Source organism: Corvus moneduloides, chromosome 3, assembly GCF_009650955.1.
Source record: "Corvus moneduloides isolate bCorMon1 chromosome 3, bCorMon1.pri, whole genome shotgun sequence".
NCBI classification, from domain to species: Eukaryota; Metazoa; Chordata; class Aves; order Passeriformes; family Corvidae; genus Corvus; species Corvus moneduloides.
Window position 1 is genome coordinate 102,361,896 of NC_045478.1, and position 140,635 is coordinate 102,502,530.

Genomic DNA, 140,635 nt, shown 5'->3' on the forward strand with positions numbered 1-140,635 from the left:
TTTATAGCTGTTACTGTAGCACCTACTGCGCTAACAGACATTATCAAATGCTTGATTGGTGAACCAGTGCTTTTTGTGCAGTGGAGGTAGTGGTGTAGTCAGAGCATGACTGCACACTACGTGCTGGTTTTTATGCTTGATTCCTGCTGCTGGATTTAATCTCAACTTTCCTTACTATCCTCCTGTGTTAGCAGTTTTACAGCTTCTGTAAGCATGGAAAGTATTTCCGTGTGTTTCCATACACGAGTATCTTTACACGCCATGCAGAAGCTGATACATGCTGTGTGTTCTACTCCCATTCAGGTAACTAAATGAGCAGACAGAACTTACAGCAGAATTAGAAAGAAGCTTATGCTGAAGGGATTCTCAAACCTATTGCAAGTTTCAGATGAAAATAAGGATATAGAGGCAATAGATGAGGATTACTAACAGCGGGTTCTGTACTTTGTATTTTAATGATTGCATGGAAAGAATTATTAGGGCAGGCTTTGTGTTATCTGAGTTGTTCTACGTTTTATCTTAAAATGTTTTGCAAATTCACATGCAGATTTTGATGGGAATGCTATGGCATACATATCAAAGAATCCTGTATAAGGTAAAGGTGAAAATTATGTATAACAAGCAGTGAAATCACTGTACTTGCTATGTGGTTCAAACTTCAGTTGATGCCATGATTTTTTGTCTTTTCTTTTATACCCCTGTTGTACCTTTCTTACAACTTCTGTATTCTTAGTGCTTTTTCCCTACATTCTTGGACTCGTTTGTCAAGCTGAGAGACGAAACATTTTAGAAGCTTCGTAGCTGGGGATCAGTGTGCCCCAGACCCCAAGGTCCTCTCCAGAACACATTCTGTAAACCAAGATAGAACCATCCAGGGGAAGGTTCCTTGGGGAGGGGAGCTCACTCGAGCCTCTCACTGGGGAATCTTTGATAGATATGCTAATTAGTAAAACCTATAATGTTATACCCGAGCTTATGGGAGATATTCGGTGGGGTGCATCTCGATGCATGTGGCCTGGACATGTGCACCTAAGGATCCTTAAAATAAATACCAAGGTAAAATCCCTTTTCCCCTTCTAACCATGTATGACACTTGATTTTAAGACCAGGAAAAGGCATCACAGTCACAATCAGTATATGGAATGACTAAACTTAAAATAGGCCAAAATATGAAGAATGTTCTAATTAAAGCAGGCTGAATCTGTCTTGCATGCTCTTACCAGTTATGCAAATGAGGGGAGAGAAGAAAGGTAGACTTTAGATCCAAGGATTAGAAGCACACGTTCCTATATATGCAGCTCTAATCCAGTGTCACGATAGAATGAGGTACATGCTAATCTTGCTAATTTGTCTGTAAATGTTAGGTTAAGATGACCTCACTAAGGAAGAGATTCCTTAGATTCTTCCACGTGTGCACATGGAGAGACAGGAACACTTCAGCAAGAAGTGCCTTGTTCGTATCTTTCGGTGGCATGATGTTCCTGCTTGTTGGAAACAGAGTCAGCTTTAAGCCAGTGAAGTCATACTGGCATTATCCTACTGTGAGGAAAGGACCTAATCTAAGGACTCTCAGTGGAGTTGTTAAATATCTTGTGCGATGACAGGAAAAAGAAGTAACTTGAACACACTGTGGAAAACTGAATTTTCAATTTTTCTTCTGTATGGAAAACAACTTTTTTTACCTTGAGGCACTAGTTTAAGGATAGTTTGTCTGGCTGAAGAGTGTAGTTATTTAGAAGACCTAATTTTGTGGGCAGAGAGGAAGTGAGAAAGGGTGCAATGCATCTTGCAGGCTACTTTGGCATTCATGGTGCCAGCAGAAGGTAAGGAAAAAAAATCATGTGGGAGAGCTTAGGGATTCAGTCCTTATATAGGCAAGTGACTGTGGTCAGACACCCTCCCTGACACCACCTGCCTGACAACCTGACATATGTCACTCTTTTCTCCACATGGAGAACAGAAGGAAAAGCAAATGTCTGTGTTGTCTGTTGAAACTGGCATCTCTCCATGGCATGCCTCAGTGTGTGTCACATTGTTAGGGAAAAGGAGGCCCTAGGACTCCTTCATTTGAGAGTGAGGGACTTGAGTCACAACATCTGGAAAAAAGAAGGGGCACTGGTTCAAGAGCCTAATTTCAAAATCCTTAATTCAGCTTGAAGAGACTTCAAAAGAGTTTGGCTAAGTTGCCAATTTTAGCTAGTCATATGTAATTTATTACTTGTTCTCTTTTGTGATCAAGTGGACTGGGCAGTTGAATCCTGCTTTACTATCACCCACACCTAAGGGAAAGCTGACTGAAACAGGATCTCCAACTTCAAAGTTAATTTTAGGTGATCTTGGCCCTGTTTTCTCCCCTCCTCTAACATGCCTGTGTTCCACAGGAGGGGGAAGTGGTACTGTCAACTTCCTCAACTCTTGGCACTGTTGGAAATGTACCTGGTTTATCTCAAAATTTGGACATAGAAAATTTCAAGGTCTGGCATTTCTGTTATTCCCAATTATGCCAAAGTGACCTTGACTTTGGATGCCCAAAGTGCTCCAAGACTGAAGTGGCATAAACCCTGACAAAGGCATTTCAAATCATCAGAGAGGTGCTAAGAACTCCTGCCCCGTCATGCTTCCTTGGGTTCTCAACTGAACTGTCCTGAACCCTACTGTATTAACACTTCATTGATCCTCAATGAATCCAGTGATCCATGAACCCTTATCAGAGATTTCCAAGCCTAGCTGCACTGTATCCTGCCTCAACTCAGACAACCCAACAAATAGCAGTCTTGGCCATCCCAGAACTCAGTGGAGAACAAAAAAATGCAGATGCCCTTCTAAGAATCAAAACTGGCAACTTTATAACAAATGGGCTCATCCATCCAGGCAAATCCTTAGTCAATTTAACACAATATACCTTATTGACAACAAAAACTATTGAGCAAGATCAGATACATGACTTAACATGATTTTGTGCCCGGATTATTAAGATGACTTTTGGTCTGCAGTGTTATGATTAGCAATATATTACACACAGTCATGAGGAAGGAAAACTCCCAAAGAATACAGAAAACACTGAAAATACTGAAAAAATGTGACTGTTTCGACGTTGTCTGCTCAACACAGCAAAACAATCTGATCCAACACCTACTTAAAGATTCTGTATAATTTTGAAATTATTGAACACCTACTGAAAGAATTCAGTTCAGATTCTATGAACCAAAATTTCACGCTCAGTCATCTTCCTTTTACTCCAAGCTCATTTTCTCAGCCTTCCAGGCCAAGTGAAGACTCTTCCCTGCTTTAAGGCACAAGAGATTCTTTCACAGTGTTTGGAATACGACTGGCATAGTAGTCATAATTTCTCAAAGTGGCAAGGACCCCAGCTGAATTCATGTGCTTCACCTCCTTGTTATACTGAAATGGATTTCCACGGATATCAGTTATCTTGCCTGCAAAAAAAGGAAGAAAAATATTCCAGCAAAAAGGAGTTGGAGTCTATTAGTTCATGTGATATAACTAAAAGCAATCTTTGGTGTACACATGCCTGTGTTCACATGTGAAGTATCTTTGATTCCAGTTTAAGTACACCAGGTTTTATATTGACTGAAATCAAATAACTATAGTGGTTTTGGGTTTTTTCAACAATACTTAAATTCCTTGTGTCTCAGGAAAAGGAAAACATCTCTCTTCCATGGATTACTTAAAATGCTTCCTGAGTAGCTTTTACACTGGCTATTGACAAGCAGCAAAGAAAAATCCTCAGTTCAAGTAAAAACCAGGGTAAGTCTAACCACAAACTCTAACATAATGTAGAAATACTCCAGCTGGTTTTAAATGAGGTTTTAGAAATCTCTTAGCAAGAGCAACACAAATCTTTATTCAAGCTAACTTAACCAGGAGATTCCTACCTAACCCAGGTATTTAACCAAGAGGTTAAATACAGCATTGTGCTGCCCCAGATTGGTTGGGCTGCTTTGTGCTTGAGCTAACCCTGTTTAAAACTACCCCAGTTATGAACACTACAGGCTGCAGAGGAGTCAATAGTGTCATTATGAAGCCTGTTATCCTCGCCTGACAGAACTGAAGAATCAAACCCCATAATTTTAGCATATGGTGGTAAAAGGCCTATTCATGTGAAAAGAAGAATTAGCAAAAAATAATACTACTTAAAATCGTCATCACTGAGTCTTTTCATAACTTTTCAACCCCTTAGCCCCTAGGTAAGTGAAGTGTCTCATGTTGGCTGGAGACCACTAATTCTGCTGAATTATATGAATGACTCAATTTTGGAGTTTGTACATCCAAAGAACAACTTCATGATTTGACCTATTTTTGTTGGTTTAAAGAATTCAATGTCCACATATTATATAACATGTTACTAATAATAAACTACTATACTCAGTTAGTAGGACAGCAGATTTTACTGTAAGATAGTAGCCCACACAAAAAAAAAGGGCATTTGTTTTGAAAATATTAAAATGAATATACCCCAAATTTGGGGATTTGGCTTTTTAAATTATGTGACAGTTATTGAGTTTGTTACTCCAGGGCAAAACAGATCATATCATGCTTTTCAGAGCAAAATGTCCTTATCTGTTGGCTGTTACTGTTGATTTCAGAGGGCTCAGAGCTCCTAGTGAATCATAACTATTAAAAAATGTACAGGTATTGTCATTTTTCTTTCCATGAAAAGTATAACTAACTTCAAATTGATGCAGTTTCCCTTATCCTGGAACTTTGAATGCTATGAACTTACCTCCCACAGCATGTAGGATAGCTTCAGGTGCACATGTATCCCACTTCTTGCACCCAGGACTGGCAAATACATAAGCAGATGCTTTGCCTTCTATAAGTTGAATGATCTGTTAAGAATAGAGTTGCAATCATTGCAAAGGATCTAGGCATTTAGAAATGGGTAGAAATAACACCAGGAAGTGGGGATTAAATCCATTTATTTATGTACTTATAGTCAGAAAAGGAACACCAGCCATTTCCTTATAGCACAAGAAATTTTATTAAGGTATAGAAGCTATACTGTATTACCATTCTCAATTCAGTATTTTTGATTGTTATAAATACAGTCTATAGGATGAAAACCTGCTCTCAGCTTCAGAAACAAGAATTCACTTCTTGTGCAAGTACTAAAAAAATAAAGTGGAAACTATATACATGTTGTGTTAATGCCATTTTGGGCCTTGCGCATGTTGGAGGAAAGATATGAGAGGGTGTGTTTTTAACAGCTATGACAAAACTAAGTGTTAAAAACTGTACCAAATGAGTGTTCCCTGTATGCAGAGAAATTTCACAAAGGAAATATAATGCATGCTTATATTTTTATCCTTTCAAATGGGCTGGTGGATAGTTGGAACAAAAGCTGTATTAACACAAACAGGAGGACATGTCTAATAATTGAGATTAAACTGAATTCCCATTCAATCATGCTGGTCTTACAACTTTTTATTTTCACCCCTAAAAACAGCATACTGGGGAAAGACAGACCTCAGCCATGACCAGCATGGCCACTGGTACAAATACACCTGTACCAAATTCTCTCTACCTCACAGCAGACTGAATGCTAGGAAGAGAAGTTGTGCTGGGGAAGGTGGAGGAAGTCTCTCCTGCATATTCATGCAAGTAAGCAAATGATTTCTTTAGAAAGTCTTTTTTTTTCCAGAAGTGCCACCTCCCAGTAAAAACAGAAGATTTTGAGTTTTCATACCTTGTTTCCTGCTCCTCCAACTCTGATGACAGCGTCTGGGTTCAAGGCAGTGATGCACTCATTTACCAGGGCACTGCTGTGGGAGCGGGTGGTAACAACGATGTGTTTGCCAGCAGGTGCTTCTGTGAGCTGAAAGCCAAAGGCACCCATGCCCAGCACTCCCCAGATTGTCCTGCCCAACACAGCATTAGCTCCTGCCTACAAAAAAAGGTACAGAGTGATGGTTAATCACACTGGTCAGCAGTTAAAGCACAAAGGGAAAGGGGTACCTAGATGTATCTTGGCATATCAGGGAGTGTAACATCAATACTGGGATATACATTTACACAGTGGCACTTAGAACTGCTTGAGAGCCCAGAGTGAGAAATTGGCTCTCTTTCCCTCTAAGGCAATGACATAATTGACCCTTTTCTTATCTGTGACACTGTCATGGTGCATTACATCTGCCTCCAGTGACTGGCAGATTAATATTTGTATATTTCTGTACTTCAGGCACAATCTGTAATTGAAAGTATCTTGTAATTTGAAATATTTTTTGATACATATCACACAGAACATGATAGCATTACATCAGCTCAAGGGCTTTTTCTTTAAACTCCAGAAAGTTTAATTAATCAGGCTGTATCATGAGCTCCCTCCAATAATACTGAAATAACCTCCAAAAGTGTAAATGCCTGTAGGTTGACCATCCTGGACTTATACCTGAAACCTGGCATGATACACTCTAACCCAGCTGTCAGTGACAATCTATGCTTGGTTTATTTGTGGCTGCAGATTTATGGCAGTTACCACTCATTGCAAATGCACCCGTTGCATGGATTTACTAAAGAATTTCTAGCAAAGACTGCAACACATCTGATCTGTACTTGTTTTACAGTATGTACTTTATATGGACTGTAGTAATTTGTACAGTATATATGTAGTATATCCTGTATTAGTGTATTACACCAGCCTCAGGATTCAGTAGGGCTGTTAGTATGTTCCTGACATTCAGTTCCTGGAAACCAGTATTTAAAATTGTATATGTTTAATAAAAAACCCAGTACCTTACATTACAACATTAACTCCACTAAATGCCAGTTTTGAGTTGAAAGTGTGCTAACTGAAATGGCTTAGGAGTTAACATTTAGAAATTACACAGTGCTTCCAAATAGATCAATGATTTAATACCTCATAGTTGTAATATGGCTGGTTAATAACTCCTGCTATTGCTTTGCCTCCATAGGCAATTCCAATAAGAACCGTTACGTGGTCAAGGAGACCTGGACAGAAATAACAGGAATGTAGTTATGCTTGAAAAAGAGAAAGATCTTTATAAGAACATAAACCTTCAGTAAAAGTCCACAAATCAATATGCAGGGTGGTATCTAAAAAATGCAAATAGTAATCAGGATTTTCAGAGGTTGATATAATTTTTTAGTCATTTAGCCTTGAGGTCTGCTAAAAACTGCCCCAGATAGAGTTCTTTTAATAGAGCTATGTTATAATTAACACATAATGAGAAGGAAGTTTAAAGATACAACTACACAGCAGAATATGGTGACATTCTTCTGTAATTGCAGTGGGAGTTGTTTAATGCTATTCAAAACTAGCAATTTGTTGACAGTTGTACATTTCTTACCCCAAAAAGGGGGAAAAAATCTGCCTAAAAGATTTTACATTAATCAACTAAAAGATGCATTAGGAGGCAAAAGTGAGGTTTCAGCATAATGTTTCTTGGAGGCTTTTCTTTTTTTTCTTTTCTTTTCTTTCATTTGAGGGTCTATTTCTATAGAAATTAGACTTTGCTGAAAATAGTTTCTTCCCATAACTGAAGAATCGTGATTTGTGGGAGGGTATTTGTTTCATTTTGAAAGGGCTAAAGTACTGCTGTTTGAAGAGGAGGATGTAAATATAATCGAGCATATTCCTGTGTGAAGGGGAGATTTAGTCCTTCAATTTGAAGATTTGCAGAATTCTAAATTTGACTAAAAACTTAAGACAAGCTGCCAGCAGTCAAAGGCAGCTCTTTGCATTCTGAAATGATAAAAACTGGTCAGCACTTAGTAGCCCATCAGGAATATTCAGTACTGGTTGGAACTCAATGGAATGAATAAATACATTCCAACCACTCAAAAAGTACAGAAACATCAGCCTTATGAAACAATATTGTAAGTAACTTCTTTGATAAAACTATCTACATGTATATGCTACTTTATTACATTGCTGGGTTTTTTTATCAACAGAATTGAAAGAAAATCCAACCTTCAGTGTACTCTTTGGTTCCATCCAAGGGATCAACCCATATTACAAGCTTAAAGAATAAAAAAAATAAGGAAAATTACAAATACAAATCATGTAAGTTACCACACAAAGTATATATTTTACTTTAGTGCTTTTATTTCCTTATGGCAGTAAAGAAATAAAGAGCTCCAAAATTTTAACATTATTGTATGACTGAAGCCTATAATACTGTTTTACACAAAAAAAAAAAAACAAGCTTAAAAATTGACTGGAATGCCTCAGCAAATCTCTTAATAGAAGCATGAAGGATTAAACTGAACATGGAAATGAGATTACATTCTTATGTCCAAACTAGATTCCTGCCAAATTAATTTGAATCACAAATTGTAAGATGCCAATTTCCACTTCCCATTACTGCACACAGGAGCATGCAGCATTTCCAGCTCTGGAGGTGTGATTCTCGTGACTACATTTCAGTTTTCAAACGAAAAAGAAAAACTGGCAACATGGAAAAAAGCTTTTTTTCCTTCTACTCTTAGCTAAAACCAGCAAGTAGTACAGATAATGTAAAACAGAAAAACACAGGCATAACATTACCACATTACCTCTTCCTCTTTAATTCCTGTGTACTGAGCAGGACAAGGTTTCTTCAGTATTTCTTCACAGTGACCATCTTCAATTAAATCCTCAGTTACATCATCAGTGGGCAGTTCCTAACAAAAGAATTCTCAGAATTATTAGAAAAATGTTTTGGAATCATCTCAGTTTGTCTTAGAGCTGTGTATTTGACAGCAGCTTGATAAAGCTAATGAAATGCAAAGGTGAAATGGGATGGAAATACCTTTCGTTTGTTGCTTTTTGGGTTGGCTTTTTTTAAATTAAAACAGATGTTTCCCTAAACCCAGCCAAAGCAAATTCCAGTGCAAGCTACAGCAGGATAAGCTGTTAATATGAAATAAAGGAGATACTTACTTCTTCTCCTATGATTGTCACCTTGGGAAACTTCCGTGCCAGGGAAGCACAAATGCTCATTTGTACCAGTCGGTCAGCTTTGGTCTGCAAGTCATTGGGTCCAGCCTGTCCAAGAGTGGATAGGAATTTGTGAACTAAAAAAATACACCAGCAGAGTGGCCCATACAGCACTCTAAATATTTACCTTGTAGTGGAAAAAAAAGTCTAATTTGGTAAATCTTAACCAAGTAAGTGACCTTGCGAGAGGCAGGCTAAAAAATGCAAGATGCAGAGTTTCCCTGTGCACCCCAGAGCTAAGACAGACCGGTCTGACAGCAGAACAGTGGATTTGGTGCCCCCAAGGTGGCATAAAAAAATGACTGCAAGCTTTCCCAATGTTGTGTAGCCAAACATATGTTGCTACATGGGTTACAGTAATCTCCTGAATATTAATAAACTGCTACATAGAGAAAGTGGGTAACTTATTAACACTTTTTTCACCCTTTAGGTCCAAAGATAGAATCCCAGTTAAGAAATAATTCTCTTAGCATTGGAATTTAGAAAGACAATTTATCCAAGATTTGCATCTTAGTTGAATCAAAAAATTTTATCTGCTGGTATCTTATTTGCTGACAATATGAAAAGTGTTTTCTCCAGCTACAGAAATTAGCCACAGGAATGGAATATTCCATTTAGAATCATGTTATGAGTTAATTTTTCATGCTCAAAAGTGGTCTGTCCCTTAGCCAGCTGCTAATTTTTAGGAAATGATATTTTTCTTTGAAATTTCCCTCTCATTCCCTAAAAAATTTGGTTGAAATTGGTCCTGAGTTTAGACTCAGATAGATCAAGTTCACTGAAGAGAGTGTCCTCTGTTCCTCGACACAAACCCAATAAAACAGTATAAAGTAGTTCTTCTAAACAGGAATCAATAATGTAAAAATGGGTGGACAAAGAGTCTGCCTACCAGCTGGAGGGGGGAAAAAAGTACAATTACTACGAAGAGAAGCAATATAAATTGAGAACTTAGAGATGACCGAGGGAAAGAAAACTCTGGATATCAGGAGACAAGATGGCTAAAAACTCAGCTCTTCCTGAACTAGATAAATGATGGGAGGTCACTATGTTGAGGGAAAAGGTGGAACATTGCCTTCCTAGATGTTCCAAAAGCTTTCAGTAAGGCCAGGTCTTGGAATTGGTCTTGACATTTGCTGGCTGCAGAAAGAGGATGAATGATGAGAAGCAGCACTTTCTTTCCTTTCTGTTCTGCATCTCTTCAGACTGCAAAACAGAGGCACATGCAGAGGTTCTTTTGCATTCTTCCTCTTCCTTTAGCAGCCGCCTTTGGCAAGAAGCTTGCAGGATTTTCCAGATCCCTAGTCCCTCGAACAGGAACCACCTCTGTTTTTATTGTTTTCAATCTAATTTTGTGTGTTTGTTACTACCTCATTAAAAAAAAATTAAAAGCACATGTAAACAGTCTTACTTAGAACCAATATTGCCTGTTACTTTTGATCACTTTTGAATAATGTAAATGCCTGCAACGTACAGACCAAAAATAGTGTATCTATTTAATGAAGTCCATAATCTTGTTACATACCTGTAAAGCTAGAATTGACTTCAAAAGTTAATTCCACCTATTCTAGCACTGTAATCAAAACAAAGATCCTGGCTCATCAGTGCAATTTACTAAATTACAGCAAATTAAGAATTTTAATACCTGTTTTCTTTTTAGAATTAAATTTGAAGCTCTGAATTTATTTTAAAAGCTGTGATTTACAATAAAATCTGAAGCTGTTTTTTGTTTTAGGAAATTAAACAATGATTTATTCGAATCCAAAATTCATCACAGGCACAGTATTTTAAGATGTAATAAAGATGTTAGAACATAGGTATAGAAATTAACAGGAAATATACATTATTATGAATTTTGAGGTACTATGCAAACCTTGTGTTTTGTGAGGGAAATCAGGACAAAATTAATGGCGTTTCTTTTAAATGTACAAATATTTTTTTGGAAATACTGGTCAAAAGACACTTCTCTAGTGCTCTTTCAATTCTTTAACAAGGAATATTTCTTGTCTCAGAGAAGTGAGGGCTGTATTTCTTCCTACAGTTGCTGATTTTTAAAAATACCACCTCAACCTGTATCTAACTCAAGATTAACAAGAGAAGTTCAACTGGAACAAAGTAAAAGGTAATACCTTCTCCACTATGCCCAGGTCTCCTGCAGACATCACATTCCTAACAATTGTTGCAGCTTTCTCCGCAACAGAATATGCAGAGGCCACCACACGCATGAGGAGAGCTGGAGAAGCCATGCTGAATGCTGAAAAGAAACAAAAAGCAAACTTGAACACTTCTCTCTTCAAGAGAAGAAAAAAGGTAAAATATTTTACCTAACATTCCAAACAGGTACAGTTTAAACGGAGTAGAAAGGGGAAAGTGGGTTACTGCCAGTGAGTGGTAATGAGGTGAGCTTTGGCTTTTTAAAAAAATACAATTAACAAACACAAGGATGTAAAACTATTGTAGACAAGATCTTGCAAATACTCATGTTCTGTCTGACAGTGAACCTAGTTCTCACTAAAATAAAATTACATTAAAAAAGAACAGTAGCAGCAACTCTTATCATAAATATTAAGAAAGAGTCTACACACAGTACTCATTTTTTGCACATTTTGAATGAGTTCATTTTTCCAGAACTGAACCTACAGTTGGTTTGTGTCCAGAACTCAAGCACAAGGCTGCCAGACAGGATGACATAAGCAACTTCACTTACTATTCCTCTTTTTTTAAATATAAAACAGGCTTTTGTAGATGTCCTAATTGTGGACACAAAATAGGTTAATGACATGCAGATACAGCAAACTTGTATGCAAAAGTTGAATTTAACCATCTGAATTTAAGCATCCTTTCTGTATTTCTTTAACTTCTGATTTCTTTACGGAAATCAATTTCTATCTTCCTGCCTCCCCTGAGCACTGCATGTCCTGTCATTCTTCCTCACTGCATTGTCTTCCTCATCTGTTCCTCAGCACAAACCAGTGCAATTCACTGGGCCTTCAGTTCCCAAGTAGAGTAACTATCACTCTTGGAAAGGCTTTTCCTCCCAGCTTTTCCTTACCTCAGGAAAAACAAGTATTGATAACCACACTGCATTCTTTAAAATGCAAAGCTTTTTATGTTTTCCTATCAGTTGTTTCTGTGTAGATGACACACTTTTTGGCTGGGGCTCACATGTATGACACACTTCCAAGAAAACACTTGAGCACAGAGCCAGAACAAAATACAGAGGTACTCACTAATCACCACACAAAAGAAGATATATTATGGGGGAAGTGTAATATAACAATCATATGACAAATATTGCAATTGCAGCAAGTACTGCTTAAGGGGCAATAGGTCATTATACAATACCTTTCCTTTCTTCCTTGAGAAATCAAGGTCATGGCTGTTCACAAAACAGCAATGTCAGAAGTATCATAAACCCAAATTTAGCTGATTTAAGAACTTTTTGAGCACTTCAGTAACACCATACCTGTACCACTAAAGTCAGAAGCTCTGTGAGGCTGAAAGAGTAGGGTGATTATGCAAGCACATTCAGAAAGCACTCTTGCTAACGTTAATTATTATTTCCTGCTGATGGATGGGAGCAAAGTGCTCTGGAGTTCTGTGGAATAGCCAAGATCCATACCCAAAGTGCACAGCTGAGCTACCCTGGACTGGTAGCAATGGTTACAGAGGAAATTTTGGAAATGCTACCTGTGGCAAAAAGCAGCTCTCAAACAGTTGTAGAGCAAATATATGTCATAACACACGGAAAGACAGATACTATTTTGAGTCTATACCATCATGTGAAACAAGTTAACAGGAAGAAAAATGGGATATAGTTCATTCCATATTAAAAACATCTGGAATTGAGAATTTCTGAGAAAGAGTTTAGAAAGTAGCATATTAGATGGGAAGTTTGGATTAAAGAATTGAGATGAATTATCAGATGAAGATAACTAACATTTTTTGCTCAGCTTCTCGTAAAAAAAGTCATTTGACCTTTTACTGTACATTTGATCCTGCTTCATAAAATGAGATAAAAACTTAATTGTTTTCAAGGCTTGATTTATTTTATGTTTGCATAAAGTTTCAAAAGACTCAGAAAACAATACAGAAATACTATCTTGCATTCTTGAAGCTTGACCCAAGGTGTTTCTTGGTTACATTTTTCTTGGCCATACTTAAGGCAAACAAATATACTTTCTGTGGTGAGCCCAGAATCTCCTGGAAAACCTTAAAATTGAAATATTTTTATGAAAAAATAAGGTTTATTAAAAGAAACTGAAATGAGAGGTTCAACACCCCTTCCTCACCACTCTGGAGTAATTACCTAATGAATTGCAAAGTATGTTATTAGTGCAAAGGTGCTTTAAATTTTTACAGGGCTGCATCTCCTGTGTGGCACGTCTTCTGGTGTGCGGGACCTTTTTGATTAGACAAGTGAATGCAGCAGCTGACTCTAAGTTCTTCACCTCTGTAACTTTCTGATCTCAAATTAATTCATTTATAGCTTTATGGCACATTCTTTCTGATGAGGGCAATGTCTAGTGTATTCTTCCAGAAAGCACTTAAGAATATATTGCTTGCTTTGGACAAAAATAGTTTGACCCTTACAGATCTGTGCAGTTTACAAATACTGCACAGCAACTATCCCTCAAGTTAAATTTGGGTATAATTTTCAAAACACACCTTGTCCTCTGAAGAGCTTCCCTCCTTTCTTCTAGCCCAGCAACCAAACTGTTGAATGATCTCGGTAAATCAGCCTGTTTTGCTACTTACTAAAATAAATGAGTTCTCCAGTTCTTGTTCCACTTTTTAATTCTGATGTATTTAAGTACTATGGGTTGACTACAATTAATTTATGAAAGCACACGAGTGATTTGTTGATGTTCCTATCTCCGTCTCTTTTACGCAAACTTCCATTTTCCAAATTTATGATTTTCCTGATGAAGGGAGAAAGTGGACATCAGACAGAACACGTCCTTAAATGCAAGTGCTAAGCTATGACTTCTTTCTTGGAACTCTTCAATGCCCAAGCGACTAGAGCTCCGTATTTCTTTACACTAAACTTCGGCCCACACCTGGTGAAAGATAAACTTTCCATTATGTAAGGGAACAGTATTTGCCCAGCAGAAACGGGCTAGGACTCGGGGTGGGAATTCATGGGTCCCAGTGCGGTTCATTTACAGGCTTCCAAGTGGGAAAGGGCTGCGCTACCTGATTTCATCAAAGAGAAAAAAAAGGGAAGCCTGTTCCTCATTCTCTTGCCATTAATATTCCCGGTGGCAAAGCGCCTGCAGCGCAGCGCAGCCAGAGTTACGAGCAGCGCCCGCGGATGCATCCAGCGGAGCGTGGCCGGACACACCACGGGTGGTCGGGGATGGAGGAGCAGCTCTGCTGGCGCAGCAGCCAACTCACCGTCTCCAGCCCCGCTTTTCGCTGGATCTCCTCCGGCCCCCGCAGCCCGTCACCGATCACCAGCAGCGTGCGGGGCTCTCTGAGCCCTTCGCGCCCGTCCCCTTGCCAAGGAAGGACCCACGTTCCAGCACCGCCGCTCACCTCCCGCAGCGCACCGCGCCCTCCGCGCCCGCTCCTTTAGGGAGGACTCGCCACCTCCACAGAACCACCCCGGAATGCCCCGAATCCTTCCGGCTCCGGGCGGGGCTCAGGCGCTTGCCCGGCCCGTCGGGAGCGCCGAGCAGCCGCCGTCCCGCCCGCCCTGCGCGGCGTGTCCCCTCCCGCGGCCCGTCGCGCCGGCGGAAGCGCGGCTGCAGCCGTGAGGATGCTTCGGGCCTGGCGGGCGCCGGCGCTGGCGCGGGCCCGGGCCGGGGCCGCCCGGGGCTGGGCGCGCTCCGCCGCCTCGGAGGCCGCGGCCGAGAGCCGGGAGGACTCCCGGTACAGGGACACGGTGCTGCTGCCGCGCAGCCGCTTCCCCGCGCAGCTCCCGGGGCGGCTGCAGCCCGAGACAGAGCTGGAGACGCAGCAGGTGCGGCCGGGGCTGGGCTGGGCTGGTTCCCCCGCGGTGCGAGCCTCGGGACGGCCGTGGGGCTGCCCCGGGCGCTGCGAGCCCCGGGCCGGCAGGAGGGCGGGCGTGGCTGCCAGGGTTTGTGTTCGGTGCCGCCGTGCAGGGCGAGCTTCTGGCGAGTCTGGGCTCTCGCCTGGCCCGGCCGTCCGAGCTTAGAAAAGCTCGGGCTCTTGAGGTGTTTATAGTTTGGATATAACTTTGTTACGGTCTGATTTGGAGAAGAGTAGTGACTCTCCGAACAGTGGAGTGCCAGGAGAATAATCTCAGGCCTAATACTTCACCTCCTTCGGGCTTTTACATACTTTAAACCCACTAATGTCTTCTTTTGCAGAGTTAGGAATGTGTAATTGTTTGTCTGGTTCTGTTGTACGTTTCACGTCCAGACTTTTTAGAAGTGCAGAGACTTGTGATGGTTTTGGTCTTTTTCTTGTTGTTTCCACAGAAATGTGGTTTTTCGGAACTGTACTCATGGCAAAGGCAAAGAAAAGCAAAACAGGAATTCTGTCTGCATGACGGACCACCTTATGCCAACGGAGACCCTCATGTTGGCCATGCATTAAACAAAGTAAATATTTACTCGTTCATGCTTTATTCTTATGAAGTGATAAAACTTTACTGTCATGTGCTCTGTGTTCTCCATTCCCATTTAAATCGGTAACACTTTAAAATGTTTGGGGTTTTGGTCGCTGAGGCTTTTAAAAACCAACATTATGGTTGTGATGCCATATTTTGCCATGTTGACATAGACACCGTACCCCAACATAAATACCATGTACTGAATGCTCAGTGTTCATTTAGGTTCAGTCCTGAGATTCACAGCATTACACTGGCCACAAAGTGAGAAAGACTCAAATGTCACCCACAGCTTCTTACAGTCCCAGTGCTGCAGCAGTGTGCTCTAGGCCAGGGCTGTAGGTCCAGTTCAGTGTTTTAAAAATGAGAGCAAGTCGGATTTGTTCATGTCAAGTCTTACAAGTTTATAAACTGCATCTCTCAGTTACACTGATTGTAAACTCCTTGGATCAGAGGTCCTCTAAGATTCTGCCAATGTACAAAATGATAGGCAAGAAAAATAACAAATGTAGGGTCTTTGGATCACAGAATGGTTTGGGTTGGAAGGGACCTTAAAGAAGATCTAGTTCCAAACCCTCTGCCATGGGCAGGAACAGCTTCCACTAGACCAGTTTGCTCAAAGCCTTGTCCAGCCTGGCCTTGAGCACTTCCAAGGAAGGGGCACCCATAGCTTCTGTGGTCTTAAATATAAATTCGTCCTGTAGCTTTTGATAATTGTATTTGTAAACAGGAGGAGCTTAATTACAAATGTGGCTGTTCCACATGGGGGAGCTAAAGTGGTAACAGACCTTGTGGCTTTTCAGATTTTGAAAGACATCACCAATCGCTTCCATGTGATGAGAGGTTATAAAGTGCATTATGTGCCAGGGTGGGATTGCCATGGATTGCCAATTGAGTTGAAGGCGCTGTCAGAAGTCAAAGGAGCTGAAAATCTTTCACCAATGGAAATTCGGCAGAGAGGTAAATAAACTACTGTCTGCAGTATCTCCGTAAAAAAGGCTGGCTTGACTATTTGTATATCCTACTCTTTTTTTGTACTTTATGCCTGATATGCCTTTTAGACTTTGTGGCCTTTTCTATTAGCTATTGGTGACATTTTCTATGATCACTGGGTGTATTTGCCAAGCAGATAGACCAGACTGGAATCTGATGAAATGGGATCATTTCACACAGGCTTAATTTGTTGCTGTAATGGGCATGCAGAGCATTGACCCTGGGTTTAGAAAAACACAAAAGGAGGGCAGAGGATTTGGATGTGTGCTTTGATTAGCTGTATAGTGGCAGGAAGCTGGTATTTATGAGATCAGCATCCTTTTGGTTTTTGAAGGCTGAATTTGATTAGGAGCTAGAAAGATGCATGTAAAAGTCAGGCTCCTTCAGGACAGCTTGGCTCTGTCTCACAAATAGGAATATATTTGTTGACTGTGTTTTTAATAATTCTACAAAACTACCGGGGGGATCCTTTCAGAGAAAGTCTGCATTATATGGAAACTGCTTTGAAGAAATAATTTCAAATACAGTATGGGTTGAAGGGCATCATTACTCAGCTGCAAAGCTTTTTGAAATGAGCAATTGAAACTGCTTTAATTTGAAATTGTGGTAATGGAATAGGCTAACTTATTTTCAGATGTATGTTACTTATAAAATTTTGGATCAGCATCAACAGAGGGATGACTTTCACTCTTACTAGTTTTATGTTGAGAACTTAATTTGGGAAATTTCTCTTCCTAACAAAATACATTTTTCCCCCCCTTTCTTAAAGAGAAAGTTTATAGGACTATAAAGACATAGGCTTAATGTTCCTGTATTAGTCAAAAAAGTGCCACTCCTGGATCTGTTTACTTTTTGCAGTCATTTTTTGTAACAACCAATCTGAAATGTATGTATTTTGAATTGTAATATTTTGGGCATAGGTTCACTATATTCAGCTCTGGCTTTACTAAAAAAACATCAATAGTTCATTTTAAGTGGTATTTTATTGATCTTAGTGTGCTAAACTATGTGCTTAATGGAACTATTCCCTTCAGCCAGAGCATTTGCAGAAAGAGCAATTGAGAAACAGAAATCTGCCTTCATTCGTTGGGGTGTAATGGCAGATTGGGCCAGCTGCTACCTTACATTTGACCCAAAGTATGAAGCAAATCAGCTGAGAGTCTTCTGCAAGATGTATGATAAGGTATGTTGAATTTCTCTTGAAGTCCGTATTGATTTTTCATGAGTTTTGTTTCTCCTAACTTTCTTTTTTCCTCTCCCTGCCCTCTCTAGGGTTTAATTTATCGGGACTATAAACCTGTGTTCTGGTCCCCTTCAACAAAGTAAGAATCAACTTACTATTTTGTCTTCAAAATTTTAGCAAGGATACTTACTAGTAGCTTTTGATGTTGCAGTGTGTAACTTGTGTTTGATGTGTACCAGAACAGCCTTGGCTGAGGCAGAACTCGAGTACAACGAGCAGCACGTCAGTCGCTCTGTGTACATGAAATTTCCGCTGCTGAAGTCGCCACCTAAGCTGACTTCTGTGATAGGTACGACTTCTCTGTAGCTTTAAAGACTGATAGCTTTGATTTTTGTTATTATTGTGAGTAAAGTACTTCTAATTTACATCTGTAGATGGATCATCCCCTGCTAGTGTGCTAGTCTGGACCACGCAACCTTGGACTGTGCCAGCCAATCAAGCAGTTTGTTACATGCCAGACTCAGCGTAGGTGTCTTTCACTTGGGTCAGTCATCTGTGTCAGTCCTTAGTGGTATTTAGCAGCAAAATTAAAACATTCTGGACTGCCATTACAGTTTATTTAAGGCATCTTTTTTAGGTTTTGTTTGGTTGGTTTTGGTTGGGGTTTTTTTGTTTGGTTTTTTAAGTGATGCAATTTAAGCTTTGTTCTATATCTACTAATATATTAATTTCTGCTTTAATTTTTTTTAAGTTATTTCTCCATTAGGCGAGGTTATGTTAAAACTTCTGAGATTTATGAGTGAATTGAACATATAAAACATACTTGTCTATCTTTTAGAGATGAAGCATGTCACAAATTGGTAGCTTTGTGGTGTTTGTAATTATTTAGTATCATGAATGCCCATTTGCTTTGCAGATACTCAATTGTAAAATGTGCAACAACTGGACAACGCTTCATCCTTGCTGCAGATAGAGTTGAATCTACAGCTGCTGTTCTGGACACACAGTTTGAGGTTATATCAACGTGTAAAGGTAGGTTTTAATATCGTTATCTTAAATTACTTAGAAATCTGCTGGTAGGTGTCTGAAAACTGCTTCAGTTTTGATGGATTAAGTGTTTTTATAATTTCAGTATATGCTTCACTAAGATAATACAAAGAGGAGGAGGAGGAGTCTTTCCAATTTACTATTGGTGTATTGTAACTCAAATTATCATCCATAGATTTCAAATGCATTTTTAAAATCTGGATTCGCGCTTGGAAAAATGAAATACGGAATTCAAGTCTATTCAGTATTAAAATCTTAATTACACTGAGTACAGTTTGTGTGTCTTTCCATCCATTATTAATGACAAGAGGGGGCTAATTACAAGAATGACTGTTGAGGTATTGTAGGTGTCTCTTGTCTCTCTGGACAAGCTAAAGCAGTTGAGCTGGCATCCTAGCAAACTGCATAGTGACATTTCTTAACAGGCAGGCTTGGGATTCAGTGTAATGAGTTGGGATTTAGTGTGTCATTTGTGAGCTTTATTCCTTTGCCTCTATCAGTGATTCAGTACTGGAAATATGCATATGTGAAGGAAGTGAGGAATCTGTTTCTATGACTTTTTGTTTTCTTTTTTTTTTTTTTTGGCGCCTTGCCATGCCTTCTCTTTCAGGGGAAGTCTTGTTTTTACCTAATGATAAAATTACTAGGGCTGTTTTTTCTCACAGCTTCCACCTTTTTGAATCATGTGATTTACAGATAATGTCCAAGAGTAGTAGAGTTGAACCTTCTTAAAAAGAAATTTCATATTGGAACCTATTCTTTTTAACTTCCCATTTATTCAGTAATTACTTATATTTGTTACTTTCCTGTATTTGTGTACATAACTGTGTGACAGCAGTTCTTAAACATCGTCCTTCTAGGAGAAAGTCATTGTGTGAACACCATTTTGTCATATGACACATTCCTCAAGCTCTGTGATTCTTGACTTCCAGCAAGACTTTAATAATAATATTTCTTCAGTGTTTTTTTTAACCACTTGTTCTTTTTCTGCACTCTGATAAAAGAAGCTGAATGCATGAATTGTGTTTCTCTATTTTTTTCTTCCATTTGTGTTTTTCAGGTGCAGATTTGGCAGATGGTTCTTGTGCTCATCCCACCATTCCTGGCAGAGTCTCTCCTCTGTTACCTGCAAATCATGTGACAATGACAAAAGGGACAGGATTAGTTCACACAGCCCCAGCTCATGGTATGGAAGATTACAGCGTAGCTTCCCACCATCAACTACCTACGGTACTTCATCTTTTCAGCTGTTGCTCTTGATTTCCTGCAACTGATTGATTGTGTGCCCTTAAAATGATTTGTTTTAATTTGTGCATAAAACTTGAAAATGTTTTGAAGCATTCACAGAAGCATGAGTATCACTAATGGCCTGCAGGAGTGCCAGACTAACCTTAAAGAAATGTGTATGAGGATAAAAGGATGAAGTTTCCTTCTGCTGATTAAAAGTCATGGAGAAGTGGTAGAACAGCATCAGATTTTTCTGCTCTGTGTGTGGTTTTGTTTTTTAAAGGATAACACAGAGACTTTTTCTCAGATATTGACTCACTACTCAGAATTGTCTTTTCCAGACAGTAAATCACCAGTTATGTTGGTCATTATTAATTTTTTTTTTCAGCAAAACTTGTTTTAAACACGTGTATAAATACAGTTCAGTTATGCATGGCCAGTTTGTGATTGATGGGAGTGAAGATGCAGGATATGGGGCATGGGGAGGATTAGGTTTGATTTTGTTTTTCACTGTTTATTTGAAAAGTCACTGAAATACCAGTGACTTTGATGTAAGATAGTTGTGGTATGTGTGCAAATGCAATGGTGCTTATTCCTTCTCACACGCAGAATTCACTTGCCTGGTAGATTACTGAACTGCAGTTCACTAAATCTGAAGTGTACTTAAATATTTTGTTCTTCATCAGGAAAGGAGTCACCCAGTAGAGTATTTAACTCACTTTTGAATACCAAAAAAGATAATTGCCACATGGTATTTTATTGACATGATCAATGTGTTCATTTTTAGGATTGCCTTGTGGACGAAAGCGGGTATTTTACAGAAGCAGCAGGTCCTGAACTTAAAAGCAAGAATGTCCTTGAAGAGGGAAATGAAGCTGGTGAGTATTTGATGCTTGACTATTTGTTACTTCATCAGTTACAGTCCTGCAGGAACATTTTGAGGGTTTGTATAAACTGATCATATTTTGAATATGGATGAGATACAGGCATTTCTTGCTAAGTGTTGATTATGGAAAGGAGCTGAGTTGAGGTTAACAGTAGCCATATGTTCAATCTGAATTTTAATCTTGCCTCATTTTTTCTCTCAGTCATTAAAATGCTTCAAGCAGCTGGGAGTTTGTTAAAAGAGGAGAAGTACGTGCACAGTTACCCCTATGACTGGAGGACTAAAAAACCAATGATTATTCGTGCCAGCAAACAGTGGTTTGTAAACACAGCAGATGTGAAGGCTGCAGCACAGGTAGGTAATTTTGCTTTCTTATGAGACACTTAAAGACAACTGATGCTATTTGGAATCAGCAAAACAAGCTTGCTGTAGCTCCCTGCGGAATATGTTATTCTATACCATTTATAAACAGTAGTTGAAAAATGTTAATTAATTGTCAAAGTGAAGAGGGTTGTCAAATTTTTTGTCAATATTGATATGATCTAGGGTAGTTACATTGATTGGTATATTTGCTCATTGTATTTAGAGATGTAGAAAAGTTTCTTAGAGCTACTGATTTTTTTTTTCCCTAAAATATTTTTAAAAATATGATGTTTCAAGAAATTAACTCAGACGATTTTATCACTATTAAAATTATATTTTTTGTTAGGCTAGCCTTGTGCGGCCAGAGATCTTTGTTTGCTCCCCTGTTAATTTTGTCACAGTCCTATTTTAAATAACTTTAAACCATGGGGTCTTTTGCTCTTTGAAATTATGTACATCCACACTAAAAATTCAGACCAGCACCTTAGGGTAACAGTGATTTTATTCTATTAAGGGCATGAGGTGTATATTCCATATTAATCTTTATCTAAAATGAATGAAAACCTGATGGTTACTCAGCAGGGCTGGGAGTGAGTGGCAGCCCACACTGTATTACAGGCAGTCTGTATCAAGGTGGGTTTTCAAAGTAGACAACAGCACAAGACACAGCTTTTAAACTTCAGATAGAGCCACTGATGCCATTTTAAACTCATTTTTAGGGTGTGTCTGCTAGAGAATCAGAGAACTGGGCTTTGATTGGGAAATACACAGCATGTGCAGTGTTCAAAGTATGTTAGTTGTCTGAGAATGTGTTGTTTGATACTGGGAATGGGAGAGTAGATCTGTACCGTATTTTACTGACAGCATAAGCAGTGTTTATGGGAATGCTGAAGTGTGTTCAACAGCTCACTGTCTACTTTTTAGGATGTGCTGAAAAAAGTGAAAGTCATCCCTACGTCTGCAATGAACAGAATGCTGGAGATGCTGGACAGAAGGACGTTCTGGTGCATATCGCGGCAAAGGTGCTGGGGCGTCCCGATTCCTGTTTTTTATCAGAAGAGCACGGGAGAATGCTTGATCAACAGGTACCTGTCTAGCCTTGTACACTGAGAAATGGCAGAAGGAGCACTGTCTGTTGTGCTGCAGTTAATGATATAAAATTTCTTATTATTTCAAGTAGGAATACGTGCTTTTAGTTGTAGTTGTTTTTACACAGACCTAATTTAGCTGTAAGTTAGAACAATCAAAAACTTGTTGCTGGAGGTGACTTGTATATAACTAATGGAATTAATTTACTTAGATACTTAAGTTACCTGAGAAGTCCCCTTGAGATTAATTGCTGCTTTCATCCTTCATCTTGTAGTTCAGTGAGCTGCCAGTCATGACTGGCCTTTCCATTTAAGCAAGCAGTGAAATGCAAGTTGTGATTAGAAGAGATGGCAACTCTACATTGAACAGTCCAGGTTCTGTCTCAAAAGAGCTTTTTGCAGTTAAGTGACAGTGAGATCTGAAGTGGAATAACCACATTGGTTGCAGAATAAATAACTGCATTTTGTTTGAAAACAAAATTAGAGTGGTTTTGACGACCAGCTCAAGTGTAACTGACCCTTAGCTATATGATTTGGTATGTCCAGATCTTCAGATGCTAGCCTGATTCTGCCATCTTCTAGTTAATAGTATCTAGATATTGCAAACACTGCATTTCAGGAATTGTAGACAACATAATGCAGAGGAAATCCAAGCTATGCTTTAAAGCAAGAAAACTCAACCAAATATAATCCTTTTCTGTTCTGTAAGGAATAATAGAGTCCTGCTTTTACTTCTTTGGGGAACAGAGGTATTCAGTTGTGAATGCCCTCTAAGAGGTGATTTCATAAAAGTTGTATTGTGGAGTTCCACATTCATTGATTAGTTCCATATTTTTTTCTGTCTTGAGATATGCTGATATAACTCAGTTTTATACACCCTAATCTTACAACCTTTTGTGTAAATTCATTCTGGATAATATGATTGCATAGCTGGAGATGAACTTAAATAGTGTTGCAGAACTCTTTTTATTCTGGTGTTGAATAAATATACTGCAGGAGTCCAGCCTGTTTTCCAGAGGCTGTACTGAGCACACAAGCAGTAGATAGTAGACAGTAGTAGGTGAGGCTCAGGGTGTGGAGAGCAGGGAATGGACTTTAGACAGGTAGTCCTCAGCTTCACCTGGTGTGACTGGGTGTGTAGGTGCACGGAGATGTACTTTGGCTCTCTCACCATAGGCAATAACTGTGAGAAAAGACCACAATAGCCACACATCAGGAAATAAATGGGTGGAGGGTTTGTGGAGTGTAAAACCGTTTTACCTGCAAAAAAGTGTGTATCTCTATAAAAAAACTATTTCTGAGGAATAGTTCTTGTATTCTGGTTGAAGAGTAGGCTTGAGAGAGTGTGTGTGTGTGTTGCTTAAAAATTGTTAAATATGTAGTTTAACAAGAAGGAGGGAGCGTAATGAAAAGGAGTTCAGCAGTTGGCACTCAAACGAGAAGGGCGCCATGAAGCAAGAGCTTCTTCTGCACATCGAGGAGCTGGGACAGAAAGCATTTGAAAGGAGGGATGTGTGGGAATTCCTTTCTACAACCTTTAGGTTGTAGAAAAATTACCTTGAAAGGCAGTCACCTGTATTAAAACCCCTGCCTTTTGTGAGTGCTTGAGCTGTGTGAGATTATTCCTGGAATTATGCAAAATGATGTGGTGAACTTTGCCATAGCTTAACACCTCCATCTTTGTGTGTAGGTGTTGGCCCAGCAGTCACACTTGTGGGGAGTGAACAAAGGGACAGCATGGCATGTTTGGGTAGAATTGATCTGAGGAATAGAAAGAGGCATTTAGGAAAAAAAACAGACATATTCAATATGCTTGAAAAGAGATTTATTTAATTTGCTGACAGCTTCAGATGCTCATTTATAGCCAGGACTCTTTACTTCTAACTTTACATACTCTCGGTGGAATTTTCAAAGGAAAGTGTAAAGCAATCATTAAATATTCTAAAAAGTTTGAGCTTTACAAATATTTGTAAAGTTAACTGTAGCAGGCTTCTGTAACTGGAGTAGGAGAAGTGCACAGAATATTGGCCTATAGAAGTGACAGGCAAATTTAGAAGACAGTCTGTCAATTCATAGGTCATTTTCCTGGACACCAGTTCTTACTGAAATAAGCAGCTAAACCTGATTGATTTGTTACATTTGCATTATCATTTTGAAAACCATATTACAACAGGTTGCTGACTTATTTTTTTAAGAAGTTTCATACTTAGATAGTGTGATAATTAATACAATTAAAACACGAGTAAATAACTTGCATTTCAAAACACGAGCTGTTTTTAACTTGAGTGCTGGATAAACAACCTTTCAGTAGCAGCTGCCGTGGAGTTTTTGAGTGACTATCAAAAGTAACAGCATCTCCACTGGAAGTCAGTGTAGTCCACATGGAGTTGCTGTTACATATGAGAGCACCAATGGTCGATCTTGAGTGATCCTGTTTATGTATCACCTGTAAAATGACTTTTAAAAAGAAAAAAAAGTCCCTAAAATAAACTGCTGTTTCCCTCTATGAGAGTTGCCCCTGAATTTGTCGCATGAAAAGCCGCTGAAAGCCCCTCTCAAGATGGAACTGCTTTCTCTAACAGAGTGTTTTTGCCACACCAGCAGTGCAGTCTTTCTAACTTAAAAGCCAAGAGGTAGTTTGTAATGTTTGATGCAGAATCTCCATGGATCTTCCTGCTGCTGTGGGCCCCCCATAACCCTAAACGATATTTGATTCAATGACATGGTCATCTATGGTTATAAATTTAATATACCAGTAATGTTTAAATTCTTTGCTGCAGAGTATACTGCATAATATTCTGACCAGGAGTGTAAAAATTATTATTAAAAAACCCTTATATGAAAGAAAGAGAAAAGAGAGAACACTTTTTCATTTTTGCCATTTTCAGTAAGAATACAGAGGTGAGATTCTGTGGGATTTTTCTGCACAAATGGAGAAAAAAAGACTTTAAGTAATTTAGAGTACATGCACAAATAGATGCTTACACTGTGTGACAGCTTTCAACATTTAATAGATTTCAAGAGAAGATATTCTCAATCTAGGAAATTTTGTAACTCATGGAAAAGAAGGAGCTCCAAAACTAAAATGCGAGAATTGTATTTCCAGTAGTAGCTCAGGCCAGGTGATAAATGTGAGATACACACTTTAATCTGACCTCATGCAATAACTGCTGTACAAATTTGCTGTTCAGATATTGGTAATAAATAGTAGTATTGCAGAGATTGTTCTAATGCCTGACAACTTTTGTCCGCTTCGCTGTGACTTCGATTAACACGTAAATTAAATTTCTGAAAAAGAAAACCCCAACATCTTTTTGAAAGAGGTCTATCCTGTGCTCTAATTTGTTTTTCAAAATAATAAGACATTTCAGTGAACTGCAATTAATATCAGCTTACCATCCCCTAAATACTTACAGCTGCAGTATCAATGTTCGTGTAAAGCAGAAGATAACTTCCCCTCTTTGCCTCTGTTGGAAAGGAGATGGAGAGAACATCAGGCTCTGTATTCTTCTGCTCCTGACTGTATCTTAATGCTGCCTAATTTCTGTTAACAGATTAAATAAGTGTGCAGCATAATCAATATCAGGCTCCCGGGTGATTGGCTGGAGCTGTGGTAGCGTGAATTGCCGTAGGGGTGTCAGAGCGTAGCAGGGACACGTAATGCAAGTTCTTCCAGATAGCCTCTGAATACAGGGCAAAGTTTTACAATGGCCTTTATGGCTCATTTGCAGAATTATCATGCTCACCTTGAAGGCTGTAGATTATAAAGTGATGAGTAGTTATTTGAGCAAGGTGGTTTTCACTTACACCTTACAGAAGAGTACTTTGCAAAAATCCTGCTCCTTACAATGCAGAGACCTTAAATAAAGTTATTTCTGTCTTGTAGTAAAATTAATCATAAGGATCCTGAGGGAAGAGCAGAGCCAAGTACAGGGGCTGTGTTTGTTTGTCTTGTATTTTTCAAACTGTAGGAGGAAAAAAGATTTGTCGAAAAGATACCCTGGAAATTTTTCATCTAAACTATCTCCTCTTATAAAACACTCGTTAATGTTCACTTATGTTCTGTAGAGAAACACTGCATAATGAAACAAACTTGCACTGCTAGAATACGATAATTTTTTTAAACTTGATTTGAAATTATGATAGGATTCTGAGAATGTTGGTCAATAAAAAGTTGGCTTCACAGTCCTTGACTCCTTATTTCTAGTAAGTGTTTGATAACACAAATCTTTCTTTTACTTATCTGAAAAAATTGATCTGTGGCATAATTGTACCTGTTGCTTCTTGTGTAACACAAATGTCTTAAAACAAATCTGCCCTTCAGAAATTAATAGTGTAATCTTTGTATTGCATAGCAATATACTTGATAAAATGTTAGTCCATAGTATGTTTTGTGGGAATGGTGTATCTACAAGGATACACAACTCTTGTGTGACATTAGCAATACTGTAAATGAGGGCAGTCATTTTATGATGGTTTCCCAAGGGAGAGTAATAGCAAGGGTTTATTTCCTTCTTGTCCCTCCCCACCCCCACCTCTGATGGAAAGGAAAAAATTGTTTGTTAAGAGTATATTTCTATATGTTGTCCAAAATAACTGTTAGTTTTGGTCTATAGCTGGATTTATCACCTTTTATAAATCCCTTTAAATACTAATAACTTGAAATACCTGTTGAATGTTTTAAAAATGTGTAGGTTGAAAATTAATTCATCACTGGAGTTTATGTCCCTCCACTGAAGGGTATTTGCAATGTAGAAGACAGGCTTAGTTCCTGTTTAAATTTTCTGCTTGCTTGACAGGACATGCTGGTAGCTTTTCTGTACTAATTGTGGGTATGATTCCTGATCAGAGAATTTTTCTGGCTCTCACTGAGGCCAGACCCATTAGCTGAGCACTGAATTACTTCTTCCGTAAATCACTCACCATACACTAATATTTTATGTGGTAATAAACGTGTTTTAGGATAAATCATCCTCTTTTTAGTTTAGCTACTCTTGTCTTCCACTGGTGAGTTCCATGGTCAGCAGCTGGAAGGCCTTGAGACTGTGGAGAGAGCTCTTGAAATCCTCACGTGAAGACAGTTGGTTATCTGTAACTGTCTTCAAAAATACACTGATAGTGTATTTGAGAAGAATCCAAGGTGGAAACTTCTGTTGGCAAAGAGTGAAAAATAATACTGTGTATTGCTTTTCCTAAAATGTTCCCAGTGCTGTAGTGTGCGTCATCACTAAAGGTCAGGGTGTAAATTCAGCTTTGTCAGTGGAAGGTACTGACCCTGCAAAATACAAATTCAGTGGAATAGTTTAGTCCAGGCTGAGGCAAACAAATTTCTGTTTTGTTTTTCCTGTGATATTTCTGAATTTGAAGATTTAGCATAAAGGAGGCAAGACATAAGGGTTGCATATCAGCTATCTGCCAGGAATTGTACCAGAACGGGGGTGGTTGTTTGCTTTTGTCTTGGAGAAGTAACACTCTTACAACTGGAAGTATAGTCAAACAGGCCTCTGTGCAAATATTTCTGGAAAGAAGTGGTACCATTCAGAGCTGGAGCTCCTCTGTATTGTTTTAGCAAGATAAATGTTAGCAGATACATTACAAAGCCATAGATTGTGTCCCACCATCATTAAACTGGAAGGTGAATGATGCCTATGCTGGTTTGAAAGGGGCAGAATGGTGGTGGTGCCAGCTGGTTGTGCATGTGTGAGTGTTGCTGCTTAAAGGCCTTTCCCTGTGGAAAACCTGCTGGGATGTTCTACAGGAATTTACTTTGAGAAGTAAATTGATTAATTGATGATTGATTGTTTGATTAATACAAAATTGTTGTTCTGTCGTTGCAATTTGAGCAGTCAAGAGCAAAACTGGATTTTCTTCTTGCTGTTGCACATCATGTCATGAAATGTAGTAATTTGTTCTACAGCTTCTTGGACAACATGTTTTCATGCTTAAACACTGTGTCATTAAATGTTTTAGTGTTGTAGCTCAGCTTATTAGCAGTGCAGTAAAATACTGTGCTGCAATCCAAGTATAAAATCAAGTGATGACACTGAAGATCATCTGCCTTCTGTGTTTTCAAGATAATTATGCCAGATCATTATTTTACTTTTTTCCCTTTGCAATACTGTGTCAAGAACTTAGTTAACTGATTAAATCTTCATTTCTTGAGTTACAAATAAATCTCTGGTGGCCTGGGTAACACAGAAGATTTAGTCTGAAGTTGGCAGGTCGTGATGATCTGCTGTACTCCTTAAATGCAGCAGATGTCTTAAAAATCACCTCTTTAGTAAGTGCCCTGTGAGTCAGCAAGATGAAGTGTGTGGGGTTCCTCTTTGGTTTTTAAGATGCTTTAATTTATGTCTAGACTTAGCATTAAGCAATATTAAAAATCAATTCCCCATAGCCTTACCAGTGGGGCCAAGGATTGAATGTGTCATAAAGAGTGCAGAGAACTGCACACCTTGAGGTTGCCTTAGCTGTTCACATCAGAAAAAATGCTTAGTTAATTTTTTTTTTTTCTTATTCCGTAGTATCTGTTTGTTTCAGGACCTTTGTTCTGGCTGGTGCTATATGATATGAACTCATAGATTGCCTTCAGAGTGTACATTGAATGGTTTATTATCACTCCTCTACTGGGTGCAGAATTTTCAGTTTCTTACATTATTTGGATTTATATATTTATCTGTATATTTCTTACAATTTAAAAAACATATTGCTAAAAAAGGGGAATCCAGGCAACTGGAAGTCTAAGATATATATGTATACTATTTGAAAAGCTGTCATTTCCTCACTCCTTTCCATGTGAGTTCTCAGAGTCTCTGTATCCAGTAGGAAAAATAAACCCATTGTCAAAAAGAGCAGATATTTTGAGGGGAAATAGTTGTGTAGTTTCTTTAAATTCAAGGTCAATAAATAGCTAATAAAAGGGATTTTAGAAGTTTTCAACCTGCTGGCATCTTTTCTGAGTGCCCCAATTATGGAGCATTTGCAGAAGAAGGTATTTGAAATCCATGTGGGGTTTTGTATGTTTTACAAATTCTCCCATCTTGGAAGGTAAAAGTAGGAAGCCTTTAATACAGGCAGGAAGCTCTGGGGAGTCTTGTCTGGATTAGAAGCTGGAAAATCACAGGTTCTAATAGCTTGGTCTGTGTATAATTGTCTCTCACTGCTTTGGGTCTGGGATACTTGTAGAAAGGTGTGATTAACTCCTCAATTCATAAACCCCTTTTTTCCTCCTCCTAACCCAGTGAAACCATCACAGATGTCATCAAAATAGTGGAGCAGCAGGGGACAGATGCGTGGTGGACCCTTCCTATTGAACAACTCCTGTCAAAAGAGGCCGTAGCAAAGGTAAACTTCTGACTTCAGGTACAGCAGGTGCTTGAGACAGTCAAGTGATGGGAAATAATAGAAAAACTTCCTTTATTCCCAGGATCCTCTTCAGTCTTGTACCCTTACGAGAAGGTATCCTGTGAAAGGAGTATTCAAAAAGAAAGATCTGAGTGGGGCAAAATACACACAATTGGATTTGTGCTGTTCATTCAGGGCAGAGATCTCCATCCTCCTCCTCTTAGTTCAGGAGGAAAGTGACATCCTGTTTAACCAAATTAGGAGCCCAAATATGTATTAGGTCTTGGTCGTTCAGATGGATTAGAATTTTTATTTAGTTCTTCCTAGCACAAAGCTGTAGTGTTACTCTGCCATCTGAGGTTTTCTTTGTAATTTTTCCTTGCCCTACTTTGGGTTTCCATCAGTAATTATCTGAAAACTCTAGTCAAAAATTATCTACATTATTTTGTGATCACTCACAAAGGTGGTAGCAGAGCCTGTACAAAACTGATCCAGAAACCAATTTGCTTTATATTTAGCTTTGAAAAGCATTGATAATACAGATTATTTTATTTGTATTATTTAATAATTGTTCTCTCAATAGGCTGGTGGTCGTGATGTTTCAGATTATGTCAAGGGACAGGATGTCCTAGACATTTGGTTTGACAGTGGAACTTCCTGGGCTCATGTTTTGGAAGGTACAGAACTCCTATGTTGATCCTTCTTTTAAAATACTTGGAGAACAAGATATAACTGTTCTGTGTGACAGTGTTAGTGTCAGCAAAACTGAGGCAGATTATGCCAGCAGCAGGCTGGTTGTGACCTGTAAAGCTGCTTTTGCTTGTAAAGATAAGGATTTAATGTTGGCAAACTCATTTTCAGTGTAATTAAAATTGAGATTTTTCTAATATTCTACTCTAATGTTTGTGCCATGTGGTACACCATGTATCTTCTAATCACAGCAAATTATTTTGAGTGTAGACATGTCATGGCACAGACAGCTAAAGTACTTTGGTCCTTGTGGATAATTAAATTGTTTTCAGTTAACAAATATCAGCTTGTGCTTGTGTGTGCTATTTGAAGCAGAACAAGACTGAGATCAGCTGCTGAGTCTAAGTAAGTTTTGTGATTTAAAAGTGTAGGTGTGCTTTTTCACTTTTGATTACTTTCAGTAACTAAAGCAGTATATTGTGGCTTAAAATATTTATACTTGCTATATGCTATTTTTGGCTTCTACTGCCAGTAGTTGCTGCTCAGCAGGTAGCAGATAGATATTTGTATAAAAAGATGTAAAATATACACTGTTTGCCTGGAGGATAGTGCAAAGTCAGGAGTCCTTTCTACAGGAGGAGTCTGGTCCCATACATCAAGTCTGTTGGACTTTAAACCCTCTGTACACAATTGTGTGATAACAATCTTGTTGAATTATAAAACACGTTAGTACCAGAGATTTTATTTCTTAGCAACGTGGTCAGGCAACAGTACCATCAGCAAACATTAATTTTCTAGAAGACTTTTACATATATTGAGGTTTATGCTCTTTAAAAATGTTTCTGGTTTGATTTTGAAAGGTATAACAAAGTAGTGGTATTTTATTCAGTTACAAACTTGCATTCTTTAAGGGCTGAACACCTCAGCCTGCAAAAGCTACCTGTAATCCTGTGTAAAGGGGTTGTCTTTTCGTAAGGAACAGCAGAATCAAGGCTCTTGATTAGTTTTTAGTTTGTGTCAAGCTCCCATATGGATTCTGTAGTGTCTAATAAATGTTTGGGTTATCACAGTTCAGACTGCTTCTTTCACGGAACCATTACAAGTCCTCTACCTCTCTTTTCATTAAGTTTGCTGGAACTTGGTGTGTGTAAGGCATCTTCTTCTGCTGTGTGACATGACCGGAGTGGCCCCACTGGTGTAAAAGCTGGGGACTGACTAACCAGCAGTGTAACCTTGTAACCCTGTTTATTCTCAGAAATAACACAAAAGTTGCGTTATTTTTTTTTCTGTGTAATTGAGGCTTCCAGCCACTGCCAGAAGTGAAGTACAGTCTGGAATTCATATCAAATTATTGTTTTAACTTACCTTTTATGAAATTTTGCAGAAGTTGAATTAAGAGTTTTGTCATCTATTTCCCAAATATGCTTCAGATTTTAAAGCTTTCCCAAAACTTCTTCCAATGTCAATAATAATCAGCAAGGCTTACAGACAGGCTAATGGATAGGATTGTTTTCCAAAGTACACTTGGAGAAAAAGGGATGAAATTCATGGGGAATGAATTAGAGAATGTCATAACAGGAAGAAGAATTTTGTGGTAGGAGGTGGGTGTTGGCAGAGGTTGTTGCTGTCTTCTGATGTCAGTGTTGGTGGCAGAGGTTCTTTCACAACCTGAGTTACTTCCAGGGCAACTGCAGCACATAAAAGATGGCTAAAACTGAGACTAATGTTTGTTTCACTCTACCCTGAACTCAAGTTATTGAAAATTCTAAATCAATGATCTGTTAGTAACCAGCAGGAATAACAGATGTTACGGATTTCCCTGTCAGTTCCAGTCTTGTGAAAATAATTCCTTCTCTCCAGCATCTCTGTGTCTCGGGGAACTAGGCAGTTCCTGGGTTTTCACTTGACCCAGCTGTGTCCGAGCTTACTAAGGGAGATGCAGCTGTTACAAAATGAATCCCTTTAGCTGACAGCCACACAGATTGCTGTCAGAAAATACAGCAGGTTGGGGAGGGGGTGAAGACAGGCAAGAAGAGAGATTCTGCTGTATGAGGTTAAAGGAATTGCTCAGAGATAGCCAAGCTCAATGGTGTAAATTATAGGGTGCATGACCTTTTGCCCTTGCACAGTCCTATTTCCAATGCTTGCCCTGCTTCCAGAGACTGGGCCTAGTTCTGATGGACTTGGCTTAAAGTTACTCTTGTTCCATTAAATTATGGTTGGCTTCCTTTTTCCAGCCTAGGTGTGCCTAAGGTACCACTTGTAGCTAAATGACAGATTAACCAAACCGTTCTATGTCAGCAGTGTGGCAGGTAGGAAGGTGCAACTTACACACTAAAATCAGAGATTTGGCTGCCGTAGTCACAAACCCAGAACTGTACAGTTAGAACTAGGCTGTGTGTGAAATAAACACCACTCACTGGCATCACTGAGAGCAGATCCACAAGTGCAACGTTCTCTGAAATCCTGCTGCCCCTGAAGTTTCCTGGGGATGCTGTTTGCTTTAATGCTCTGTTTGCCTAACACTGTTTTCACTGAACAGTTTATTGTTGTGCCCCCTCATCCTGTTTGTTTCTTGCTACACATGCCTCAAGTATTTTTTTGAAAAACGGTTTTATGCAATGTTAAAATCTAAGTCCAAATGCTTCATACATGGATAAATGCATTTTCACAATGCTGCTGTGAGGTAGAAGAGTGTTAATCCACTGCTTCCAAAAAGAAAGTGTGGTAAAAGCAAAATTTTATTCAAAAGCATGTGCTAATTTTGAATACTTAGTGCTGTGGTGCCCAGGACTTTTTTTTTTTTATTGTTGTTCTTTTGCCTTGAAGTTCAACCTATTGATAGAGCTCATTTCAGTAGCTCTTTCTGGAGCATCCAATTAAGAGAACTCTTTAATGTCTTCAGATTCTCATACATTTTCCTCATGGGCAGAGTGCCATCTTCACTACAACCCTGAGATGATTATTTTAAAAAATATTTCATATAAAAATGCACACTGGACTCTATTGTGACGTGATTTGCCACTGGTAAAAGTCACCCAGCTTTTTACCCACAGTTTTGTGGGTATTGAAATGATGGTAATTTTCAAATCGTAACTTTTTTCCCTATCTTATTGGCTAATGTTTAACTGAATGAATGTGATTATTTTACAACTTGCCTATCTAAGTGTTTAAACTTTTGTGCTGACTGAGGGGCTTGAATTTATCTTAGCTGGTTCATTCCTGGCATTAAAATACAATACGTTTAATCTAAAAGTCAAAGTCTGTAAGATCAAAGATATGGAATCTTGAAATCCAAACTAGAAGGATCATAAATTGTAATTCTCTTTAATGACCTATGTACTGTACCTCAGTTAAAATAAACAGCTGAAAAGTCTCTTCGGGGTTGTTGGACATACTTCTCCATTAAAAAAAAAAATAGTGGGCACTGTTGTAATTAATTTATATATAACAATCACAACTTTAACAAAAGTGAGGAAGGGGAGCTATTTAAAAGGCAGGTTTTGTATATGCAAACCCCGTGTTTGTATTTTACAGATAAAATGTCCAGACCTCTGTTAACTTTGCAAGCACTAGTAGCCAGCCTGCCACATGTAGTAGTTCCTGTCAGAAAAGCCCAATCCAGTTTGCTGTTTGTTGAAATTCTCTCCTCTAAGTTGTGTTTTTCCATGAAAAGTTAATTTCTCTAAAACCAGTGGCTAGTAAACTAGTTTTAAGTAACAAATGTGTTGTTACAGATTTTCTAATGTTACTATCTTCCTTACCACAGATAATTCTTTTTTTATCTTATGCTCACAAGTATTTTTGCAGTCTCTTAATACAAAGGCTGCTCCTTACTTACTGTAGTTCTAAACCCCAGACTCTTTGTAGATCTCCTTGAATGAATAAGCAAATGTGCTAAAAACTGTAACATCCACCCACACATTTTTCCTGTGCTACCTGGAACTGCTTGGCCTTGACCTTTGTAATGTTGAACTTCCCTTTATTGCAGGATGGATCTAAATATCGAAACTTCCATTAAGTTAAACAAATAAATCAAGTGTGCCAGCGGCAGAAAGAAGCATTGTCTCAGGGGTCCTGGAAAGAGGATAAAAGGAGATAGTGAATAAAAACTGAGTAGAGAAATTTCTGTCTGAATATTTGGAAAGCAACACCACCAACTTGTAGAATCAAAACTAAATTCCTGACAAATATGTGTATGGTTTTGCACATTTGTCGCCTTTGACTTGCATGTTCTGCTGTGTTCCACATTGCTCTGTTCTCACTCTGGTGACCTTTCTGGGATTGCATAGGACAAGGAGGGACTTCTGGAGTCAACAAGTTTTGTACCTTTTTATGTAGTGACTGAATTCCACCAGTAAAGCCATTTCAACTGTGCTGTCCTCTCTCAGCCCTGTGGGATAGCTGGGTTTGCTCTTCTGCCTTTAGTGTGCAGTCAGCTAATACCCTGCCTGCCTTGTTAGCCCATTTTTCCTCTAATGTACTAATGTTCTTCCCTAGTCTTCCTCTATTTTTTCTGTGTGTGTATTTACAGAGAATAATATTTCTACTCAGCCTTCACAAGGATAAGCTAAACAAGGCAGGCTTTTCCAGATGCCTCTATCCCCAACAGCCTTTCTTGTTTCCCATGTTGTCCTAACTCTTTCCTGAAGTTTTTAATCTTCCTGGAACACCAGTGGCCAAAAATGTAAATTCTGTCACAGGTGAGCTGTGGTCACTGCCAAAGCTTCCTGCTCTCCTCTGAAAATGCTTTTGATGGGCTGGTTGGGCATGTTACCTCTATGCCTTGTGCCCTGTGTAATTCCAAATGGGGAAGCTTCAGATGGTGGCATAGATTTTTATTAATTCCAAAGTAGGTGAACTTTTCTTGGGTATTCCAGTTTGTTTAGGCGTACTTGGAAAGTATTTTGAGAACTTCTGTGAAGCAATCTTGAGCATGATAATTTCTTTTTGTAATTTATTACTTTGTTTGGGAGAGAGCAAGCTTATTTGTTAAATTCTGGAGTTTGGCAAGGTTTGGATTCTTTTAAAAGTTGTGATACTAATGAATCCCTTGTATCATGGTTAAGTAACCACACACCATTTATAAAAGTAATTTACCTACTGGGTTTAAAAAGCAGAATAAATGTTACTAATCACTTCCAGAGATTTTGTGTATTGTTTGAAGGTACAACGTCTGATATTTCAAATAAAATGTTCTGGTTTAAAAGGTGCAGAGCAAAGAGCAGATACATACCTGGAAGGAAAAGACCAGCTGGGAGGCTGGTTTCAGTCATCTCTCTTAACCAGTGTGGCAGCAAGGAAAAAGGCACCATACAAGTAAGTGTGTGGAGTGCAAACACATTTCTAGTCCATTTATTGAATATTGGGCTTTTGGAAGTGTGCACAGTAGTGTATAAACAAGAAACATCAAACCAGTCCCAAGGATCTGATTCATGTTCTTACATTTTCAGTATAAAGTTTTTCTCACATTAGATTGTAATTAATTTACGGTTTAACTTTTTTCTATCATAATTCTAATAATGTTTTCCTTCTTAGTCATTTAGGAATTGCATTATCAGATATAAGTCTGTTTTTTTGCTCTCTCTCCCACTCCCGTAATTAAAGAAATTCTTTGGGAAGTGCAGTGTGCTGAGGCCTTTTCTTGGTCTTAAAATCAGGAGTCAAACACGGTTAGGAGGGGAAAGGGGTTTTACTTTGGTATTTATTTTAAGGATTCTTAGGTGCACCATGCCCAGGTGGAATGCACCCCAATGCACACCACAATGCACACACACAATCAATCAGGTATAACATTATAGGTTTTACTAATTAGCATATCTATCAAAGATTCCCCAATGAGAGGCTCAAGTGAGCCCCCCCTCCCCAAGGAACCTTCCCCTGGGTGGTTCTATCTTGGTTTACAGAATGTGTTCTGGAGAGGACCTTGGGGTCTGGGGCACACTGATCCCCAGCTACGAAGCTTCTAAAATGTTTCGTCTCTCAGCTTGACAAACAAGGCCAAGAATGTAGGCAAAAAGCACTAGGAATACAGAAATTGTAAAAAGGTATAACGGGTATAAAAGAAAAGGCAAAAAATCTTCATGGCATCAGTGCAAATCTCCCAAGATCATTGACTTGTGAATTCAACATGAGGCTGTAGGGAATTGGGAATAGCTGTGTGTTTACATTCTGCTGAAGCTGTGGCACACCATTTATCCCCTGGAAGATGGAAAGCATAGAGAAGGGGAATGTGCCTCAGCTGTAAGGAGGCTGTGCAATTTTGGGAAATGTATTGGCTTAAAAAGTAAATAACACTTTAGTCTTTAATTAATCTGAAATATACATGCCCTGGATATCTAAACAATCTGTTGCTTGCACAATTAAATTAAATGAGGAAAATAAAGTTGTTTATTCTCCTTGGATGGTAGTACAGGGTATATCCATGGTTGGTTGAACTCCGGGGATGAAGCCTCAGGCTCACTAAAATAGGGGGTTTCTGTATGCTTTGACTTAAGAATCTCCTCATTAGAAATCTATTCTTAGCATAGATTTTTTCCCTGGGATTTTGTTTTCACTAGAATCTTTTCTGCAGGACTCTGGTGGTTCATGGCTTTACTCTTGGCGAGAAAGGGGAGAAGATGTCCAAATCTATTGGCAACGTGGTTGACCCTGACGTCGTTATCAATGGAGGCGATGTAGGTCAAACTCCTGACTTCCTCAGAACTGCCACTTACAAGCTTTCACTGCTACATTCTGCAGCTGTCTTGTGGCACAGCTCTGTAAGGCTCTTCTTTGGCTACACTGCAGTTCCATTTGGCTGGACTCAAAACCTTGACTTGTGTTGCTTCTGCCGTAGTGCAAGAAAACTCCTCACCTTTGTTCTCTGCTAAGAGAAAAAAAAATTATGCAGAGGGTGTAGAATGGTTCCTTTTGACCAGTGTTGATGGAGTAATGGAGAAGGGGAATAATAAAAACAAAAAAAATTAAAATGGTGAACCTCTGCCGTCAAACTGACTGAAAACTACCATGTGGGGCTGGCAGTGGAGCAGTCAGATGTAGCAGTTGCACCCCAGCAATCTCTCTGCTCTCAGACTGTTACTGATGGGAAATTTCATTCCATGGTCAGGAAGTTGCACTGCAGGTGATGCTCTGAATTTCTTTCCCTCCCCAGTCCTGCTGTTGTTCTTTCTGAGGCTGCCAAGCAGCTTTTGTAACTCTCTAGACAGAAGGATCAATCCATACATGACTTGCTTTTCTGATTCATTAAAACATACAGTCATTCCTATCCTTTGAAAAGGAGAAAAGCTGTCTTCAGAGTTGAAAGCAATCTGAAGGGGAAGAAAAACCAATACAGTTTTAGATATTAACATGACTATTTTAATGATAAGTATTCAAAGGATTTAAGGCTGCAGATGAGTGTCTCTCAGCTTACTTGGGTTCTAGCACTGCCTGAACACAGAGTGCTGCAGTTTTGGATTGTAGCCCTGATCAACAGTAAATCCTGCTAAAAGAGGGGGAAGCCTCCCACCAGAGCAGCCTCTGGGCACATGGACAGAGTTTTAGGTAGTCCTGCAAGGAGCAGGGTGTTGGAATTGGTAATCCCTATGGATCCCTTCCAGCTGGAGATATTCTATGGCTCTGTGCTTTCCTGTCTGTACTCAGGATCACACCAAGGATCCTCCCTATGGTGCCGACGTTCTCCGCTGGTGGGTGGCGGAATCCAATGTTTTCACTGAGGTGCTGATTGGGCCTGTGGTGCTCAGTGCTGCCAGAGATGACATCAACAAGGTAAGAGCCACCAGTGCTAACACTGTTCATCCCAGCAACAGGTCCTCCTTGTATTGCCTGCAAAGCTTTCCAGTCTTTAGACTAAAGGAAGCTTTTCCAAGCTTATTTAGGAAAGTACTACTGCTTTTTACACCTGTGGGTCAAATAGTAAAGTGTGCTGAGATAAAGACTCATTTTGCAGTGTGCTTTGGTAACAGCCAGTCTCTATTTTTCTGTAGGTCCTTTTGCCATGTCTTCTTCATGATGCCTTTGTAACTATTCAAACATTCATTTTGGAAATTAGTCAATTTTAGTTAATGATGGAATATGAGCATTTTGTGTTTCATCTAAATTATTAATGTTTAATTGCTCTGGGTTGTCCTAGCTCCGGAACACGCTACGCTTCATGCTGGGAAACGTGGAGGGCTTCAATCCAGAGACAGATGCCATCCCCCCTGCAGAGATGTACATAGTGGATCAATACATGCTGCATTTACTGCAGGAATATAGCAGCAAGGTAGGGGGAAATGTGTTTAGATGAACATGTGTGTAATGTTTTCCGTTGGTTGTATTTTCTTTAGGTGTGTGAGTAGAGTGTGTGTCATGCAGGCACATTACAACCACAAAGGATCCTTCAGTGCAATGTGCACTCCCTTAAGCCCATTTCAATTTTTGAGGAAGACTTTAACATTCTTAACTTGGTTTGGACGTCAGCCAGATTTTCCCACTCACTGCCCAAGGCCTCAAATTAGAAGTCCCTAAAAGGAGTTAAAGATGGATGTTAAAAAAAAGAAACCCAAAAATTATTATAGAGCTTTGGAAATTTGCTGTAGTCCAGCACTTTGTCATTTCTGTCACTCAGACCAAGAAACCATGGGCATAATTTCTGGTTTCCCCAGGGAAAGGGTTTCCTCTTTTCTCTCCCCTCAGATTTGACGGAAATTACTTCTTTGGCCTAACTGTTAATTTACATAAAATTTTTTTCCCCTCCAACAACCTTTTAAAGAAAGGTTTCTCCCAGCCTTTGTGCCACTCATTCCATTTTCTGTAAGTTTGGGTTTATCAGGGCCCGTCATTGTGTGCTCTGTGATGCAAACTGATGCACTGTTCTCACCTCCCTCGCCCAGGTTACAGAAGCCTACAAACAATATGATTATAGCAAAGTTGTTCGACTGCTGCAAGCATTCTGTTCCAGAAACTTGTCTAACTTCTATTTCAGCATGATCAAGGACAGGTAAGTTCCTTCCTGCTGCCTTTAAAAGGGAAAAAAGGAGGAAATGAATCTGAGATGGAGGTAATAACATTCCAGGTGAATGATGAGTGAACACAGGTAACTCTTGAGTACCTCTCAGTCACACATTGTGCTCCAGTGCACTCCAGCTGCCCGGTGAAAGCTCAGCTGTTTTTCAGCTGTTTGTCATTGTTGTGCTCTCTTCTGTCCACTGGGGGTACTGAGCAGTTTAAAAGGTCATCAAATGAGCACATTTAAAACCAAATAAGTATTTAAAGAGAGTCTTGGATTTATATTTCTACCTAGAAGGGTGTGCATCTGAATTTTGGAAGGGCTTTTAGCACTTAGCAGTGCAACTGAATGTATTTATCTGGGTGTTTTAGATGAGTAAAAGAATCCTAAGGCTGTGACAGATCCCTTTTTAAATGTGCAAGGGCTGTTTCATGGGATAGGAGGGGTGGGGGTTATACTGATCTTTAGTTGCCAGAATATGAGTAAAGGACGAGGGGGGGGAAGAGAGAAAAGCCCTAATGCTGAGGTTTACAGGTGAACCAGAGCAAAAGGCTGACAGCTGCAGGCTCACCTCCCTGAAGACAGTGTCTCTCCACAAATTAACATGTACAGAATCTCCTTTCCTGTGACAAACTCTTCTCCTGTGGCTGCAGATGCAGATGGTCATGTCTGTAGCCCACTGTGCTTGCCTGGGAAGGGCACTTTAGAAAGCTTTCCTTAGATTTCTATACTTCCAGTGGCAGTCTCAAAAGTGTGGCTCTTGAGCAGGAGCATGAACCTAGGAATACTTTCCAGCTTTCACTGCTGTCTTGCAGGCTCTACTGCGAAGAAGCAAAGGATCCTAAGCGTCGTTCGTGTCAAACTGTGTTGGCAGAGGCTTTGGACATCGTTGTCCGCTCCTTTGCACCCATCCTGCCCCACTTGGCAGAGGAGGTTTTCCAGTACATCCCTTACAAGAAAGGTAAAGCACCTACCAGTACTCAGCAATTCCTTTAGTGCACTGTTTAATTGCACAATTACAGAAATACACCACTCTTTGCCATTCCTTTTTATTCATTTAATAAACACTCAAATAGACTAAATTAAGAATTGCTTTGTTTTGCTTTCAAGATTCAGAAGGTGTGTTTCGTACTGGCTGGATTAATGCAAGCTCAGCATGGAAGAAGCCGGGCATTGAGGAAGCAATAGAAGGTGCATGTGCAATGAGAGACTCTTTCCTTGGGTCCATCTCTGGCAAGAATGCTTTGGAATACGAAGCCATCATTGTAATTGAGCCTGGATTGCTGTTTGAATTAATGGAGGTAAAAAATGCAACTAAGAGTAGTGTTGTCTGTGTGAAAATGTTCTTCTGCTTTGTACTTACTAGAAAATCACAGACCAGTTGAGGGTGGAAGGGACTGCTGGAGCCTGTACAGCCCAAGCCCCTTGCTCAGGCAGGCTTAGTTAGAACAGGTTGCCCAGGCCTCTGTCCAGTTGGTTTTTGGATACTTCTGAGGATGGAGACCTCTCTGGGCTACCTGTGCCAGTGTTTGACCACCCTGCCAATAAAAAATCAGCTTTGTGTTTTCTTGGAGCAGGATCACCTTGACCTTGCTGCCTGTGCTCTTTCTAACACAGCATCCTCATGTGGGATGCTGCTGGCCTTCTCCTTGGGAGAGCAGAATGTTGGCTCAGGGGCAGTTGCTTGGCCATCAGACCCCCTTCTCTTGGACACTGGAGTTCAAGTCTGTCCTGTTCCTGGCAGGAATAAGTAAATCAGACTCTTGGTTCAAACCATCCACTCTGATTAGGAACCACAGCTCAGCATTTGTTTTATAGAATGGATGGTGCTGAGGAACAAAACCAGGTTCCAAGTCTGAAAGTTCTCTGTCCCCCAGGCACTGCAGGCTGAAGAAACTTCCAGTGTTTCCCAGCTGAATGAGATAATGATGGCTTCCCAGACAACCCTGCTGAGCGAGTTCCCCAAAGAAACACCTTCAGATGCAAACATCATAAAAGGGACCTTTCTGATTAACTTGGAAGGTAAGAGAACCATTCCAGACAGGCTGCTGCCCTACATCACAGTGTTTTTCATAGCCTGAGTCTTACCTACAGCTTCAGCCTCTCTCAGCAATGACACTTTCTTTGACAGGTGGTGACATCTGTGAACAATCTTCGTACAAAGTTATAGCCCGACCCAGTGCCAAAGCAAAATGCCCTCGCTGCAGGAGATACACAGCTGAGTCCTCAAGCACTCCCTGCCCACGGTGCCTCCAAGTCCTTGCTGCTGGAAAGGGGAGCACATGAAGACTAAATGCCTATGCAAAAGCTGCTCCAAAGTGGCTGAACCAGCAGACCTGCATACTGGAACCTGTAGAAGCAGATGCTTAAGCCCCAGCCTGAGCAGGTTATCATGTACTTCGGGGAACCTTATGTGTGTGTATATATATATATTTATATATATAAAAATATATACATACACTACTTGTGTATATCACTTGTCAGCTTAATAAAAAAGGGTGGTTAAAAATAACTGACTGATGTACTTGTTCTTAGCAACCTGTGTTCTGGGGAAGTTCACTTCCATTTAAGTGAAAATCCCCAGTGTTTAATTTTTATACTGGCAGCTGGTAGTTCTGCAGAACCCCAGAGAAGCATTCCTCTCTACAATAAACAGAAGAGAAGGTGGTGACCACCATTCCCTAAAAGGCAGGAAAAGACACAATAAAACTTCAAATTTCATTTAATCAATTTACACAAATCCACAGCAAATTAAACACAAATTAGCAGTATATACAGAGTATTACTTACAATACATTACAGATTTGATTGGTGTAGTGTGTCAGCTCTGACATGATACTCAGTTACAGTAAATTCCTTTACACAGCTGTACCAGGATAGAGGAATGTAATGCAGCTAAGAAACACTTGGCTTTCCTCAGGTTCCATGATGACCAAATCTCAAGCTCACTCATTTCTGCAGAAGTGTGAGGTGCTGTCAGGCAAGGTGCTCATGGCACCTGTCCAATATTGCCTCTTCCATTTTTCCTTTACAGCCGTTTTAACCTCGGTTATGGAAGGCAGTAGAGAACTGCAATAGAACATAGACCAGGCTGGCACCTGCTGTTACTGCAGTTCTGACTTCTTTGCTCCGCCTGTGGGAAGTCAAACATGCAGTATCAAAGCAAGAAGCCTGCACCAGCTACCTTGGAGTGCAGTGACCAGGAACTGGGGCTGCAGGACAGATGGAGGAGGCTGTGTGGAGCAAGCCAGCTGCATCTTCTTTTTGGGGGGAAGTCAAACCCTTAGATGACAGCAGCACATACTTCAGAAAGATAAGACCCAATTCTAAATTCTGTCTCCAGCAAGGCAGAATATTACAAATGTTTCTTACATATAATGCAGGAGGAGCAGGGTGCAAGATGGAGCTGGTCATTTCAGCTGACAAAGACAAAAAGTTTACACCAATTTCAATTTTCTCTCCTGGCTTCCTTCAGACAAGTATTGAACAGGAGTCACCAATGTGAGATAACCACGTTCAACACCACTCCAGCAGTGAAGATGCCCACTATAGGATTCCCTGTAGGTACTGTAAATAAAGTGGGGGTTTTAAGGCTAAAGTACTCAGTACTATCGATCTTAAGAGAAGTTGGATCAACTTTTTAAGCATTTTTGACTACAAGTTAACATGTGCAGAGATTCATAGCATACTACATCTCCTACAGTGATAAGATGGAGGAACAATCTTACAGTAAGACATTCCTTGACCTACTTAAACTCAGCAGAGCTTAATAATAATGGAGAGGGATGTAAATCCAGTTGTAGCTGAAGCCCAGCACCCCAGAGGCTGCACTGGGAGAGCTGGACTAAAAGATGAGTCCATACTCGTGTCTGGAGAGCCAGGTTCTCCTTCCCAGGCTGTTCTCCCTTTGCATAAGGCCCCAGCACGTTCAATCCTACACCGAGTGCAGCTGTCATTGTCACATAATGCAGTTACAAGGCGTGAGCCCAACACCAGCTCGAGCTTCAGAAAAAGCAGTATTGGCTTTACATGGTAACTTCAGAGACTGAAGTTCTTGGGTCTAATTCTAAAGTTGCTTTTTGAAAACAAATCATACATGGAACATTGAAACTGCAGCAGTTACTGCCAGCATGAAATACAGAATTTCACAGGATGTGATTTTGTTAAGAGACTAAAACTGCTGTCAAATATACCCAATTTAAACAACTGCATAAAGCACTCAAGTCAGAAATAAGTAACAAAGCAGTTCAGATACTGACAAGTATACTAGAAACTAAACATACTTGTACTAGTGCAGAATTTAAAATATACTCCAATTTAAAATTACCTTCTGAAATTCTGGGATGGGGAGCACTGTTCTTTTTGTTGCTTAACCAGAACCCCATGGGATTTTCTTCCCATGAAGTTCCTGCTCTGTGTAAGACCCTGCCCTGCAGCCCTGTAGAGCAGAAGCGCTCAGCAAGTGCTGGCTCAGTCCGGGATGGCCTCGACGGCCTCGATGAGGTTGAGGGCCAGGCTGTACTGCCCGTGGTTCTCGGGCAGGTGCTCGATCACTTTGCTCACCAGCTTGGCGGTCGTTGCAATTGGCACTTCCACGTTCTGAACTTCCTGGGGGTCCTGTGCGAAACAAACTCAGCACCTCAGTCATTTCACAAGTAAGGCCTCCAGAACTTTTATAAGACAGACTGCTAATGTTTATAAACACAATCAAGCTGATGCTTTGACCCATGAAACTGCTTTACATGAAACAGAACTACCATGAGGAAAAACTGGGGGGGGGAAAAAAAAAAAAAATCTTACTTCCAGGAGTAAGAAAGGGCCATTCAGATGTAATCTCTGTCTTGGTGAACAGGAGCCTCAGAAAATCAACCTGTTTTCCAAACAGTTTCACTTACCATAGCTTTGAGCCAAGTGCACAGTGTTGGAGGAAGCCTGGTGAGGAGCTCCATGCCCTCCTTGATCTGTCCATGGAGCAGGGCGAAGGCCAGCCTCTGCCCAGCCAGGATGAGCAGCTGGGATGCCAGCACTTCTTTGTCAGCCACCTGCAGGAAGGCCTGAAAGCAGAGAAATGTAAGGGACCGAAAACCATTTCAGTGCGACACAGCTCACTAAGCTGGAGGCCTGAACAGCTGTAACAAAAGTCGGTTCTTGATACTAAAAGGACAAATAGTTTTTGAGACTGTTTCTTGTGTTGTGTGTTACTGTAACAAAGCACATTAGTAAGAGCTTCAGAGCAGCTCAGCAGGAGCACAAGATCTGTCTTACAGCCCAACAACATATTCCCCCCTCAAGGAAGGGAAGGGGTTTCTTTGTCCTAAATGTTTTTTCTTTCCTAAAGACATTACAGGCAAAAAAAGCCAATTCCTGAATTTATCAAATATAATAAAATAAAAAAGGCCATGCTAGTTATGCCAGTAGTGAATTTCTGTCATGTTTCCACTAGTTGCAATACACAGATTCTTATTGGGAAAATGGAAAAATAAACGTAATTATCCGAAAAAGTATTTTTATAGTCTCTGACTTTTCAGCCTGGGGATTTTTTGATCTTGACAAATCTTGTATAACCCTTCCAGCCATGTTAAGTAAGTAAAAAAGTAATTTTAGCAGAATATATGACAGTATTGTATGTACTAAAAAATGTTAAAACCTATTCTTACCTCTTCACCAAGATGATCCATCCCATAACTGTACAGTTCACAGACATAATGCCTTCTGACCAAATCCTCAGAGATCTGAAGATATTGAGCCAGGTCCGCAGCCAAAGTTGGCCAATTCTTCCCCTTTTCAAAAGGAAAATACTCCTCTTCTGAGACCTCTTTGTCCTTCTGTGACGAACACAGTGTTTGAACCGCCGCACTCACGACTTTGAGCAAGAACTTGGAAGCAAAAGTTGCAGGTTACTTCAGGATTATTTGTAACTTCAGAAGTTTAAGAACTTTGAGTACAAAACTTCTGCCTACCTGCTGTCGTATGGATAACATGTTTGGATCCATATCCCCACTAGGCAGCAGCTGAATTGATGTAAGGTCTTTGAAAAATGCATTTTTGCCCTAAAATTGAGAACCAAAGACAGGCCTCAGGGAAACAGGGCAATACAACAAATCTGCTTTGATCCAATACTAAGCAGCCCACTTATTTCTTAAATTTATTTTGTACTGTATCTTCTATTTTGCTCACAGAGCAAATGGAAACCTTGTGGAAGTGAAGGCAAAAAGAGAATGGCTAAGAGTAATAGTTGTATGTAAAAGAATGGAAGCACAGAAATAGGATCTGATTTTACTCGAGACATAATATGCACTCTTAAATGACAAAAGGTAATATAATGCTTTCTGCTAACAGATTAAAAAAATATATAAAACCAATGGAACTTGACCTGTGGTAAAATGCTAAAATCAGACTCAAATGCTTCATGGTAACTTGCAGACAAGAGCCTATGGCAAAAGGAAAGTAATAGTCTGCATTTATAAAATTTCAGTAAATCATTTAGAAAAAATCTGAACAGTATTACAGCACTAAATCATATTCTCCACAGCAGGAATTAAATCAGTCTACACCAGTACTTCGTGTTTAAATTCTATTAGAATTGCAGCGTGCTTATGACAGGAGGAGGAAAGCTCAATTTTTGGTATCAGGATCAAGCTCTGGTTGTAATGTAATGCACTTTAAATGCAGCAGCTTTTTAAAGTGGTTTATATGGGTTAAATGACAAATTGTTTATCCTCTTTGAGATGCTCAGAATTCTGGAATAAACATCAGCAATAATGGATACAACAGTGACACTAACATTTCTGACCTTTAAATATTTATGTTGCCACTGGTCTGGCACTTCTCAAAGCAACCAGAAAAACCTGTCATCCAGTGTTCTGACCATGCAGTACTTTCAGGCCACTTAATAATTAAAGAGCTGGTCTTCATGCAACTGAGGTCACTATAAATCTTTTACTCATAAGGAAACTCACCAAGTTTGTGTCTCTGCCTGAATTCTGGTGACAACTTCATTAATGCACCACAGTGGACTAAAGGCTTTCATAAAATCACACAGGAGCTGCTCCAAGTGTGAAAGCCAGCAAATATCCCAGATACCAAAAGGAAGGGAGTATTAAATATGGTAATATTTCATTATCTGCTTTCAAAGCCATACCTTGCTGTCAAACAGTGACAGTGGCTTCACACCCTTCAAGGAGAGCCTCATGATGGCATAGAGGACAGTGCACAGCACGAACTGGTGCTCCACCAGCGGGTAGTGGATGCGCTTCTGCTCCAGGGCCAGCTCCACAATGGACACCGGGCCCTCCACCGACACCCAGGCGTCCTCAGTGTCCAGCACAGGGGCCTGCATTTCATCACTGCTCACATCTGCCTGCCACAGCAACACACGACAGACACACACACTAAACACCTCCTACACTGGCCTGCTCTGCAAAGCCTTCGAGCACAAGTGCTCTGCAGTGAAATTAAGAAGAAATTTTCATATAGTTTAGAATATCATTAATATTTGTCTGAACTTAACAGTACAGGAATTAGTATAACCACAGTCTTCAAAAATAGATTTTAACCCATTAGTTCCTTGCTTTCAATGGGAAAAATAAAAATTTACCTCTAGCAAAGTTTGCAGAAGTTCTGAACAGCAGCCAAGAAAAGCTGTCATTGCTGCGTCACTCATCCCTACATCCTGGTAACAAACAGTAAAATTTAAATTGTTTTAGCTGGAATTGAAACAGGCTTGAATTAGCTCTGTATGTTTGAGAAGACAGTTGTTGACATAAAATACATAGTTCAGCTCAGTTTCTTAACCTGTTATATTTAAATGTAAACAAATACCTACTGAAGTACAACAAAGAATTAAAAAAACAGGAAAATTTGGAATAAAGTTAAATGTAGCCATTTACAATACTGTATCTCCAACAAAGACTGAATCAAGCAACACCACCTAGTAAATTTAATTTTCTGATCATATCAGTTGTCTTCCAAGTAAGTTTTAACTAATGATATTATGCATGAAAAATAATAGTAATTTGTCATCTTATAGTCTCAAGCCTGCCCTCAGTAACATTTGAAGTTGTACTACTGTTCTAATATGCTCTTTCAGATACAAAATTTAAGAAGTATAAATCAATTGTAACATTGCCTCTAGGGCTACATTTTGAATTTTTTTGAAACTTTCAAAAATGAATCACAAACCAGTATTAAATTTAAGACATTTCTAATTATTTGTTCCCACTCAGACAAAAGTAGTATTACTTGCCCGTCTGCATAATCTGTCCTTTGGAGCTTTTCCAACCTGTTTTTACAAAAAAAACCATAAAATGTATCACAACTAAATAATTGTCATTATAATATCTGTTTCTCACATTTTAACCTTTTATTACTATTTTCTCAATACAAAATGAGAAAATAGCTCATTGCAGCTACATGATGTAGCACATTGCATATCTTGCTTTCAACAGAAGACTTGATACAGATTGTAAAGGAATGAACAACACTGATGCCCATACTTTGTTCATCCTTCTTAAAGCCTGGGATTAGAACTAAGGCCCCAAGGGCCTCATTCAAATCTCAGAGACTGCTAAGAAATTCCCGGTGATTTCTACAATGCAGAACTAAAGCTGTAACACCAAGCATCATATTAGAAAGGAACTAGTTAGTTAATAAAAACCTCTCTCTCTTCTCCTGCTGATGTTAACCCAGGTAGAAGAGTTATGGTGAAGGATTTGCATAAAGGCATGCAGGAAAACTGGAAAAGGGTTTTTGCAGAAGCAACACCTACTACAATGTACACAACTGAGCCTGTTTGCTGAAAGGAACCAGGAAGAGGATATTCTCCAGTTCTTAGAGAGCTAAACAAAAAGCAAAGGCAGAAAATGAGAGGAGCAAAGGAGAAGGAAAAGAGAAGACAAGACAGCGAATTCCTGCAGTTTTTTGTTGGGAGTTTTATTCTTTTTTAAAAATCATTATCCACTTACTAGGAGCACTCTTTCTAAATTGCCTTCCAGTAAACAGACCCACTGCATAGTTATAAGCATGAAAAACCTGAAGCTTAGCAGGGACAAGAGATTGCTCAAATTCAAAGCAAACAAGCTACATACTAGAATAATAAAAGCTGATTCACAAAAGTAGCAATAGTTAAAAGTGCTCAACAACATCCACAAAATCTTCTGTATTTTGCACAATAAGAGTTCTTGTATATGAAACCTGGACTCGTGGTAGATTCTTGGTAGTAACTTACCAGGAAACAGGCACAGGGAAAACCCTTTAAGATATTTATTGTTTTCTGACAAATTTTTATATATGCACACATAGACAGTTTTAAACTCTTTCATGAATATTTCTTATTTAGCAATTACAAGCTAAAACTGCACTGAAGTCTTCAGAACACATCAATCAGTGTTGATCAGCTGCCTCCAGTTAATCATCCAACAGATCTGATATGTTAAAATATGCATTCCTTCATCAATTCCAAAAGTTAGCTACATAATAAACCAGATAAACAGTGGTGATTTGCATAGTTAAATCAAAGATATTCCAAATACTTTTTAAAACAAAAAACCACAATAAAATTGTTTATAAATACTAGTTTCACTTTTCAGTTATTAACAAAAGCAGCCTCAAGATACTGCACTCACCTTGTCCATAAGATATGTAGCAGAAGAAAGCCTTTTTACTATGAATGTATTCCACATCATCAGAGCAATACCTAGAAAAATCACAGACTTGTAAACTCCAGGTGAATAGAAAAGGGATCTTACAAGATGGTGAACAAAACAAGAAGGAATTGTGAGTTACCCTCACTGCTTTATATCTGGAATTTAGATTTCTCAGGAGGAGACTACACTGGTGATCAAATAGAGTCATAAGTGCAATTAAGATCTTGTTAAAAATATGTTATTATGCAGACTGGATTAAACATTTTAAGTACACAGCAAGAGAGCACCTTATTTCCATACATAAGTAGTCTACAAAAAAAATGCTCATCATCTTCATTGAAACAGGGTATCAAGAGATGCATCAGAAGTAATTGACTGCAACTGACGTTTCACTATTTAAATAAAAGTAAAAAATCATTTCAGAGCAATTTTATTTTAAAATGCTTTTAGTTAAACACATCAACTTTATCTAACTAACTTATGTTCACAGTTGTGATGGAAACCCAGTTTAGCCATGGAAGAGAGAAGCGTAAATGTCAGCAGGAAGTTTTGGGGTGGTTTTGAGACAAAATGGCCATTGCTATTATGAACTGCATTCATTTACTTTAGTCAACGAACATCCGTTCTGTTTCACAATTTCAACAAAGATAGTTTTTACTAAGAGCTTTGCACTTACCATGCTGAATGTGAGCATTAATGATGCATTTTAGATGATCTATAGACCTATTGAGAAAACATGCTTCCTTATGGAAAAAAAATAAATAAAAGTACAAGTTAATACATTATTCAAAACTTGGTTTAAATGTAAATTATTAATTCTTAAAAGGCCCAGGTAGATTGTCTTAAAGCTCCTTCTTTGACAGTTATAAGACTTGTAAGTTACTCTGCTGTTGGAATCTTCTCTACCAGTATCTGACAAACACATGTACGTGGCAAAGTTTGTTTCAGTCATCATGAAACAAACTGTAATTTCAGGGGGTTTTTTAGTATAAGTACTGCTAACATAATGTTTGCTGAAAGACATCTCCACTGACTACAGTCAGTTTTCAAATACAAAATCCATTTCTGATAGAAAGATTAATTTTTACTCAATTTTGTGATGATGGAGTAAGTTTTTAACAATCTCAGAGGAACCTTTTATTCTACATCAAGTTATGTGGCACACGTCTAAGGAGCACTGATTTAGCTTTTAACATCATCTGAACTTAGGACAACCTTTTCCACTAGAGAAACTACAGAACAGCTGAGGAAGAGGAGGAGTTTTTTTTTTCTTTCTTATGACAACTCCCAGCAGTGGCCAGGGAATCTGAGAACATTCAAGAAATCCCTCTTTCCTCCTTAAATTGAACGGCTTCTAGTCTAAAAAAATTAGCATTCTGTGATTTGTTTAAGCATACTTAGAACAGAGAAAAACTCCCCTCTATTTTGCAGTACCTTAACTGCTCTGTATGTGCAGTACATACAGCCAGAAACCTTTTTCAAACTGAACCTGGTTTCCACACTCCTAGTTTTGAGAATCTGGCAGCTTTGAAACATACAGTCCTGGCCTCGTGAGGTGCTGTTCAGCCTCGGGACATACTCTCGTTTTCTCAATTCAATTTCCACTAGCCACTTACACAGGAAAATTGTACCTGCTAACTGCTTTCAAAGCCAGTCTTATTAATGTTTTTCTGAACTACCAGAAACTTGTGAGACTGCTTCTATCGAGTTGGTCTTAACCATTATTCCCTGCAATGACATTTTCTTACCTCTGGGTCCTTATTCCACTGCACTACACATTCCCAAGAGCAATGTGCATGGAGTACATCCACTTCAAGACTACATGGAAATTGTTGATATGCTACCTGCAGCAGCTCTAGAAAAACAGAATCTAAAGTTAGAAGACAGACCTCTTCCCACTAAAATTTCTGCTACTTCACAGCAGCAGTCTCTGCAGACTTTTATAATTTAAAAAGTTCATGTTATTTTCTTACCTAGGATTCTTTCCAAGCCTGTAGCTGTTTCTGGCTCCTGAAGAAAGATATTATTATGCATTTCTACAGATTCTTCAGTACTATCTGTATTGTTTTTGTACTGGGCCACATTCAGTATAATAGGACTGAAGCCTTGCTTAAAAACCCACTTCGCTACAGTGTCAGCAATACCTCCTAGGATATTGAAAAGAAAAGTATCAGGTAGAGTCAATGTATTGCAGATTATTTATGGCTCAGAATCTAAGGATAACAGACAATACAGGAGTTTTAACTACTACCTTAATTACATAAGAGTAACTCTACCAATTAAAAAACTTCCTAATCAACTGATCAGAAGCTTACAATGCAGTTTTTACAATAATAGCTTTTTACAACTTTAAAGCAATGTTCTACATGATTTGCATTGGTTTTTAAATTAAGACTGGTATCCAGCAGAACAAGTTCCAGTGCAGAATACATCATTAAATAGGTAAGGATGGCTCAGAAGTCTATTAGAAAGAAAATCAACAATCTCTCTAAGAAAAAAATGTACCTTTTCCAGCTTCAAGTAATTTCTTAACAGACAGTCTGCCCAAAGGCTCAGTCTGGAGGGATGATACTCTTTTTGTCCTTTTGGTCACTTTGCTGTGCAGTAGTGTTTGAAGTATCAGGCAATCCTCTAACTGTTTCAGCAGAAGTTTCCAATATTCAGTATCAAGGGAAAGTGCTTCCCAGGATTCCGTGTCTGAACCTACAATTATTTGGGAAAACTAACAGAACGTATGAACTGGTTTAGGTCTGCTCATTTTAAAGCAGCACAAATTTGTTCATAAAAATTGCATAGCATTAAAATTCAAAGCTATATCCCAAGAGCTACTGCATTTTAAAGAATAATTTACTTCAAAGTATGCATTAACTATTATGCAAAGATCAATTAAAATCCCACATTGCTCACAAGTTACACAGATCCTTAAATAAAAGCCTAAAAGAAATAAAAGGACCTGAAGGATCATCTTACAGTCCCATTTTTAAGTTCATATTTAACTGGAAAATGGGTTAGAATACCTAAAAAAATATTTAACTTTAAATCCTGCACTATATGTAAAACTTCTCCAAATATATGACTAATCCACCTACATTTCCATTTCCTATCATATTAAAAAAAATATATCATGTACCCAGAAATACTGGATCCCACCACATGGCAGTCTGTGCATTATTTTGATAATGCTCATCTTTATCAGCAAATTCTCTGCCAGGAAGCCCAAGAATCTTTCCAGATTGGTAGGGGGGGAAAAAAAAAAGCAGAATTGGAGAAAAAGGTACAAAGAGAGCATGTGTGTAAAGGATACTATGTTGCAACAAACCAACATCTCTATTTTGCAACACTGACAATTTTGATAAACAAAATTGCAACAGTTAATGGGAGCGTGCAAAAATACTAAAACACTTCCTGGTGATCTAGTTAAAATTTATAAGGTAGACACGATTAGAGGGCTGGAGCACCTCTCCTATGAAGACAGGCTAAGAGAGTTGGGATTGTTCTGCCTGGAAGAGAAAAGGCTCGAGGGTGCCCTTACTGCAGCCTTTCAGTACCTAAAGGGGTCTACTGGAAAGGGAATTTTTACAAGGGCAGGTAGTGATAGGACAAGGGGAAATGGCTTTAAAGAAAAATAAGGAGGTTTAGATCGGCTGTTAGGAAGAAATTCTTTACTGTGAGGGTGGTGGGCACAGATTGTCCAGAGAAGCTGTGGATGGCCCCTTCCCTGGAAGTGTTCAAGGCCAAGGTAATGATGCTCTTGAGCAACCTGGTCTAGTGGGAGATGTCCCTGCCCACGGCAGCAGGGGGTGAAACCAGATGAGCTTTAAAGTGCCTTCCAAGCCAAACCATTCTCTGGTTCTATTTACAAGACTGAACATCACCTACATCCCATCTAATCTGTTCAGACACATCTGCCTGGTGCTGATTGGAAATGGAATAATGTTTTCCATCTTGAATTGTAATGCTGTATGCAATTTCACAGCCTTAATCACAACTTGGTAAAGAGATTTATTGCCAAGAAAATCAAGCATCCATCTTGTTAAGAAGGAATAGTAACAAAGGTACTACAAAAATTCAACAGTATACTTAAAAAAAAAGAAATCACAAGTATATTAAAGTAAGTTTACCATCCAAAGCTCAGTGGACTTCTCAAATTTATGTGGAAAGTGTGTAGGCTTTAAGTTTGTCAACATAATTTGCTATCAAGAGAGAAACTTAATGTACAGTTTCCATATTTAAATATGTTTAGTAAATAATCTTAATTAATCTCAGCATAATGTTCTTCAAGTTTAAATGCAAATTTTCAGGCTTGCAGGATGGCACGTTTGTGCCCAGGTCGGAATGAGCACAAATGCTGAGGATGTTACTGTTGCCAAGACAGTTCCACGGAACTGCTCCAGTAACTAGAAGAGAGGGGGCGGTGCAAGCTGAGTTACCTTCTTCTCCGTCACGCTGTCGATGATCTGTGCAGTTACAGAGTGTCCCACGTGAGCGGACAGCAGGGCAGCCGCGTTGTTTTCGGACTGAACGCAGGCCGTGCGCATCTGCTGCCACCAGGGGGACACCGACTGCGTGTCCCAGGACTCGTCTATAGCGACTGCAGGCAAAGGGAGAGCAGGAAACGCAGCTTGGGTCATCGTGCAGGAGCAACCAACCCCAGAACCAGCACTCGTGAACACAGCTTGTCCATCAGGAGCAATTTCTGATTACGTGATCACTTTCTAGATATGTAGGACACAGGTTCTGGATTGTAACTCAAGTTTAAAATAGAACGTGAATTACTCATTCCCAAAACTCATTTGTAGCAAATAGATAATAGATCTGAATCACTGGAGAGCAACCCTGCTGCATGCTTACAAGATCTAAGGGATATTGCACTTCACAATGCAGACAGATTCATTTGTGATTCCAAGATGCCACACATATTCAATGCACTCAAGCTGTTTCCCCTCAGGCTACCTTGTGTTCAGCAGCATTAATTTATTCAGACAACAGCAGTAGCTTATTCATACTTTCAGTTTCAAGCTGATAATGCTGCTCTGTGGTGAAGGAGACAATAAGGAAACCTGGCACAGACTTATCCACATCAGCTGCACGTGTGGTAGGAGAATCAGTATCTATTCATATGTGCAACATACGTACAACCTAATCCAAATTATGGCGAACTGACTTTATAGAGTACTCAAGTTACAGAGATGTTCAGTATACAAATGCTGCTAAAGTAACAGTGTCTCAAGGATGTCTGAGAGCCAGTCAGCACAAATTAAAGAGATGAGACTATACATTCAAAATATGTGAGGGAAGTGAGCTGGACAGCCACGATCTGGTGCCAAACAGGAGTTGTGTCAACTTAGTGTAGAATGAGAGTGAAAACATGGCATGATTAGTTAGTCCATGAACATGCAGCATCTAGTTATGCTGCATAATTTGTGAGAGGGGTTTTGAAAACCCAAAGTGATAATACAGCCTAGTCAGTGTAGAAAATTTCTAATAATAATAACTGCAGCTGCCTTTAAGTATTCCAAATGCATGTCTCACCTTTCATTTTGCTCAGAAGTGACAGCATAGAGTGAAGGCAACTGACAGAATCTGGTTTGTCTAGAATATCCTTTTCCTTGGAAAGCCATAAATTGAGAAGGAGTGACTGTAAAAAAAGAGAATATGGAATTGAAGCAGTAAAATGGAAGGCTAATATTGCAACACACCTAATGCAAACAGTTTCTCAAACAAGTTTTGTGTCAAAGAGTAAAAATGCTATGTCCATGAACCATTATATTAACATAGCAAGTTAAAAATATATGGCACAATGCACTCTAAGACAGATTTTGAAATTAAATAATGCAATCAGTAGGTTTAATTAGGAAGACATTCTACAAAACACTCCCTTTTGAAGGTTCAACTTGGCAAACATTAGTAGTTATTAATACTACAGTTGAAAATTTTACAACACTTGTAGTCCTTAATGCATATTCCAGACATTCCCACTAGAATACCCACATTTCCTACTAGAATATTTCCTTTTTTTCTTTGATATCTTTTAACTGGGAAATGCAAATATGAGCAACTGAAGAACTGAATACGTGGGTAATTTGAACACAGCCTGAATACAGCAGTAATCCAAGGGTCAACATGCAGAAATTTTCCTTTCAAAGTTTTGTTTCAAAATACTAAATCAAATTTTTGAAGTATGTAGTAAACATCTTACCAACAAGGTTTGTGGGCTAAAACCTGCTGATTCCAGAGCATGACACATTTCCTCTGTGGAACTCTCCCCACACAAACACTTCCAGAAGAAAAAGCTGCCTGAAGCAAGAATTAGTAGACATTATGAACAGTATCTAAAACCACAATCCCTCTCCTTACACTTATACAAAAGGCAATCTATTGATCAGGTCCCACTGAGAGCAATACAAAGGAACAAGTTACATTCAGAATCACCTGATGTTCACCTGCTTGCCAGGTTAAACCACAACAGTCTTTTCTAAAGCCCAACAAGGGGCACAGAGGGTTGAGATAATGACAGATCTGACCAGAGCATGTTGAAACAAATTTCTCATAATCATTCATTACATTACTTTAATAGTCAGTGGTCATAAGGCTGATGGATTTGTTGCCAGAGCTGTGTTAAGTGACATGTAAATTGCTGTAAACATTCTGTGTTGTGCTCTACCACCCCTGGGGGTTTGGTTCGGGTTATCAGGTACTGTGTAATGCTGGCTCATGGCACGGTAAGATCCGTGCGGTGACACCGATCTGCGTTTGGCCTCAGCCCCGCCACCAGCTCCGGCCCTCGGGTGCCATCCAGTGGGAACGATTCGCGATTACACCTTTGCTCCTCCAAGGGCCCATCCGGGGCCAAATGCCTTCCTACACCTCGCCCTTCTCCAGCCGAATTACCATCATTCTGCTCAACACTGCTCGGTGTAGTCAAAGGGGAGAGAAGACCTCTGGATCTGATGGGAAAGTGACAGTCACTGTGGCTACTCCGAACCCAGCAACAGGCACAATGGCTGAGCTAGAAAACCAGCCTGACACTGAACCACTGCCAACTCTACGAGAAGAAACACTGGAAGTCAGCTCACTCAGCAGAAGGAACAGGAGAAGGAAGCGGATGAGGCAGGCTATTCCAAAGCAAGGCCAGCATGAGAGCAGTAGAATGAGGTGGTCACTACTCAGGAAGGAAGAAGAGGAAGAACTTGTAAATGAGACAGTAACCAAAAAATCCCTATCCCTGAGGGAGCTGCGAGATACGCGTGAAGATTTCAGCCATAATCCAGGTGAGTATGCTGTTCTTATGTTGGGATAACAGGGCCAGTAGCCTCAAAAGAGAGAGTAAGGAAGCCAAAGGGCTAGGATCCCTTTCTAGGGAAGGGGGCATTGACAACAGAATTGGAAAAGGAGCACAAGTCCTCAGCCTCTAGAGGCAACTCCTCCCAGGTGTGAAGGGAAGGAATCCCTTGAGGGAATACATTACATGTAGGCAAATGGACTGATTCAGACTGCACAGAACAGTGAAGCCAGCCTGTGGAAAGATTGACAGATACAATGAACTTCTAAAGGCCACGTGGAATGCAGTGGGTGCTGGGATATTCAAACACTGGGATACACGTCTAGCTAAGGTCATTCGGCTAGTCAGTACTATGGGATCTGCCAATCAAACTAACCCTGCCCAATCAAAACTCTTATGTACAACAGAAAGATAAAAATATGCTGGGGAACAGAGTCTGTGTTATTCCTGCCTCAGGCAAAAGCAAACCCATTTGTGGAATGCCTGAAGTGTACCTCAAGGGGATTTGATTCTGGGTGGGAACAGTCAATGGTTTGAATTGTATGATGTTAATTGCTATATAACATTGTATGGCATCACTACTATGGATGCTATATGTCATATCAATGGTATTGCAATAAAAATTAGCCAGATTAATGACAACTTAATTTTGATGAATCTGGCAAAGTGCAGTGATGATACAACATGATAAGCACAGCAGTGACAGAACCAGAACTGGTTTCAGCATGCAGCAATGCAACAGCACACACCACCTCTCCTGCCCTAGAGGACTACTCTAACAGATGGAGCCCACAGTCATGGACTAAATGAACTCAATGGACATCTTAGAGGGACCTGGTTGAAAAATCTCAACTCCACAAATTAGGGGTCCTTGTTGCCTCACCTAATGGCCTTGGGCTGCCTCTGGTCAGCTCCCCCCATCTCTGAGGCTAAAAGTCAGCCCTGCCGTTAACTCAACTCTTAGTATGCTGTAACCATGAAAGAAACAGCAGGGTACAGCTGCTCTGTGAAGTATCCAGTCACCACTGCTCAACTTGGTAGTGGTTAATAAATGAATGAACAGTGGTTACATGGCTTCAGGGTAATTGTACCCACAGATGTAGTTAATTTGTATTAATATTTATTGAGGTATAAAGACTTGCCCTCCACCTAAAGGTGAGAGTCCAGAAGGAGCAGTTACACACTACTTCAAGGCAAGACAGGTTGCTACGGTCCTCAAATTAAGGCTAAAATATTTATACCATCTTAGATTAAAATCAGTCTGAGCAATGTGATAAGGAGTTCAATAGCTCTTACCTAAAGCCACATATTCTCCATCTTCCATATTTTTTACAGTAATCACATCCTTTTCATATTCCAGATATTCCAAGAACATTTTCACAGACAACACATCGTCCTTCTCATCAGTCAACTGAGCGGCAGTTGGAGTATTTTCTTTCTTGTAGTTCTCCAGTAAAGTTTCAAGCCTATGAAAATCTTTTTCTTCAAGATGAAGCAGTTTAGCTAAGTCCTTAAAAGTAAAAATAAAAAAACCCTCAAGACTTACACATGCAGATGGGTTTCCAAACCATAGCAAAAACTAAAAAAAGTCAAGAGAGTCAAAATATTTAATTTTGAACACTAAAAATGTCTTTGAGAAGGGCCAAAATGGTTGAATATTCTCCAAATAAGCTATTCACATAGCTCAAATGAAGAGCTTGTCTAGCTTCCTTTTTAAGGACCAGAACAGATACATTTCCCATTTTAGAGCCTGCTCATAGCATAACAATCATCCACCAAGTACACAAACTTATAAAATACCAGTATGGTTTTGTAAATATATAACCAGCTTTACAAATTATAGCAAAAGCAAGCCAAATTATGCTGCTATACAAGCATCAAAAGTTTTAACTTCTACAGGTTCCAAAATATCCTTCAAAACCAAAGTTAAGAACACACTATGTACTTTGGATAAAGGACTGAAAACAGGAGATTGTGGTTTTATTTTCATTTCTATCTCAACTTCATGTGACTCCTAAACAATGTTAGGTAGATAAATTATGAGGCTGGAGGGAAGATATTATAAACAATTACTTCATTAAAAGTTCCAGGCCACAAAAATGGGTAACTTGCTTACATACTTACTTTATCCGAGGCTTTGAAAATGAGTTTTTATGCTTAAATAATCACTGGATTTTAAAAGACAGTTGAATTTTGGATTTACTCACATTATCTGAAGGTGGAGTCTCTTTCTGTATGCTTTGGGAATTTAGTTTGCTAACCAGTTCATAAAGATGTAACAGCTTTAACTTGTTTGCACAGAACTGCAGCAGTCCTTCATCCACACACTCCAGCTCTGAGGAGAAATAAAACTGCATTTGAACTTGAATATGTAGCCTGGAATACTGAAACACATGCACAGAACTGGAGGATTTCTGAAACTCACTGTAATTTTTTGATTACATTCAATTCAGAGCAGCATAAAATAGGAATTATTTTTACAAGAGGTATTAAAAAAAGTTATCAGGCTTGTTTTTAAACTGGAGGTTGACAATGTGGAACTGAACAAAGACAAATCTATTGTCTTTTCCTGGTTTAAGATCAAACCAGAAATCGTCAAAAATTGAGATACAGTTCCTATTTTCTTTCATCAAGAATAACAAACTATAATATTTTATTCATTGCGACAACACTTCAAGCATATTCCTTGCATCTGAAGAAGGCTTGATAACTATCGATATGAATTAAATTTCATCTCAGCAAGACACTGACTTCTGTATTTTTGCAATCTTAGTCTCAGAAATTTCATGTATCTATTGACATTCAAATTCCAGTAACAATTAAAGCAAACAGAATATAGGAAACTACCACAAACACGTCCAGAAAAACCCTTTTATTCCAACTTATTCGTCATTAAAGAAAGCTTTTTTGAGAGATCCTAAAAGGACCTTTCTATACAAAAGATTCCTCTGAATACATAATTTTCACCTGAAACTGCTTCTAAACATGATTTTCACCTACAACCCCTTAAATTCTTTCGATACATTGCTATTAAAATCCTACCAAAAAAAAGAAAAACACAGGGAGCTTGGCACAGAGCCACTTGACCTTGAATTCACAACCACAGCATTCACAGAGCCCAGGATCTTCTGCATATTATCTTTTACCTACTAGACAGAATGGAGGAATATGACCCTACTCTTGTGAAATTAGAAGGCTGGAACATTAGTCAAGTTTGTTGTATATTCTGACTGTGGGGAAATAATGTTATGTTTGACAACAAGAGATTAATGATGAAAAACACACCAAGAAACCATAGTCTCCATCAACCTCTCCTCAGTGTTAAAAAGCATGTTTCTGTTTTCCTTTGGACATTTTAGGAGTTCCAACAGAGGTGGATAATACTACTGATTTAGAATGCCAAACCAAAATTAGGTAGAGAACTGAACGTGTGAAGTTCTTGATCTCCCCTATATACTTCAAGAAAACGATAAGAAAAACCTACCACTGATAGAAATGAAGGAGGGATTTCTTCTCAAGCATTTGAAACTACAAGAATATGTTGTCACATTCTCAACTGAGGCAGGAGAAGGGACACAGCCTTTCCAATGGACAAATGGTTTATTCAGCACTTGCAAGCAACAGTGGTAGGGACTTCTTGACTGCTATTGCTAAAGCCTCATCTTTTAACAAGGCAGTGTGAATCCACTGATAACAACAACAACAACAAAGCAGACTTCTGTTGCTGAGAAATTCTAGCACATGCAAAGGAAGTGGCAGGCACACACTTCTCCACTCTAATTCTCAATACCCAGTTGGGTCTCTAAAATGGGTCAAGCACAAAGTTTGCCCAGTTTAGAAAGATATGAACATGTAATTTCAAAGAAACAATCTCGTAGACTTTCAGCAACAAGATTTTGAATTGGCAATGACATTCCCTGACACAGGCTCTGAAATCTCCAGTAAAACATGAAGTATTTGCTAAACTCCAGCAAAATCTACAAAAAAAAAAAAAAAAAAAAAAAAAAAACCCAAAAACAACAAACAAAACCAAATCAACTAGACATCCAGTCACACCTCAGACCCTCACTGGTAAGGATTTTGTGCTTCAAGTACACTAAAATTCACAGACCACACCACATCCTTACTTCCTTCCTCGAAGAGAGAATAAATTAAAATATTTACAGGCAAAAGCCTATGAACCTTCTTTCTAAAGGAAGCTTTTACAGGACACAAGTACCCAGAGCAGTTGTTGTTGGGTTTGTTTCGTTGGGTTTGTTAAAAATATATCATTACAAGTTACTAAGCACACAGCAAGCACAGCCAAGCATACTTACTAGCAAGCTATTTGCAGTCTGCATTAAATAAAGACACGGTAAAGCAACATCTTGTGATATCTGGTATCAAAACTAAGCTGACTAAGTGCAGTCTTCCTGTGGAATAGAACATTTCTACAATAGTCTTACAGCACTGCAGACCAAGTGCAAATGCCTCTCCATATTTGCAAAATCCACCTACCCTGTTTTTTTAAATTATCCATTAATGTCTGAGTGATGTTTGTGAGAGATGAAAGTGGCACACGTTCACTTGTCAGTATACTTTCCAAAGCCTGTTAAGCAGATATTCAAGAGAATTAAACATTCACTTAATCTTATTGCACAAATACGGAAGTTAAGCCAACAATAGCACAACTTTGACCACAATTTTTCATCTGTATTTCACCTTCACATATACTTGTGGCATAATTTGTTCCTACAGAAAAGTCTTCTCTCTTTTTATTATTCATGGATGATGCCTTGGAGAAGTCACAAGTCAAAGTTAATTCTAGTCAATATGTTGTAAAAAAACTACCCAGAAAAAAACATACAGCAACCCTAAACAGCTCAATTATTTGCTTCAAGTAAATATAGGGAAAAAAAACCCCCATATTTTGAAAGATTTAGCACTCTGGTAATGCAGTACTTTTTTTCTAATATTAAAGTATACTCTAAATCTTCACCTGTTTTTTTGTAGCAGGGTATTTGATATCAAGTATTAATTCCTTTGCTTCAGCTTCAATTAGATCTGCAAACAAAGACAATCACAATTTCAATTCATATTTCTCAAATGCCTTTTGAAGAGCAAGTCAACCTGCACAACAGTTAAGGGGCATATGGGTTCATGACAAAGATGAAGATACTGTTATAGAAGCTGCCAAAAAAAAGCTTGGGGAAAATGAAACAAACTAACAGAAACCCCGAGCTACTTAAAGATCATAACTAATAGCACATAGAGCTGTCAGAATGCACCACGATCATACTTGTGATTGCACACTTACAGGACAGATAATCCAAGAATCCTTTGATAACACACAATCTTTAGAAATTATACAGGAGAACCTACCTGGATCTGAGGTTTTAGCTTTGAGTAAAGCATTTAACTTCTTCACTAGATGCATATCCTTTGCTCGTTCACTCTTTTTATCACTGAAGGAAAAGAATTTTTAATTGTATGAGTGAAGAGAACTAAAAGCAATGATTCAATTAAACTGTATTTTTAAAATTATTTATGCTACTTTAAGGTAACATCACAATAATGAAAATCAAGTTAATCCATACGAACCAATGACACTATTACAGAGTACTATTCAGCTTGAAAAGGAACACCAGGATTACCCTCTCCAACTGTTTCCAAAAACAATAATGAAATTAGTAATACAGAACACAGAATGTCCTTACCTCAGTGCTAAATGGAAAGGTACATGGACAGTTTTTACACTCCCAGAGACTGGATCAACAAGGCAGATCTGGTAAGTCTGGGGCTGCCATCCCTGACTGGTCACATTGTTTAGACCCATTATTTTATAACCAGGATACAACAACCTGAAACCAACAAAAAAACAAGCCTTTATACAGAATAACAAAACTATCAACCTCCCCTTCCCACACATTAAATAAAATGGCAAAAAGTATTATAAAGCTAAGGTTTAATAACTGCTGAACACCTTTATCAGAAAAGACTGTAGGATGATGAAATATGACTAAGTTCCCATCTCTAGAACAAGCAGCTGCATTCAGTAGAAACACTGGGCAGCACAAGAAGTGCTTGCCAGCACCACTAGCACTTTTACCCCTGGCATAGCCACATATCACTGTATTGCAGCAGCACAGCCACCATGCCTACCTGCTACCTGTTTCTTACCTACAGTATTTCCCCACATTGAAGGCTCCAACCCGAGGCCCTTGCTGTGTACTCCACACTTCCAGAATACCTCTTCTTGGAGCATAGATCACAAGGAACTGAGCTACCCTGCTTGGACCCTGTGCATTTCCAAAAGGAGAAGAATCCATCTTCTCAGTTTCCCTCTCCTGAAGGTCCTCTACAGTCTGTATCCAACCAACTTCTGCATCACGGTATCCTTTGTAAGAGAAGACAGAAGCTCATTAGTGTGCAGAAATGAATACATGATTAGTGCATCAAGCTGTAATCTTAAGATTTGTTTCAAATTGTGCAACTCCTGACTCCTGGAAAGAACTCTGGTCCATTGACTTGGAACAGGGACCCCAGAGAGTGGCCAAACACAGCCCTTGACAAAGCTTTGGGGAGGAACAAATTCCTCTGAAGAAGACACAAAAAAACCCCAAGACACATCAGGTCAATACTCTGGACATTACACCAACACAAGAAATTGAGGAGTTCCTTGTTGGGCAGTCATCACAATGAAATGAGAATCTAACAAGCTGTGTATCTTCTTACTGATTTTTCAAATTGTTTATCTTCTCAGCAGAATTAAAGAGGGTACTAGAGCTTATCAAGAGAAAGAACCTTGGAGAATAAAGCTAAAGCTCTTCCAAAAAAATTGTGAGGTCAAAAGCTTTCTGTTGGGAAACAGTCTGTGAAGAAAAACAATTCAGAAAAATCTATGGCATTCAAAACAAACAGACCAAATTTTAACTGTAGGCCATGTATTCCAGGGATTTGCAGCAATACCCTTATGGACTTTATGTTACACCTGACTTTGGTTTGAAATGAACCAATGTAGTAAAATATTTGAAATCATAAGTCTCAACATAAGCCCCAGTGTTTTGAAGAATATTATTTGTTATCCTAATATCACTACCATACCTTTCCACATGCGAACTGCAAGTCCTCTTGTAACATCCAGCAAAATTACCCTTCCAAATTCATCTGTTACTGCTGCTAAAGTGTTACATGGAGAAAGACATATCCTTTCACCATGGCGACGGGAGTCGGGAAGTCCAAACCTAAAGAAATAATAATAATCAAGCAAAACCACTAAACACATCCTTTTCTTCAGAAATAGTTAGATTTTCTTATGAGGATTAAGATTTCTTTTTTTAAGGTAACAGAAGGTATGGGTAAAATTAAGAGCAAATTGAAAAAGGTTCTTGTGCTATCTACCAAGATGTATCATAGCTCTGCCTAAGTCCTACTGCAAAAGCAAAGTTCAGAAAGTAGGATAAGTGATTGCCTTGTCATGCACTGTCAGGCAACGACTGTACAGTAACAGTGAACCCACACACTGGAAGGGAAAGATGAATAATTATTTGTTTCAGATTATTTCATTAATTATTTCATTATTCAGAATGATAAACTGAAAAGAAACAAAGCTTAAAACAAATGACCTGCAAACTATCACTACTGCTTAAAGTCACATGTTCATCAATTCAAAATAATCCAAATAATTAAAAACACAAGAGATCTAAAGCAACTGACAAACTTACCTCACTGCCAATGGAGTTGCAGGTTCCACTTTTGGTTTTTGCTTTTGGACAGGTTCTTCTTCATGCTTACTCTTCCAACCAAGCCAGCCACTTGCAACAGAAAAACATGTAAGAAGAATTACACTAATGGTCCTAAAAATGCTCAAAATATTATGAAGCCACAACTAAAAAAAATATATATTTTTTTATTACCTGGCAGCATTAAATAATGCTGAAGTCAGTTTGCTTGCAACGGCTAAGGCAACGTGAGACAACAGTGGCTGTGAGCTACCCTGAAAGAAAGGAATACAGTGCTTAGAAAGTCAAGAAACAGTCAGCTGAGAACCACCCTGAAATGAAGGAACAAAGCCTTTAGAAAGCCAAGAAATAGTTCTTACACTGAACTCAACTGCAGAATAGTTTTCAGGCCTCCTATGGACTTTCAGCTCAGAAAGCATAGCTTTAAGACTGCAAAATTTTAATTCATTGCCCCCAGAAAAGCCATTCTGACATCTCTTTACAATTTCAAAATCCTCCTGCAAGTCACTGGTAGCTCAGTATGTTTGTCTGCAACAGAAGTTAAAAAAACCCTGTGTATGATCTATCACAGAGTTAGCTGGTGTACGGCTTTGGCATCCTTACAAATAACCATGTAAGCAGTTTTTTCACAAACATTTTGGAAGAGCAAGTACAAAAGTAAAAATTCCAATTCTAGCATTTTCAATTAACTTTCAATCCTGATAAGGGCAGCACACATGTAGGGTCTGAAGGTACAAGACACAGCTATGATGACATCCTTTTCCTCCCATACAACAGAAAATGATGTAAATATGCTACATGTTAAGCATAAATTGCAATTTTCTCCTACAAGAAATCACTACAAGGTACTCAGGTCATGTTTGCACACAATCAAAGGCCAGAGACTCCAAAAATCCTTAAGATGCATTGTTCACACAATACCAACCTAATTTTTCAAAAACAGGTAAGTTACGTAATAGGCAATAAATTAACAAATTTTAAAAAATTACTTGACTGTCACATTCACTGTAAGATAGAAAATAAAATTTCTCATTTGCAGGAAGCCATGCTAGACATTACTATCACATCCACTCCAAACCATTCCAGTTTCAGAAGATCAAGAGGGGGAAATGTCAGCATAAAATGAACATAAGAATACTTCAGAAACACTCATACAGAAAAAAGAAGGATTAATTATTCAAAGTTTCAGCAAGTCAGCTTTGTAGTACATACCTCCAGGGCAAAAAAGAACCCAGTGAAAGGATTGGCTCCAACAGTAACATACTGGGACATGGCAGGTGGACTGTTTTTTATAGCTGCATTATATCCTCCTATATTGGAGGCAGTCTTCATTTGATCAAAAGGACACAGTGTCATGATGCCTAACAAAAACATTAAAGTGAATGTCTTACACATTCAGAACAAAGGCATGCAATTGCTCCAAAAGCATAAATACACTCCTGCCTTCTTGACTGACCAGCCAACATTCAGGGGGAAGGGAAGAGGAACAGCTTTAACCACAGAAATGCTAAACAATGTGTCAGAAACAACCTAATGGCCTTGGGTTAATTATAAAGCACATCTGGTTTGTTGAGAAGAAAAAAAAATTCAGCAGAGTTGAGCAGCAAAAATACATGTACCAAGCTCACTTCACCTGCCTTGATAGCAGCCTTCTGACCTCTTAGCTGCTTTTGTAGAAAGAGTGGAAGAGAAACTAAGCTTATTGTCCCTCAGATATGCCTCTCTGACAAGAACTGAGGCTTCTGCAAATTCCTGAAGGGTAAAAGTCTTTGAGAGCCTACAAGTCAATTTGTCCTCTTTGGAAAGGAACCATCTCAAATTCAATTTTCCTTATGTGCTAGACTCAGGGAACACCCCCACCAGTCTTAACCTGCCTGCCAGACAGTTTTTTCACCAGATAGAAATGGAAAAAACTGCATCTGATCTGATCTCTCTCAGCTGTTTCTTCCCAAGCAACAAAGAACAAGTCAGTTACAGCTGTAAGATGGAAGGCTCAATCAGAACAGAAAAGAAAGTAAAATATATTTTTGATAATGGTTAATGAGATAATTCATTATGACAACCTTCTCTCAGTATTTCTATTCAACTGGTATCACTAAGTACTTTCAACCCGAAGTTAACTGCACAAAAACATTATTTCATTTTTTTAAATACTTGAAATTAAACAGAAATGCTTACCAATACTAGCATGGTCAACAATCGTATCCACATCTTGTAAACCCCATTTCTTATAAGCTAATGGTGGAGGCTGAACATTCTCATTGCCAGATGCTGCAGCTGACAAAAGTTGATAAAGCACAAAAAAATTTCTACTGAGTCAAAGACAAAGGAATAGCATAACAGAGAGGGAAAAAAACACCTGATGCAATCTGAAGCCACAAAATAACCTGGTTTTAAGTTAACATGTATTGAAACATCTGTTAAAATGGCCTTTTGAAATATTTACTGTCACCAAATTAAAACATTTTTAAAAATTAACTGAATAAAACCACACAGGCTATTCCATCATAACTACATTTTGCACTTGCAGATAGTGTATTCACTAGTTATTTATGGTATAATATTCTGTACAATTTTAAAAAGCTACTACAATTTATTTCTGTGGTTTGGGCATGTTTAAGTGGAAACTCCTCCACCCAAGTACTTGCAAAGTCAGCACACTCACTAGATATGTAACAGTGGGAGGTAAGAACAGTGGTAAAACTAAACCAGTGAATGAAACTTTCAAAATATCTATTACCCCAAATATAGATGATCAAGAATGAAGGAAGATACAACACTCCAGCTGCAGATACTGCAACAAGCTTTAAGTCCTTCTCAACACCTATCACACAGTACTGCCACATAATTCTCTTCTACCCCCTGGAAACTGAGCTTGTTTCCAAATTAGAGTATGAACAGGCACTGTACTAAGAAACAGGATAAAAGTCTGCACAAGCAAACAAGGTATCAAAAGCTCTTAGACATTTACACAAACAGCAGTAACCACCACTGCCATCATCACAGCATTATCACTCCCCATGAAGTCTTTCTTGGGAAGAAGAGCATTCCACTGACAGTGACATGCTAAGAAGCACCTTAGCAGTATGCAGTGGCTTAATGCCAGTGGGCAGCTAACCACCACACAGCAGCTCACTCACTCCCTCTTGTGGGATGGGGAAGAGTCAGAATAGTAAAAGTGAGAACACTTGTGGGCTGAGATAATGACAGCATGCAAACAAAGCAAAATAATGAACTTTCTTCACTACTTCACATCAGCAGGCAGGTACAGGCAGGTATTTAGCTACTTCCAGGAATGCAGAGCTTCATGACATTTAACAGTGACTTGGGAAGTCAAATGCCATAACTCTGAAGATTGCCCCTTCCTCCTTTTCTCCTCCCAGCTTTTATTTCCAGGAATATCATCATACGGCACAGGATATCTCTTTGATCAGTTGGGGTCAGCTGTCCCAGCTGTGTCCCTCCCACTTTCTGGTGAGCCCCCAGCCTGCTCACTGTCAGGGCAATGTGAGAAACAAAAAAAACCTTGACACTGTGTAAGCACAGTTCCACAGCAGCTAAAACATCAGCATGCCATCAGTGCTGTTTTCATCACAAATCCAAAACACAGCCTCCTATCAGCTACTAGAAAAAAAATTAACTCTATCCCAGCCAAAACCAGTGTAAAGCATGTAGAGGATAGTCAATACTACTTGGACAATTTGGGCTCTGAGAACATTTTCTGTAAAGGAAGAAATGTCCCTGACCGCAGTAGGTGTCAATATATCTATGAGCAAGCAAGGAAGATCTAAATTCCACCTTGATTTGATATTTAACCAGAGTAAATGTCATAAAAAATAAAGATTAAGAGATTGAAAAATAAACATTTCCTCTTACACGTACCTCTTGCTACCTGATTGCGACACGCACGAAGGGACTGGAAGAGGCTGAAGCCATCAATTGTCACAATTGCTGCTGGGTACAAGATACTTAGTTCTTCATTCTGGGGAAAAAATGAGAAGGAGACAAAAATAGATTACTCCTACTGTTGTAACAGCTTCTTTTCTGGCTTTTACACAAAGATGAGGATTACATCCAGAGAGTTAACATATTAAAAAGCCACAGCCAAGAGACTAAGGCAGAACTACAGAAATTCAGTATTAAACTGTCCCAAAAATTATTTTAGCCACACAGATCTATATTTTTATCTTCTTTTAATAACTTGTTTGCTTAATGTATCTTATGGCTTAGGAAGAAAATACGTAAGTTACAGCAGCTTTTGAAGGCCACAGAAAAACAGGTTCATCTAGAATGCAAATACCACGGTTTTAGGAAGCCAAATTCTGAAACTGGATTAGTGCCTGCCTAAATTACCACTTGGGCACATAAATGCTAATCTAGTGATACAAATTCAAGACTCAAATTCCTTAATGCTCCTGTATTTCAAAACTGGTCCCAAAAATGTCATGCTAGATCACATGAGTATTGGTACAAAGAAAACGTGGAAATTTCTGTGATTTTGTTAGTTTTTCACATAAAGCTTGCCACCTCAGCCAAAAGGAAGGAAAGCTGCCTTCTTTCCTGAATAGTCTGAGTTCTGCAGATCCTTCTCTGCAGGAAATACTCATAATGACACGCAGGTTCCGAGCCTCATAAACATTCTTTTAATTTCCAGCTATCTCCTCTGTGAAATAATTAAAATAAGTTCTTATGAATGAGTATGAATAGCTTTCGGCACCTGTCAAGTTACATTTTCTTCCTTCATCGATGCATTATCATATTTTTTGCACACAAATGAATAAACAGAAAATGAATGAAGTATTCCTTTGCAAACAGAGAAAAATAGAACAAATCTATAGAGCTAATACTCCAAAAAATAAAAAGACATTCTGAATCCTCAAACTATACAGGCATGACTACATCTAGAACAAGAAATCAAGAGTCTCTTGTTCTAAAGAATTGTCCATCCCAACAAAAACTGGTAAAGGACACAGAGGATTCACAGAGAAGACTCCCTTCCATACCCCATAACACTGGCACTTCGCTTTTGAAATAATCTGACAAAACCTGTTCTGTGACACCAGGATGCCTGGGAATCTCATAGGTTCTGCACTTTAGCTGGAGGACAGGATCTTCATTCAAAAGCTGCGCAAGAAGCAGTACTCCACTCTAGGAGAGAAAGGATAAGAAGCATGAACATGTCTGTCCCTTTTCTTAGGGAAGGCAAAAAGCACAGTCTGCAGAGACCAAATTTAAACCACACAGATGTTTATGACAAGAGCACCCTTGTCCTGCCCTGCTCAGAAACGCACCTCAGTGTAAAACCGAACGTAGCCAGAGGTGAAGCCAACCACGATACACGTCCAGTCAGGGCGGCCTGTGGAGCTCCTGTTTCACAAATATACACTCAAGTTAAAATCAAATCCCATTCTAAGCCAGAGACACAGCAAAGTGTCATGTAAGGAGACTAGGGATGCATATCCATCCTTACCTCTTCTGACTCGCCAATGGAATACACAATACGCTACTAACACATTCACTAGAAACAGAAACAGAAAATTAATGCTTTTCCCTAGCTGTGAAATTTTACTCCACACAAGAGATCTTGCCATGTCAGCACTTTGAAAGTTTTAGTCATTTATTAATGCAGCCCACCATATATCAAATTCACAGTAAGAATCAACAAAAATCCCTTCATTTTAAAGACATTTTCAATTACAAGTTCAAGAGTGCCCAAAGAGACTGCATCAGTGCTTTTTGTACCTTGTTAATGCTGTCTTTCATAAATCACAGGCTGATTATTCTGTCAGTACTGTTCAGCAGATTCAAGTTAAATCTCATGTACCTAAAGGTAAAATTTTTTTTCTGATCTATAATGATATGCCATGAACAACCACTTTAAAAAAAAAAAAAAAAGAGCCAACTGAACCATACATATCAAAATAAATTTTTGAAATATGCAATTAGGTAGATTTTATATCCACTGCTATTCAGTGACTTATAATTTGACAGCATTTGAATATGGTCTTCCCAGTTAATGCAATAACTGAGCATGCTCAGTGACAGGCAAAGTATGCAGAAGGCAAGCAGATGAGCAGGCTTCAATATCTCAAATCAAAAGTTATTTAAGTGTTACCATGACACAAAGTTTTACACTGTCTGGGGAAACAGAAGCGGTACAAAGGTTTTACGAGCCAGCATATAATTCAAGATGACATCCCAAACAGCACTTAAAGCATAAATGCCAGCAGTACTGTTAGTTTATTATTTACATTTCAGGTCACCCCCATTTCCCAAAGAGTGACTAAATAAGCAAGGTAGACAATTGGAGAAGGAAAGCTTTCTAAATGCAAGCTTGAGATGAACTGCAATTTCATTACATCCTCAAAGCAATATTAAATATCTCTGTGACATCTCATCTTCCAATAGCAAAGCTTAGCCACCACAGAACATTCTCAGTTGAAGGCAACTTTGGGAAAAGAAAAAAAAACCAAAAAACAAAAAACAAAACAAAAAAACCAACCAAAAAAAGTTAAGCCTTTTGACAATCTGACAGTAACATATTTACACCTCCACAGAATAATAAATCAACTTGTATTGAATACAAGTGCACCTATCTAAAGAGAGCTACCTGTTTCATATGACAGTGTCCCTCAGGGCTGTAACAGTAGCAAGAAACAAACCCTCAAACAGAATTTCTCTTTTTTTTTTTTAATAAAAGATGTCAGGGTCATTTCAAATGCATGGCAGCAGCAGTTTTAAAAAAGAATTATGATTTTTACAGATTGGAGAGAAGCTGATGAAGTCAACACCTCCTGCAGCAAGCAGAAGGTTGAAGGCAACAGGGAGCATGTTCAAAGGCAGACAGCAACTCAAGGCTGCAAATGTAACAGCAAAGTGCAAAATCTTATTCCATATGGGAGATACAAAAAAGCATCTGCCTGGTTATTTGAGGACAGATGAAGCAAAAATACTGTATAAATACCAAATGTATGACCAAAGCAAATTTTCCAAGTCCCTAAGTGACTTAGAGCCCAAAACCATATTTTGATGAGAGAGATGACTTTATACTTGCTTGAGGTTTTGAATATGAAGAGAACCATTTCTAGATCAACTCCATACGATTCCAATTTCAACATTCCTTAAGAAAATTTCATCTCTACTATAAAAGTAGATTTTTCAAATGAGTACTAATTTTTTTCCCTTCTAGCACAAGATAAAAACCATGTCTAAATTACACACAAATACAGTGATTTGCAGAGAAGCCTTCTTTCAATTTCTAAGAACTTGTCCTGTGACACCACACAATGTACAGGAGTGAGCTTTGCAGGTACTGTTTCTCATCACTTATGTTACTCTGTTTCCAACAGTGATACACATAAGACCACGAATGCACTCAGATGAAAGGAAAAAGAGTACAAGTAAAAAGCCTATGTTACTAATTGCTAAACATGAAAATAACATCTTAATCACAGCTGCATTTCAACACCTACCCTTCTTCAACATTCAGAGAGCCACTCCAGCCAACAGCATATTGCATTTCCTCCTTTCCCTTGTCACTGTGCTTCCATTTAGCTGCCATGAAGAATAAAGACACTATCTATAAAACTCCAATGTTTTGCATCTCACAAATTTAGTTCTATTTCTCATTCTTCTCTTCAGTACAATACATCCTACCACACTTAGATTAAGTGCCAATTACAAACCTTGAAGATCATAAAAATAAAAAGACATTCTTAGGGACTTTTCTAAAGAACTCATATGCTTTCTTAGAAATTTACATGGAACAACACAGTACTAAAATTCTGAAACACCTAGTTTTGTTTAAAAATATTTATACAGTAATCCATCGAATTTTAAAAGCTTCAATTCAGGAAACAGGGATACCTTTAAAAGTTCCCAGAGCCCTACTTTAGAGTAAAATATAAAGCCACCCAATGTTCAAGATGGTATTCACCCACTGTTCAAGAATTTTCTATCAAAGGTGGAAACTTCAAGAAAAATTCATGTTAATACTCCTTTCCCCAAGTGATACTGGCTCAGCTAATTTTTTAAGGGAAAAGGAAACTAAGGTCAAGCATTTCTTAATGGCTAAAACCAATACAAAAGTTTTGGTTTTTTCTTACTGAGAAAAAATAATGTCGGTATCTCTGAGCATTTTAAAACTATTGGGTAGTTATAACACATATGAATTATGACTTGGGGGATAAACAGAGGGAGTGGGGCAAACAAACCTTGTTCTGGTTACTATAAAGTGTCCTGGCATAAACACTCCACGGAATGGATACTTACGCACTAAAAAGACAGCTTTCTGTTCATTAGCTATTACCATCAGGTCATTGGTTGGTGACAAGGACAACACACAGTCCTGAAGCCAGTAATTCCTCTGGTTCTTGGAATTAGATTCCTCTTCTTCCTGCAGGTAAAGCTTTAGTCAATGTATGCAAGAATTTTTAGGCACAGCAGAACTTGCAAGACTGATGAGAACAATCTGGCTTGCCCTCCATACCAGTGCTGAATGGACCTTTTATTACTGACCACATCACTTCAGCTCCAACTTGCATGAAAAGCACTGAGAAATGCATCAGCCTTGCACTAATTGTGTGTTTACAAAACAGAAAACAAAGAAGTACTCATCACTAGCTCTACTCAAAATCATCCCCTTTCAAAGACACACTAGGAGAATGAGACTTAAAGTTTTAAAATCATTGATTAGAGAGTGCAGAGAATCTCTGTAGTTATTCTCATTGCAATCCATACTCAAAATGAACAATTTATTCAAGCTCATACATTGACCAGCATTAAGTAAATACATGCACATATCAAGACGGCAACTAAGCAGGTATTCACATGGCAACAGGTATCAGGTACCTTTCCACAAAGTATCTTCACAATGAAACAATTCCAAACAAAATGGTGCCAAGTTTTAAGGGTATAAAGATGGGTAAGTAAAAACTTAGATACCATCCTCATGTATAAAAGCAAAACAATTACATCTTTTTTTGCTTGGGGCAACAAGCCAAATATTTTATTGCAGCACAAAGTAGCTCTTGCTAATCACAGTTCAAAGTCAGGAAGTAACAGCTTCTCAGTGAACTGCTGCAAAGTCTGAGAGTTGATACTCCTGGTTAGTTAGATCCATCCTCTTATCCAATCGCAGCAACACACTTTCCCTTGCCCACAGACTCCATTTCCACTTCCATATCCAACCCTACTTCCTCTTAGCTCTCCCAAGTATTACTTCATCCTCTCGTATCTCAAAGCAGCTATGCACAAATAAAAAACCCAACAGCTTCAGTGTGATCATTTTCTGATTCATTCTATTTATTCTATTACAGTAAAGTTGCATCAGCTTGAAAACATGCACATTTACTCCCAGCAGAAAAATAAACACCAATCTGTAGGAAGAATTTGCATATCATGCTCTTAATCAGCTATTGTATTTATTTCCTTTCATAAGCTTGTACCATAGAAATGGCCACTGTGCACATAAAAATACCTTATATATCCGTGATAAAGTCTACATTAGCACACTACAAACGTTCTGTTAACTACCGCTGTCCACACCGTCTCTTAATTTGTGTAAGAGAACCTATTTTCATGTGATTTTTGTTTATTGATGGATGCCAAATTCTGTAGCAACAATTCTTCCCTATTTACTGGCATTTTTCAAGACTTTACAAAAAGGCAATGAAGTTGGCTGAGATACTCATGACAATTTTAATTACTCATGACAGAGATAAATGTATCGTGCAAAAACACGTAAGCAAAAGCCAAAGAAAAGCCTTGTATTAATTTTTAATGTCATGATTTTCAGACTGAGGAGAAAGAAACAGAAATTAAACTCTTGTCTAAAGAAAAAGGAATTACTACAGTATTTCAGACAGAAAATTTAAAATTATCTGTAAACACAAACAAAGAACTTGAAATATAAAGACATAAAATGTGGTCATCTTATATTAGCTACAAAAATAAGCTAAGGTTAAAAACAGGAAAAGCACTGAACTTTTCAAAACAAACTACTTAAAGGGGAAAGACAGAATGATTAAAATCTGTATTTAAGAAAAGACATCATCATGCCTACAAAATAACTAATCAGATCTATAAAAGGACACCTTATAAAAAAAAACAGAACTTTTTTTTTCAATGCCTTCTCAGAAATTGCTATGTTCCATGAAATAGGTACTTGTCCAGGGCACAAATAATTCCCAGAAACAATGGATTTTTCACCAACTATAACGCAAATCAAAGCTTTAACAAGGGAATATTTTACTAATAATTCTCAACTCTGTGCTGGACTCACACACTCATTTTGCTGTGTGTTTAGACACACAGACTCCTGTATTTATATGCTCCCACACAGAACAACCCCTTTGCTGTGTATGACAGCAAACCCTTTCTGAAGAGTTTGGCCTGGAATCACTGGTAACTTTAGAGGAAAACCAGTAAGTAGAGGATGCGAGAAGGGTGTGAACCACCTGGCAGAAAAGTGTGACATTTTAAAGCAAAGAGTGAAAAACTGAACTATTTCAATTTAGAAATGCCTGCTGGTTCTATCAAATTACAGCAAAAGTAGACAATCAAGTATTTGTTCCCCTCATTCTGGAAATTATAAACATTACAGCACATCTAAAAAAGACATGGCCTGAAAAACACACTCATTTCATGGCAATTACAGTGGAGCAGAGTACCCATCCTATTTTAAAGGTTTTAAACCCCTGTCATTCGTGACAGTGTCAGTGACTCATCTCTGGGAGACACCATGCTCATTTCAATTTGTCTGTCACCTCAGCTGAAAAATCTGTTTCTCTGCTGTATAGTCACAAGGATACTGCCCAACAACTTGGGCACCCTTCCTACACACTGAGAAAAAGACAGCAGATAAGGGGTTTGTTACCAAGGTGATGTCTGGATTCCTCAGAGCTCTTAAAGGGAATTAATAAACTAATTCTGTTGAGATGATTCATTCAGGTGCAAAGGATTTCTACAAGCAGCTTCACTGACATCTCATCAAGTCAGCTGGTAGCTGGAAGGTTCAGCCTTACAAACAATTAACAGACCAGCCCTGCTACTCTTAGTTGAAGGAGTTGTGCAGAGGAATGCTTCTCCCCCTTTAAAGAGCAACTGTGCTGTTCCATCCCACACAGGTAGTTTAAACTCTCCTGTAACACCATCCACATATCACAACATAAAAGGAGCACTAGTGATCCTTAGGAGGATGTCTATGCCAGTAATTCATGATTCAGGATTTTTTAATTTATATTAATTTGCGTTAATTATACCTTCACTGCCGTGCCCTATTTCTGGCTAGCTATAGGACAAAAAAGATGCCCTCAGCTGCAGCAGCACAGAAAGATGTGGGTATACTCCAGTGAGAAAAACACTACAGAACACAAGAATATGAGCAATTATCACAATAGGTAACATCCAAGCTATATTTAGAAAAAAATTACAGGAGCAAGGGGCAAGCAAGCAGTCACATTTAAAACAGAGGTCAAGACCTCTCTTGCCCAGGTGACAGTTACAGAGGAGGAAAAAACAAAACACCACACACACAAATTAGTGGAAAAGTCTTCCATAATAGGGAAGTTAGCAATACACATATACATATGAACTTACAGGTTCTTGCAATTCTGCTTCATCCCAGGCTCCCCAGCCACCATCTTCCCAGCTTGTTGATCTGCCTGCTTTAAGTGAAAAAAGACTTGTCAGAGGAATACAGCCTATGCAACGAAACAATCATTTTCCTTTCCCCACTAATGAATTACAGTTTTTTTATGGCAGATACTAAAGGTGTTCTACTGAAAGAACCCTGAAGTGTCTTATTTATCTGTATTATATTTACTTCCATTTCTGACACTATGGAAGAGCAATAACAGAAGATGTACCCTATGTACAAAGTGGAAACAGGTTTAACAACACCTGTGTCACATTAATTCTGACAGCCTGCATCCAGGACTCTGGACAAGTTTCACCTCACAGTGCTTGAGACAACAGCCACTGATCACTGAATAGGGCCTTTGTCCACTAGAACAAATTATCCAAGCAAATTTGTCTTTTCTCAGGTTCTCACAGAAATTCAGAGACCCAAGATACACCCATAGTTTTATATAGTAAGAGGGCATAAGGGGGGAAGGCAAAAACTTTCCACTTGGCAAAAACTCTCCAGCAGGCAGAGACATAAAACCTCACTGCAAAACCTAAGCCTTAGCTTGATTTATGGAATTATTACTACTCCAAAGACAAGAAAAGCCACATCTTGTACATTTTAGGCAGCTACAAAAGGAGAAGAGACAGCAGTCTCCCTCCAAGCCCTCAGAACTTTCTGCATTTGCCCCCGATGCTTTACTAAGACAACCTGTAACACACCACAAGAACCACATATGCACAAGTAAACCATCTTCCCTTCCATAATGTGGATTAACATCCAGTTTAAGTCAATTACAGGATCAGCCACTAGCAACCGAAGTTCATTTCAAAAGGAAACTATAGTAGACAGAAATTCATCTGTGACCACAAAACATCTGAGCCCAGAATAATGCAGATTCCCACAAGCACCAGCAAAGCAAAAGCTGAAGGTTTGGCCTCTGAGGAGAAAATGAGCACAAGGACCTTGGTCATTCACATCTTTGCGAGACAACAGAGAGGAAAATTAATGAGACACCGATCAGTTTCAATTACGTCATTCAGAAACCTCAGAGTAACCACAAGCTCACAAAATACCTCAAACACCTAAGAAAACAGAGGTTCATAGAGACAAGCCTACTTCTTAGTTGTAAGAGTGAATGTAGAAGCCATTTTTTTCACCTAAAAATATAGAACTTGATATCAATTTAAAAGCCACAGGCATTTAGTAGTAGCAGATGTACAATTCTCAAACACCACCACCACTGGGACGATCAATAAATCAATAAACATCATTATAGTTCAGTAGAAAAGCCAAAGACTGACTTCCATCCAAGCATGCACTGGAGTGAAATCTGAAGCAGTAACATCAATAAGATTTCAAGAGTTTTCCAAGGATTTCTTTCAAGTTTTTCCATTAACTGCTGCTGTCATGGCAAATTTGACCTTAAGAAGAAGTTTAAACATAATGTCTCAAATGAGCTTAAATTTAGTTTTAAGCAAGATTCTGCCATTTTCGATGGTCAAACAGTACAGACAAGAAGGTTTGTATCAAGAACAATTTTATTTGGTCTAAAAACTTGTAGTTGTGTTACCACCAAGCAAGGAAAGGCTGAACAACAAAACAGAAATCTGTAATCTCTGTCTAGGCAGATTTTAAATCTGCTTCTATATGACTAAGGAAGACAAAACCTTTGAAAAAAATATTTTAGTTTAAGACACAAGCTTTCCCCCAATGCTGTTGAGACGGTATTTTAGGAGACTGTAGAAGACAAGATGCCCACTCCATTTTACCTCTGTAAAATGGAAGGGTCTGTACCATCTGCAAAATGGGCAAGTCAGCCAGTTTTACTGCATCATCATCATCAATACAGATATAACTGCACAGTTATTTCAGACATAACTATATAAGCAACAAGCTTCCAAGGGTCACAGTCTCATCTTGTATTTGAGGTTGAAAATTTTCCAGCATAAAAACATACAAAGGAAAATTGTGGCAAATACTGTTGAATATAGTAACCACAAGAAGAAAACAGTAGCTAACTTCAATGTTTAGATTAAGATAGCTAATAAAACTCTACTTCTGTTTGCATTTTATTATCTCAAAAGACAAAAAAATCTTCCTATAAAATTCATGGAGAAAAGAAATCTGTCCATGTGCCACAGTCCAGAGAAAAACATAACCATATCCAAGAAACACAGCTGGGGCCAATGCCTTCCCTACAGCACAGAGCAGACCAACCTTCCCAAGAAACCTCAGCCACTTCAATTCTGAGACTGAACACCCACAACATAAAACTGCAGCTGTGAGGATTCTTGCTGCCTCTGTGAATAGCTACAATTTCATGGTAGTTGTCATCTTGCTGGGATGATACTAGATAAAAGAAAAAAAGATGGGGAAAATGATGTAATGGTGAGTCACCATTCCACTGACGAAACCTGCAGAGATCTTTTGGAACTGTGGCCTGCTCTGCAAAGGCAGCACCTTCTCCAGCTTACAAGGGTTTACAAGCTTGCTCCTTCATATCCCTTCTCCACATTGTATAAACCATCCCAGGATGCACTATCATATGTATTTCTCAAGCCCCTGCATCCATCTTGCCTTTCTTCCACATATTGTTCCCTTTTTTAAGAAGAAATGAAATTAAAGCTGTTTTCTTATTCACATTATTATTTAGACATTTCACCTATGCAATGAATAGTGAAGCGAGGCCTTAAACAATAGACAACCACCTCTGGAACAATGGACAGAGAAGGCACAAAGGAGACACTGTCATGAAGTAACCCAAAGCACCAGTTATTCACCTGTGCCAATGAACTACCAAGTATTCCATGGAGGAGGTCAGCTTGCACAGCCTTTCCCACCCACCCGCAGTTGGACCAGTGAGAGTCCAAGTCCACTGAGTCCAAGATTGGTTATGATGAAGATTTTGAGAAATACTCCACCATTTCCTTTAGTAACATTACAGATCAGAACTAGCAACCGTGGAATGTAACACACTATCTAGTAACCAATACCTAAGCAACCCCTAAACAGTTGCAACATGATCATTTTTTCCAGTCCCTCTTTGGGGAAGGGTGGGGGGGTGGGGGGTGGAAATCAAACTTTCCTGCACAAATCTCTATTTCCATTCAACTTTATCTCTGACTAGTAGTAGATGTCTTAAAAACAGTTCTCCTTACTTGGATAAAGCAGCAGCAGTATTCCAGATTTTGCTTTACTGAGGAGACGGCAAAATAAAAGTTCATCTAGTGGATTTACACGAACCACTTAATTCTTTATTTGAAGCATACAGCATCAGCACATTTGAAACTTTAGAGCTGGTTTAAATGGTGCACATGTGCAACACTGGCGTTAATGCACAAGAAAATTCATTTAAGCACATTTATCATAAACATAATACCCACAAGAACAATTTCTACTCATAAGCATGTTTTGTTTAAAAGACAAGAAGAGAGGAGAGAGAAAAAATAGCAACAGATCTAGACCACTGAGGTCTAACTGGCATTTAACAGGTCAAATTCACTACGAAAGATATTTTTACTCACTTCCCAAATTACAGAATACACATCTGAGCACAGAGAACTGCCAGTGTCCTACCTTCCAGAGCAGCACGATGACCTGGGGCAGGCAGCTGGAGCCTTTCCTTCCTGCCCTCACATTTATGTTCCAAGTCCATGCAGGAAGTTATTTGAGGATGTGCTTGGACACATGCAATGAATTCCCATCCATGCTTTAAGAATATAAAACAATAAAAGGTAATAATGCAAGAAATGACTGCTCAAGTGTGAGAGTTGCAGATTTTTTTTCCATGCATGTTTACTGCAATTCTGATATCACTAGACTGCATAATTTTGGAAGAAATAGAAGCAGTTTCTTTTCTCTTCAAGCCAAGGAATTTAAGAAATAGCTTAGACTCTTCCTGCTATTCCGGAATCATAGGTCATTTATTCCCAAAGTTCCTCCAACGTGAGGACTCACAAATACATTAGGATATTTTGCCAACATTACTAGGAAGCCTCTCTTGAGACTAGTTGTATATTTGTTCTCTCTTCTCACTTCAGATATCCTTAAGTGGGGAAAAAAACCCCAAAAGCACTCAAACTAGGTTGGTTTCCTAATCACAAAAATAACCACTTAAGCATTTTTCTTCCTTAAGGTCGTCACAATTGCTTTCAACAAAGTAAAAAATGACTAATTTAAAAATAATCCAGATAAAAATAAACATAGATTTTTTAAAGTAATACTGCAAAGTTCTATAGCTTACAGTTGTAACTTAACCCCAAAAACAAAATTTGAAATACCAGAGGGAAAAAAAAACCAAAGCCCATAGGGAACAAATGAAACAGATTACATACAAAACATAGTATTCCACACTTTTTTTCAGGTGCAAGCAGTGCCTTAAATTAGAGTAGGAAAGAATGAAGCCCGTGCAGCAAAGGAGTTGTTAAAGCAGCAAAAAACTCAGGTGAGAAGATAGTTTGGATGAAGTACTCTGACACTATTCTCTCATGTATGCTGAGAGCATGTCATTTACTCTTCCCCGTATCTGAGATGTATTAACTACTACAGATGTAACCCAATTCAGGCAGAGAGCATATTTTAATGACATTTTACATGAAAACTGAAAGAAAGGAATACTGAACATAAATAATACAACCTGGAAAGGGAGGATCTGATTAAAGAAGCAATGAAAAAGAACTTGTCAGAAGAGTATTCAACAGGAATATAACTGATTCAATAAGACTGATACAGAAACAGTTAACAACCCTAATGCTAAATGCAGTCTAGAATTTCATTCTGTAATGTATTTTTTTCTTTGTAACCTTGTTGGCAACTCAAATAAAAAGCCTGGCCTTCTGTATTTCTGAATTAAACCAGCTGATCCAGATAAAGCAAAGTGTACAACTCCAGAAATGCTGGAGCCAGGAACTGGGCTGAAGAGCACTTTTCAGGCTGCTGTCAATGCAACAAGGCTGGATTTTGGAAAGGAGTTTCTCTGACAGGCTTAAGCCATCACTTCTACTGTAAAAAGAAGCAGCAAAGTGACACCTCATAGTTCTGAGCAAACTCTCAGGTCAGAGGGTCAATCTTTTTCTTCCCCTGAATAAGAACAAACTCACTATCATAAATGGAGGTACCATTGCTTGGGAACTCTCAAGGCCAAGTTTAGGTTTGCTGGCTTTTTTTCCTTATTAATTTCCTAACCAGATATAAACACACCTGGGAACTAAAAATATCTGCACACCAAGAAAGCACTGATTTTTCTGTTTCACCTTAACACCCCCAAAGTTTATCTGGCAGCAGTCCTACCTGGCTATGTCACTGAATTGCTGTCATCAAGCCTATAAAATGTTTTAAAACACTGTTCAAGCTGTGAGTGTACTGGAAGAACAGAGACACACAGAGGTCTAAATAAATTCCAGTTAAATTCTTCCATTCGTAAAGATTATAGAAAATGTTATCTGCCTTGCTCTATTTTCTGCTCTTTTCAGGTAAACATCCAATAATTAATTTCTGAATGCTAAAATTCTGTCATGCCTGCAAAGCTTTATCACATACTGCAAATAAGATGGATTTTCATTCATATGCATGCCTTTATTTTAGAGAGGTGTTTAACAGAGTTAACTGTTACAGCTGTTTTCTGATCCAGCCAACAGCAGCCCAAAACCTCTTCAACACAGCAAGATGTCAAATTAAATGTGATGCAAACACTTCCTATTCCCAGTATTTGCACAGTTAAAACAGCAGTTTTCAGAGCCACTTAGACACCACTAGGCTCAGGCTTTGCAGAGGACTCATTAGCAGCATTACTTTTCTCAAGACTCTTAAATTCTCGTGCTTGTTTAAGTCCTGCTCATTAAAATATGAAAAAGCACTCAAACCTTTTTCTTTTCTAAAGAATGAAGATATAGCAACTCCATATGAAGCATTTTTAACCAACTTACTCTGTAATGCCAGGTTTATTTACTTAAAGCAGGTGAGGCAAGATCCAGCCCAACACCTGTTATTCTAATATGGACAATACAAAGTAGCTATATTTTGCTTCATGGCAGATCAATGGTCAGCTCGAGCAGTCCATGAACATTTCTTAAATTATTTCAGCATGGCATCAGTACCAATTTTAACAGATGATTGCATAACACAAGAACGAAGCACACAAACCCTCCCTTCCAGTGCTTATTGACTGAGCAGGAAACAGGCACCCACAGAACTGACTTCACACAAGGTTCAGAGGAGGAGGACACCTCTCTTTTCCTCCTCAGTTTACCAGACAAGTGTATCTCTTGCTGAAACAAGACAACCTGTTGGGCTACAGGAAAAACTTAAGTGAAGTTGTACTTTACAGGATGCTTTCCATTATCCTGTTCTACTATTGAATGTGTTTAAATGCTTACCTATACAAAGAAAGGGAAAAAAAAATTAAGTCCCCTTGGAATAAAAATCCAGATTTTTTTTTAAATTTATCCACACTTGTATTTTTAATACATGCAACACTTTGCTAAGCCTTTTCAAGTAAAATTTGAAATTGACAACCTAGATTAACTTTTATATAAATGAAATACGCTATGTTAAATACAAGGTGATGAGTTACAGGTTTTTTACTCAAACTAAAGACATTTAAAAATTCTCTTCAAAATTGAATTAAAGTCACAGTATCACACTGTGATTTAGAAATGTATACTGCTTGCATTTTCAGAAGCAAGCAAATTCTTTTCATTTCAAATGTTACTGCAAAAATGCTTTTACACTAATCACCCTAAATTTTATTGCAGCAAATGCACTCACAGAAAATATTTTGGCTAGTTTTGTTATAATCAAAATAGGGCCAAAATTAAAACAGCATAAAAAACTTCTTTGCTCTATAACTAAGAAACCAAAAAAGACAAGATCTACAGCCTCCACTAAAAACCCTAAGCCTCATGCACTGAAGATCCCAGAGGCATCTTTTCAAAAACATTTGTTATCCAAAACCTGACAGGAGTTCTTGAAAATTCTACTAAACACCTGAAACATTAAGTTATGACTAAAATAATTTGTTAACTCAAATGTGCTTTGTTAAATGAAAACATTTAATACATATTTATTTTCCTAAGGTAGCCATCATTTTTCATTTAACTACAACCTTTATATACTAGCAAGAGTTTTCATACAAATGAAGCATAGCTTTAAAAAAAAGTAAGTAAATGAAAGGTGCTCATCCTCAGGTAAAAATGAAATAATACTTAAGAGTTTCGACATGTGTTTGCTGGTATTTATATAATTGTTTTTATGAAAATAAACACAGCTTAAGTTTAGAACTAAAGTTTGATTTGATAGCAAATTAACATCTTCTCTGTTGAACTTATTAGTAAAAAAACCCTAGTCTTTATTTTTCTCCCTACAGAGTAAAAATATAAAAGCAGATTAAAATCCGAGTTTTTAAACATTCAACCTTATTAAACTACTGTTTTAAAACACTGCATTCTGTCAAGAAGAGTTTTTACCAAAGCATTCCCTGATAAAAAGCATTTATTTATACCTTGCTTAGTTAAAAATATTTGCCTTGGCTCTTTGTGCCACAGAAGCACATTACACACTTAAAAAACAAATAAAACCAAGAAAAACTTGGTTGGTTTTTCTTTCCTCAGTGCACAACATGAGAAGCAGAGATTTGATGCGTGTTCTCACACTTTCTCCCTTGAACTTTATTTACAGCAAAGAGTTCTTACATGTGAACAGTGTTAACAGTCAAGGCACACAACAACCACCCAAGAGAAAAGGGAGCAACTTTGGACTGCCACGCAACAAGTCACTTGTTTACTAAGAGAAATGAGTGGATTAGTGTGTAGGTGAAAAAATCAAAGGAAGAGAGAATGAAAAACGGAGTAAGTATTTCCAAGGACTGCAGGTGACCAAGAGACAGGCAGTAACTGCAGGATCCAGACCCTCTCATCTCAGCCCGAGTTACAAAACAGCAGCTTGGCTGCTTAGCTGTCAGGGCACAAAGCAGCAGCAAAGCAGAACGGAAGGAACAAGCCTAAGAGGAAAACAATCTCCCGTTCCACACAGCCAAACTCAGCTTTTTCTAACTCAGGATATCTCCACAATTTACTCACTTCTAATTTAAGATACCTCAAAGTTGTAGCAGCGCTTCTCCCTCATCAAACACAAACACACTAAGCATTTCTGCTTCAAAATCACTAAGTTACAATCTTATGTCTAAACCGCTTTGGGAACTCTCACTTGCTGACATTTATACTTATTTATCCTGAACCCTGAAAACAGCTGTTGTAGCAAAAAATCACAGGCACAAATCCAAAAGATTTCAATGAATCTAAATGAGCATTATTTTGAAAAACACTCGTTTCTGCCTCAATGACTGAATAAGCAAATATAAAAATAGTCCAGAATACAGCCCACTCATTAAAATGGAACGGCAGCACATTTTGAAACATTCATCTTCTTTGCTTCTATCATTTTGGTAGTTTTACAACATACTAAATATTTTCTCTCTTTATGGCTCCCATTTGATAAATCCACTCCAATAAAATATCGAAGTTATTTTACACAAATGCCTCTCATGTATCATCAAATAAGAGAATAATATTTTAATTTCTTTCAACACATACTTTTAGAAATGCACATTCCAATCCTTTGCTTTTATCTTCAGAATTCAAGAGACACTAACAGAAGCCTTCTGATTCCAGAATCCCTCTTTTAGACACAGGTGATAGCAAAGAAAAGCCATATGGAACTTGTTATGAATTTTTCAGAGAACTATTAGAGAACAAGCACCAGCAGCACCAGAAAACTGTTTTCTACCAAAACTTCTGTGCACAAAAGTTTTAGTGGCAAAATTACCTAGCTGAACATATAATGTACTTTTAAAAGTGTTTAACAATTGTTGAGCCATCTTTTTAACAGGACCAGTAATTATAGGACAAGGACCAACAGTTTTAAACAGGAAGAGAGTGGATTTATATTGTATATTAGGAAGAAATTATTTTTGTAACAAAGAGGATGAGGTGCTAGAACCGGTTCCTCAGAGAAGCTGTGGATGCCCCATCTCTGGAAGTGTTCAAAGCCAGGCAGAACGGGGCTTTGAGCAGCCTGGTCTGGTGGAAAGTGTCCCTACTCAGGGCAGGGGGGTTGGACTAGATTAATTTTAAAGGTCACTTCAAACACAAACCATCCTATGATCTCCCCTCTTCTAATTCCCCTACAGGCATTTTAAGCTTTTAAAATAAACACCTTGATGTTTTCTCTCAAAGCTCTGTCTACAGCTACAAGGACTTTTACAAGCATCCTTATCAACCTCTTCAAACGCTTTCGTTCCCTACTGTTGCCAGAAAGCAAAAAATATCAGCCAGATTTAGTTTGTACATATTGGGGGAGTTATATCTTTATACAAATACACACACACAGTGTACAGTTAACACAGTACGGCAGTAACAAATACATAAAACAGCGTTTCAGTTCCCTGTGCTGTCTATCCTGGCCATGGAACTGTTGAGAACACAGCTTCTGTGTCAGGCAGCTCAGCCTGCACTGCCGAACAGAACAGAAACCTGCTCCACAACTTCTGACTGTACTTGCTTTAAGATTTGCTGTCTTTTAAGTTGCCAAGCTAAACCTTTAGTATACTTTCAGCACGTTCTGCATTCTTAAATAACCCGGCGTGCACAACGTGTGTTGTCTTTACGAGAGCGTCTCCAGACAACAGCACTCCCAGCAAGAAACCTACGAACTTTTAAAGTTTGGGGCACGCAGGGTCAGTGCCCAAAGAGCTTCCCCTGCACGCTACAGGATAAGGAGTGACACCTGCGAACAGCTGCGCACCTGGACCTTACGGACGCCAGAAAAGTCTGACCTTGTAGGTGAAGATGTGGCAGCTCCAGCGAGACACCACCCTTTACCACAAGAGTGACCCCGAGCACTCGGCTAACACGGCCACCCGCGGGCGGGCAGGAGGGTGGCAGCGCGGGGCCGAGCGAGCGCACGGCCCGCACGGACAGTGCCGCGGCCGGCGGGCCCCGCGGGGGCGGCGGGCACAGCCCCGCCACTCGCGCCGGGCCCCAGCGGCCCCGCACCGGGGGCCGGACTCACCGCTCTCCTTGCCGGCCGCGGCGCTGCCCTGGCGGCGGTGCGGGCACAGGAAGTCGCGGGCCAACTCCAGGTCCTGGAAGTGCCCGAAGGGGACGAGAGCGCAGGACATGCTCCCGGTGCCGGTGGTGCCACCGCCGCCACCCAACCCGGAAACGCTCGGCCACTTCCTTCAGGCCCGGCGCAGCCCCGCGCACGGCGCATGCGCCGCTCCCGCGCCACCGTGGTGGCGGGCGGGGCGGGGCGGGGCCTGAAGGGGAGGTGCTGAGGGCGGCAGCGCTGGCTGCGCCGCTCCCCCCCCGGCAGCCCCTTCCAGTGTTTAATTGCAGTTTCAGTGAAGAAATTCCTCCGAATGTCCAACCTAAGCCTCCCCTAGTGCAGCTTGAGGCCGTTTCCTCTTGTCCCGTCGCAAGCGGTCTAGTAAAAGAGGCCATTGCCCGCCTTCCCACACCCTCCTCTCAGGGAGCTGTAGAGAGTGATGAGGTCGCCCCTGAAACGTCTTTTTTCCAGGCTGAACAACCCCAACTCCCCTCAGCCTAATCCAGGCCTAAGGATGAACCAGCACGGCCCAAAATCCCCATGTTACTCTGATAAATAGAAAAAACCTGTATTGATTAGTGAGAACAGGGCTTCTTTCAGTCTTAATTGCTCTTTCAAATACAAAGCTTTTATTTAGATTTAATGTCAGCCCATTTCTATTCCTCCTCTGGACACTGAAGCATCTGACACCAGCAATTATAATGAGTGAGATTTGCTGTGGAGTGACATTGGTGTTGACTGCTGACCCATGCCTCCAAAACCTCCTCATTGGATAAGGAGAAAAAAGAATATGTGGGAAGAACACCAAGGGATGTTTTCTGGGCCCCAAGGAAACACAAATTCCCTGTGCATAAGACTTGACAAATTTTTTAATGGATCTCACTTGACTAGCCTTTATATACACACACACATATATATATATGTATGTGTATATATATGAGAACTCAGTTTCTTGTTTTCACACAGGGCTCTTTTATGTGATAGATAGCAATGTGTGTCTTGAGTAGCTAAAAGCAGAAATAACTGAGAAAGTCCAAGTTATTCTACAAGTTTGGTTTGTGGTCTAGGTCTTCTACATCATCTTTAAATACCCTCTAAGACTAAACAAATTTTTAGTAAGAGAAGTTTCATGCCAAAGTGGGCTCCAATTGGATTCTCCTAAAGGCACGACTCTAACAAGTTTTAAACTCCACAAAATCTCTTGTGAGATTTGCAAAGAAACTGGCTTTAACTTACCCTGACAACTTTTTAATGTCTTCAGCTGTTCTATTTTATTGTAGTGATATACTGGATTAAAACCCAGCAGGAAAGTTAACCCCACTGAACTGCACCTCCTTCCCCGCTCCCTTCCAACAAGGGACAAAACACTAGGACACCACAAGCAGGAATCACAGTTTTACTGAAAAACTTGTAATAAATGCAATATCAATAAAAGAGGGCACAAAGAGGCAATACCCACAAGAGGGTATTCAGCATGGAACAAACACAAACACTTCCTTGAGAGAGAGAGCCTGGCATTGTTTCTTTTTGCTAGCTTCAATATAATCGCTTCGATATAGTGCACTATACTATCCTGTACTATACAGTACTAGCTTTATACTGTGTAATAAGTAATTCTGGTTAAGATCTTTCATGTAATAATATGTCATAATAATAATTCATTCCTATATAAATATACCTGAAGTGGCAGCAATGGGACTCTACAGTGGCCATGGCAGCTTTATCTGGGTGCCGAGCAGTCACACAGTCCTAGCCCCTTCCATGAACCCAGCAAAAAGATGAAGAACTTTCTGCTTCCACCACCCCAGATTTCCCACTGAAACCACAGCCCCTCAATGTGGTGGGTGGTATTGAATTAAACAGGGCTAGAAACTCCACCTGTCTTTTCCTCTGTACCCAGGACAAGTAATCAGGGCTCAGTAACAATTTTGTCCATGGCGACTACAGGAACATTTTGTGTTCACATTTCAAATCTGTGGCTCCTCAGGCAATACGCAGGTTACCCTTGAATTTAAGCAGATGAATAATCCTGTGGTTATTGAATACAGCGTTGTTCAATCCTGTTTTTTCTGAACAGGCATAGAATTACATGATGTGGAGCAATAGGAAGGACACTCTTCAAAAACAAGGTCATAGTGTGGGAAAAGTTGAGAGAAATGTCTAGGGCATTTGCAGATGCTCTAATTAAACTTTGTAAAGCCTGTAAGGAAAACTATTTAATGACATTTTAGAATTGTAACATGCCCAATCACTAGTAATGTTGACTGAATTACTAAAGAGTATGCAAGAAATTAAATTAACAACATGGTTTGTCATTCTTTAGTGAAGCTTTCATCACACGAAAATTTTCTTCATTAGAGAATAGTGAACAGTTTAAGACTGCCTGGTTTGCTGTACATAAAGAAGTCAAGTTACAAACTACCAAGATACCAATGAAAGCATAAAATAAGGCAATGAATAACTCAGCAAATAAGTTGATATTTCAAGACAGCCTTGAGTGCAGTGATAAACTCATATTAACCCTTTGGCTACAGAATAAACCTTTGTGTGTTTGTTATACCTTCAGTAGTTCCTACTTTTTAAAGATTCATTATGGATGGCTACAGAAAACAAAACTACTTTGAAAAATATCTGCCATAATTTTAAGCAAAGTTCTTAAAGACATTCAGATAAACACTTAATATCCAAAATTAACAACACATTTCCAGTAAGAACGATAATTTGCATTGACATAGGTCCTGGTGATCAAAGGCCTTAATGCAGTTTACAAAAATGCATAATTAAGCTACATACAGATTTCCACTTTATTAAATGCAGGCAATGGTTTGTTTAGAGTCAGCACAACAAACAACAAGAGGGAAAGGTTCCAAAAAGAGAGAGAGTAGGTTTAGATTGGATATTAGGAAGAAATTCTTGACCATGAGGGTGCTGAGGAAATGGCATAGGTTGCCCAGAGAAGCTGTGGATGCCCCATCCCTCAAAGTGTTTGAGGACAAGTTTCTGAGCCAGACTCCGAGCAACTGGGTCTAGTGCAAGAGATCCCTCCTTGTCCATGGCAGGGGGTCAGAGCTGGATGATCTCCAAGATCACTTCCGACCCAAACCAATCTATGGCTCCTCAATTCCCTCCATGGGCCCTATGGCACAGACCCCCCCAGTGTCCAGAACACAGAATCCACCGCTCTGTGACGTTTAGGGCTGTGGCTGTGCTGCTGCCCGGATCCCTCAGTGCTTGCAGCTGACACGTGCCTCTGGCAGCCATGAATTGGCTCGGCCTCCTCGTCCTGCTGACCGCTGCCAGGCTGGCGCACGGCACATGGGACAACTGTGGGTAAGTGGCCCCAGGCCCTGGGAGGGAGCCAGGCCAACACTTGGGGCCTTCCCTGGAGGGGGCCCTGCCTGTCCCCCACAGCCGGGCCACAGCTTCCCACCCACCATGGGGAAGCCTCAGCTCCTTGCCAGCAGCCAGGTGCTGGCACAGACAGATGCACACCCCATGGAACTCCCTGGGCTGCTGTGCGTGCAAGCCCTTGTGGGGAGGGCAGAGGGCTGAGCTTCAGCCTGAACCACAGCATGGAAATGACTTTCTGCTTGCAGATGGACTTGCGGCCTCCGACCCATGGTGTCTGACTACATACCTCATGACTATGGCATGACCCGCATCGTGGGTGGAGCAGGTGCCAAGCCAGGGGCCTGGCCCTGGATGGTCAGCATCCAGCATTCATGGCTACCAGACCCAGAGCATTTGTGTGGAGGGTCCCTCATCACTGCAGAGTGGGTCCTCACAGCAGCCCACTGCTTCGACGAGATCAAGTAAGGAGGAGCAGGGAATGTGGACATCCCCACAACACCAGCAGGTGCCCTGTGTGCAGCACCACCTGCTACACCCAACCCCTTTGCTCTCAGTCAGCCCAGCTGCCACACTGCTCAGGAGAAGCCTGGGCTCATGCAGAGGCTTCCTAGCAGCCTACAGATCAACATTCCCCCACCCTAAGCTGTGGGAGGGCACTCACACCTGCCAGAGCACTGCTCCCTCTTTGCCATGCCACACAGAGGTCTGGCAGCTGCTGGGCTGCTGTGGTGCATGGCTCTGCTCCCTCTCAGCCCTCTCTCCATCTGCCTTCCAGTAATGTCAGTACCCTGTATGTGGTGATTGGGGCCACCCAGTTGACTCAGCCAGGTCCTGGTGCAGAAGTGCGCCGAATTAAGAAGCTACTGCGTCATGAAAAATATGAGAGAAGTGATATAAGTAATGACATTGCCTTGCTGGAACTAAATGAGCCTGTCCAGTGCAGTCCCTACATCCAGCTGGCCTGTGTGGCTGACCCCATCCTAAGAGTGTCAGAGCTGCAGAACTGCTGGATTGCTGGCTGGGGTTCAACCACTGAAGGAGGTGAGTTCCCAAGAGAGATTCCTGAGCCAGCTCAGCACACTGGGGACACAGCTTGGGCTTCCCCACAGCAGAGGCCAAAGTCAGGCTGTGGGACGTATGCCTCTGCAGAGATGGACCTGCTCTGGTCCTCAAAGGAAGGCAGCAGGGACCCAGCACCCCAGTGCCTCTGCAGAGGCAAAGCCAAGCCCTAGGGAATGGGATCCGTCCCCCAAGAAAGGGGAGGAGAACAGGCAAGGAGCTGCTGGGTGCTCATTCCTTTCTGTGCTCACAGATGAAAACTCGAGCGATCACCTGCAGGAGGCCAAGGTCCAGCTCATTGATACCAAGCTCTGCAACAGCAGCGGCTGGTACGCAGGCGACGTCCACCCCTACAACCTGTGTGCTGGTTACCCACAGGGCACCATCGACACCTGCCAGGTAGGAGCGTGCCACGAGCCCCTCAGCCCCCAGCAGCGCGGGCAGCCCGGGCAGCACCGCCCCAACACAGCCCAGGGCCTGCTCCGCCCGGCCACTCAGTCGCCCTCCCAGCCCCGGCTCCCCACCGCTGTGGGGGCTTCCCGCACACTCCCCAGCCACACCTGCTTGCCCAGGGCCCCCCTTGTGCCAGAAAGCCCAACTAGTGTTCTTGGCAACCCAGAGATCCAGGTGCCAAATATCCATCCTCTGCACATCCAGGAGCCCTGTGCAGAGAGGACAGAGAGCACTACTTTACAGAAACTCAATCCACTCACAGTCAAATTTCTGGAGGCTCAAGCACCTGAATACCACTCTGGCAGGGGCTGTGGGAGACACAGAGACAGCCCCAGTGCTGACAGGGACCACCCAACACCACCTTAATCCTGTCTGCTCCCCTGCAGGGTGACAGCGGTGGTCCTCTCATGTGCCAAGACAACAACGCTGACTCCTGGTGGGTCATTGGAGTGACCAGCTGGGGAAGAGGCTGCGCCAGAGCAAATCTGCCTGGAGTCTACACCTCCACTCAGTACTTCTATGACTGGATTCTGGCCCAAATGGGCCTGAGCCCATTTGGAAGTGCTCCCTGACCAGCAAGACAGGAAGGATCCACAGTGTGCTGCAGTGCACTGCAACCATTTGCTGCTGGGCAATGCCTACTGATCCAAAGGGAGCATCAGTGTCATAAACCTGCTCTGTCCTGACCACAATCCTCTCCTGTGTGGGTGCAAACACTGCAGTTGAATTAGTTGTTGAAATAAAGTTACCTTTGTTCACAGGGAACCATCTTTTCAGTGCAATTCCAACTCCTGGGCAAGGCAAGGACTGCCACGCTCAGCACCTGCAGAAGGAGCCATTGGGCACAAAGGGACAGAGTGGCTCCAAAGAGCTCCCAAGTGCCTGGGCAGAGAGGAGAGTGCTCTCAGCCACCATGGGCTGCAGGAACCTGGTACATCAAGCCTAGCAAGGGGATAGGAAAAGAGCAGACACCTTGGGGGTGGTGCTCAAAGGCACATGGGCTGGGCATTAGGGCCCAGGGTATGAGCCTGGGCTAAGGGAACAGCACACCTGGGAAAGTCCCAAGCATGACCAGGGAAACTGCTGGCTCCTGACAGGAGTGCCAGTGCCCTAGGCAGAGCCAGATTTCATGAGTACTAAAGGGTGATGGATGTGCCAGGTGGTCACACTTGAGAGATACTCAAAGGAAGGGCTGGGGTCATTGTGGGGAGAGGAACCTGGCAGGAACAGTAGGAGAGCACCCCAGGAATGCCATGGAAGGCCAAGGTGAGTGGGCCAACAGCAGCTGCAACACCAAGTCTGTTCACAGATGATCTAGCAGTCCTGCCCTTGGGTCTCATCTGGGCTGCCAAAGTGCTGAGGGAACTCCTCTCCCCTATGTGACCATTCTGGAGGCACGGCTGGCTCCAGCGAGCCAATGAGTGCCCCGTTTGATTCCCTACACACTCCACTCTCACCCAGTCAGAGCGGGTTTCCGTACCCATTCAGCCCCGGGATTCCCCCAGCAGACTCACAGATGTCTCATTCCATAAAGAGCCACCAGCTCCTGCTGCAGCTCTCCGTGTCCATTCAAATCCCTGGCTGGCACCTCAGCTCCCCGTGCCCTCGGTTATGCAAAGGCTGGGCAGCTCACGGCCCCTGGTCCCGGGCTCCCCCCAGCCAGAGCTCAATCTGCAGCTGGCACTGCAGCTGCACACCAGCTCCCTGCCCCAAATGGATTCCTCAGCAGCTGCCTGCCCCGGGGACTGCCCAGCCTCATCCCGCAAGTAGAGGGGCCTAAAGAAAGCTGCAGAGAGCCTTCTTCCAAGGGCAGGCACTGATAGGACATGGGGCTGTGGCTTGACAGTGACAGAGGGTAGCTTGTGATGAGATACTGGGAAGGAATTCTTGATGGTGAGGCTGCTGAGACACTGGCATGGGTTCGTTCAAGGACAGCTCTCAAGGCAAGCTCAGGACACTCTGGACACCTGGGTCTACTGCAAGCTATCCCTCCCTGCCCATGGTAGACAGTCAGGGTCAGGGCTAGATGATTTCCAAGGTGCCTTCCAGCCCAAACCATTCTATGGCTCCTCCATTCAATGTTGCCCCTCCCCCAGTGGCCCCCGGGCCACAGGCCGCAGTGCCCAGGACACGGAACCCACCCCTCTGTGACATCAGCCCCAGGGCCGAGGGCACCACGGGCAGCGCGGCTGCTGCGGGCACTGCGGCTGTGGCTGTGCTGCTGCCCGGATCCCTCAGTGCTTGCAGCTGACACGTGCCTCTGGCAGCCATGAATTGGCTCGGCCTCCTCGTCCTGCTGACCGCTGCCAGGCTGGCGCACGGCACATGGGACAACTGTGGGTAAGTGGCCCCAGGCCCTGGGAGGGAGCCAGGCCAACACTTGGGGCCTTCCCTGGAGGGGGCCCTGCCTGTCCCCCACGGCCGGGCCACAACTTCCCACCTGCCATGGGGAAGCCTCAGCTCCTTGCCAGCAGCCAGGTGCTGGCACGGACAGACGCACACCCCATGGAATTCCCTGGGCTGCTGTGCGTGCAAGCCCTTGTGGGGAGGGCAGAGGGCTGAGCTTCAGCCTGAGCCACAGCAGGCCACGGAGCAGCATGGAAATGACTTTCTGCTTGCAGAGTGATATGTGGACTTAGACCCATGGTGTATGAGTATGAGTACATGGGTCCTGATGATGGAATGATGCGCGTCGTGGGTGGCACTGATGCCAAGCCAGGGGCCTGGCCCTGGATCGTCAGCCTTAAGCATCCCGCAATACCAGGCACAAGACATCTGTGTGGCGGGTCTCTCATCACTGCAGAGTGGGTCCTCACAGCAGCCCACTGCTTCGACCCCATCAGGTAAGGAGGTGCCGGAAATGGGGACATCCCCACAACACCAGCAGGTACCCTGTTGGCAGCACCACCTGCTACTCCCATCCCCTTTGCTCTCAGTCAGCCCAGCTGCCACACTGCTGAAGAGAAGCCTGGGCTGATGCCAAGGCTTCCTAGTAGCTTCCAGCTCAGCATTTCCCCACCCTAAGCTGTGGGAGGGCACTCACTCCTGCCAGAGCACTGCTCCCTCTGTGCCATGCCACACAGAGGTCTGTCAGCTGCTGGGCTGCTGTGGTGCATGGCTCTGCTCCCTCTCAGCCCTCCCTCCATCTGCTTTCCAGGAAAATCGGCATGGTGTATGTGGTGATTGGGGCCACGCAGCTCACTAAACCGGGCCCTGGGGCACAACTGCGCCGGATTAAGAAGTTAGTGCGTCATGAACGCTATAATAAAAATGACAAAAGTAACGACATTGCCTTGCTGGAACTGAACAAACCTGTCCACTGCAATCCCTACGTCCAGCTGGCCTGTGTGGCTGACCCCATCCTAAGAGTGTCAGAGCTGCAGAACTGCTGGATTGCTGGCTGGGGTGCCACTGCTGCAAGAGGTGAGTTCCCAAGAGGGACTCCTGAGCCAGCTCAGCACACTGGGGACACAGCTTGGGCTTCCCCACAGCAGAGGCCAAAGTCAGGCTGTGGGACGTACGCCTCTGCAGAGATGGACCTGCTCTGGTCCTCAAAGGCAGGCAGCAGGGACCCAGCACCCCAGTGCCTCTGCAGAGGCAAAGCCAAGCCCTAGGGAACGGGATCGCCCCCAGGCAGTGGGGTAGAATTGGGAAGGAGCTGCTGGGTGCTCATTCCTTTCTGTGCTCATAGCTCAAAACTCAAGTGATGTCCTACAGGAGGCCAAGGTCCAGCTCATTGATACCAAGCTCTGCAACAGCAGCGGCTGGTACGCAGGGGAAATCCACACCCACAACCTGTGTGCTGGTTACCCACAGGGCACCATCGACACCTGCCAGGTAGGAGCGTGCCATGAGCCCCTCAGCCCCCAGCAGCGCGGGCAGCCCGGGCAGCACCGTCCCAACACAGCCCAGGGCCTGCTTCGCCCGGCCACTCAGTCGCCCTCCCAGCCCCGGCTCCCCACCGCTGTGGGGGCTTCCCGCACACTCCCCAGCCACACCTGCTTGCCCAGGGTCCCCTTGTGCCAGAAAGCCCAACTAGTGTTCTTGGCAACCCAGAGATCCAGGTGCCAAATATCCATCCTCTGCACATCCAGGAGCCCTGTGCAGAGAGGACAGAGAGCACTATTTACAGGACCCCAAGCCTCTTGCAGATGGGTTTCTGGATGCTCCAGCCCCTGAGCAGAGCCTTGCTCTGCCCGGAATACAGCTCTGGCACAGGCACTGTGGGAGACAAGCAGACAGCCCCAGTGCTGACAGGGACCACCCAACACCACCTTAATCCTGTCTGCTCCCCTGCAGGGTGACAGCGGTGGTCCTCTCATGTGCCAAGACAACAACGCTGACTACTTCTGGATTGTCGGAGTGACCAGCTGGGGAAGAGGCTGTGCCAGAGCAAAGCAGCCCGGAGTTTACACCTCCACTCAGTACTTCTATGATTGGATTGGAGTGCACATTGGCCTGGACACCATTGAAAAGGCTTCTTGAGCAGCAGGACAAACAGCATCCAGAGCGTGCTGCAGTGCACCACAACCATTTGCTGCTGGGCAATGCCTGCTGATCCAAAGGCAGTCTCAGTGTCATAAACCTGCTCTGTCCTGACCACAATCCTCTCCTGTGTGCGTGCAAACACTGCAGTTGAATTAGTTGTTGAAATAAAGTTACCTTTGTTCACAGGGAACCATCTTTTCAGTGCAATTCCAACTCCTGGGCAAGGCAAGGACTGCCACGCTCAGCACCTGCAGAAGGAGCCATTGGGCACAAAGGGACAGAGTGGCTCCAAAGAGCTCCCAAGTGCCTGGGCAGAGAGGAGAGTGCTCTCAGCCACCATGGGCTGCAGGAACCTGGTACATCAAGCCTAGCAAGGGGATAGGAAAAGAGCAGACACCTTGGGGGTGGTGCTCAAAGGTACGTGGGCTGGGCATTAGGGCCCAGGGTATGAGCCTGGGCTAAGGGAACAGCACACCTGGGAAAGTCCCAAGCATGACCAGGGAAACTGCTGGCTCCTGACAGGAGTGCCAGTGCCCTAGGCAGAGCCAGATTTCATGAGTACTAAAGGGTGATGGATGTGCCAGGTGGTCACACTTGAGAGATACTCAAAGGAAGGGCTGGGGTCATTGTGGGGAGAGGAACCTGGCAGGAACAGTAGGAGAGCACCCCAGGAATGCCATGGAAGGCCAAGGTGAGTGGGCCAACAGCAGCTGCAACACCAAGTCTGTTCACAGATGATCTAGCAGTCCTGCCCTTGGGTCTCATCTGGGCTGCCAAAGTGCTGAGGGAACTCCTCTCCCCTATGTGACCATTCTGGAGGCACGGCTGGCTCCAGCGAGCCAATGAGTGCCCCGTTTGATTCCCTACACACTCCACTCTCACCCAGTCAGAGCGGGTTTCCGTACCCATTCAGCCCCGGGATTCCCCCAGCAGACTCACAGATGTCTCATTCCATAAAGAGCCACCAGCTCCTGCTGCAGCTCTCCGTGTCCATTCAAATCCCTGGCTGGCACCTCAGCTCCCCGTGCCCTCGGTTATGCAAAGGCTGGGCAGCTCACGGCCCCTGGTCCCGGGCTCCCCCCAGCCAGAGCTCAATCTGCAGCTGGCACTGCAGCTGCACACCAGCTCCCTGCCCCAAATGGATTCCTCAGCAGCTGCCTGCCCCGGGGACTGCCCAGCCTCATCCCGCAAGTAGAGGGGCCTAAAGAAAGCTGCAGAGAGCCTTCTTCCAAGGGCAGGCACTGATAGGACATGGGGCTGTGGCTTGACAGTGACAGAGGGTAGCTTGTGATGAGATACTGGGAAGGAATTCTTGATGGTGAGGCTGCTGAGACACTGGCATGGGTTCGTTCAAGGACAGCTCTCAAGGCAAGCTCAGGACACTCTGGACACCTGGGTCTACTGCAAGCTATCCCTCCCTGCCCATGGTAGACAGTCAGGGTCAGGGCTAGATGATTTCCAAGGTGCCTTCCAGCCCAAACCATTCTATGGCTCCTCCATTCAATGTTGCCCCTCCCCCAGTGGCCCCCGGGCCACAGGCCGCAGTGCCCAGGACACGGAACCCACCCCTCTGTGACATCAGCCCCAGGGCCGAGGGCACCACGGGCAGCGCGGCTGCTGTGGGCACTGTGGCTGTGGCTGTGCTGCTGCCCGGATCCCTCAGTGCTTGCAGCTGACACGTGCCTCTGGCAGCCATGAATTGGCTCGGCCTCCTCGTCCTGCTGACCGCTGCCGGGCTGGCGCACGGCACATGGGACAACTGTGGGTAAGTGGCCCCAGGCCCTGGGAGGGAGCCAGGCCAACACTTGGGGCCTTCCCTGGAGGGGGCCCTGCCTGTCCCCCACGGCCGGGCCACAACTTCCCACCTGCCATGGGGAAGCCTCAGCTCCTTGCCAGCAGCCAGGTGCTGGCACGGACAGACACACACCCCATGGAATTCCCTGGGCTGCTGTGCGTGCAAGCCCTTGTGGGGAGGGCAGAGGGCTGAGCTTCAGCCTGAGCCACAGCAGGCCACGGAGCAGCATGGAAATGACTTTCTGCTTGCAGAGTGATATGTGGACTTAGACCCATGGTGTATGAGTATGAGTACATGGGTCCTGATGATGGAATGATGCGCGTCGTGGGTGGCACTGATGCCAAGCCAGGGGCCTGGCCCTGGATCGTCAGCCTTAAGCATCCCGCAATACCAGGCACAAGACATCTGTGTGGCGGGTCTCTCATCACTGCAGAGTGGGTCCTCACAGCAGCCCACTGCTTCGACCCCATCAGGTAAGGAGGTGCCGGAAATGGGGACATCCCCACAACACCAGCAGGTACCCTGTTGGCAGCACCACCTGCTACTCCCATCCCCTTTGCTCTCAGTCAGCCCAGCTGCCACACTGCTGAAGAGAAGCCTGGGCTGATGCCAAGGCTTCCTAGTAGCTTCCAGCTCAGCATTTCCCCACCCTAAGCTGTGGGAGGGCACTCACTCCTGCCAGAGCACTGCTCCCTCTGTGCCATGCCACACAGAGGTCTGTCAGCTGCTGGGCTGCTGTGGTGCATGGCTCTGCTCCCTCTCAGCCCTCCCTCCATCTGCTTTCCAGGAAAATCGGCATGGTGTATGTGGTGATTGGGGCCACGCAGCTCACTAAACCGGGCCCTGGGGCACAACTGCGCCGGATTAAGAAGTTAGTGCGTCATGAACGCTATAATAAAAATGACAAAAGTAACGACATTGCCTTGCTGGAACTGAACAAACCTGTCCACTGCAATCCCTACGTCCAGCTGGCCTGTGTGGCTGACCCCATCCTAAGAGTGTCAGAGCTGCAGAACTGCTGGATTGCTGGCTGGGGTGCCACTGCTGCAAGAGGTGAGTTCCCAAGAGGGACTCCTGAGCCAGCTCAGCACACTGGGGACACAGCTTGGGCTTCCCCACAGCAGAGGCCAAAGTCAGGCTGTGGGACGTACGCCTCTGCAGAGATGGACCTGCTCTGGTCCTCAAAGGCAGGCAGCAGGGACCCAGCACCCCAGTGCCTCTGCAGAGGCAAAGCCAAGCCCTAGGGAACGGGATCGCCCCCAGGCAGTGGGGTAGAATTGGGAAGGAGCTGCTGGGTGCTCATTCCTTTCTGTGCTCATAGCTCAAAACTCAAGTGATGTCCTACAGGAGGCCAAGGTCCAGCTCATTGATACCAAGCTCTGCAACAGCAGCGGCTGGTACGCAGGGGAAATCCACACCCACAACCTGTGTGCTGGTTACCCACAGGGCACCATCGACACCTGCCAGGTAGGAGCGTGCCATGAGCCCCTCAGCCCCCAGCAGCGCGGGCAGCCCGGGCAGCACCGCCCCAACACAGCCCAGGGCCTGCTTCGCCCGGCCACTCAGTCGCCCTCCCAGCCCCGGCTCCCCACCGCTGTGGGGGCTTCCCGCACACTCCCCAGCCACACCTGCTTGCCCAGGGTCCCCTTGTGCCAGAAAGCCCAACTAGTGTTCTTGGCAACCCAGAGATCCAGGTGCCAAATATCCATCCTCTGCACATCCAGGAGCCCTGTGCAGAGAGGACAGAGAGCACTATTTACAGGACCCCAAGCCTCTTGCAGATGGGTTTCTGGATGCTCCAGCCCCTGAGCAGAGCCTTGCTCTGCCCGGAATACAGCTCTGGCACAGGCACTGTGGGAGACAAGCAGACAGCCCCAGTGCTGACAGGGACCACCCAACACCACCTTAATCCTGTCTGCTCCCCTGCAGGGTGACAGCGGTGGTCCTCTCATGTGCCAAGACAACAACGCTGACTACTTCTGGATTGTCGGAGTGACCAGCTGGGGAAGAGGCTGTGCCAGAGCAAAGCAGCCCGGAGTTTACACCTCCACTCAGTACTTCTATGATTGGATTGGAGTGCACATTGGCCTGGACACCATTGAAAAGGCTTCTTGAGCAGCAGGACAAACAGCATCCAGAGCGTGCTGCAGTGCACCACAACCATTTGCTGCTGGGCAATGCCTGCTGATCCAAAGGCAGTCTCAGTGTCATAAACCTGCTCTGTCCTGACCACAATCCTCTCCTGTGTGCGTGCAAACACTGCAGTTGAATTAGTTGTTGAAATAAAGTTACCTTTGTTCACAGGGAACCATCTTTTCAGTGCAATTCCAACTCCTGGGCAAGGCAAGGACTGCCACGCTCAGCACCTGCAGAAGGAGCCATTGGGCACAAAGGGACAGAGTGGCTCCAAAGAGCTCCCAAGTGCCTGGGCAGAGAGGAGAGTGCTCTCAGCCACCATGGGCTGCAGGAACCTGGTACATCAAGCCTAGCAAGGGGATAGGAAAAGAGCAGACACCTTGGGGGTGGTGCTCAAAGGTACGTGGGCTGGGCATTAGGGCCCAGGGTATGAGCCTGGGCTAAGGGAACAGCACACCTGGGAAAGTCCCAAGCATGACCAGGGAAACTGCTGGCTCCTGACAGGAGTGCCAGTGCCCTAGGCAGAGCCAGATTTCATGAGTACTAAAGGGTGATGGATGTGCCAGGTGGTCACACTTGAGAGATACTCAAAGGAAGGGCTGGGGTCATTGTGGGGAGAGGAACCTGGCAGGAACAGTAGGAGAGCACCCCAGGAATGCCATGGAAGGCCAAGGTGAGTGGGCCAACAGCAGCTGCAACACCAAGTCTGTTCACAGATGATCTAGCAGTCCTGCCCTTGGGTCTCATCTGGGCTGCCAAAGTGCTGAGGGAACTCCTCTCCCCTATGTGACCATTCTGGAGGCACGGCTGGCTCCAGCGAGCCAATGAGTGCCCCGTTTGATTCCCTACACACTCCACTCTCACCCAGTCAGAGCGGGTTTCCGTACCCATTCAGCCCCGGGATTCCCCCAGCAGACTCACAGATGTCTCATTCCATAAAGAGCCACCAGCTCCTGCTGCAGCTCTCCGTGTCCATTCAAATCCCTGGCTGGCACCTCAGCTCCCCGTGCCCTCGGTTATGCAAAGGCTGGGCAGCTCACGGCCCCTGGTCCCGGGCTCCCCCCAGCCAGAGCTCAATCTGCAGCTGGCACTGCAGCTGCACACCCAGCTCCCTGCCCCAAATGGATTCCTCAGCAGCTGCCTGCCCCGGGGACTGCCCAGCCTCATCCCACAAGAAGAGGGGCCTAAAGAAAGCTGCAGAGAGCCTTCTTCCAAGGGCAGGCACTGATAGGACATGGGGCTGTGGCTTGACAGTGACAGAGGGTAGCTTGTGATGAGATACTGGGAAGGAATTCTTGATGGTGAGGCTGCTGAGACACTGGCATGGGTTCGTTCAAGGACAGCTCTCAAGGCAAGCTCAGGACACTCTGGACACCTGGGTCTACTGCAAGCTATCCCTCCCTGCCCATGGTAGACAGTCAGGGTCAGGGCTAGATGATTTCCAAGGTGCCTTCCAGCCCAAACCATTCTATGGCTCCTCCATTCAATGTTGCCCCTCCCCCAGTGGCCCCCGGGCCACAGGCCGCAGTGCCCAGGACACGGAACCCACCCCTCTGTGACATCAGCCCCAGGGCCGAGGGCACCACGGGCAGCGCGGCTGCTGCGGGCACTGCGGCTGTGGCTGTGCTGCTGCCCGGATCCCTCAGTGCTTGCAGCTGACACGTGCCTCTGGCAGCCATGAATTGGCTCGGCCTCCTCGTCCTGCTGACCGCTGCCGGGCTGGCGCACGGCACATGGGACAACTGTGGGTAAGTGGCCCCAGGCCCTGGGAGGGAGCCAGGCCAACACTTGGGGCCTTCCCTGGAGGGGGCCCTGCCTGTCCCCCACAGCCGGGCCACGGCTTCCCACCCGCCATGGGGAAGCCTCAGCTCCTTGCCAGCAGCCAGGTGCTGGCACGGACAGACACACACCGCATGGAATTCCCTGGGCTGCTGTGCGTGCAAGCCCTTGTGGGGACGGCAGAGGGCTGAGCTTCAGCCTAAGCCACAGCAGGCCACGGAGCAGCATGGAAATGACTTTCTGCTTGCAGAGGGACCTGTGGACTTAGACCCATGGTGTCTGACTCTGCGAACAGAAGTCATGACTTCAGCATGACACGCGTCGTGGGTGGCACGAATGCCAAGCCAGGGGCCTGGCCCTGGATCGTCAGCCTCCAGGTTCCCAGGGTAGCAGGCACAAAGCATCTATGTGGAGGATCCCTCATCAGAGCCAAGTGGGTCCTCACAGCAGCCCACTGCTTCGACTTCGTTTTGTAAGAAGGGGCAGGGAATGGGAACATCTCCACTACACCAGCAGGTGCCCTGTGTGCAGCACCACCTGCTACTCCCATCCCCTTTGCTCTCAGTCAGCCCCACTTCCACACTGCTGAGAAGAAGAGAAGCCTGGGCTCATGCCAAGGCTTCCTAGCAGCCTCCAGCTCAACATTCCCCCACCCTAAGGTATGGGAGGGCACTCACACCTGCCAGAGCACTGCTCCCTCTTTGCCATGCCACGCAGAGATCTGTCAGCTGCTGGGCTGCTGTGGTGCATGGCTCTGCTCCCTCTCAGCCCTTTCTCCATCTGCCTTCCAGTAATGTCAGTACCCTGTACGTGGTGCTTGGGGCCACCCAGTTGACTCAGCCAGGTCCTGGTGCAGAAGTGCGCCGAATTAAGAAGCTACTGCGTCATGAAAAATATAAGAGACATGACATGAGTAATGACATTGCCTTGCTGGAACTGAACAAGCCTGTCCAGTGCAGTTCCTACATCCAGCTGGCCTGTGTGGCTGATGCTATCCTAGGAGTATCAGTGTCACATGCGCATAACTGCTGGGTTGCTGGCTGGGGTGCCACCAGTGCAAAAGGTGAGTTCCCAAGAGGGACTCCTGAGCCAGCTCAGCACACTGGGGACACAGCTTGGGCTTCCCCACAGCAGAGGCCAAAGTCAGGCTGTGGGACGTACGCCTCTGCAGAGATGGACCTGCTCTGGTCCTCAAAGGCAGGCAGCAGAGAAACAGCGCGCCAGTGCCTCTGCAGAGGCAAAGACAAGCCCTAGGGAAAGGGATCCATCCCCCAAGAAAGGGGAGGAGAACAGGCAAGGAGCTGCTGGGTGCTCATTCCTTGCTCTGCTCACAGATCAAAAATCAAGTGATCACCTGCAGGAGGCCAGGGTCCAGCTCATCAATGCCAAGCTCTGCAACAGCAGCGGCTGGTATGCAGGCGACGTCCACCCCTACAACCTGTGTGCTGGTTACCCACAGGGCACCATCGACACCTGCCAGGTAGGAGCGTGCCACGAGCCCCTCAGCCCCCAGCAGCGCGGGCAGCCCGGGCAGCACCGCCCCAACACAGCCCAGGGCCTGCTCCGCCCGGCCACTCAGTCGCCCTCCCAGCCCCGGCTCCCCACCGCTGTGGGGGCTTCCCGCACACTCCCCAGCCACACCTGCTTGCCCAGGGCCCCCTTGTGCCAGAAAGCCCAGCTAGTGTTCTTGGCAACCCAGAGGTCCAGGTGCCAAATATCCATCCTCTGCACATCCAGGAGCCCTGTGCAGAGAGGACAGAGAGCACTAGCCTTACAGGACACCAAGCCTCTTGCAGAGGGGTTTCTGGAGGCTCCAGCCCCTGAGCAGAGCCTTGCTCTGCCCGGAATGCAGCTCTGGCACAGGCACTGTGGGAGACAAGCAGACAGCCCCAGTGCTGACAGGGACCACCCAACACCACCTTAATCCTGTCTGCTCCCCTGCAGGGTGACAGCGGTGGTCCTCTCATGTGCCAAGACAACAACGCTGACTCCTGGTGGGTCATTGGAGTGACCAGCTGGGGAAGAGGCTGTGGCAGAGCACGGCGGCCTGGAATCTACACCTCCACTCAGTTCTTCTACAACTGGATCCTGGTCCAGATGGGCACAATGAATGTTGAAAATGCTTCTTGAGCAGCAGGACAAACAGCATCCAGAGTGTGCTGCAGTGCACAGCAAGTGTTTCTAGCTGGGCCAATGCCTACTGATCCAAAGGCAGCCTCAGTGTCAAAAACCTGCTCTGTCCTGACCACACTCGTCTCCTGTGTGCAGGCAAACACTGCAGTTGATTTAGTTGTTGAAATAAAGTTACCTTTGTTCACAGGGAACCATCTTTTCAGTGCAATTCCAACTCCTGGGCAAGGCAAGGACTGCCACGCTCAGCACCTGCAGAAGGAGCCATTGGGCACAAAGGGACAGAGTGGCTCCAAAGAGCTCCCAAGTGCCTGGGCAGAGAGGAGAGTGCTCTCAGCCACCATGGGCTCCAGGAACCTGGTACATCAAGCCTAGCAAGGGGATAGGAAAAGAGCAGACACCTTGGGGGTGGTGCTCAAAGGCACATGGGCTGGGCATTAGGGCCCAGGGTATGAGCCTGGGCTAAGGGAACAGCACACCTGGGAAAGTCCCAAGCATGACCAGGGAAACTGCTGGCTCCTGACAGGAGTGCCAGTGCCCTAGGCAGAGCCAGATTTCATGAGTACTAAAGGGTGATGGATGTGCCAGGTGGTCACACTTGAGAGATACTCAAAGGAAGGGCTGGGGTCATTGCGGGGAGAGGAACCTGGCAGGAACAGTAGGAGAGCACCCCAGGAATGCCATGGAAGGCCAAGGTGAGTGGGCCAACAGCAGCTGCAACACCAAGTCTGTTCACAGGAGGGGCCAGCCTGGCAGCCAGGGGGAAAAGATCCCTCAGCTTGGCTCCATGTTTGGGAGGAGACAAGGGCAGAGAAAAGGAGGAGTCAAGGAAGATGAGAGGGCTGTATGAGCCTGGCAAATGGAGAGAAGGGGCAATCAGAGAGCCAGCTGCACAGACTCAAACTGCAGCTTGGTGTGCTTGTCTGCCTGAGTGCTGCACATAATCACCACAGGATGGGCAAGAACCTTCTTATCTCAACTCGCTAATCAATAAATCATCTCCAAACTGTACAAATTCAATCCAAGATTTTATACCCATTTATTCAACCCCACAATATTCATGTTGGGGAGAAAAATACGTGGTAGGGCATCCTGCAACTTTTTGGGGAAGACATGTGCAGAGCTACCCTCTAACTGTAAAGCTATTGCCTGTTTCTTATCAGCATGTCTCACAATTATGGATAACCTGCAAGACACTGTCCATGTTTAAATCTTTCCCTTGGTCTTGTGCCCACTTATAGGCATCTGTGCCCTGCTGACCTGAGGCATCATGGGTCCATTGAGCTAGGAATGACTTCTCCTTGTGTTGCCAATCCAAACCTCTCTGTAACACCTCAATTTTGCAGCCTGATCCACCTTTTCATTATTGCCATGCTCCTCATTAGCCTGACTCTTGGGCATGTGGACGTCCACATCACAGACTTTAACAGTCAGCTTCTCTACCCAGGCAGCGATGTCTTGCCATTCTTCAGCAGCCCAGACTGGTTTTCCTCTACACTGCATTTGGCCTTTTTCCACCTTTCCAGCCACCCCCAGCACATTTGCTACCATCCACCAGTCAGAGTAGAGGTAGAGTGTTGGCCACTTCTCTCACACAGCAATGTCCAAAGCTGGACGGCTTTCAACTCTGCAGTCTAGCTGGATCCACCTTGTCCTTCAGTAGCTTCTGCAACTCACCACGTAGGGCTCCATACAGCTGTTTTCCATTTCCTACTGGTTCCTACAACATGGAGGATCCATCAGTGAAGAGGGTGCACCATCTTTCACTCTCCGGTAGCTGGTTATATGGTGGAGCTTCCTCAGCACATTACCTGTTCTTCCTCTTCTGATGATTATCAAAAGCTCTTTGGACCAGTTTACAATGACTTCCAAGATCCCAGGGTGATTTGGGTTTCCTATTCGAGCTCACTGTGATATGAGGGGCATCCATTTACTCCAGGCAGCATCTGTGGCATGATATATTGAGGGAACCTTTCCTTTAAACATCCAGCCCAGCACTGGTAGTCAGGGTACCAGAAGGAGCTGTGCTTCCGTGCCAGTCACTTCTGAGGCAGCTTGAACCCCTTCATAGGCTGCAAGAATCTCTTTCTCAGTTGGGGTGTTTCTGGCCTCAGATCCTCTGTATGCCAAATCCAAGAGGCTGTCCTCAGGTGTCCCCAGGTCCCTTCTGCCAGAGGCTCCAGGACGGACCATTCTCCCTGGATATGGTGTAGAGCACATTCTTCACATCCTGTCCTGTCCTGACAGGCATAAATGCTACTACATGGGCAGTCTTGTGCTTGATCTGCTCAAAGGCTTGCTGTTGCTCAGGGCCCCACTCAAAATCATTTTTCTTTCATGTCACGAGGTAGAGAGGTCTTACAGTCTGCTATATTCCGGGATGTGCATTCTCCAAAAACCCATGGTAAAGCTTGTGTTTCTTTCTTTCTGGTTGGTGGGGACATAGCAGTTATCTTATTAATCACATCTGTTGGACTCTGTCTGCATCCATCTTGCCACTTCACCCCTAGGAACTGAATTTCCTGGGCAGGCCTTTTGACTTTATTTCATTTGATAGCAAAACCTGCTTTCAGAAGACTCTGGATTATTTTCTTTCTATTACTGCAGGCCTGGTTCCTACGGGATATCACCGTGTCCTGCAGCCATAGGGAGGAGGAGGAGAGAAGATCCAGCAAGCAGGAATTGTGCAGCAAGATTGATTTTTTAAGTTATTTTACAAACTCTTTTATAGACTTTTTTCTTCATAGTCTAATTGGACAAAGGATCAGCAACCCCTTGGCGGTGATTGGCTAAAATCCTAAAACATCCATTGTCAAAATATTTTTCTACTATACCATAAACAAGACTTTTCAAGGTTGCAGGTGGCTTGGTTGTTTACATTCCCTGCTACCTCTTCTGTGTGAGAGAAAAGTCTCTCATGGACTTAGAAAATAGCAAGAAAATCCTTGCTAGCAGCATTTTTTGTATCTACATCTCTCCTTTCTTGTAAACCTCCCCTGCCATGTTCCCTCATACAATGATGTCATCAATGCACTGTGGCTGTTCTGGAGTCTCCTCCTTTTCCAGTGCAGCCTGGATCAGTCCATGGCAGATGGTGAGACTGTGCTTCTACCCCTGGGGCAGTCAGTTCCAGGTGTACTGAACTCTCCTCCACGTGAAAGCAAACTGAGGCCTGCACTCTGCTGCCAGAGGAATGGAGAAGAATGCATCGGCAATGTCAATAGTGGCGTACCACTTCACTGCCTTGGACTCAGCTCGTACTGGAGCTCCAACATATCCAGCACAGCAGCACTCAGTGATGGTGTAAGTTCATTTAGGCCACGATAGCCAACTCTTAGTCTCCATTCCCCATCAGACTTGCACACAGGCCAGATGGGACTGTTGAAGCATGAACGGGTCTTACTGACCACTCCCTGGCTCTCCAGCTCACAGATCTTATTATGTACGGGGATCATGGAGTCTCGGTTTGTGTGCTATTGCCAATGACGTACTGTAGTGGTGGCCATCAGTACCTGCTGTTCTTCTACCCTCAGGAGTCCTACTGCAGAAGGGTCCTCTTTTTGGGGCTTGAGTACTGAAGAGCTGGCCAGATAAACAACGTGTACATCGATGCGATTTGAGCATCGTTCTCCGCTTTATTGTTTACCTATGCAAGCTTATATCTACTTTGCAAAGATTCATGCCCAGTCCCTCTAGATGGCCTCTAATCCATGGGGTAGACAACCAGTGTATAACTTTGACAAGGACTTTCAATACTGCCTGCAGCCAGGTGTCTTCCAGGCTTGCCCGCAGCCAGGGGCCAGTTCAGGGGTTTTTCCTCAGCAACCCTGGGTTATCCAATTTTTCCAGAGGTATCATATGCCCCTGTTCCACAAGGAATCCCTCTACATCCTCTGAGGCACCAGGCAAGGTGCCCAATGCCCTCTGTCTTCACAGCAGGTGTTCCAAAAGCCCACCTGAGTCCTTTTGGGTCTTTGAAATAACCACTCCTGAGGAAATCTATGCCCAGAATACACAGGGCCTCTGGACCAGTCACAGTAGTTTCCTTCACTCCTTCCCAGTCAAGCTCACCTCAGCTTCCAATGGAGCCAACTGCTGTGACCCTCCTATTGTCCCAACAATGGAAACAGGTTCGGTCCCCACATGTCACAATGGTACATTGTGCATCAGTGTCAACCAAAGCCTTGTATTTTTGTGGTTCTGATGTGCCAGGGCATTAGATCCACACTGTCCAAAAGACCTGATTTTTCTCAGCCTCTCCCTGGATAGAGGCAGGGCCCCTCTTGTCCTGGCTACCATTCACTCCCTTGGTGTACATTCCAGAGGTTCCTTTGAGTGGATCAGACATATCATCCTCGCTTCTCTTACACCTGGCAGCTCAGTTACTGGAAATTGTAGCTACATTCATTCTGGTGGAATTCCCTCTGTTAGTAGTTTCCTCCTTTAGTTTACACACCTGTGCTGCCAGGACAGAAGTGAGTTTCACATCCTATCTCATATCTTCCCCATGCTCACACAGGAAGAACCACAGATCTGCTTGTGGGGGGTACCCTCTCTCCCTAGCTATGGTCATCTGCCTCTGATAAGAAAGCATCTGCTCTGTACCCATAAGATTTGGAGAAGGTCCTCTTTAATCTCCTTCCTGAGCTTCTGCTGGGTCTCTTCAATCCTGTCTTCCACTTTCTGTATACGCTCTGCCAGGTCTGTTTCCACAGCTGAGACTTTTGCTTCTGTTGGGCCATGCACAGTGTCTTCATAACACCAGAGCCTCCACTGTCTCCACCAGAGCAGCCACTGTCTCGTCCCTCTCCTTTCACTGCAGCGTTGCTGTGGCAGGGGTGTACACTTGTGGCCCGAGTCGTGCAAGTTTGAGCCACATGACTGCCGTACATTTTAGCATGTCTGGACTCTTAGTGGTTTGGTTGTCATCTGAGAAAAGCATCTCTAGCACAGCCAGTTTCCTCAAGTGATGGATTCTTTGCTCCATGGTCTTCCAAAGGCCTTGCTGCAGCTGAAGATCTGGACAAAGGTATCTTTCTATCTCTTGTTGAGAGCCATGTCCAGAGGCTGAGAGGTTCAGGCCTCCTTGCAATCCCCTGGCCAATACCCGCATCATGTGACAGAGATCCCAAATGCCTCACTTGAGGACCATCCAAAATCATACCATAGCCTGCAGTGTCCCAGATTCATTCCAACCAACTTAATATAGACTCGTTGGGCCATTGGGTGAGATCTTTTCTCAGACTGTGAAGGCTTTCTAAGGATGGAGACTTGGTGATTATTTCTGGTTCCAATTCCTTTGCTGGCTGTGAGGGTCCTGGCTCCCCATCATCATTCACTGGGCAAATGGATTTGGTTTTGTACTTCCTTCTCTGGACAGGGGCAATTGCTACTGGTTTAGGCTCCCTGTCTGGTTTAGCTGCAGCCTGAGTGCCTGGGGTGTCTGCTGATTCATCCTCCTGCTCCTCTGGCTGTACCTGCTGCCCTACAGTGTCTAGCAGTGTGCGATAACCATTAGCCAGGGCCCAGCACGTTGCAATGAGCTTCTTCTCTTTAGAGCTGTCATTGCAATTTTCTTTCAGCTATTTCCCCACCTCAGCTGGATTCTGAATTTGTTTAGAGGGGAAGTTCTAATCTATCAGGGCAGAGAATTCCTTCGGGGTTTGGCATATGTCCTCTCACATCCCACACCACTCAGGATTTTCCACCACTGGGGCAGATATCTGGACAACCTCTATGGAAATTTCAGCCCTGATTCTAAACGTGCTGTAGGTTGTATGGAGGAGAGTTAGCAGAATTAACAAAAAAATATGGCATCTTTAACATTCAGAGGGAATGGTATATTCTCAAAAGGTGGCATGCCAGATCTGAAGGGGAAAAAGGGGGTAAAAAGCTGGGAAAAATCATCCCCTACTTTTCCCCCAACAGACTGAGTGTAATTATTAATAAACCCCCAAAAACGACTGCCGAGACCAGCACAGGAAAACAGCAGAGAATACACATCCCAAGTAACTCAAATTGCCTCTGGTGTTATCTTTCCATAAATTATAAGCATGGAGCATATCAACACGGCAATTAGGACTCGTGTCCCTGATATGAAGAAGATACATACCAGGGCCAGGATTGCCACTATATATGGATAAGCACACATGCCTAGGTGTCAGGCAGCATGGTGGACACTGACTGTTGTACTCTTTCAGACAAAAATGTTATTTTTTTATTTTCCACTTTCTCTTTCCCCTCTTAAGTTGGGCAACAAATTTTGTCTCATTTTGAGACAATTTAAAAGAGAACCATCTGAGTTATATCCTTTAGATTTCCAATAATCCCTTTCCACCAGTAAGGAATGAATACTAATAAATAAAAGTGAAAAAAAACCCCAAACAACAAAGTTTTATTAAAAAACCAAATGGCGGGAAAAAAAAAAAAAGTAAATAGCTTGTACATATCAAAGTGTTAGACCTCACCACTCCACCAGAACAAAAGGAGACCCAAAATGCTGGAGAATACCCATTCCTGATACACGATACAAGATTGCATCAACTTCTCCCCTTTGGAAGGCAGGAGCATCATGGAACAGATGAAGCCCAGCAGCAGACGAAGGCCTGGTAGCTCGTCTGACAGCGACCTCCTCCGCATGGCAAAGAACAGCAGAATGGTCATGGCAGGCAAAATAGCTGGGTTAGTGCAACTTGGTGTGTTCTCTCCACAGCTCAGTGTGGTTCGCAGCAGTTTGGGTTGGAGCAGGGAAGCTCCACTCCTGCGGGTATGATGTCCCAGGTCTCGGACAAGCAGCTGCTCAATTTGCCTCAAGGCAGCCCAAAAATTGCTACTGCAGCTTCTCAGAGACAAGGAAAGGAAAACCTTCTACCTAGGCAAAAACCAAGCCAGCCATGATAAAAACACGCCACACAGAGCCCTGAAAAACCTGGGCAGGGAGCTTTTAAAAAACACACACACAAAAACAAAACACTCCTTTCCCCCTGGCCTCACACAGGTCAGGTCCTGGGTTGAAGGTTCTTGAAGACAGAGTAACAATTTCTGGAAAGAGAGCAGAGGATCTTGGAATACACTATCAAAATAAATCACAACCTAGGCACTGAGGCAAGGGCACAGATTGCCCAGAGCAGTGTGGAACCCTGCTTTTCCCACAGACAGGGTCAGCACAGAAGACACAGACACCAACTTCAGGAGTAAATGTCATTTGCCATAATTCAAAACTGCAAAGAATTGCAAAAGGATAGGTAAGCAGTACATCAAATCATCAGCAAACATTGACAAAAGGATAAGCTAAGCAATGCATGTAATCATTACTACAAAAGACTGCCTACAGTGAGGAAGGAAGACACATCACCAGTTACCCTAACCCTTGACCATCATCCAGGTCTGCCCATCAACTGGGGGAAGCCACTGTCACAGTGAAGGACTGGGGAACCACTCCTGGCAACTGGGAAATCCTGCAGGTGCCTGCACCTACAGGCAACGAGGCTTCTGACCACGCTGTGAGAGGGTCCAGTTTTTACACTGTTGAATAAACAAGATACCAAAACTTCTGTGTACAGGACATCTGGTTTCATTATTCTATTGGGATGCTCCTGAGGCCTGGGAGGGCTTCAGAAGGAACCAAGGGAGTTGTCTGTGATCCTACACCCCCAAAACAAGGCCAGATGTGGCCTTATCCAGTTTCTAAATATGGAAAGATAAATCCACGATTCTCCAGTGAGCAGATTTGGATAACATTTGGTTGGAAAGCCCATGTAGAGGCTGACTTTTGGTCACGGCCAGTTGCTCCAGCCTCGGTCAGGGCCTATTGACCAGGACTTAGTACTTCAATGCCCAATCCATCAAAGTGTTCAAGGACAGTTTCTGAGCCAGGCTGTGCACACTGTTGGCTACTGGGTCTAGTGGAAGCTATCCCTCTCTGCCCATAGCAGGGGGTCAGAGCTGGATGATCTCCAAGGTGCCTTCCAGCCCAAACCATTCTATGGCTCCTCCATTCGATGTTGCCCCTCCCCCAGTGGCCCCCGGGCCACAGGCCGCAGTGCCCAGGACACGGAACCCACCCCTCTGTGACATCAGCCCCAGGGCCGAGGGCACCACGGGGCAGCGCGGCTGCTGCGGGCACTGCGGCTGTGGCTGTGCTGCTGCCCGGATCCCTCAGTGCTTGCAGCTGACACGTGCCTCTGGCAGCCATGAATTGGCTCGGCCTCCTCGTCCTGCTGACCGCTGCCGGGCTGGCGCACGGCACATGGGACAACTGTGGGTAAGTGGCCCCAGGCCCTGGGAGGGAGCCAGGCCAACACTTGGGGCCTTCCCTGGAGGGGGCCCTGCCTGTCCCCCACGGCCGGGCCACAGCTTCCCACCCGCCATGGGGAAGCCTCAGCTCCTTGCCAGCAGCCAGGTGCTGGCACGGACAGACACACACCCCATGGAATTCCCTGGGCTGCTGTGTGTGCAAGCCCTTGTGGGGAGGGCAGAGGGCTGAGCTTCAGCCTGAGCCACAGCAGGCCATGGAGCAGCATGGAAATGACTTTCTGCTTGCAGAGGGACCTGCGGACTCAGAGCTACCTACCAGCCCATGAATTATTACTACGGCAACGTGGCTTATGACTATGGCATGACCCGCATCGTGGGTGGCACAGGTGCCATGGACGCATCCTGGCCCTGGATCGTCAGCATCCAGCATCCCTGGGCACCAGACCTGGGCCATTGGTGTGGAGGGTCCCTTATCAGACCTCAGTGGGTCCTCACAGCAGCCCACTGCTTCAACAAGTATAAGTAAGGAGGAGCAGGGAATGGGGACATCCCCACAACACCAGCAGGTGCCCTGTTGGCAGCACCACCTGCTACTCCCATCCCCTTTGCTCTCAGTCAGCCCAGCTGCCACACTGCTGAAGAGAAGCCTGGGCTCATGCCAAGGCTTCCTAGTAGCTTCCAGCTCAACATTCCCCCACCCTAAGCTGTGGGAGGGCACTCACTCCTGCCAGAGCACTGCCATGCCACGCAGAGGTCTGGCAGCTGCTGGGCTGCTGTGGTGCATGGCTCTGCTCCCTCTCAGCCCTCTCTCCATCTGCCTTCCAGTAATGTAAGTACCCTGTACGTGGTGCTTGGGACCAGCCAGTTCACCCAGCCGGGCCCGGGGGTAGTAGTGCGCAATGTCAAGCAGCTGCTGATACACCGGTACTACAAACGGGCCGACTTGAGCTACGATATTGCCCTGCTGGAATTGGACCATCCTGTCCAGTGCAGCCCCTACATCCAGCTGGCCTGTGTGCCTGACGCCACGCTGAGAGTGTCAGAGCTGCAGAACTGCTGGATTGCTGGCTGGGGTGCCGTCACTGCAAGAGGTGAGTTCCCAAGAGGGATTCCTGAGCCAGCTCAGCACACTGGGGACACAGCTTGGGCTTCCCCACAACAGAGGCCAAAGTCAGGCTGTGGGACGTACGCCTCTGCAGAGATGGACCTGCTCTGGTCCTCAAAGGCAGGCAGCAGGGACACAGAGCCTCTGCAGAGGCAAAGCAAGCCCTAGGGAAAGGGATCCCCCACACAGGGGATGTGAACTGGCAGGGAGCTGCTGGGGGCTTATTCCTTTCTCTGCTCACAGCTCAAGATTCAAGTGATCGCCTCCAGGAGGCCAAGGTCCAGCTCATCGATACCAAGCTCTGCAACAGCAGCGGCTGGTATGCAGGCGACGTCCACCCCTACAACCTGTGTGCTGGTTACCCACAGGGCACCATCGACACCTGCCAGGTAGGAGCGTGCCACGAGCCCCTCAGCCCCCAGCAGCGCGGGCAGCCCGGGCAGCACCGCCCCAACACAGCCCAGGGCCTGCTCCGCCCGGCCACTCAGTCGCCCTCCCAGCCCCGGCTCCCCACCGCTGTGGGGGCTTCCCGCACACTCCCCAGCCACACCTGCTTGCCCAGGGCCCCCCTTGTGCCAGAAAGCCCAGCTAGTGTTCTTGGCAACCCAGAGATCCAGGTGCCAAATGTCCATCCTCTGCACATCCAGGAGCCCTGTGCAGAGAGGACAGAGAGCACTACTTTACAGGACCCCAAGCCTCTTGCAGATGGGTTTCTGGATGCTCCAGCCCCTGAGCAGAGCCTTGCTCTGCCCGGAATGCAGCTCTGGCACAGGCACTGTGGGAGACAAGCAGACAGCCCCAGTGCTGACAGGGACCACCCAACACCACCTTAATCCTGTCTGCTCCCCTGCAGGGTGACAGCGGTGGTCCTCTCATGTGCCAAGACAACAATGCTGACTACTGGTGGGTCATCGGAGTGACCAGCTGGGGAGAAGGCTGCGCCAGACCACAGCAGCCTGGAGTCTACATCTCCACTCAGCATTTCTATAACTGGATCCTGGTCCAGATGGGCTTAAAGGCAGCTAAAAGTACTTCTTGAGCAGCAGGACTGGCAGCATCTAGAGCGTTGCTGCAGTGCACTACAACAGTTTTCCCGGGGGCAATGCCTGCTGATTCAAAAGCAGCTTCAGAGTCAAAAGCCTGCTCTGTCCTGCCCACACTCCTCTCCTGTGTGCATGCAAACACTGCAGTTGATTTAGTTGTTGAAATAAAGTTACCTTTGTTCACAGGGAACCATCTTTTCAGTGCAATTCCAACTCCTGGGCAAGGCAAGGACTGCCACGCTCAGCACCTGCAGAAGGAGCCATTGGACACAAAGGGACAGAGTGGCTCCAAAGAGCTCCCAAGTGCCTGGGCAGAGAGGAGAGTGCTCTCAGCCACCATGGGCTGCAGGAACCTGGTACATCAAGCCTAGCAAGGGGATAGGAAAAGAGCAGACACCTTGGGGGTGGTGCTCAAAGGTACGTGGGCTGGGCATTAGGGCCCAGAGTGTGAGCCTGGGCTAAGGGAACACCACACCTGGGAAAGTCCCAAGCATGACCAGGGAAACTGCTGGCTCCTGACAGGAGTGCCAGTGCCCTAGGCAGAGCCAGATTTCATGAGTACTAAAGGGTGATGGATGTGCCAGGTGGTCACACTTGAGAGATACTCAAAGGAAGGGCTGGGGTCATTGCGGGGAGAGGAACCTGGCAGGAACAGTAGGAGAGCACCCCAGGAATGCCATGGAAGGCCAAGGTGAGTGGGCCAGCAGCAGCTGCAACACCAAGTCTGTTCACAGGAGGGGCCAGCCTGGCAGCCAGGGGGAAAAGATCCCTCAGCTTGGCTCCATATTTGGGAGGAGACAAGGGCAGAGAAAGGGAGGTGTCAAGGAAGATGAGAGGGCTGTATGAGCCTGGCAAATGGAGAGAAGGGGCAATCAGAGAGCCAGCTGCACAGACTCAAACTGCAGCTTGGTGTGCTTGTCTGCCTGAGTGCTGCACATAATCACCACAGGATGGGCAAGAACCTTCTTATCTCGACTCACTAATCAAGAAATCATCTTCAAACTGTACAAATTCACCCCAAAATTTATACCCTTTTCAATCAAACTTTGATAGTGCAGGGTGGGGAAGAAATGGTAGAGGATCCTGGAATGCCACAGGGAAGACTTGTCGAAGGCAATGGCTGTCTTTTCCAAGTGAAGTGAGGCAAACATTGACTCCCTTCATCTAATGGAATGCTTCAAAGTGCCTCGGGCTAGGTGTCACTCCATCTGCTTCTGGATACTCTTCTTGGCTTCCAGGCCAGTGGAGTCCTGTCTCACGGTGGGTGGCACTCTTCCCTTTGTGTTTATCAGTATGGGCTGTGCTGAGAACCACCGCCCCACATCTCTACTGGCCCCTGGCACCCTGGCAGAAACTTCTTCAAATATTTCCTGAAGTCAGGGGCTGCCTGCTCACAAAAGATGCTGACCACAAGAGTGTCACTCAGGCTTGGGCATGGCCATTACCCTGCCCAGTGAGCAGACCAGCTTAGAGCAGCCCGATCACCCTGGCACAACCTTATGGCGCTGTCTTGGCAGAATCCTGCTGCCCATAATGATTTCCCCCAGTTTAGCAACACCTCGGCCACAGACATTCCCTCACCTAAACCAAGGATATTTCCCATCACATCAAACACCTCGAGGCACGTGAAACCCCTTTTTGCATGCCAAGAAGAGACTTCAACCCCCTTCTGTGTGCGTGCCCAGGGACTCTAGCATCCGTTGTGTGCCATGATGGACACAAGGCTCTCCCTGTGCCTGTCTCCAAAAGCCTTTGAGCAGAGACTCAAGCGTCCTGGCAGAGACTCCAGCCCCTCCACCTCACAGCTTACGGGGGCCTCCATAACTCCTCTGTGGCCACCTTATGCTGATCATGCTGCGCACCCATGCTCCACACGCTACCAGTGATGTCACCAAATATGCACCAAATACCACACAAATAGAGAGGCTCAAATCCACCCTTATAATTTACATGGAATCTGCACACGGAACTGTAACACTGCCCCTGTGACTTCTTCCTGCTCTAAAGATCCCAGGAGAACTCACCTGCTGCCAGCAGTTGGATGTTTGGAGGAGGGAGGCTCCAGCAGTCCTGCTCTTGTGTCTCATCTGGGCTGCCAAAGTGCTGAGGGAGCTCCTCTCCCCTATGTGACCATTCTGGAGGCACGGCTGGCTCCAGAGAGCCAATGTGTGCCCCATTTGATTCCCTACACACTCCACTCTCACCCAGTCAGAGCGGGTTTCCGTACCAGTTCAGCCCCCAGCAGACTCGCAGATGTCTCATTCCATAAAGAGCCACCAGCTCCTGCTGCAGCTCTCCGTGTCCATTCAAATCCCTGGCTGGCACCTCAGCTCCCCGTGCCCTCGGTTATGCAAAGGCTGGGCAGCTCACGGCCCCTGGTCCCGGGCTCCCCCCAGCCAGAGCTCAATCTGCAGCTGGCACTGCAGCTGCACACCCAGCTCCCTGCCCCAAATGGATTCCTCAGCAGCTGCCTGCCCCGGGGACTGCCCAGCCTCATCCCGCAAGTAGAGGGGCCTAAAGAAAGCTGCAGAGAGCCTTCTTCCAAGGGCAGGCACTGATAGGACATGGGGCTGTGGCTTGACAGTGACAGAGGGTAGCTTGTGATGAGATACTGGGAAGGAATTCTTGATGGTGAGGCTGCTGAGACGCTGGCATGGGTTTCCCAGAGCAGTGTGGATGCCTGTTTTTCATGTAGGCAGGGTCAGCACAGAAGACACAGATACCAACTTCAGGAGTGTCTTTTACCATAATTCAAAACTGCAAAGAATTGCAAAAGGATAGGTAAGCAGTACATCAAATCATCAGCAAACATTGACAAAAGGATAAGCTAAGCAATGCATGTAATCATTACTACAAAAGACTGCCTACAGTGAGGAAGGAAGACACATCACCAGTTACCCTAACCCTTGACCATCATCCAGGTCTGCCCATCAACTGGGGGAAGCCACTGTCACAGTGAAGGACTGGGGAACCACTCCTGGCAACTGGGAAGTCCTGCAGGTGCCTGCACCTACAGGCAACGAGGCTTCTGACCACGCTGTGAGAGGGTCCAGTTTTTACACTGTTGAATAAACAAGATACCAAAACTTCTGTGTACAGGAACATCTGGTTTCATTATTCTATTGGGATGCTCCTGAGGCCTGGGAGGGCTTCAGAAGGAACCAAGGGAGTTGTCTGTGATCCTACACCCCCAAAACAAGGCCAGATGTGGCCTTATCCAGTTTCTAAATATGGAAAGATAAATCCACGATTCTCCAGTGAGCAGATTTGGATAACATTTGGTTGGAAAGCCCATGTAGAGGCTGACTTTTGGTCACGGCCAGTTGCTCCAGCCTCAGTCAGGGCCTATTGACCAGGACTCAGTACTTCAATGCCCAATCCATCAAAGTGTTCAAGGACAGCTTCTGAGCCAGGCTGTGCACACTGTTGGCTACTGGGTCTAGTGGAAGCTATCCCTCTCTGCCCATGACAGGGGGTCAGAGCTGGATGATCTCCAAGGTGCCTTCCAGCCCAAACCATTCTATGGCTCCTCCATTCGATGTTGCCCCTCCCCCAGTGGCCCCCGGGCCACAGGCCGCAGTGCCCAGGACACGGAACCCACCCCTCTGTGACATCAGCCCCAGGGCCGAGGGCACCACGGGCAGCGCAGCTGCTGCGGGCACTGCGGCTGTGGCTGTGCTGCTGCCCGGATCCCTCAGTGCTTGCAGCTGACACGTGCCTCTGGCAGCCATGAATTGGCTCGGCCTCCTCGTCCTGCTGACCGCTGCCGGGCTGGCGCACGGCACATGGGACAACTGTGGGTAAGTGGCCCCAGGCCCTGGGAGGGAGCCAGGCCAACACTTGGGGCCTTCCCTGGAGGGGGCCCTGCCTGTCCCCCACGGCCGGGCCACGGCTTCCCACCCGCCATGGGGAAGCCTCAGCTCCTTGCCAGCAGCCAGGTGCTGGCACGGACAGACGCACACCTCATGGAATTCCCTGGGCTGCTGTGTGTGCAAGCCCTTGTGGGGAGGGCAGAGGGCTGAGCTTCAGCCTGAGCCACAGCAGGCCATGGAGCAGCATGGAAATGACTTTCTGCTTGCAGAGGGACCTGCGGGCACCGAGCTGTGGTATCTGACTATGGCCTCATGACTTATTACTACGGCAACGTGGCTTATGGCTATGACATGACACGTGTTGTGGGTGGCACGAATGCCCTGCCAGGAGCCTGGCCCTGGATCGTCAGCATCCAGCATCCATTGGTACCAGACTTAAGGCATCTGTGTGGAGGTTCCCTCATCAGCACTCAGTGGGTCCTCACAGCAGCCCACTGCTTCGACCCCATCAGGTAAGGAGGTGCCGGAAATGTGGACATCCCCACAACACCAGCAGGTGCCCTGTTGGCAGCACCACCTGCTACTCCCATCCCCTTTGCTCTCAGTCAGCCCAGCTGCCACACTGCTGAAGAGAAGCCTGGGCTGATGCCAAGGCTTCCTAGCAGTTTACAGATCAACATTCCCCCACCCTAAGCTGTGGGAGGGCACTCACACCTGCCAGAGCACTGCTCCCTCTTTGCCATGCCACACAGAGGTCTGGCAGCTGCTGGGCTGCTGTGGTGCATGGCTCTGCTCCCTCTCAGCCCTCTCTCCATCTGCTTTCCAGGAAAATCAGCATGGTGTATGTGGTGATTGGGGCCACCCAGTTGACTCAGCCAGGCCCTGGGGCAGAAGTGCGCAATATCAAGCAGTTGCTCGTGCACCAGGCGTACAATCCTGATGACATGAGCTACGATGTTGCCCTGCTGGAATTGGACCATCCTGTTCAGTGCAGCCCCTACATCCAGCTGGCCTGTGTGCCTGACGCCACGCTGAGAGTGTCAGAGCTGCAGAACTGCTGGGTGGCTGGATGGGGTTCCACCGCTCCAAGAGGTGAGTTCCCAAGAGAGACTCCTGAGCCATCTCAGCACACTGGGGACACAGCTTGGGCTTCCCCACAGCAGAGGCCAAAGTCAGGCTGTGGGACGTACGCCTCTGCAGAGATGGACCTGCTCTGGTCCCCAAAGGCAGGCAGCAGAGACACAGCACCCCAGTGCCTCTGCAGAGGCAAAGCAAGCCCTAGGGAAAGGGACACCCCCCCAAGAAAGGGGAGGAGAACAGGCAAGGAGCTGCTGGGTGCTCATTCCTTTCTCTGCTCACAGCTCAAAAATCAAGCGATCACCTGCAGGAGGCCAAAGTCCACCTCATCGATACCAAACTCTGCAACAGCAGCGGCTGGTACGCAGGCGACGTCCACCCCTACAACCTGTGTGCTGGTTACCCACAGGGCACCATCGACACCTGCCAGGTAGGAGCGTGCCATGAGCCCCTCAGCCCCCAGCAGCGCGGGCAGCCCGGGCAGCACCGCCCCAACACAGCCCAGGGCCTGCTCCGCCCGGCCACTCAGTCGCCCTCCCAGCCCCGGCTCCCCACCGCTGTGGGGGCTTCCCGCACACTCCCCAGCCACACCTGCTTGCCCAGGGCCCCCCTTGTGCCAGAAAGCCCAACTAGTGTTCTTGGCAACCCAGAGATCCAGGTGCCAAATATCCATCCTCTGCACATCCAGGAGCCCTGTGCAGAGAGGACAGAGAGCACTAGCCTTACAGGACACCAAGCCTCTTGCAGACAGGATTCTGGATGCTCCAGCCCCTGATGAGCAGAGCCTTGCTCTGCCCGGAATGCAGCTCTGGCAGGGGCTGTGGGAGACACAGAGACAGCCCCAGTGCTGACAGGGACCACCCAATACCACCTTAATCCTGTCTGCTCCCCTGCAGGGTGACAGCGGTGGTCCTCTCATGTGCCAAGACAACAATGCTGACTCCTGGTGGGTCATTGGAGTGACCAGCTGGGGGAAAGGCTGCGCCAGAGCAAGGCGTCCTGGAGTCTACATCTCCACTCAGTTCTTCTATGACTGGATCCTATTCCAGATGAGCCTGAGCCCAGATGGAAATTCTTCTCCAACATCACGGGCGTGTAGTAATTTTTTGACCATTTCACACCCCTGGTTTCATTATATTACCATCCCACAACCCTCTCAGAAGCCATGGCCAAGACCACCCCTCTCTGAAAAGTTGTGTCCAAGATTACCTCTGTCTCAAAAGTCGTGTCCAAGGCCAACTGCCTCTCAAAAGCCTTGGTCGAGAGCAACCCCCTCTCCAAAACCAAGGCCAATTACAACAACATTGGGCAAAGTTAACTCCTGCCCATTTCCCATGAAGATTCTGGTGGAATTCTTTACTCGAGTGAAGCAACTCCTCCAGCAGATTCTTGGGCAAAACACATCTTAAGCAGCAGGACAGGCAACATCCAGAGCAGGCTGCAGTGTACAGCAACCATTTCCTTCTGGGGCAATGCCTGGTGATCCAAAGGCAGCATCAGTGTCATAAACCTGCTCTGTCCTGACCACACTCTTCTGTGTTCAGGCAGACAACACGGTTGACTTACCTGAAGTAAAGTTGCCTATGGTCGCAGGGAACCATCTTTTCAGTGCAATTCCAACTCCTGGGCAAGGCAAGGACTGCCACGCTCAGCACCTGCAGAAGGAGCCATTGGGCACAAAGGGACAGAGTGGCTCCAAAGAGCTCCCAAGTGCCTGGGCAGAGAGGAGAGTGCTCTCAGCCACCATGGGCTGCAGGAACCTGGTACATCAAGCCTAGCAAGGGGATAGGAAAAGAGCAGACACCTTGGGGGTGGTGCTCAAAGGTACGTGGGCTGGGCATTAGGGCCCAGGGTATGAGCCTGGGCTAAGGGAACACCACACCTGGGAAAGTCCCAAGCATGACCAGGGAAACTGCTGGCTCCTGACAGGAGTGCCAGTGCCCTAGGCAGAGCCAGATTTCATGAGTACTAAAGGGTGATGGATGTGCCAGGTGGTCACACTTGAGAGATACTCAAAGGAAGGGCTGGGGTCATTGTGGGGAGAGGAATCTGGCAGGAACAGTAGGAGAGCACCCCAGGAATGCCATGGAAGGCCAAGGTGAGTGGGCCAGCAGCAGCTGCAACACCAAGTCTGTTCACAGGAGGGGCCAGCCTGGCAGCCAGGGGGAAAAGATCCCTCAGCTTGGCTCCATATTTGGGAGGAGACAAGGGCAGAGAAAGGGAGGTGTCAAGGAAGATGAGAGGGCTGTATGAGCCTGGCAAATGGAGAGAAGGGGCAATCAGAGAGCCAGCTGCACAGACTCAAACTGCAGCTTGGTGTGCTTGTCTGCCTGAGTGCTGCACATAATCACCACAGGATGGGCAAGAAAATCTTGATTTCCCACAACAGAATGGCATGGAGAATGGCCTGTGGCTTAGAGCAGGAGCATCCTCCTCTGTCTACAGCATTCAGTTGCTGTATGTCACTGGCTACCCTGGCACGAGGGTGTCACAAGCGCCCTTGTTATTTCGAGTCCAGAACAGCAATAGATCTCATAGACTGCAAGGGCATGGAGTCTGCCAGAGCGCATTTCTCTGGCTGATGTGTCCAGCAGGGACTTTGCTGCACCTGCATTTCACTGTGCCTTGTGCAGGAAGAATGATGCATCTTGTGCACTTCACTGCTCGCTCTCTGTGGCTGTGACCAGATGGGCTCCTGACCCAAGCACACACATGCTTCCTGCAGGAGCCCTGTTCCATAGAATTTCTGTTTTAGGAAGAATCTTGTGGGAAAAAGGCTGCAGAGAGCAGGGTAACAGTGAAATTCCCCAGGGACTGCCCAGCCTCATCCCGCAAGAAGAGGGGCCTAAAGAAAGCTGCAGAGAGCCTTCTTCCAAGGGCAGGCACTGATAGGACATGGGGCAGTGGCTTGACAGTGACAGAGGGTAGCTTGTGATGAAATACTGGGAAGGAATTCTTGATGGTGAGGCTGCTGAGACATGTGAGGCATGGGTTTCCTAGAGCAGCTATGGATGCCCCATCCCTTGAAGAGTTCAGTGACAGATTTTGAGCCAGGCTCTGAGCAACTGGGTCTAGTGCAAGGTGTCCCTGCCCATAAGAACTAGATTATCCTTAAGATCCCTTCCAACCCAAACCATCCTATGATTCTATGATCTGTGGAGTACAATGAGTAAAACTCTGCCTTCTTCAGCAGCCCTGATGACCTCCAGCTGTCATTCATTAATGTTAAATAGCATAAATGAGTGTGAATATACTATCATATGTAGAGTTCCACATTTGGTCTTTGATAATAAGTGAAAACAAAACCAGCAATTTAGTAATAGTCACAACAGGCACATCTACACCATAATGTCAACTTGATACATTCACCTTATCAAATACATGCGTTAGTATCTTCTGGGTAATGTGGTTAGTACTCTTGGGGAGAGAGCAAGTACTGTATGCAAAGTATAAATATCCATCTAAAAATATAAAAATAGCTGTCACAAAGTATTCTCTCTTGGGTTATCTGTAACAGACTTATCTGGCAAGGCATTGAATTCTTTGTTGCAAGCTCCTACATGAGCACGAGACAGGATGGGGGCAGGACTGGGAGCGTGAGGATTCCTTATTGCTGTCACAGTTTATGAAATTTAGTAAAGGTTGTATTTGAAGAACAGAGGATGGAAAGATGCACCAGATAGTTCTCTTTTCCTATATATTGCACTTCTTGCCTTTAGAAAAAGTATTCTAAACCTTAATTTTGGGGAGAAAACAGCATACTGGAGAAATTCCTTCCATTTTGTACCTAGACTGGGTGTTCTGACTCAGAGCAAAGGCAGGATGGGGTGAAGGCGGGATGAGCCAGACAGAATGTCTCATCTGATCATTCTGAGATGGATTAAGTCTGGATTTACGCAACCTTTTCTCCTCTCTACATACTTAGGGCTGCTGCAAGCATCTCCAGCTGAAATTAATCTACAACAGCCTGTAAGGCTTAACAAAATTCTGGCTGTGCCTTGTTCCAAATTCATTCTTTGCAACTTGAGGTAATGTGGAAGGCATGAAGACTAGTGTCTCAATCTGACTATTCTTGAGATTTAGTCACAAAGCCCTTTGGAGTGTTTACTACCCTGGCCTTCAGTCACAAGAATATTTAAACCCAATCTCTAGAGAACCTGAATCCCAGACTCATCTTACTTTATGTTTTTGAAGTAAAAGATTTTTAAGATAACCTGGATCTTTTAAAATCATTGAATATTTGTTATTTACGCAGTCGCCTCAGAGCCTTATCATTTGCATTTCTTGATTTTCACCCAAGGATGTGATGTAAACAGAGTTTTAACAGAGAGACAAGGTACATTGCCATATACACATACTTACAGAGTATGGTGAAAGCCCACAACATTGTCTTCCCACAGTTTCCTCTGCATTTTTGGAAGTCTGTCGGGGGAGAGATCTGTACCATAAATCGCTCATACCCATCTTGAAAGTGCCAGACCTCCTGGTTTGAGATTGCAACACTTAGTCTCCTAAATCCTGTGTAATAAAGTTACCCACATTCCTCCTTGGTACATTTCAGGCTTATGTAAAGTTATGAGTGTTGGGATTTGAGTAATTGTAAACCGTGCCTAGTGCTTGATAGAGGAATGGTTTAGATCACCCATACATGCACCCAGGACATACTCTGTTGTGCCTACTTGATTCCTATCATGTGCTGAGACAGGCTTTTTTGTTTGAAAAGCCAGTTCTGGTAATGAAAGCAAACCCTGCCCCTCTGACATTTGTGCTAGTGGGTAGCAGTAGGATGTACAGCCGTAAAGCCCAGAGGGAGACAACCTGTCTTGTTCCTGGTTTTTCTCACCTTCATGGACCAGACTTCCAGGCTGGCATCCCTGCCTGCCCTTATCCCTGCACGTGGAGGGGAGCTGTTGCCAAGCAACTGTGGACCATACACCACAGCCTGGTTTAAAAATGAAGAATTAACTAGATTAGTTTTGATGAAGACAACGTACAGCTGAAGAAAAGGCAGGAGAAAGGAAAACAAAATAAAATAAAAGGCAGCTGTGATTTGCATTAGAGAACAGGGTGTCGAAACAGAAGAGGGAATTTTGGAAGCAAACAGGAAACGATGTGTGTGGACTAAATGGAAGAAATACATAGAGAGTGAGGTGTTCTTCAGGGCAAGCACTGTCTCTATGCTTGTATGTCACCTAACAGTGCAAAGCTCCAGTCCAGGGGTCTTCAAGGACAATGTCATAATAAAAACAAGAGAACAAAAAGTGTTGCCACAAAGCCTTTCACCTCAGCCTCTCACTGGTCCTGATCTAAACACAGCCTGACAGCCACCTTTAGTGGGAGATAAAGAACATGGAATGAAAAGTGCTGGAAATTCATAATTACCTTTTTTGTCCTGGGAAATTTTTACCTCCATTGACTCCTTAAGCCATGCTGGTTTGAGTGACATCAAGGCTGCAGCAGCCTCAGTTGACTGCGTACTGACTGGGGACTCACCATATATTTTTTGTAACCCTAACAATGTCACTCAGCATTCATGCATAGCTCATAAAGAATTTTTCTTTCAATAAGACGTTCTGTGCTAATTAAGCGTGGCCAAATCTCATTCTTTTGTATTGCCTGAATTCCTGAGCCTGAGAATCTGAGTCATAGCATTCCATGAAAAAGCACGTTGGCTATTTGGCTTGATGCCTTACATTATTATTCTGGAAATATGAAGGTTAAGCAAAAACTGTGCCATTTTTTCTGAGCATGTTAATGTTTTTTCCTTAATTCATCGCAATAGTATTTATTCCCATCTATGTTCACTTTTCATGAGTATTTCAGAAACCTATTTCACAGGCTGAAGTAGTCTCAGGAAAAAAAGCACGCAAATATTGAAGAACACTGTCAAAAAAAACCCCTGTAGTATAATTGTGATTCTACTGGTTACATCCCCACCAGTCATGTAGGATATGTGTACCACACTGAACTTGTGGTCTAGTTATGACAAATCAATATGGATGAGGATTCAAATATTGTATATTTAGACTGGAAAATTTACAGGCCAAGAACTGTTTGTTGCAATTAATATGTGAGCAATTGGAACAAAATTAACACTGTCTCCTGGTGTTTAGAACACTGAAACCAAAAGCTTAGAGAAATAAGTAAGGGTGATTGCTTTTCACTTGTGCAGCTTTGCTTATAGTGGGTATCAGTCAATCATTTGTTCTGTTCCTTTCCTGCTTTTAGATGTCTGCAATAGATTCCTAGAAATCTTAATTCACGAATATCTCATCAGACAACTCTCAGATACTACCTAGAGTTTTAAATAAAGCATAATAGTTTAATCTCATAGGCTTATTTGGTGACAGAATCCAATTGGACGGATTTCTTACATCATTCCGATCTCTGAAGTTTTTTTTTTTAATAATTGGTTGTTTAAATAAAATGTTATATATATGGGTTTTCAGCATGTAAGCCAGACATCTCTAGAGAGGTGCTCTTAGAATTTAGGGACGTCTCTTCTTCTTTTGGTATTGTTAGGAATGCAGCTGACATCCATAGATAGAGTATCATTCCTGCTTTGCTACCATAATGCCAATCAAGCAAAAGAATACTCGTTTTCTGTATTTGAACTTCATCTTTTCAAATTCATTATTCATTTCAGTAAGACTTTGATGTCACAGATATGAGAGGAATATCAGGGAGAGCTATAGAAAAGAAAGGGTGCCTGATCCTCGTGATCCTTAATGAGAGAAAACCTGAATGTCAGCAGAGCAAATCTGCCATCTCAGAGAATGAGTTCAGACTGCCATCTGGGGGTTTAGGGCTGAGAAACTCAGCATGTATTGTGGGTCTAATGGGATACCTTCCAGTAGTCAGAGCATTCCCTGCAAAAATCTTATCCACTTAAATTTTTACTTGTTCAGTTCACAAATTATTTGCAAACTTGCCTGATTTCCGAGTACATGCAAAATTGTTTGTATGAATAATTTTTGACCTAGAATTTTTTCTCCGACATCTCTTCAATATGTTTCTGGTCTGTGACTAGTTACTTGACATGGGAGTTTTGCTCCATTTTGATTGGTTTTTTCCCCTTGGTTTCTTTTTAAAGAGGGAAGTAAGTATACAGAATAGTAAAGTGTGGCTAATAAACAAAAATCATGCTATCATAGTTAATATGGTCGTATCAGTCATATTGCCTGTCTGTGATTGTCACCAGAAAAAAGGAGGACCAGTCTCTACCCAGTCTCTACCCAGGCATTCATAAGAAGTTGGGGAAATGGTTCCCTAAAGTTTATGTGTACAATATTGGTTTTGTGCAAAAGTTTTATGACCAATGTAACACAAAAGGTCTAACGGGGCAGCTGGCTAGAGAGAGAATTGCCACCCACAAAGCCTTGTAGGGAAATCTACACTGGAGTGCAAAGCAGCACGGGGCCCAGAGCTGCCAAACCACAGGGGTGTGCAAGACATCTTTTTGACATGGCTGCTTTTCTGTGGTCATGATAAAAATCGGATTCACTATCAACTTTCTCCCTAAAATGTGACTCTAGTAAAAAGACTTGTAAGAGCTGCATATAGTTATTTTCTGCAGTAACTTAGATGATCACATGAACTGAATGGTACATGAAAATACTTGTGATTGCAGATCCATTCTACACAGAGGTAAGTAGGCTGGGACAGAATAAAAAGCAGATCCTGAACAAATACTTTTATGTAGTGCCTTTTTACATTTTGTCTGAAATAAATATTCAGCAGTCATTAGACAAGTTTTTTTACCCACAGAGAGAAATCCCCATCTCATCTGTGCTAGAGAAAGCTGCACAGCCAGGCATTATGTTTTATTTTTATCCATAGCTTAAGAACAGAAGACCTCAGCACTGCATCTCAGCAGGGCACTTCAGTTATTTTTTGAGAACCATGAAATTAGTTTGCAAGACATGCTGCCCTTTCCAGCTGAGGAAGGTGGTAGTACCTGAAAACTTCGTGCAAAACTGCAGCTTGTGAGCTACTATTCCTTCCTTGGTGCATTCAATTTATTATTTCACACATTCAGAAGCAGGAAGAAAATTACAAGATCACAAGTAAAACTAATGGAAGTAAATCCTAGAGGTGTACACAGCCACATGATGTTGTCTGTAATTTCTCTTTCATGTTTCTGCCTCAATCTCTACATTATTTCCTCTTTTTCATATGGAGGAAAAACCCCATAGAAGGAAACAACTGGATTTCTCACCCTCAGAAGAGGTTTTATTCCTAACAGTTATTCAGGTAGCAAGGGCCTTATCCACACGTGCAGAGAAAGTTACAAATCTGTAGTGAGCTCCTGGAAAATCATGACAGGATTTCATGGAAGGAAATGAAATATCAAAAATTGAAATGGAAGGGAAGGGGAGGATTGGGAATTGGACGGAATTTTTTGATTTCATTTCCGCTCATGAAATGAATTTTCAGTTCATGAACGGAAATGAAATGACAAATCAAAGAACAAAATGAGATTAAATGAAACTTCACAGAATGAAAGGAAAAGTAATAAAATGGAAAAAAATTAAAATGAAAATAAATTAAACATAATTAAATTAAATTTAATGAGATATCGGGATTTGCTTTCCTTTCATGAAATGATGGATATTTTAGAAAGAAAAAAGTTTTCCTAATCCTCTTGGCTCTTTAATCCATGGCATTGATTGTTCATGGCCAGAGCACAAATGCAGTTGGCAATACCTATTATTTTAAATACTGTGGATGTGGTCAGTGTGACTGGAATTGCAAACTGGATTAAGTCTTCAGGCATAATATTTCTGCTGAAGTGCTTCCTCTATCACCTTCCCACCTAACTGAGGTAACAAATCATATCAAAATCAGAGTGCCATTTACTACGGTGTACTTAAAGATCTGTGGATATGTTTTTTCTCAAATGCTATGTAAATAGTAATTTGTCTTTTAAATCCCCAATTATAGTCATGGAGAATTAATGTCAGTTAAGATATGATTCATCTGTTCACTTCTGCAGGATTTTATTAACTTTTTTTATTTCTATATGTAACTCCAGAGAAGCAGAGAGACCAAAGTCATTCTCTCATTGTTAGAACACATAAGGAAAGGGAACATCCATAAATGCCTCTGAGATGATGTACTGCATGCACAAAGCAAGCAGCTGTGTACTGCTGAGCTGGATGACATGGTTAGGGGTCCAGATCTCAGCTCTAACTATGAAAATTGCATTATTCGTGCCTCCTGAGAGGAATAAACCATGTCTAGATAAGGAGGGATGACAGAGCAGCTGCTAGCTTTAAGCTCTATGTAATTTATTTGCCTTCATAATGTCATGGGCTCGTTAGATTGGCCAGTGTCACAATCACCAAGTGTGCCAGTGGGCTAACAGTTAATCCCGTTAGCATTAGCTGCTTAGTTTCTAAAACTGGAACCCAAATACTGGATGACAGTCTTGCTCAGCTTCATTATTTTAGCTAGGCTTCTCCTTCAGATTTGAAGAACTACACAGCATGAAAAATAAATTCTCAAAAGAAATTAGGTTGGCAGGGAAAGAGTTTCTCTTCAGCCTTTCAAACTGCCTGCACAGAGCAGCATGTATTTGCCACGCAGAACGAGAGTGCTATTACAGTACTTACATAAATGGCTTTCTAAATTGGCAGTTTAAACAAACATTTCAATAGGATCCTGCTTGAATATACCTATTATACTAATTTCAAACCATAAAAAAATACTAATCCCCTTTTTGTGCTACTGTACTTGTACAGGTTTCGGGAAGAAGACTTTGTTTCCTGTGTTTCTATTTATGCTCTTGCCCTTTCAAGGGTCAATCAGAGTATTAAAATCATAAAGTGGAAGCAAATTGAGTAGCTAACACAGATCCCTCTTCACAAGCTCATCTCAGAAATGGTTTAAATTCTTTCTATACCATTTGTGTGGTTCTAGGGAAAAGATATCCTGAGGTCTGTAGCACAGACATTAGCCTTACTACCTTAGCCTCTGCACTGTTTTTCACAGGTTCACGAAGATAACGTGCCTTTGAAATTTAGTTTGGAGGGTTTTTTTTAACAAATGCAACCACAATTCACTCAGTAGCAATCAGACTTTGTATGCAGAAGGCAGAGCTGCTGAGGGAGGGGATACAAAAAACCAACCCAAAAGACCCTTTTTTCCCTTGAAAGGTTGGTTTTGGTTTAAAATGCAGTGCTAGGGAGAAGACTTCAAGCTGTGCACCTACTGATTGTCCTTGCACTTGCAACCCAAGGCCATGGGGCATAGTTGCAGCACCTCAGCCGATCTTCTGTGCCCCAATGGTTATTCCTACTCAGGGGCTTTCATGCAAAGGTATTGAGGAGAGAGTTTCTGCTGATCTACACAGCCAGGCCAGCGTAAAAGAACTAAGATAAGGTTAAGACATTAATCTGAGGGTTGATTAAAATCAGAGGAGTGATGTGTGACAGGCAAAAGCTACGTGCAGGTTCTCTGCTAAAGCTGTAGCGAAACAGAAGCAGCACACACTTCTGCAGGTACAGGAGACAGGAGGGGGTGCAGCTCGGAGCTGGTCCTGTGTTTTCCAGTTCACTAGCAAAAACCAATTTGTGATTCCTATATTTTGCTGTTAGAGGGCAGCAGATATCCTAAGTAAGGTCTGTGGACACCGTGACCTAGTTCTACCAGGGCTTTGTGGCATCTGCAATGGCCAAGAGATGTTGCCCACACTCCTTTCAATCCCTGGGTCTGGTCAGCTTGGAACATTCGAAGTTTTCATTTCTCAGGTTAGTATTTTCCATGTCCTATCTTTCTCAGCTCAGGCTTTTGTGAGAATTTGAACAGTTTTACAACCATCTTCAGGATGGCAATTAATCTAAAATTTATTATTCTGCTAGTGCCAGCAATAGTCCTACCAAGCATGCCTTCAAATCACCTGATGTTTCTAACATTTGGAAGTGAGATTTTTAGAAAAATGTAGCACTGGATCCTAGACCTATTTTAATTTTTAGAAACATACTGAAATCACAGAATCACAGAATCCTCAGGGTTGGAAGGGACTTCTGGAGATCATCCAGTCCCACCCTCCATCAAGGCAGCATCATCTGGAGCAGGTGACACAGGAACATGTCCAGGTGGTGTCTGAATGTCCCCAGAGATGGAGACTCCACAATCTCCTCAGGCAGCCTGTTCCAGTGCTCTGCCACTATCAAGGTAAAGAAGTTCTTCCTTATGCTGAGGTGGAACTTCTTGTGCTTTAGTTTATGGGCACTGCTCCTTGTCCTGTCACTGGGCATCACTGAATTCTGTGACAAAATTCTGGTATAACTACTTAAGCTTATTGAATATGTGCTTTTAAAGCTTGGAATTATTCCATTGATACTGTGCTTTTATTCTCTTTAGCAGGATACCTCCCTGACCTTCTCCTCCTTCAGCTCTCATCATACATCTTTTACCTTGAGAGTGGGGGGAAAGCAAGGAAACAATAAAAAAACTGACCTAGGTTTCTGGAAGTCTTTTAAAGTTCAACTCTTTCAATGGTGGTAATTTAACAGTAAATTAAAATATTAATCAAACCTGCATATCCTGACCTAGGATCCCATGGCAGCTAAGTCCTGCAGATTCAGTTCTACAGTATAGGAAATTTACTTTCAATTTCATTTTTGTCCATTTGACTACACTGATTTCCAAAGGAAAGTTGTCTGTATGCTTAACTCTGATAGCTATAAATATTACTCTTGAAAAATTGCATTTAATTGGTTCCTCAGGATTTTTAGTATAAGCAGCAGAAAGTTCAGACCCAAGTCTTCAAAATATAAACTCTCTGGGAAAGTGTAAGCTCCCCCTCTAAAGGTAGCATGCAGAAAAAAAGGGAACAGCTTAATTGTTTACTGACAGCAGTAAACAATTGTTTACTCAACAGCCCAAGAAATCTAATAAATGAATCCAGGAGTCACTGCTGTCATTCCACACCAGTGTCAAAGGACCAAATGTGTGAAAGCTCAGTTTGCTTTCAAAAATTATGCAGGCAACAGCATTAAGATCAATCTGGGTTCATTTGTTATTACTTTACATAAATAACCAAACACAAGATAGCTGGAGATGCCACAGTTAAGATCATAGCCAAGACCTGCAAGCACATTTCTCCCCATATCTCATGACTCATCCTCTGCCAACCAAATTTTATGTGTGAGGTAAGAAAGATTATACAGAAACCAAGTCATCCCAACCACATTCCTGCCACATTCTCCATCTGTCCTGTACATCTGAGAGAAAATTATCTCCCACAGAAAGCAGAACATCGTTGTGTAGGCCATATTGCAATGCACACATGTAAAGGAGAATGGAAGATGTGCACAGGGCTTTAACTTTGACATTTCTGAATCCAGGTGTTTAAAATGCTTGAGTTACACATTTTTTTAGAAAGCACATCACTTCACCTTGATGACCCTGCATTGACCCAAGACCTTACAGGTCCTGATTCCTTTTCAACAGACTTCAGAAATTCCCACTGATTTGAGGAGAAGCAGAACCAAGCCTGGATGAAGATAATGGAGTGCCTGGGCCACTTTGGAAGCTGCTTCTCAAAGCTGGTGGGGAAGTCACAGCCCCCGTGGATTCTCCTCTGGTCACAGCAGCACTTTGATGGCAAGGCCAGCAGCATCTCTCCTGTCTCTTAAAAAATGGAAGGTGTTATTGATATCATAGCCAATATCATACATATAAAAACCACAGATATTTTATTCCTTTCTGGCTTCCTGTCCTTTAGAAAGTACTACTAAACAGCTTACAGTGAGACTTTCAATAACTCTGAGATGTATTAAATACTCAGGAGATTTGTTATTGCACAATAACTTCCTAGTGGTAAACACTCAACAGAAAATAGCAAAAAAGTCCAGCTGTAACTTGCTATTTTAATAAATTGATAATTTTATTCTTCCAGACTATGAAGTTAAAAGCCCTTTTAGCAGTGCAGAGATTTAAAAGTTTAGGTCTCATTAAAATTTTGAAAGGCATGTCCATAAATAAATCTAATTAAGTTGACTGATGAAATAAAATATCTTTCTTCAGTGTAGTTTCTTCAGAAATTCCAGTTTTCAGCTAAAAGAGAACATTTCCCATTGGGAGGACTTTACCTACCCCACCCTTACTTATTGCTGGATTTATTTAAATAAAAAATGAGTACCTCTTGTGGGATATGGGACATCTTGCCGATGAAAAAGTTACATATAAGGCATGCTGTTGAACTACTTTCCCTTGTTTTTGTTGAGGAGAAAGAAAATTCAGCAATGAACTGAGAGAAAACTTTGCTTTATAAAGGCCACGTTTTAATTTGGAGAAAACAGATGCAAATCCTTTGAAAATTTGTGCCCAGCAGCATTAGTTAAGCAAAGCAACTATGGCAAAGGAGTGATTCATTTAGTAAAGAGGGGGTATTTGATAATGTCATGTGGGCACTTGCAGCTCAAGGCCATGGGGCGTAGTTCCAGCACCTCAGCCGATCTTCTGTGTCCTGCTGGTCCTTCCTGCTTAGGGGCTTTCATACAAAGGTATTGAGGAGAGAGTTTCTGCTGAGCTACACAGCCAGGCCAGTGTAAAAGAACTAAGGTAAGGTAATGAATGTCTGCATTATTCCACATTTAGCCCTCTAAGCTAAATGAGAGTCTTACCTCATCAGATTTTGGGGGTATTTTTTTTGTTTTATTAATGCAAACCTAGGATGAAAACACTGCCTAGAATTTCAGCTTCATCATTCAATATTCAATAGAAATGCGTGTGTTCAAGGGTCATTTCTTCTGTCTTCTCTTTCCTGGTAAGTCTATTTTAAATACAGGTATTTTTTCTTCCTGTGATTTTGCACTTCATGGATTGCTATTGCTTTGGAGGAATTATTCAGAAGCTTTCTGCTATACAAATAACTAGTGACCTGCCCAAAAAAGAAACCTTCAACATTTACCTCGTTTTGGACTGCTTCTCTTAGAAATCCTGCCCAAACATATCAGCCTGGTTAAACATACTGACTATAAATATTTCCTTAAAAATAAAGAAAATTAAGAAAGTCAGAGGTTTGGAGGTACAACATCCACTCACAACTCCAATATTTAATAGTCCTGTCACAAGGGGTGTTACTGAAGTGCAGTCTGCAGAGAGGACTGTGTCTTGAGAAATTTTTCATCTGGACAGTAACTGGGGGCCTTTCTTACAGGCTCAGCCTAAGTAAAAGTTAGGTTTGGGGTTGAGAGAAAGGGAGAACCTAGAGACCTGTAGCTGCAATGGAGCTGGAAAAGAGCACCCAAAGGGAAGTGTGGACTGTGGAGATACCTGGGCTGTAAAAGCCTTTTTCCTGGGTAATGGCTGGTTGCCATTACCATTGCCATGTGTGGAAGGATAATCCTCAGATTATGGTTATTTTTAGTGGTAGGATTCAGGTTTGGGTTGAGTGTAAGCCTAGAGCTGCAGTTGGAGTGGGTCTGCAAAGGGGAAAGCATGAGCTGTAAAGAGAATGGGCTGGGAGAAGTTTTCTAATGGGAAAGGTAATATGGGGTGAACATCAGCCAGGACAGTGAAATTGTCTGCTCTCCTGTTGAATGAAGATAATGTGAATGGTAATCTAGTGTTGTCCTTGTTCCTTTTCTGACATTTTTGCAGATGGTTAATAAGAACAGCCTATTTAAACAGAATATCATATGGTTAAATATGCCACATTCTGAAGATGCAGGTCCCTGTATCAGTTTTATTCTAACCAGTTAAAGGAATTATTTATTACTTCACTAAGTATCTTACTTTTCTCTTAAGCATTTCTGCCTGACCTGGTAATTTAAGAACTCATTCCTTTTTCCCAGTCTCCTATTTTTCACTTTCCTAATCCACTTCTTTTTTTTTCCTGGTGCACAGGTATTACACCAAGTTCAGTGACAGCAACAACTGAGCTGTATTTTTGGTATGCATTTAGCATCATTGAAGAAATTAGTTCATAACTACAGAAACAGCTCTTTACTAATAGCAGGAGTAATTTGTTTCATCTGCAAGAAGAAGAGAAAATAACAATGTCCTAACTAGTTTGGTTTTTGGGGTTTTGGTTGGTTGGTTGGTTGATTTGTTTTGGCTTTGTTTAAACTGAAAGAACCAGGGAGTTCTAGAAAAGAAAAGAAAAGGTTTCTTTGTACCAGTTTCTCTGTAGAGTCTGAGGCTGTCCTGGAATAATTCTGTAGGAGGTTCACTGAGACCAGCCTGCAGGTGGGGAATTAACAGTGATGCTTTCTCAAATAAAAGCTTCAACCTGCAATACAGATACAAACACCCTTGGATCTTCATAGTATATAGAGCTGCACCCAGATGTGAGTATCACTGCTGGTACTTACCTCCTGTGAAAATAAAGCTTAAATCTGAATAGAGTAGATAGCAACAATTTTCTTTAATGCTTTTTAGCCAGTGGATATGCAAACAGAAAGCTTTGGAGACGTGTGCAGGTGCCTGTGGCCATTTGTAGAATGCAGAAGACCTTCAGGAAGCAGAATCATACAATACAACAGCATGGGCTTTTCATTTTCAGACTGATAGGAATAAAAGAAGAATATAAAATAAAGAAAAACGAATATTAAATAAACAGAAAAGAAAGAAACATCCATTGCTTTGTGATGGATCCAGGAGCTTCCTCCAGAGGAGCCCTTACTCCATACAATCTAAGCTGCCACACGCCTGTTGTTGCAAGCATGAGGGAACTGCAGCAGACACAGAGATGATTCTTCCCCCAGCAAACCTTTCTGTGAGGCGTTTTAGGCTTGGTTATGCATCACAGATAGTATAGAATGAAAGCCTGGAACATGCAGCTGCTCTTGGGGTATGCAGGTGATGCCATGAAGATTTTTGCCTTTTCTTTTATACCCCTGTTATACCTTTTTAGAGCTTCTGTATTCTTAGTGCTTTTTCCCTACATTCTTGGACTTGTTTGTCAAGCTGAGAGACTAAACATTTTAGAAGCTTTGTAGCTAGGGATCAGTGTGCCCCAGACCCCAAGGTCCTCTCCAGAACACATTCTGTAAACCAAGATAGAACCATCCAAGTGAAATTTCCTTGGGGAGGGGGGGCTCACTCGAGCCTCTCACTGGGGAATCTTTGATAGATATGCTAATTAGTAAAACCTATAATGTTATACCCAATGTTGGGGGGGGAGACACGGGGACACAGAGAGACACAGAGACAGAGATAGACTTGGCAGGGTGCATCTCGATGCATGTGACCTGGACATGTGCACATAAGGATCCTTAAAATAAATACCAAGGTAAAATCCCTTTTCCCCTTCTAGCTGTGTATGCCTCTTGATTTTAAGACCAGGAAAAGGCATCACAGGAGCACTTTGGTTCATGAGAAGGAGTGGGTCCTGCCTGAGGCTGCTCCCTGGCCTGGCTGCTCTCTCCGGACGTGTCCACCTACACCTCTCACCACAATATGTGCTCAAGTAATTTCAGAAAAATGGATGCAGTGAGGATAAAAGAGCAGTTAATCATGACTTTTAGAAAGTATTTTTATTGTTTGGATACCCTGACCTAGCTGAATGTAGAAGTATAATTTGAGCAGACAGCCAAAATACCCACTAATTAACTTCCTCCAGTGTCACCCTAGGAGCAGGCTGTAGCTGGAAATAATTAGTTATAGGAGACCTCTAAAACTTTATTGTTTCGTTTTGTAACTACTTTGTCCTAGTTGACTACAGTTTGGAGCCAAGGGAATGAACCTGTTTGCACTTTGCTGCTAATGCTGGCCTGTCAGGAAGAGCCTTCTACAGCTGCATTTGTGCAGACGGGAGGAATGCGACTCAAATGTCAAGTCATTACACCAGATTAAAATGAAAGACACTGAGTTTTACAGACCACCAGCAGAATAAAAGCCTACAGCACACAAATGTAAACCAGCAGATGAAGCACATTCCCTCAACCCAGGGAGCAGAACCCCTGCAAGCAAAGACTGGAAAGCACTTTTCATCTAGAGTTAGAAAAGGAACAGCGACAGCAATGCTCTTTTGCCTCTGTTCAAGGCTGTTCCGGGTATTACCCCATAACTCCTCCAGAAATCAAGGACAGTTTTACTTATGATCCTTATAGGTGGCAGGCTGAGCTTTTATTTTCACAAGGGGAAGATTAAAAGATTCAATACAGGTGTACTAAGATCACACAGCTGCATTTATTCCCCTTCCCAGGGAGAGAGGTGCTCCCCTAACACCACCCACTGCCAGCTCCTACAGAGGAGATTTCCTTTCTCTGTTTCTTTTGATGGATGAACAAAAGGGAGAAAAAGAAACTCAGTGCAAATAGACTAACTTAGGGAAACCAGAGGTATCCTTGCCAAGCAGGGAAGTAAACTTGCACCAGTACTCCAACTAAGAACTGTTGTCTTCCTTTGGAGTCTGGAATACCTGCTTTTGGATTGACTGCACTGTTCATATGATTTGGGGTATGAAATGTCAAATCCTGCATGTTCTCCACACACTCATGTAGCCAATGTCCCACCTACCTGCAAAGAGTGCAACAATCTGAGTTTTCTAGAGCTCCCAATGCCTCCCATGCCTTTTAGCAATTGAGCTGTTGCCAGCAGGCACCACAAGGGAACATGGAATGTAACTGCGCAACCCCCTGAACTTTGGAGATCTGTTTCACTGTTTCTCTTTCCGCCACATGGCAGAAAGTCCCTGCACAAACAACTCCTAAATGCATGAGATCTTTTTCATTTTACTAGCATGTATTTGCATTCCTCACCATGCAGCAAACTCCTCAGCACAGTTACACCCTTCTACACAGTTATACTCTTTTACAGGTTCTAGATCAGGTCACTGTGCAAAGGAAGCCTGGACAGCTGGCTCAGCAGGCCCTGGACTGAGAAACACATCCCTGCTTTTTTTGAAACGTTAATTTTCAGTCCACCTGCACCTGTTCTGAACCACAAACCCCACCTCTCCTGAAGAGAAGACGGGCCTTATCCTCCTTCCTTCTTAGCACCTCTATGACTGCACTGCCCTCCACTCCTGAATAAGAGGCAAGCCTTGAGTGTTGCTCTTTTCTTACCCAAACCACATCCCCATCCCTCCCGAAAGCACAGCTTACCTCTTCCAAAGAGAACTCCCTTCTTGACTGTAACATTCTCCACTCCCTGTTTCAAGCCTCCACCTTTCTCTCAGGTGGGTGTAATTTAGGTTTAACACCAGCTTTTATTTGATTTCTTTTGGTTTTTGGTGAGATTTTCTTTGAACTTTGAGTCTCTATTATTCAAAGTAAATCAGTAGGGAAGGCATCACTATAAAGAACCCTCCTCCATGAAAAGTAGATTTTATTTCATTTTCACTACAAAGCTGACAGTTGTGTTGCCTTTCCTTTTCTTTAAGTCCAGAGTCTTTCTGAACTTTATTTAATTATATTATAACAGCACTATGGGAAGCGATCTTATTTGATAATTTAGAGTGACCTGTCTTGAAATGAACTTCAGTATGTTTTGAAATTCTCTCTTGAAATAAAGTTAAACAGTGCCACTTCTGTCCAAATCTACTCTGTACGGAGGGAAGTTCTTTGCCTGTTTAATAGATGTTATATCTTGGAAACAGATTTTTCCTCAAACTGGGGAAACACTTCAGCTCCACGTGGCCTTTCTCAGCCCTGGCAGAAGGGGCTGAAGCAGACAGCTATGCCTCAACTCTCTTCTTTTTTGGAGAAGCACCTTCATTAGCTCTCCCCTCCACTGCACTGCATAGGCAACCTCAGGTCTGCCCTCTGCACTGCACCCACAGGATTCTTGTTTCCACAAACTCATGCCAAACCACTGTTGTACTCTCTAACATTGCACATCAAAATAAATCCAGAAGTCCTTCGACAGTGATGCTCCACCATCAACAAATTCCTGCATGAAAAATCCCACAGAAGCACTCCACCACCAACGAACTCCTACAAGAAAAGTGCCACAACAGAATTACCCCATCAGCAAATTCCCACTTGAAGATTTCCACAGGAATATTCCACTGCCAGCGTGGTCCTACCTGAGAACATTTATGGTACTACTAAGATTTCCATCAGATGCTACCAAGAAATGATTCTGTAGCACCCCAAGTACAAGAGTGCCACACTGCTCAGACTGCCAGGAGGTGCTGAGGGGTCCTCTCCTTCTCCCAGGGGACAGGGGGTTTGGAGAGCTCAGGTCCCCTCACTGGTGAGGAGAAAGTAACTCTCACCTTCGTTACATCATCTCGAGGAGTCACCTGGTAGATCAGGGATGTGAAAACCAAAAGAAGCACTTTAAAACAGTATTTTCTTTCCAGGCTAAGGAACTGAAACTGGCTGCAGCCTGCCATAGCCAGCCCTCCCAGCCATGCTGATTCTGCAGCAGGTGAAGGCAGGAGCTGCCCCATCCTGCAGGGGAATGTCCTGCAGAAGTGTGGGCATGCCACATACCGTGGTTACTGATGCTGAAAATTATTTCGGGCACAGAGGGCAGCGACAGAATCATTTCTGGAGTGAGCTGCCAGTGCTCACATGGAGGCTTTGCTTGCCCAGTGGATTAATAGGAGGGGGTAGGATTCAATCTCGGCTGTTAATCCTTGCAATGTCACAGGAAGCAAACACATCTATTTTCTATTAAGGTTGGTTGTAAGGTTGTGTGGGCCTACCCTTTTTCAAATGATACGTAATTCCCTCTTTCCAAGGTATCCTGGGACAAGCATTGATCCCAGGAAGAGCTGAGAGACATCGCTGCCCCACAGAAAAGGTGCATTTCTATTCTCAGAGAAAACATCCTCTTCCCTTAGTGCACAATTGCAGGCTCGGGCAGATGATGGATATGAAGCTGCATTACAGAAATTTGTTGTCAAAGCCAATACCATGTCTTTATTTTCATTTATAAAGGCAAATGTAGCTGCTCTGTAATGCTACACAAAAAAAATTGTTTTCAGTAATCCTACATTAAAAAGTCAATTCTCCATTCATCAGATTTCCAGATAGGCAACAATGAGAGAAATTTTCTCTTTAAAAACATATTCAAAGCATTCAGAGGCATTTCTGTCAATGATTGACTACTGAAAAATGTACCTTTCTCTAACATTTTTGGAAATAAAATAATTACTTTTTTCTTCACTTGAGTTAGCTATAACTATTACATTTTAATTTGTAGTTTTTGCATTTTTTTCTGAGTATGAATTAATTTCGTTATCCTGTATAAATTGATAAAGCCACAGTCTGCTCTTTTAACCCAAAGCAGTTCATTTTTTTGTCCATGCTGAATTTTGATATTTCTTGCTTATTTTTCCATTCACATCAATGTACTCCATTGCTGTAGTTCATGGTGCTTTGTTACTGACAGACTGAAGTTCCATTTGACAAATACCAAAACTAAACAACCCACCCATCAACTTACACATTAAGTCAATTTATTGATGTGCATCAAGTTTGACATATTACCTATCATTCACTAAGCTGCAGTTAGAAGGACAAATCTGCTATTTATTCTGTAATCCCTTCAGCTAAAAATCAGATATCTGTTTGTTAAACGATTTTTTACAGAAGCATGGAGAAGCCTTCCTGGAACCCATGTGGTTAAAATATATTCCCAACTAAATTTCCATTTTTCTGGTAAAGTAATTTATCCACTTGCTCTGTGACTTAAAATATCTTGCAATGGTCACTGACTACAAATCATGTGTCACACGTGTCTTTTTTCAGAGCTCTGTTTTGCCTGATTTATTGTGAAAGGCAAGGAAGGAGTTACTGCAGTAATGGACTTGAATAAAATACAGCCTTGTTTCACTTAAATAGCAAGTAAACTGAGAGCTAAACTAAATATCAACTCTATATGAGATTCAATAGCTATTAACCTTGTTTAGTAAAAAAAAAAAAAATCAGTGTACATTTACCTTTGGTTAGCAATTTGGTTTATCTCAATTTTTGATTTTTTTTGTTAAAGAATCAGCTGCAGGAGACAAGTGCCAACACTTCCAAGGCAAACCTTGAGAACCTGTGTTTGGTCCCTGCTTGAAAGGGCTGCTACAACACAGCACTACCCTAGACCTAAATTACCAGTCCTTCAGGCGGCTTTTTAGGCATCTAAGCAGTATCTACCAGTGCCATGACGGGAACGGGAGCAAGTCACAGTGAGCTCGTAAGGAGGCTCCCTGATCTCTATGCCCCCAGGATCTGGAGACAGCATCCTCTGTAACTCTGAATGTGGTCTGAGAGGAGAGAAGAACACTGTCAGAAGTAGCTGGGTATAAGCTGTTTAAATTCCCTTGCAAATTGCATTTCTGGTTTTTGGGGAAGAGCACACCAAGGAGTGCAACAACTGACTGCAGGGCTATGACCAGCTGCAGGGACAGTCCCTGTGGTCAGGGGTCAAGGTGAGCAGGGAGTTATAAGAAAAACTGGATCTCCATCCTTTTAATTCAAGGCATGATCATGACATTCTGATTAACTAATAATTACAGAACTGAATGTACTATATCCTTTTGCCTTGGTGGTTTATGGGTTTAAGCGATTTTTTTTGCTGGATGTTTTATTGTTGTTGTTGGTTTGTTTGGTTTTTTTGTTTGTTTGTTTGGGGTTTTCTTGTTAGTTGTTTGGGGTTTTTTTTTGTTTTGCCACTTAAGGTTTCATAAAAGTGAATTGCATGATCTTCAAAATGTAAAGGTTAAGCTTTAAAAAATACATGGGTACTTATACACATGTGCCTTATTAGCATATTCGCAGCAGAGCTACGACCACTACTAAAAAATTCTGGCCAGATCCTCAAGATGTCTGTGGAGCTACACCCATGTACATTGCTTTTGGGTGGAGACCAAAGAATCCAATGACTTCTGAAATTAATCTGGTAATGATACTGCAACCATATTAAAAAGAAACAAACAGCTCCCCTGCCAGGTGCTGTTTAATGTTGGAATGTCTTATCAGTCTCAGCAGACACCAAAGACTGAGTGAACTAAAACCTTATTCCTAAGCACAGGCTTGTAAATTCCAGGCTAAAAAGTACTAGAAGAGACAGAGAAACTTCAGCTTGCAAGAAACGATAAGATGAGCTTCCAGAGTTTCCTCTCAATTGAATAAAATCTAATCTGTGAACCAAGCACCTCACAGGGGAATTTAATTCACACACAGATGTGGAGAACACAAGGCAATTCATCTGGGTCATTTTGTTGTTTGACCAAAGACAAAGAAGCATCATTCCAGAAAATGGAAAACATCCTGGAAATTATTCTTTCCATTTTTTGGTGCAATTTAACTCAGGGCTGAAGCTGTGAAGCTGTATGGGAGTATTTTATAAACCTATCTGAGAGCATGATGTGAGTTTCTGTACACATTTATGCAGAACATCTTGAATAGCACTCGACAAACAATGACTTAGATCCTGATCATGCACCAGCTATGTAAGCAAACGTGGCAGCAGCTCTGTTTCAGTAATAGCTGGCACCAAGATCATCCCAGCTTACAAAGAAAGGAA

General features: G+C 43.0%; 9 protein-coding genes and 1 long non-coding RNA gene across 17 annotated transcripts; 7 read left to right on the forward strand and 3 right to left on the reverse strand.

Moving 5' to 3' along the window:
- Positions 1–2,820: 2,820 nt before the first annotated feature.
- BPNT1 (3'(2'), 5'-bisphosphate nucleotidase 1) lies at positions 2,821–14,624 on the reverse strand. 3 transcript variants are annotated; one of them, XM_032103032.1, is made up of 9 exons: positions 14,485–14,624; positions 11,086–11,210; positions 8,903–9,007; positions 8,536–8,643; positions 7,952–8,000; positions 6,878–6,969; positions 5,708–5,905; positions 4,745–4,850; positions 2,821–3,437 (listed from the first exon to the last, which is right to left on the reverse strand). In XM_032103032.1, exons 2-9 carry the CDS (start codon positions 11,200–11,202, stop codon positions 3,289–3,291), a joined length of 924 nt encoding a protein of 307 aa, XP_031958923.1. In that variant the 5' UTR covers positions 11,203–11,210; positions 14,485–14,624; the 3' UTR covers positions 2,821–3,288. The 3 variants fall into 3 exon arrangements, with proteins under 3 accessions (XP_031958923.1, XP_031958922.1, XP_031958921.1); XM_032103031.1 differs by having other exon boundaries at positions 14,495–14,623; XM_032103030.1 differs by having other exon boundaries at positions 14,354–14,623.
- Positions 14,625–14,702: 78 nt separating this feature from the next.
- Positions 14,703–41,858, forward strand: IARS2 (isoleucyl-tRNA synthetase 2, mitochondrial). The gene is made up of 23 exons (XM_032103027.1): positions 14,703–14,921; positions 15,403–15,525; positions 16,337–16,493; positions 17,561–17,709; positions 17,799–17,848; positions 17,949–18,058; positions 18,144–18,234; positions 18,626–18,741; positions 19,817–19,986; positions 20,771–20,861; positions 21,072–21,223; positions 22,157–22,317; positions 29,562–29,664; positions 30,248–30,341; positions 35,565–35,673; positions 36,929–37,031; positions 37,999–38,124; positions 38,489–38,620; positions 39,231–39,337; positions 40,162–40,307; positions 40,457–40,647; positions 41,224–41,368; positions 41,478–41,858. The coding sequence occupies exons 1-23, from the start codon at positions 14,718–14,720 to the stop codon at positions 41,630–41,632; spliced, it is 2,985 nt and encodes a 994-aa protein (XP_031958918.1). The 5' UTR covers positions 14,703–14,717; the 3' UTR covers positions 41,633–41,858.
- A 192-nt stretch (positions 41,859–42,050) lies between these two features.
- On the reverse strand, positions 42,051–85,872 carry RAB3GAP2 (RAB3 GTPase activating non-catalytic protein subunit 2). 6 transcript variants are annotated; one of them, XM_032103024.1, is made up of 35 exons: positions 85,688–85,872; positions 75,592–75,656; positions 72,265–72,388; positions 71,466–71,547; positions 69,464–69,511; positions 69,285–69,360; positions 69,040–69,141; positions 67,876–67,975; positions 66,172–66,270; positions 65,206–65,354; positions 64,168–64,247; positions 63,976–64,065; positions 63,356–63,495; positions 62,432–62,648; positions 61,969–62,112; positions 61,634–61,716; positions 61,251–61,315; positions 60,770–60,860; positions 58,480–58,607; positions 57,569–57,782; positions 55,190–55,287; positions 54,523–54,628; positions 53,421–53,581; positions 51,496–51,712; positions 50,964–51,137; positions 50,739–50,845; positions 49,667–49,733; positions 48,970–49,040; positions 47,592–47,627; positions 46,944–47,018; positions 46,488–46,706; positions 45,307–45,396; positions 45,004–45,222; positions 44,242–44,400; positions 42,051–43,963 (listed from the first exon to the last, which is right to left on the reverse strand). In XM_032103024.1, exons 1-35 carry the CDS (start codon positions 85,794–85,796, stop codon positions 43,817–43,819), a joined length of 4,152 nt encoding a protein of 1,383 aa, XP_031958915.1. In that variant the 5' UTR covers positions 85,797–85,872; the 3' UTR covers positions 42,051–43,816. The 6 variants fall into 6 exon arrangements, with proteins under 6 accessions (XP_031958915.1, XP_031958912.1, XP_031958913.1 ...); XM_032103021.1 differs by having other exon boundaries at positions 46,488–46,715; XM_032103022.1 differs by having other exon boundaries at positions 46,488–46,715; positions 66,172–66,264; positions 75,592–75,659.
- Positions 85,873–89,320: 3,448 nt separating this feature from the next.
- On the forward strand, positions 89,321–91,270 carry LOC116441299 (acrosin-like). Its single transcript, XM_032103035.1, has 4 exons — positions 89,321–89,535; positions 89,850–90,115; positions 90,387–90,532; positions 90,973–91,270. The coding sequence occupies exons 1-4, from the start codon at positions 89,342–89,344 to the stop codon at positions 91,156–91,158; spliced, it is 792 nt and encodes a 263-aa protein (XP_031958926.1). The 5' UTR covers positions 89,321–89,341; the 3' UTR covers positions 91,159–91,270.
- A 1,429-nt stretch (positions 91,271–92,699) lies between these two features.
- LOC116441302 (acrosin-like) lies at positions 92,700–95,439 on the forward strand. Its single transcript, XM_032103038.1, has 5 exons — positions 92,700–92,926; positions 93,208–93,429; positions 93,744–94,009; positions 94,278–94,423; positions 94,886–95,439. The coding sequence occupies exons 1-5, from the start codon at positions 92,856–92,858 to the stop codon at positions 95,069–95,071; spliced, it is 891 nt and encodes a 296-aa protein (XP_031958929.1). The 5' UTR covers positions 92,700–92,855; the 3' UTR covers positions 95,072–95,439.
- A 1,275-nt stretch (positions 95,440–96,714) lies between these two features.
- On the forward strand, positions 96,715–99,352 carry LOC116441298 (acrosin-like). The gene is made up of 5 exons (XM_032103033.1): positions 96,715–96,839; positions 97,121–97,342; positions 97,657–97,922; positions 98,191–98,336; positions 98,799–99,352. Exons 1-5 carry the CDS (start codon positions 96,769–96,771, stop codon positions 98,982–98,984), a joined length of 891 nt encoding a protein of 296 aa, XP_031958924.1. The 5' UTR covers positions 96,715–96,768; the 3' UTR covers positions 98,985–99,352.
- A 1,173-nt stretch (positions 99,353–100,525) lies between these two features.
- On the forward strand, positions 100,526–103,093 carry LOC116441701 (acrosin-like). The gene is made up of 5 exons (XM_032103923.1): positions 100,526–100,753; positions 101,035–101,256; positions 101,576–101,847; positions 102,119–102,264; positions 102,729–103,093. The coding sequence occupies exons 1-5, from the start codon at positions 100,683–100,685 to the stop codon at positions 102,912–102,914; spliced, it is 897 nt and encodes a 298-aa protein (XP_031959814.1). The 5' UTR covers positions 100,526–100,682; the 3' UTR covers positions 102,915–103,093.
- A 7,930-nt stretch (positions 103,094–111,023) lies between these two features.
- LOC116441303 (acrosin-like) lies at positions 111,024–113,487 on the forward strand. Its single transcript, XM_032103039.1, has 5 exons — positions 111,024–111,177; positions 111,459–111,692; positions 111,996–112,261; positions 112,519–112,664; positions 113,129–113,487. Exons 1-5 carry the CDS (start codon positions 111,107–111,109, stop codon positions 113,312–113,314), a joined length of 903 nt encoding a protein of 300 aa, XP_031958930.1. The 5' UTR covers positions 111,024–111,106; the 3' UTR covers positions 113,315–113,487.
- Positions 113,488–116,975: 3,488 nt separating this feature from the next.
- On the forward strand, positions 116,976–119,636 carry LOC116441296 (acrosin-like). Its single transcript, XM_032103029.1, has 5 exons — positions 116,976–117,118; positions 117,400–117,642; positions 117,957–118,222; positions 118,492–118,637; positions 119,104–119,636. The coding sequence occupies exons 1-5, from the start codon at positions 117,048–117,050 to the stop codon at positions 119,614–119,616; spliced, it is 1,239 nt and encodes a 412-aa protein (XP_031958920.1). The 5' UTR covers positions 116,976–117,047; the 3' UTR covers positions 119,617–119,636.
- A 10,588-nt stretch (positions 119,637–130,224) lies between these two features.
- LOC116441306 lies at positions 130,225–134,092 on the reverse strand. Its single transcript, XR_004239008.1, has 3 exons — positions 133,534–134,092; positions 133,339–133,451; positions 130,225–130,846 (listed from the first exon to the last, which is right to left on the reverse strand). It is a non-coding gene; the product is annotated as an uncharacterized LOC116441306 (long non-coding RNA).
- Between the last annotated feature and the right edge of the window lie 6,543 nt (positions 134,093–140,635).

Coding starts and splice junctions, on each gene's coding strand:
- LOC116441302 (XM_032103038.1), top strand. CDS start 92,856: ATGAATTGGCTCGGCCTCCTCGTCCTGCTGACCGCTGCCAGGCTGGCG. Junction 92,927..93,207: donor GGCACATGGGACAACTGTGG/GTAAGTGGCCCC, acceptor TTCTGCTTGCAG/AGTGATATGTGGACTTAGAC. Junction 94,424..94,885: donor GCACCATCGACACCTGCCAG/GTAGGAGCGTGC, acceptor GCTCCCCTGCAG/GGTGACAGCGGTGGTCCTCT.
- LOC116441296 (XM_032103029.1), top strand. CDS start 117,048: ATGAATTGGCTCGGCCTCCTCGTCCTGCTGACCGCTGCCGGGCTGGCG. Junction 118,223..118,491: donor GGGTTCCACCGCTCCAAGAG/GTGAGTTCCCAA, acceptor CTCTGCTCACAG/CTCAAAAATCAAGCGATCAC. Junction 118,638..119,103: donor GCACCATCGACACCTGCCAG/GTAGGAGCGTGC, acceptor GCTCCCCTGCAG/GGTGACAGCGGTGGTCCTCT.
- LOC116441303 (XM_032103039.1), top strand. CDS start 111,107: ATGAATTGGCTCGGCCTCCTCGTCCTGCTGACCGCTGCCGGGCTGGCG. Junction 111,178..111,458: donor GGCACATGGGACAACTGTGG/GTAAGTGGCCCC, acceptor TTCTGCTTGCAG/AGGGACCTGCGGACTCAGAG. Junction 111,693..111,995: donor CACTGCTTCAACAAGTATAA/GTAAGGAGGAGC, acceptor TCTGCCTTCCAG/TAATGTAAGTACCCTGTACG.
- IARS2 (XM_032103027.1), top strand. CDS start 14,718: ATGCTTCGGGCCTGGCGGGCGCCGGCGCTGGCGCGGGCCCGGGCCGGG. Junction 18,742..19,816: donor GGTTATATCAACGTGTAAAG/GTAGGTTTTAAT, acceptor TGTGTTTTTCAG/GTGCAGATTTGGCAGATGGT. Junction 41,369..41,477: donor CTTTCTGATTAACTTGGAAG/GTAAGAGAACCA, acceptor TTTCTTTGACAG/GTGGTGACATCTGTGAACAA.
- LOC116441299 (XM_032103035.1), top strand. CDS start 89,342: ATGGTGTCTGACTACATACCTCATGACTATGGCATGACCCGCATCGTG. Junction 90,116..90,386: donor GGGTTCAACCACTGAAGGAG/GTGAGTTCCCAA, acceptor CTGTGCTCACAG/ATGAAAACTCGAGCGATCAC. Junction 90,533..90,972: donor GCACCATCGACACCTGCCAG/GTAGGAGCGTGC, acceptor GCTCCCCTGCAG/GGTGACAGCGGTGGTCCTCT.
- BPNT1 (XM_032103032.1), bottom strand. CDS start 11,202: ATGGCTTCTCCAGCTCTCCTCATGCGTGTGGTGGCCTCTGCATATTCT. Junction 8,001..8,535: donor CAGGAATTAAAGAGGAAGAG/GTAATGTGGTAA, acceptor TTATTCTTTAAG/CTTGTAATATGGGTTGATCC. Junction 3,438..4,744: donor TATCCTACATGCTGTGGGAG/GTAAGTTCATAG, acceptor CTTTTTTTGCAG/GCAAGATAACTGATATCCGT.
- RAB3GAP2 (XM_032103020.1), bottom strand. CDS start 85,796: ATGTCCTGCGCTCTCGTCCCCTTCGGGCACTTCCAGGACCTGGAGTTG. Junction 65,355..66,171: donor TGTTGACCATGCTAGTATTG/GTAAGCATTTCT, acceptor TGTTTTTGTTAG/GCATCATGACACTGTGTCCT. Junction 44,401..45,003: donor TGGATCATCTTGGTGAAGAG/GTAAGAATAGGT, acceptor CTCTGCTTTCAG/GCCTTCCTGCAGGTGGCTGA.
- LOC116441298 (XM_032103033.1), top strand. CDS start 96,769: ATGAATTGGCTCGGCCTCCTCGTCCTGCTGACCGCTGCCGGGCTGGCG. Junction 97,343..97,656: donor CACTGCTTCGACCCCATCAG/GTAAGGAGGTGC, acceptor TCTGCTTTCCAG/GAAAATCGGCATGGTGTATG. Junction 97,923..98,190: donor GGGTGCCACTGCTGCAAGAG/GTGAGTTCCCAA, acceptor CTGTGCTCATAG/CTCAAAACTCAAGTGATGTC.
- LOC116441701 (XM_032103923.1), top strand. CDS start 100,683: ATGAATTGGCTCGGCCTCCTCGTCCTGCTGACCGCTGCCGGGCTGGCG. Junction 100,754..101,034: donor GGCACATGGGACAACTGTGG/GTAAGTGGCCCC, acceptor TTCTGCTTGCAG/AGGGACCTGTGGACTTAGAC. Junction 101,848..102,118: donor GGGTGCCACCAGTGCAAAAG/GTGAGTTCCCAA, acceptor CTCTGCTCACAG/ATCAAAAATCAAGTGATCAC.